Below are 144,179 nucleotides of genomic sequence, written 5' to 3'. Positions count from 1 at the left end.
GTGGCTATCTTCATAATCTTATTGCCTGTTTGCTTGATTTTTTTGTGTGTGTGAGGTTGTACTTGGCAACAAATTACTTCAAATTGCAGCTTATGTAATTTTCCCCAGCTTTTGAGGAGTTTTCTTTAATATTCCACCAAATTTCAGTGTTCATAATAGTATTTTAAATAACTTTCTGGATGTTTATGATAATATACTGGGAAGTTAGGACAGCTGGTAACAGAAACATGTAGAAGATCATAATATTGACATTTGTGTTGGTCGAGCTCTTCAGGAAAAAGACCTGGAGATGGTCTCTTCCGAAAGTTTATTGAGATGTACCTTTGTGATGATGATCTGTGGGGAAATGAAAGAAAGAAGTAGGACTGAGAAGAAAAATAATTGAAAACCCAGAAGTTGCAACAAACATTTCAAATAATCCCATGAGGACCTGTAAATGTGGCATACCCTTTCAAAATTGTGGTATAAAGAAGCGAAGTGTATTAGCCTTTATATTTTCTATGTTGACTAATATTGATTGCAAGTTATTCCAAGAAGGAGCATGACCTTGGACAAGGCTGATAGAAATTTCTATAGAATGACTTGGCTAAGAGCCCTGAGATGCCAATGCTTCTAGCACCTAAAGGAACAAATGCCTTCGTCTTGAAGGAGGAATATGGACAGTGCGCTGTGTCATCTACCACAGTCATAAGGCTAAAATTGCTATCACCTGAAAATATTCTTGTATGTTATAATGCTTGTTCCTGTCATAACCACTTATATTGTTGCTTGAATGATGGTTCCAAATTCTCATTAAGTTTTGATATAGAAAGCTGCAAACTGGAGCTAAGCATACACATGTTGAGCTACAAAACTATGGATACAATATATGAATTCATGTCTTAATAATTTATATCTAGCCAATTACTATCTGAAGTAACAATTAAAGGTATGCCTGAATTATTGTAGCAATTTTTAGTAGATGCCAACATGTCTCTGTGTGTATGTGTATATGTATATATACTATATACATGTGCTATATTTAGATTGGGTGAGCCTCTATGCAAAAGTATGGTTCTATTTGTTTGGTAACCTACAAAAAACACATGTATCATTGACACAATATAGATCCTTAAAAATTAATGTTTAAATAAGAACAAGGCCGGGGACAGTGGCTCACGCCTATAATTCCCAGTAATTTGGGAGGCTGAGGCGGATGGGTCACTTGAGGTCAGGAGGCTGACCAATATGGTAAAACCCTATTTCTACTAAAAGTCCCCCCAAAAAAATTACCTGGGCGTGGTGGCAGTGCATCTCTAATCCCAGCTACTTAGGAGGCTGAGGCAGGAGAATCTTGTGAACTGGGAGGCGGAGGTTGCAGTGAGCCAAGTTCACGCCACTGCACTCCAACCTGGGCAACAGAGCTAGACCCTGTGTCAATAAATAAATAAATAAATAAATAAATAAATAAATAAATAAAATAACTGAATATATGTGAGGTCTAATAATAAATCCCTTTATACTCTTCAGTTAAAAATTAAGGTAAAATACATAATACAATTTACTATCTTAATTGTTTAAAAATGTATACCTCAGTGGCACTCAGTGCATTTACATAGTTGTGCACCATCACCACCGTTCATTCACAGAAGGATTTTTATCTTGTAAAACTGAAACTCTGCCTATTATACAATAGCCACAGTTCCACTCTTCACCCACCCCCTAGAAGCCACCATTCTACTTTGTGGTCCTAAGAATTTGGCTACACCAGGTACTTCATATGAGTGTATTCATACAGTATTAGTTCTTTTGTGGCTGGCTTATTTCACTTAGCATAATGTCCTCAAGGTTCACTCATGTTGTAACGTGTCAGACTTTCCTTCTTTCCTTCCCTCCCTCCTTCTCTTCCTTTCCTTTCCTTTCCTTTCCTTCCTTCCTTCCTTCCTTCCTTCCTTTCCTTTTTCTTTCTTCTTTTTTCTTTTCCTTTCTTTCTTTTTTCTTCTTTCTTTTTTCTTTTCTTTTCTTTCTCCTTTCTTTCTCTCTTTCTTTCTCTCTTCCTTCCTTCCTTTCTTTCTCTCTTCCTTCCTTCCTTTCTTTCTCCTTCCTTCCTTCCTTCCTTCCTTCCTTCCTTCCTTCCTCTCTCTCTCTTTCTTTCTTTCTTCTTTCTCTTTCCTTTTTGGGACAGGGTCTCCCTCTGTCTCCCAGGCTGGGATGGAGTGGTGCGATCTTGGCTCACTGCAACCTCCACCTCCCAGATCCAAGCGTTTTTCCTGCCTCAGTCCCCTGAGTAGCTGGGATCACCTGCCTGACACCATGCCTGGCTAATTTTTGTATTTTCAGTAGAGAAGGGGTTTCACCATGTTGGCCAGGTTGGTCGCAAACTCCTGACCTCAGGGGATCCACCCGCCGCGGCCTCCGAAAGTGCTGGGATTATAGGCGTGAGCCACTGCACCCGGCCTTTCCTTTCTTTTTAATGCTAAGTAATCATCTATTATATGTATATACTTCATTTTATTTATCTATTCATCCACTGGTCGATTGCTTTTACCTTTTGACTATTGCAAAAAAAGTTGCAACGACATGAGTGTACAAATTATTTATTTATTTATTTATTTATTTATTTATTTATTTATTTATCTATCTATCTATCTATCTATCTGAGACGGAGTCTCGCTCTGTCACCCAGGCTGGAGTGCAATGGCGCTATCTCTGCTCACTGCAGGCTCCTCCTCCCGGGTTCACGCCATTCTCCTGCCTCAGCCTCCGGAGTAGCTGGGACTAGAGGCGCCCGCCACCGCACCCGGCTAATTTTTTTTTTTTTTTTGTATTTTTAGTAGAGACGGGGTTTCACCGCTTTAGCCAGGATGGTCTCAATCTCCTGACCTCGTGATCCGCCCGCCTCGGCCTCCCAAAGTGTTGGGATTACAGGCGTGAGCCACCACTGTGCCCAGCCGAGTGTGCAAATATCTTTTTGGGATCCCATTTTCAATTATTTTGTGTGCATACCCAGAAGTGGAATTGCTGGATTATGTAGTAATTCTAGGTTTCATTTTTTGGGAATGACCATACCATTTTTCATAGCAGCTATACCATTTCACATTTTCACCAAAGGGATACAAAAATTCCAACTTTTCAGATCTTCACTAACACTTGTAATTTTCTGGTTTTTTGAAAGTACCTATCCTCATGAGTGTGAGGTGGTATCTCATTGCAGTATTGATTTGCATTTTTCTAATAATTATTGATATTCAGATTTTTCATGGGCTTATTTATTATTTGTATATTTTCTTTAAAGTAATGTTTATTCAAGACCTTTTCTCATTTTTAAATTGTGTTGTGTTTTATGTTGTTGAATTCTAGAAGTTCTTAATATATTCTGAATATTAACTCCTTTTCAAATATATCATTTCACATATTTTCTCCCATTTCATTGGTTGCGTTTTTACACACATTGATTGTGCCCTTTGATGGGAGGCATTTCTAATTTTTGTGTGGTCTAATTTATCTATTTTTTCCTTTGTTGACTGTACTTTTTGTGTCATATCCAAGAAATCCTTGCCAAACTCAATGTCATGAAGTCTATTCACTGTCAAAAATGTGCATTACTAGAATGCTGAGAAAATTTTAATGTTGGTGCAGTTTTTCATGTGTAAGTTTTACTTATTTCATCTTCCTGCTTCATTTTTCCTCAGCAGTTGAGACTACACACTCGCTCTGTCGCCCAGGCTGGGGTGCAGTGGCTCAATCTACACATACATCACTAAATTTCTTCAATTTTTCATAAACTGCACAAGTAAAATGACACCCAATCTCTGCAAATAATTGTCTATGCTGTTAAAATAATGCACAGCGATTCTATCAAATGTTTTACTTTTTCTGTGAGATCTGCTGTTCTGTCTTCATTGTACATTTAATTTTAATATTTGAATGACAATAACTGTTATACTGCAATAGGCAATAAAAACAGATATAAGCTTTTCTACTAAGTGAAATATTCATGTAGTTTTTCTCAGTAAAATGTATATATATATTCGTACACCAGTAGTGTATTATTGCTTTCTGGTGCTACAGAGAAGTTAAAATCTAAAACACGGGGAGTCTTCCTATCCATATTAATAAATTTTATCTCATCCAGACATCAGTTCTGTCCCCTGTTTCTCAAGAACCCACATGGTCCAATTGCAAGATGCTTTCCATAGCCCTAATTATTCATATTAGTAAATTGCTGCAAGTACTTTGGTGTACAAGATATGTATGTATATATACTATATCCTATTTAATTCCTTGAAAATTTCCATGTATTCTACCCCTGGGAACATTATGATTATTAATATCTGATTGCTATTTTATCATTACAGTATCCACCTTGTCTCTAAAGGTTGAGTGTTGCAAGAAAGTATCAGTTTTTTGGAACTGTATTATCCGCATTGATAATAGGGAGCCCAGTTTCACAATAGTATCCCCTACTGTCAGCTGTGGCTTACAGAAGAGAGCCACGACTGACCTAAAAAAAAATTGTGTGCATTTCACCAGCAAAATTCGTGTCAGCCCAATGAATGGGATGCTGTTTGGCTTTCTCAAGGAACAGTCATCATGAGGGGTCTCTCACACAATAGACCCATTCTTGCCCCCCCACATTCTGAGTTTTTTTTTTAATCGCTTTCTCCATATTCGCCAAATTCTTACATATTCACTTTATTTAAGCTGGGCCATCCCCTTTCCAAGCTGCTGGGATTGTCCCAGTAGTGTATTATTGCTTTCTGGTGCTACAGAGAAGAAGTTAAAATCTAAAACACGGGGGAGTCTTCCTATCCATATTAATAAATTTTATCTCATCCGGACATCAGTTCTGTCCCCTGCTTCTTGAGAACCCTCATGGTCCAATTGCAAGATGCTTTCCATAGCCCTAATCATTCATATTAGTAAATTACTGCAAGTACTTTGGTATACGATCCATTTTGTACCCTATTTCAGTCATGTCAGTAGAAATTTGAAATAATTATTGGATTTGTTGCAGGAGGCAATTTGGAGGTCAAATCTTCAGAAACTGTAATATCTTACAAAGCATCTTACTCACAATTTCAGGGTAGAGTGATAAGGCCAGTGAAGAAATCCTAGATAAAAATCAGTGCTGATACCTGGCCACCCACAAGCCAGTGTTATCATCGCTGGCTTAAAATAATGCATATTCGCTCATATTTTATAGTTTCTCTGATTCCCAGTTACACCACCTAGCAAGTATGTGAACTTTGATTATGTTATAGATCCTCCCAGGGCTTCCGCTTCTGAATATGAAATATGGAAATCATAGTAAAGTACATCTGAAAAGATAAAATAAAGCAAGATCAGTAAGTTTTATGTGTATATATAAACATATGTTTATGTATATATAAATATAAACATGTTTACGTATATATAAACATAAACATATGTTTACGTATATATAAACAATATGTATATATACATTATGTATATATAAACATATTTCTCTAGTATATATACTAGAGAGTGTATGTTCTTATATATTTATATATGATATATACAATAATATATAAATTTATATAATAAATTTATAGATATTAAATAAATATAATAATACTTTTGAACATATAATATTAAATTTAAATGTACAAGCCTTAATACTACTAGCATTGTGAAGTAATTGAATATAAAAGCTGAACTCCCATAGGACTAGTCTAAAAATCATCTCAAAAATGATCAGGACATTGATTATATAATTTCATACAGAAATATGCATCAGTTAGGGATTTACCAGAGAATCAGACAAATAAGGATTAGTTATGGGACTCTGGGAGCTGATGAGGCAATTCCAGGATCTGTGGGGTAGAATGTCAGGAAGGGCACGCTGGAACTCTTGGACGTGAGGAGAAGCCACTGTTTACAGTCAGAATTTCTTCTTCAGGGAAGCCTCAGTTCTCCTCTTCAGGCCTTTCAGGTGATTGAATCAGGCCTATGTGGATTATCTAGAAAAATTTGTCTTACATAAAGTCAACTAGTTATATGCTTTAATCATCTATACAAAATTTCTTCGTGGCCAACATCTGGAAGTGTTTGGTTGAATAAATGGGGACTTTAACCAAGGTGACCCTGAAAAAGAGCGTCATATTTGATCTCTTGTCAATTTGATCTCCATACATACCTCTTTAAACCATATTTCATCTCCAAACAGAGGCTAACAAAGTCCTGTTTCTGCTTAACATGATTTAAGTATGCTGTGTACAACTGAAAGCAGGCTAACTCTTTCTCCATGAGATAATGCCTACTCCTAGATGATGTTAACTTTTCTCTTTTGATATCCTGTAACCTAAATACTGCGATGTAAAGTTTTCTATTATTAATATACTTTTGCTATTTTTTGCAAGACACAGACTGCACACGTGTATATTGTGTCCTGGTAGATTTCTACTTCATGCCTTGTGTGCAGTATGGTACCCTTTCTTTCCTCCATCCCTGGCAGCCTTCACTCCAGAGACTGACCTCAGTCAGGGCCTCAGGGTGCAGAATGTGGCAAATAGTCTGAAGCTCTGGGTTCTTCTTTCGTAGATATTCATATTCATCTTATCTTCCTTATTGCTGCCACACTTTGGCTTTTCAGGTAAATCTGAGGCCATTGATTCCTTAGCCTTTGCAGATTTTATTGTGCAAATCAGGTAGCACCTTGGCTTTCTCCACTATCAGTTCAAGATTCCACTTTCTTGTGCTTTCTACATTAGATATACTTTCTAGATTTTGACAATGTTTTACTCTTCTCATTTATAGTTTTGTTTTCTTTCTGTAGTCATCTCTTAAAAATTCTCATTATTGTCATCCGATAGAGATTTTCAGAGGCAAAGGAGTTAAATCAATGATTCTATGTATCACAGAATTTTTAAAATACATTTTATAGCAATATCTATCATTTGTCTATATCTTTGTGGTGCAAAACACTACAAGAGGAAGTTGTGAAAGAGTAATCATTACAAGCAGAATATGGCCAGTAAGAACATGGTGACATTATAAATACAACCAAGACAGTATAATACTTTTTACAGAGGATTTTCAAAACTATTTTCTCTTCCAGTCATATTTTATATATATATCAAGAAAATAATGTAAATTTTAGCTCAAACTAAACATGCTATCAAAGCAAAAAAAAAAGCAGAACAAAACAAAGTTCAAAATATTTATGGTATAAAAAAATCACCTGGAACTCTCAATAATGACAATTTTCTATTGCTTTTATGTGAGCTGTAAAAAGGAACATTGGCACCGGTGCTCTGGACTCAGGCTCACTAAACACACCAAACTGTAATTGCCTGAAAGTTTTCACGTTCATTCAAATTGACTTGCCTTGTTTTAAGCTTACATTAAAATTTGTTTTCCAGATAATCTTGATTTTGGAGGAGGCGTTGGAATTGGTCTTCAGGAAACAAAATACGCTCTTTCAGTAAGTAATGTTATCATTTGAGGGAATGTAAGTCAATGTACATTTCATCATTTGGAAGTATTTACCCTAATGAATAAGATTAAAATTCGCTTATAAATAAACTCCATGACTAAAAATTTTAGAAAATTATACTAATATGTACATGTCTTCAGTTTTCTATTTGCTTACTGTGTGGGATGCAATCAAGTAGGTGTATTGAGGAGCTAGTATTAATAATTGCCTAGTCATTTTCTTGCAATTCGCACAGGAATTTTGTTGCTCTGGATGAGGGAAGCTAATATAGTAGAAAACAGAAGGATATAAATATTGAACTAAATGTTGGGGAAATTAGGATTAAAATTCTGAGTAAAAGGAGTTAACCAAGCGTACCAAAAAGCTCTCTTGTTTCACTTTCTTTTATCATGAGGTAATAAATTGAAATATCTGCTCTATGATCTGCAGACATTGACCTTCAGTGTGATCCACATATACACAGTTTATTCTATTTAAAGAAGCAAAAAGGACTGACATATTGAACTAAAATACCAAAGTATTTCACACAAAAATTATCTTATTAATTTTGAATGGGATGTTTTAAATGTAATACTTTGCACCATGTCCTGGGAGAAAATTATCATGAATTCTGCATTATAGACCAGAACATTGCTTAATGAAGAAATAAATATAACAGAAAAATGATATCATTAAAGACTATTTTGTGTATCAATGATATATGTATTGTCTTTCTATACTCAAGCTCAATTCTGAGCTTTAAAAGAATCATGGAGAAACTTGTCTGTCTTATCATTTCCCAATGATTTCTGGACTCTAAAAAACACATCAAATAATTTTAAACTACCGTTATTTCTAATAGGTTGTATCTGAAGGAAATATTGCGTTAGCTTAAATCCTTAAGTTTATTTGTCATTTTTTCATTCCTAAGCATAAATTTGAATATTTCTATCTCTCCAAATGATATCTTCTGTAGATGCATAATCCCAGTTTTTCACAAGATAATTTGTATTAGTAATATTTCACAGAAATAAAAGTGTTCTAACTGGAAGACATAGCATGTTGTCACTATTGGTATTCCTCAGTACTGGTTAAGAAGATTTTTTGATAAAAGGGCTTAAACAATAGGAATGAACCACAAACAGACACAAAATATGTTCATCTTTTAGGGGGAATAAATGAGCTTCTTTTTTTTCTTTGCTTTTTTTTGCTGAGAGAAGTTATAGCATTTGATAAAGAAAGGATAGAAGAAAGGAAGAAAGATGAAATTGCATATATCATATCAACTTGAAAGTATATTCTCAGATTATAAGATAAAACAAGATTAAACTTCCTAGATATAAAAAATCTGCAAGTACCTACAAATTCTTAATACTTCTGTAGAAAAATGAAACACCTGGAATAAAACAGTCAAACATGAATGGACCATGAATTTCTGGAATAATGTTTGAAGACATGAAAACGTTATCAAAGCCCAGAATTCCAAATTCTGCTCTTTAAAATTTTGATAGACATATACTTTTAACATGACCAACGTGTCAGAATTCAAAATTTTCTTACTGATAAATAACGAAAAGGCAACTTGGTCCCTGAGTACAAAATTAAACAAATTACGTATTATGCCATCAAATATATAATATTAATGATTTCATATTTGACACCTTGGTGGTATTGCTTTCCAACCCAGGAAAAAGGTATGTCTCTCCAATTATTTATGTTATTTTTATTTTTTTCCAGCACTAGTTTTATTTTGCAGTTTACAGCTGTTTCACAACTTTTGTGAAAATTTTCCCTTAGTGTTTTATATTTTTGCTACTAATGTAAATGTTACTGTTTTCAATTTCCATTTGTTCATTACTGTATATAGAATATAGTTGCTTTGTATATTAATCTTGAATTTTGTAGCTTTGCCAAACTTATTTATTATTTCCATTTTAAAAATACATTCCACAAGATTTTCTACATAAACTATTATATCATTTGCAAGTAAAGATAGTTATGATGACAGATACTCCATTTTATCTTTTATATAATGTACTTGCAATGAAGAAACTTTGAAGATTTTCAGAGGACAAGTAGAGTAATTGAAATACATATTGAGTAGAATTATCAAATAAGATTTATGTTAAAACAAAGTAAGCAAATTCATACGAATGACTCTAACTTCCTCTAATCATGGCTCTAAAATGAATTGACGCATCTGCCTCAGGCCGATAACAATGGATAATGCTTTCACTGGCTTAATGCTCAACGGAAATGACAGTAAGATCTTACCCTAAAAAAATACCTAAAACAATCTTTGTCTGTCTTCATCTATAATCTTACACGTGTGAGATTATAACTGTATTACATGTTTAATTTTGTGCAGTACATCTTGGAAAGATATAACAGCAATTCAGTCATAGAGAGCCAGAGTGCGGATCTAACACAGGTATCTGAGGAATGATTGGAAAAAGAGAGCTACTTAATTTGCAAAAGTAAAAATTAGCCATAGATGGGAGAGGAAGTTGGGGATACGATAGGTAATAAGGGCTTCTAAATGTGCAAGGAGCCTTCACATGCAAAAGAATTAGGGTACATTCACATGGTTGAATGTGTCTTTTAGAAAATTATGTGACTATTTTCATTTTTATTCACTCACTTTCAAAGTTTTAAAACAATGGTATTCTGACAATTATTACTCTGCTACTGAAAATTCCTAAATCCAAACTTCACAAGCTGGTCCTTGAGACAGGTATTTGGCTCTATTATTCACAATTAAAAGAGAGAGAATCACTAATAGTATTGTCTCTTGCATTTATAAATATTTGGCACAGTTAAAACTTTTGAAGCCTTTCAGCATCTTGGCAAATAAATTTGAGACAAAGAACAATAATTGCAAGTTGGCAGTGTTTATACCTTGAATTATTTACTATTTTTTATTAGAAATACTTGAATAACACCAACAACACTTATCACATTTACTGGAAAGGGATTTGTGCTTGTTACACAATATTTTCAAAGCAAAATTCAGTTTTATATAAAATAGTAAACATATTTCTCTAAAAAGTTATTCTTTCTTCTCTTTAGTTGTTTTATATAAACAAATTCTTTTTTTAACTTTTATTTTAAGTTCAGGAATATATATGCAGGTTTGTTGCATAGGTAAACTTGCGTCATGAGGGTTTGTTGTAAAGATTATTTCAGCACTCAGGTATTAAGCCTAGTGCCCATTCGTTATTTTTCCTGATCCTCTCCATCCTCCCACTCTCCACCCTTCACTGTCCCCAGTGTGTGTTGTTTCCCTTTATGTATCTATGTGTTCTCATCATTTGGCCCCCACTTATAAGTGAGAGCATGAGGCATTTGGTTTTCTGTTAAAGTTAAAATTGCCAAACTGTCCAAAGCAATTATAAGTCCAATGCTATTTCTATTAAACTACCATCAACATTCTGCACAGAATCAGAAAAAAAAAACTATTTTAAAATTCAGATGGAAACAAAAAGGAGCCAGAATAGCCAAGGCAATTCTAAGCAAAAAGAACAAAGCTGGAGGCATCATGCTACCAGACTTCAAACTATACTACAAGGCTACAGTAAACAAAACAGCATAGTACTGGTACAAATGAGTTCTTAAGAAAGTTTTATATTAAATAACTTTGTAGCTAAAAGAAGTACTTTAAGGATATGAAAATGAAATAGTATATATTTTCCTGCTATGTTTCTAATTCCTCTTTCCCCTATTTATTTGCATGTCTCTCATTTTTTTTTTTGAGACAGAGTCTTGCTCTATTACCCATGCTGGAGTGCAGTGTGATCTCAGCTCACTGCAACCTTCACCTTCTGGGTTCACGTGATTCTCCTGCCTCAGCCTCCCAAGTAGCTGGGACTACAGACACATGCTGCCATGCCCAGCTAATTTTTTGTATTTTTAGTAGAGATCGGGTTTCACCATGTTGTCCAGGCTGGTCTTGAACTCCTGGCCTCAGGTGATCCACCTGCCTTGGCCTCCCAAAGTGCTGGGATTACAGGGATGAGCCACCTCGCCCGGCCAGTCTCCTATTCTTTATATTAATACTATTTTCACTAGAAAAGTGATGATTATTGGCTTAATGTGGGCTTGTTTTTGGTAAATGTTATAAGTGATTAAAACTGAATGCATCCCTTCAAGTTCTTGGACTCTATTAATTCTTAGTTTAAATTAACTAAATCTAATAATGTTTATGGAAGAAAATTTCTTATTAAATGAATTTGAGATTTATAGTCCCTTAGATACAACACTCATATAATGGACACAAATATAGTAATGGTATAGGTGAATTTAAATATAATTTATTTTCAAAACTACAAAAAATAACGAATACTCAGAAAAACACTACTATGTTCCAGGATCTATCTGAATTGCTTTATATACTTTAAGTCACTGAAAAATAATTTTATTATTAGCACCATTCAGCCTATGAGAAAACAAAGGCACAGAAAAGCTCAGATTTATTCAAAATCACACAGATGGAAATCTTTGAGCTGTTGTCACACTCAGATTCCACCATGTGCTTTCGATTTCCATCACAAAAAAACTTACTGAAGGTTAAGAAACATGTTTGTTAATTTTGTTTATGGCTTACATTTTGTATAATCAAAGTTGCTATTCTCAAGCATAAGGGACTTAAATTTCAGAAATTTGTAATGATTGATTTCATGTTACTGTGCATATGCACAACTATTAATTAGAGTAAATCATGTCAATATCTATACTTTCTTAAGGTATCAGGAATCCTCTAAGTTGACTAAATAATTTATAAAATTCTTATTGATTCTCATTATGTGCCTCTGATATGATACACTTAGAATATCAAAGTAAAAATCCAATTTAAATATGAATGGCTACCAGGTACTTACTGGGTACCTCTTTGAGAGGGTTTCCAAAGTCAGGCCACTTTCAAATCCTTTCAGTCATTTGTACAATAATGATATTACTAAATTATAAAAGGAGCATTAAAAAATCAATGAGATAACTTCATGCAATTAATAGATTAAAATGGATAAACTTGTGGCATTATAAGTTCATTGATTTATTCATTTATCCAATATTTATTCAACACTATTTCAAAATTCACCCATGTGATCCATAATGATGACAAATGGTGTGGTGTATTTAAGTCACCCACAGAGTCTGCAGATGGTTTTTAACAACTGTCTCATATAAAAATCAACTCTAGAATCAAGCTGTTGAGGAAGGCTTCTTCCTTCCTTACTGAGTATCACTGAAACCTAACTCGGGTAAGGATAGTGTTTCTGTTTCTCTGGCAGTACTCTACTACACATGCTGCTTACTATCTTTCACATTGCCATTATACTAGGTTCATTTGTGAATTGGGAATTTGATTTATTTACATCTGACTCCTGTTACTGTTGCCTAACAATTTTCTGTTCATTGTCCTCATTTTTTGGTCACATTTTTCTCCGAAAAAAATCCAGTCTTCATTATGGATATGTAAATATTTCTACAGATAATTCACCTTCTTCACTGTAACCACTCATTATTTTGATCATACCTTAAAATGTGTCACTATAGGCCCAGTGTGGCAGCTTGCACCTGTAATCCCGGCACTTTGGGAAGCTGAGTTGGACAGATCACCTCAGGTCAGGAGTTCGAGACCAGCCTGGCCAACATGGTGAAACTCCATCTCTACTAAAAATACAAAAATTAGCTGGGTGTGGTGGTGTGCACCTGTAATCCCAACAACTCGAGGGGCTGAGACAGGAGAATCGCTTGAACCTGGGATGCGGAGGTTGCAGCATGATGAGATTGCACCACTACACTCCAGGTGGACCACAGAGTGAAACTCAGTATTAAAAAAAAAAGTGTCACTATAAATAATTATTTTCATGTAAAAAAAGGAAAGTTATATATCTCCTTTTCTTAACAACCCATATGGTCTTCCTGTAATGAACAACATCACTCTCCTTTAGAGTGTCAAACTAACTGATCTTTAGATCTCACCCCATAAAATATAGCATGTCTTATATATTGCAGTTGAAATAATAGTTCTAAAACCTAAATATAATTATGAAAACTTTTTGTCATACCTTATGACAACTCTGGGTGAAACTATCCAAAATACATGCCGCACCTCAAGAAACTAAGAAATATATTTAAAATTATACAGATAATGAATAGCAATATTAGTTGGGATTCTTCCCCCCCAAAAAAACCAGAACCAATACTAAGTGTATGTGGGGGGTGGGTGTGTGTGTGTGTGTGTGTGTGTGTGTGTGTGTTTAGAGAGACAGCAAGAGAGAGAAATGGAGAGAGTCTTTTTTTTTTAATTATTATTTTAAGGAACTGGCTTATAAGATTGGCCATTAGCAAGTTCAAATATGTAGTACAAGCCAGCCAGCTGGAAATTCAGGTAAGATTTAATGTAGTCTTGAGGCCAAATTCCTTCTTCTTTCGGGAAACTTCAATCTTTGTTCTTAAGGCCTTCAACCAATGGGATGAGTATCATCCATGTTATGACGAGTAATCTGCTTTATTAAAAGTCTACTGATTTAAATATTAATTACATGTAAAAAATACTTTCTGAAAAAGAATCATCTAAAGAAGTCTTTGAATAAATAACTGGATGCCATAGCCTAGCCAAGTTGGTGCACACTATTATCAAGAAAGAATTGAAAATATGAGATAAGAGTTGAATAAACAATTGTACATTTATACTGTACAGATTTTAGTAAATGTGCATTGATTGTGATGGATAGATGCAGTATTTTGATAAGTAAAAAAATAATGGAGTTACTCAGCAGTATGGTATCATCTCACATAAATAGCATTGAGAATATTGCAATGTGTAACACTTGGAAATAATGTCAACATACATCTGTTATATATGTTCATATCTTTTCATACTGGTATATTTATGTTTATTTCAGATAAAATTCCTGAAATATGCTCCTGGGGTAAAAGAATAAATATGTTGTTTGTACCTTATTTTTAAAAATAACTGTGTATAAAAATTACCAAGAAGTAGCAGGATAGTAATTATAATACCTGGTTTAAAGCAAAGCAATACAAAACAAAATGTTGTGGGTAGAGGAATGACTATAGAAAAACTAATTACATATTTTATATCAAAATGACATACTGTTGAGATGAGATGAATCCGTCAAGTTACCTTTCCATTTTCCAGTTGAACATATTGTTATATTCTCCATAGGCGTGGAATGGATATGATACACGTCAACATCAAATGATTTCTGACCATGAGAACTCAGTAGATGGGAGGTAAAGAGTTAAGCTTTTATGTGGAACAAAAAATTTCCTAAAGAAATAAACAAAACAAAACAAAATGTGGCTAGGTTGTGGCATGCCTGAGGTAGCTCTTGAAGCCACATACAAATTCTTCAACGTCACAGATTTTGTTGAGTTGTGATCTGCTGGGGGTCACTTGCTTGGGGTAATTAACTTCAGCAAATGTCTCAATTCAGGAAAAGTAAATGCAAGGAAAGAACTTAATAGAACTGACAACCTTTGGAACAAGTTGTTCCAGAACTGGCTAAAAGAATTATATGACAAGACATAGATTTCAGATATATAAGCTATGTTTTTTAAAATAAGCAAGTAAAATTAATGCAGTACTATATTTTACTTAACTCAGTATGTACCATATATTATCATTTCAACATGCGTCAATATAAAATTATTGATATGATACTATATATTGTTTTATTTTCACATAAAGTCTTTGAAATCCTGTGTGTATATTATATTTACACAACTTTTCAATCCAGACTAGACTTATTTCAAGTGTTAAATAGTCACATCTTTCTAGCAGCTGTCATATAGGCCATTCTAGAGTTGGTCCTCCCCACCGTGTTTGAACTATTAAATTCACCTGGTTGGGACCAGGAAGCACTCCGTAATCTACCATTCGTGAATAGGTGAATAGAATCTTTTGTGGCTTAAATTTGAGTAACTGTCAGAAAATAGACAAACCTGTTTCATTTCTTGAGAAGAGCAGTTGGTGGAGAAATTGGGGCATCCAATGTAGAACATTAGTGTAAGACTTGATAGTTGCTTTTGTAAATTGTATATAATTTTCAAACTTGAGCAGCTGAGATCTCCATTTATTCATTCATATTTACTGAGTGACTACATTGAACAAAATTGTCGAGATACAAAATTGCTAGTGTTTTAGAAACAGACTCTGCAAGTTAGAGTGCATCCAAAGGAACAGAAAATAAGTTAACAATAGAATATATAATTAAAATTTTGACAAGTATAGACATGTTTTCTAAAGATATACAGAAAATAATCGTAAAAAAATCTATAAATCAAAAAGTCTTAAAAGTCTTATCTTGGGAGATATTTAAATCAGGACTTGAAGAATAAGTTCTACAAATAGTAGCAGGAAACTATTTCACGGATTAAAAATAATAAGTGCCAGGCAATATATCAAATTAGACATCAGTATGTGCAAAAATATGAAAGTAATCGATTGGATCTGGAACATTGTGAGTGAGAGAAAAGAGAATGAATTTGGAGGAATGACAAGTAGCTAGCTCAGGAATGCAGCACAGACCATCACGAGTTTTCATATAACTTGCTGAGTGGCCGTAAGTTGTTTATCACTTTTTGTTTCAACTTATTATTGATAAAATGGACATAATAAAGATAACCCCTTCCCATGGTATTTCTAATGCTTCAGTGAGATACCAAATAGACAGTGCATGGTATATTTCTTGCACATAGTAACTACTTAATGAATGTTAATTTTTTTTATTGCTGGCACTATGCTGAGGAGTTTGATATTATTTGAAGGCAGAGTAAGACATAAAGTAATTTAGGTAGTGGCATGACATATTGCAATAAACACTTTAGAAGAATGACTCTGGGCTGGGCGCGGTGGCTCACGCTTGTAATCCCAGCACTTTGGGAGGCCAAGGTGGGCGGATCACGAGGTCAGGAGATCGAGACCATGGTAAAACCCCGTCTCTACTAAAAATACAAAAAAATTAGCCGGGCGTGGTGGTGGGCGCCTGTAGTCCCAGCTACTTGGAGAGGCTGAGGCAGGAGAATGGCGTGAACCCGGGAGGCGGAGCTTGCAGTGAGCCGAGATTGTGCCACTGCACCCCAGCCTGGGCGACAGAGCGAGACTCCGTCTCAAAAAAAAAAAAAAAAAAAAAAAAGAGAAGAATGACTCTGGCAGCTGAACAAATGTGAAGGAGACAAGTCTAGTATTACAAGTATTTAGAGACCAGTTAACGGTCATTGCAACAGTCCCTGTAAGAATGTTGGCTTGTAATTGGATAATAATGGTAGACATGGAGACAATTGAATAACTTTGATATCTGTTTAAGAGGTATACTCAACAGAACTTGATAATGGATTGAATGTGGGTGGCAACAAACAGAGAAAATGATATATTTTAACCAACAATCTTGCCCATCATCTCTTAGCACTTCCTGACATCTTAGGGACAGGAGGCATTTCTCAGCAAGTTTCTTGTTAAGTTTTGCTGGTGAAAAGTTTGAAAGGCAGAGAAATAAAGCCAATTTGGAAGGCAGAAGAGAAGAAAACCCATTAATTTTCCTCAATAGCCTCAGGCATGTGCATGGTTTTTGGCAGATATTAATTTGTGCAGCTCTTTAGTATTTCCCTGAAAATGTCCCCGTTTGGTGACATAGGCAGTTGAGATTAGTGTCAGAAGTTTTCTTGTATTTTTGCAAATTAATGATTTTTTGAAAATCAAAGAATGAATTTGAGAGCTAGCAATATTTTTTTTTGACCATGACCTCTCCAGCATTCAAAAGGATTTTTTGGTGTATCGTTTCCTATATTAAATACCTATCTTCAGGAAAGAGTGGTTTCTATTTTTCTTGTTGACTGCTTGATGGCAGAAATGGGCTGAACTTCCCCTCCATTCTCATTATTTTAATTTTAACTCTACCAAAAGAGGAAGTTCTATGAGTTCTGGAAGGTGAAAGATTAAAAAACAAAACCGATTATTCTAGTAATGATAAGCAGACCATGGACATCGAAGGAAGCAATATTCTACACCTTTGAGGCTTTATTATTTTTTTCCGTAAATTTCCTGTCAAGTGCTATAGACGTCTGTGATCATAGACATTTTCCTGCAAATCTGATAACTTTCTAATCCCTGATAACCAAATGGAAACTATGTAGTAAACTTTCTCCTAGACTTTTTAAAGTTGAATCTTCTAATAATTTTCATGCATTTAATTTCCTAAATTAAATTTTATCTCATTTGACTTACCAAGAGTGATGAAAATCAAACTCCAATGTATACATTACTGTACCCTGTAATTTATGTTTAGCAAATATTAGATTAGGGAATAGAGTAAGGAAATAATGCATCTGGATTTTAAGAACAATAAAACCCTTCACAGTATTTCTTTTTTTTTTTTTTTTTTTGAGACGGAGTCTCGCTCTGTCGCCCAGGCTGGAGTGCAGTGGCACGATCTCGGCTCACTGCAAGCTCCACCTCCCGGGTTCACGCCATTCTCCTGCCTCAGCCTCTCCGAGTAGCTGGGACTACAGGCGCCCGCCACCATGCCCGGCTAATTTTTTGTATTTTTTAGTAGAGACGGGGTTTCGCCGTGGTCTCGATCTCCTGACCTCGTGATCCGCCCACCTCGGCCTCCCAAAGTGCTGGGATTACAAGCATGAGCCACTGCGCCCGGCCCACAGTATTTCTTATGATATTTTTGTAGATACCTCTGAGAAATGTGGGTTCTATGATAGTGTTTGTACAAAGTGTATTACATGTTAATGGAAGTCCCTAAATTGAATTCACCAGCTGATAAGGTGTGATACTAATGACCTTTGATATAAGACTAATATGCAATTTTATGTTTTCAAATTTTCCATGACTTCAATTAAATTGTAGAAGATACATCATCGTATTATCAAATGTAATAAATCTGAGAAATCGAAAGAATAGATTGTATACTGTTAAAGATTCTCTTCATCTTGTGATTCTTTGGGGGCCAGTTTACTAAGTTTTTTATTATTATTATTTTTTTTTACACTTGTAAAATCCAAATCTTTAGTTAATTTATAAGAAGGCATAGAGAAACTTTCACCTGCTTGGCACATTTTCCCAAGTTTGACATAGGCTCTCTAAAAATAATGTTGGTGTAAATTCATGCACCATAAATGCATGATAACATTCAGGCTACTGTAGTTCATTTAATTCTTATTAGCTTGAAATAGAAGGCATCTATGACCCAAAAAGAGCAATGGTCTCTCTTAGCACAGTTTTAACCATTCCTCTTTTTGGATAAGTGAATTTAGTAAGGGTAATTTATACCTATCCTAAGAGCCTAATTTATGATTTCATTGATCACTTATTAAGCACACAGCTCTGTATTATGTTCTGTGATTATTAAAGAGATAACTTTTTGGCATGATCAATTAGTATCAATTCAGAAAGGAGTAACAGAGATGAATAAAAAATCTAAGCCAACTAGTGATAAAAAAGACAAATAACCACTGTATCTTCATGTGTCCTGCAAAGTGTCACTATGGGACTCCGAAAATGAAGTGACTTGCATTTAATCCTGTTTCTAAATGTACCTCTTGATGCATTTACTAGTTTCAGAAAAAGGGCATGTGGATAGAGACAGTGCTTTAAAATTATTTCAGAATATGCTTTCTTAGTTTAATTTTAAAGTCAAGTAGACTGATTTCACACTGGACTATGTTTCAAAATAAAATTGCCCATAAAGACACTATAGTTATATCCTGACAAATTCATGTTTTAGAAAAATTCCCATAATTCTTTAGTAAAGCATTAAACCCACTTCACTGTTAAATTCTATAAGAAAAATGATCTACAGGCTTTTGCTTTAAAGAAATGACAGGGATGGCCACTACTTAAAGAAGATCTGTATCTTATGAGAAGTACTGTATATGATAATCACTCTACTGAAAGTGTCCATTCAAAGAAATAGCTGCACTGGGAGAAATTACGGGTGAAATGTGGAGTTATATGCTAAAAATCTAGGTTATTTCAAAGTCATGTAGTCTTCTTTTAACCAAGCTAAGTTAAAATAGAGCTGACTGAAAAACCAGTAGTAAAGAAGCATCTTCTTTAAGAAGTGAAAATACCAGAAAACCAAGGATAAAAATGGCATTGTTGATCAACTGATCTGTTGATTGATTGTCCATCGAGCTATGGGACTACACCTAATCAGAGGGTCAGATAGCACTTAGCTAAATATAAGGAACATAATACACTTACTAGTTATAATAATAATAAAAGTTTACATATTAAGTATCATCATTTATAATATACTTTCAGGTACATTTTCTAATTTGATCTTCAAAAACATCCCAGGTTTATTAAGCAGATGTTTTTAATGAATTCCTAGAAAGATATTAAAATATGAATAAGCAGGTTATGAAACCTAATTGGTTTTTCTCCTTTCTAACCTCCTCTTTCAGATAGATCTTCCTGTAATTGATTTTGCACATGAAAAATCTGAAGTAGGGGATTTAAATTACCTGCCTGTAACTGATAGAGTCAGTATCAGAACCCATCCTCCAGAGCATAATCAAGGCAAATTCTGTATCATATTGTTTAACTCTCAGGACATTGAAAATAAATCATCATTTAAAAGACTAAAAGTATTCAGCTATAAAAGACATGAGCATTCAAGCCATGAAAAGATGGAGGCAACTTAAATGTACATTGCTAAGTTAAAGAAGCTAGACTACCATATTAATCTGTTCTCAAGCTGCCCAAGACTGGGTAATGTATAAAGAAAAAGAGGTTCAGTGGGCTCACAGTTTCACATGGCTGGTGAGGCCTCACAATCATGGCAGAAGGCAATGGATGAGCAAAGTCATGTCTTACATGGCAGCAGGCAAGAGAACTTGTGCAGGAGAACTCCCATTTACAAAACTATCAGATCTCATGACACTTATTCACTAGCATGAGAACCTTATGGGGAAAACCACCCCCACCATTCAATTAGCTCCACCTGGCCCTGCCCTTGACACACAATTTGGGTGGGGACATAGCCAAACCTTCTCAACAACAAAAGCTACATATTGTCTGATTCAAATTATATGACATTCTAGAAAAGACAAAAGTATAGAGAAAAGTAAAACTGGCTTTCAAGTTTTTGGTGGAGGGGAAGGAAGGCTGAATAGAGAAAGCACAGGGAATGTTTCAGGAAAATAAAACTACTAAATATGATACTGTAATTGAGGACACCTGACACTAGGCATTTGCCAAATATCATTGAATTTTATACCACAGTATGTAATTTAATATAGGTAAATAAAAATATTTATTTTCATAATAAAATATGACAAAACAATGTAACTTGTTACAAATGAATGAAAAATATCACTGAGGGGGAGAGTTGCTGACCTAAGTAATTTTGTAAATGAATGGATTCTGTAAAAATAAAGGTGAGAGAAAACTGTAAGCCCTGTTATCTAGGTGATAAAGTTTTGTCCAACAAGGGTACTGGTTAACAATCCTGATATGATAGATGGCAGATATTAGAAATCGGGTTTCTCACTGTTGGAGTGAAGCTTAAAGATAATAAGTGTAGAAGGCTAGAATCATCCATGACCTGGTGAACTAGAATTAGAAACATCAATATTAATTCTGTACACTTAATGTTGACACACACACACATCTTATACACAATCATGAGGGTATGCCATTGAGACACAGGAGTTTCAATGGCCAAACCTGGAACAATTTGAGCAACAGAATAAACTACTATTAGATTATCACCCCAAAATATAAAGTAAATATTCATGAGTTCATACTGATATAAATAAGTGATTGAATAACTAAACAAATGAGGAAAACAGATCAATATCCCTTGCAAAAAAGTCTAAAAAAAATATGTGGGTACTCTGCTCTCAATGAGAGGAAGCACAATTCCCCACATCTTAAATGGGGGCTGCACATAGTTACTTACTTTCAGAGACTAACATATGAAAAAGGGGAAAAAAGAGTAATTTGAGAGTGGAGAAATACAACAACCTCTGTCTTAGCCAGGTAATCAACGTCAACATTAGCAGTGATAAACCATGTTGATAGTATGTAGTTTTGAAGTGATATGAGGAAAATGGCACTTTACTTCTGTGTTCTTCCTTTCAAACACCTATTAGCCTATCGTAATCTTTAGAAAATCATTAGTCAAATCCCAATATTTCTACAAAATGCTTTACCAGTACTATTCAAAACTGTCAAAGTCATCAAAGATAAAAAATAAATAAAACTCTGAGAAGCTGTCACAGCCAAGTGGATCCCAATGAGACTTAAACACTGAAAATAACAAGGTATCCTGGAACTGAAAAGACGTTAGATACAGATGAATTGAACCAAAAAAAAAAAAAAAAAGAAAAGAAAAAGAAATAAAACACCAGTTAAGATCTAAGGACGTCTGAATAAAGTACGGACTTTAATACTAAAGTATCAATAGTGGTTCATTAATTGTAATAAATGTACTGTTGTAAAATATTAACATTAGGGAAACTGAGTATATCGTATGTGGGTATGGGAATTACGTACTATCAACAATTTTTCTCTAAATCTAAAATTGTTTTTAAAAATAAAGCATAGTGGCCGGGCGTGGTGGCTCACGCTTGTAATCCCAGCACTTTGGGAGGCCGAGGCGGGCGGATCACGAGGTCAGGAGATCGAGACCACGGTGAAACCCCGTCTCTACTAAAAATACAAAAAAAAATTAGCCGGGCGTGGTGGCGGGCGCCTGTAGTCCCAGCTACTCGGAGAGGCTGAGGCAGGAGAATGGCGTGAACCCGGGAGGCGGAGCTTGCAGTGAGCCGAGATTGCGCCACTGCACTCCAGCCTGGGCGACAGAGCGAGACCCCGTCTCAAAAAAAAAAAAAAAAAAAAGCATAGTAAAATTTTCTTGGGAGGTAAACATTTGTGGTTGGAGCTGTTTCACGTCAAATACTATACAACCTTCTCTGCAAAGTGAGTGGCACCCGCAGAGTGGTATAGCACAGTGTCCTCTCTCCCTATCACGTAACCAAGCTCCCTGCCATTAATTTTTGCATTTGCTTGGCCATCAACTTATAGCCCAATAAATGAGATCCACTACCTGTAGGTTTGGCCTACCTTTGAGGTAATTCTCATTTACCTGCAAGCTGAACAAGGTTCTAACAGCCATAGAAATTCCACCGTGGAGTAGGTAAATATGCATGAGGCACACAGTATCATGTCTGCAAAGATCATGGCGATGACCGACTCCTTAGCTCCTCATTAAGCTTTTTCCCACCACAGAGCTGTGCTGGTTCCCCCACTGGGACTGAGTAGCCATCGGGAGGATCACTCCTCGATTTTCCTAACCGACTTTCTGTTTACCTCTAAAAGCATTCCAATTGTGAAAAATACCATCTTTTGAATATAGCTTTTTGGTAATGAAAATGTTTTGTGTTTTTTTGTTTGTTTTCCCAGCATCTGCTGAAGTGCTGGCATGTAAAGGGTACTTAATAAATACGCACTAATTGGATGAATAAATGAAACTTGAATATGAGCGCTGGCCTTATTTAAATTAGAAAAAGGCTGCGGCGAGAATCTGTCAGAGCAAGGTCTCCATCTTACGGTGTGATTTCTTCCCATTCTGATAGACACATACGCACATACAGAAATTTTCTCCAATTAACTTGTAGAGTTGTGCTGAGGAAATGGGAAATACCGTTAAAATGTCTGTCTGTGCATTTGTGCAATTATGTATTTGTGTGTTCATCTCACAACTTCCTGTATTAGAACCAAGTCATCCTAAAATATGAAACCATATAGGAATCATCCTAAAATATGAAACCATATGGGAATCATCCTAAAATATGAAACCATATAGGAATCTTTTAAAATGTCTGTGTGTTTGTGCATTCATGTATTTGTGTGTTTATCTCATAACTGCCTATATTAGAACCAAATCATCCTAAAATATGAAACCATACAGGAATCAGGTCGATACTACATTTTATAGCTATTTCATGATATTAAAAAGGAATTTTGAAGCTTGAGAAACAAAATATTTTCTAAAATTTGCATTTTTATCATATTACTTTTGGTAGTTGAGGGACACTTTGGAGACATATTGTCTTACAAAGTGGTTTAATAGTCATTTAACTATACGAGACTTAACTTTTGAAAATATTAAGAAAGCCAACTATGCACTATAGTACTCCAGAGAATATCTACCTATTTTTTGAGTATTCCAAGCCAATATCTCTTGATTCTTTTATTATTAATGCAAAATATTATAGGTATGCTATCTAAAAATTCATTATTATTCTGATCTCAAATCTGGGGCAATGTCTTAAGGCAAAGGCTAATTGTAAAAGCCACATATCAGAACATTTCTACCTGAATTAAGTAACTGCCTGGAAGAAGAGAAGCATATGGAATTGCTTTATAAAGGTGATGATGATGTTGAGATTCTTATGTCTCTCAGTGGGACTGTTGCCATGTTTAACATATTTAATACATTTAAGCATTTCACCTTTCAGAAAAGCAATTAGAAGTCATAATGGAATACTCTGATTTACTCAATGCTATGTAGAGTGTAAAAATAAGTAGAAATGATTAAGGAAGGGAAATTTGGGACTGCCATCTGCCTCAGGGATGAGTGTACATGCCATAGAAAGCAGCATTTGGCTTTTTGAATGTTGCAGCATGTGGCAAAACAAGAGCCAGCATGGAATGAATAGCTCTGCCTCCATAATGCTCTTTGAGTTCCAACCCCAGGGTTCTACAGGCTTTGTGCAACCAGTTTTATCAGGAAAAGAGAGCACATAATAGGTAGCACGACTCACAATGGCAGACACTCTTCTGCAATCTGGAATATTCACTAAATAGGTTAACATGATTCATTCATAAAAGTCTAATGACTCTCAGTGCTAGTTATCACTATACATTTTAATAAAAATATCAATTATTTTTGACTAATATTGCAAATAAACAACATAAAAATGAAAGCCATAAGAAATTTAGCATTTAAATTAATATGATTTAAAATTCTGTGTGGAATGATACTACTTCTGTATACCTATTAAATCACATTTTCTTCTGAGCTGGTAATAGTAATGCTTGTCTTGGCACAAACTACAGAAAGGCCCATATGCAGCCACCTAAGCAAAAATAGGTAGAATGCACCCCCTGCTGGGGGAGATCATGCAGGTGACTTGTCTACTCTGCCTTTGCCAGACCATGGTCAAGCTGCATTTCAGCAGTAGGGACAAGGCATTTTAATTACTTAGTATCACAGTAATGATACAATGCTAATAACTGTCACCATGCTGTAATGTTTTCTCCAAAAATATTACCAAGAAAGGATTTTACATTACTTGCTTTCCACCATAGACTAGAAAGCAGCCACTTAGCCATATTTGTCCTTTGAAGATATATCTAGCTATGCAACTCCTGATGTGTTTTTTCTTGTTTTTGCCCTTCACATGTTTATTATTTCAGAGATTTGCATGGGCCCTAAATTGAAACACAAGGCATTTTAAAATATGGACTCAAATGAAAAACACCAATTAAGTTGACTGGTATTGTCATAAGTTAGCCACCTTAAAATCAATGCCTTATTTGAAAATGTATGTTTGAAGGTCCAAAATAAAATGGGTTATATATATATATATATGTTTTCTGAGTATATATATATATGATTTATATATATATATGATCTGTATATATATATGTTTTCTGTATGTATATATATATAGTTTTCTGTATATATATATATACAATTTTTTTCTGTACCTTTGGATACTCTGAGTGTGTTATTTCTATGGTTGATTGGCACCAATAATGAATAATATAATAATAATAATAATAATAATAATAATAATAATAAATACAATATGTGACATGTAACCTACTAATAGAAACTCAGACTTAGTAGTGACATAAAAAATGGACAGATGGATTTATTTTTGAAAAAAGAATGCTATTCACCTCCTTAATCCATCTATGTGAATATATAATATTTATACAGTATTAACATCTAAAGTAATAGAAAAAAAATCATTGGCAACCATAAGTAACAAAAGCAGCTATGTTACTAACTGAATGAGGTGGTGCAAATGGACAGACATTATTCTGTAATGGACAAAAGCCTGAAATCTAGAACTTGTTTGCCTGGATTTAAGTTTTATAAATAAAAATATAAATACCGTTTATTCATATATATATACACATATTCCTTATATAATGGCATATATAGTGTATTACAGTTTTTCTAAAGTAATAAGACCAGCTTACTTCTGGGGGAACTCTGTTTTATTTAGGCTTCAAAAGGACTCCTTTAGAAGACATACTGAAAAAAATATTTTTTTCAATGATTCTGAGAACTGGTCATGATTTATTGCTTGTATAAATGCAAATCTTTTCTAAAAACTATTAATTTAAGAAAATCAACATCTAAGTCTGATAGGTTGTAACCATACTCACTCTTTTAAAAGTGAGTAATTGATACGCTTTTCAGCATGTTAATTTTGAGTTATGACAATTGTTATGGTTTAGCTGTGTCCCCACCCAAAATCTCATCTTGAGTTGTAATCGCCATAATCTCCATGTGTCAAGGGCAGCACAGCCAGTATGCTGTAAATGGACAGCCAGTATGCTGTAAATGGACAAAACCCTGGAATCTAGAACTTGTCAGCCTGGATTTAAGCTTCAACTCTGCCACTGTTAGGTGTACGACCTCGGGCACAATACAAAGACTCTCTGTGTGCTGGTTTCCTTATCAGTGTCTTGGGGGTAATAATGATACCTACCTCATTAAATGAAATAGTACCTTAAAAACACTTAGAATAAGACGAGAGAGAGAGAGAGAGAGATTTAGAACAGATTTGTTGGGTATAGTCATTAAAAACTGAAAAAACCACAGTCCTCCTATTATGAATGTTTTCTTCTTTTGAGCTGCAGCGCAACTCCATGAGGACCAGGTAAAAGCACCTACACCTTTGCAAGGTGTGAATGGGAGCTGAGCTCAGCAACCAGTCTCACCTGAGCACCGACCTCTCGCCCTGGCCCCATTTTCTGACTCCACCACCAAGTGTTTCTCATCATTACTTTTTCAGCCAGGACACAGATAATTTAAGATTTTACTTGGGGTTTATTACATAGAACTCAAATTAGAGAGACTCAGTAGATGCTACTAGTGTAATAGATGCTGCTAGCAAATAAAGTTTGCTCCTTGTTATTTACTTGATATTTGGGTTGACAACACAAGCATGTGGAAAATTTAGAATTTTCTCAGTTCACACATTTTCCTAGTACGTCCTTTTGTACAAATTTCCTTTTCTGTTCTTTGCGCAATAAAGTAAATAAAGTAACAAGCCTGGTTATAGATAATATGTTATAAAAAAGAGAGACTTTTGCTGTTGAAAACTGTATTAGTGGGACAAATTAATTTAATAGTGTTTGATAATGAATATACTATGAATATATACACTGTATATCAACCTTTTATTGTTACGATTAGTAAAACTTAAATATTTTTAAATTATTAGTGATATTCTCTCTATATAAATTGAATATGTGAAGTGTTAATACATATGTTTTATATAGAGTTGAAAATAGATAATCAGTTCTACAAAGGAAGCTTCCAGAATAACACAGAGGTCCTCTGGGATAACAAAAATGTTTCTGAAAACTAAGGTGTCAGTTTTAGCTGGACAATTGCCTACAACTTGCCTGAGACCTAAGATTGGCTCAGATATGCGAAGGCTAGATGATAAATACGTACTCATCAGAGAACATATGCGAATGTGACCTTAATTTTTATTTTTAAAAAGCACGAGGACAGGGGAAAGCAGATAGGGATGTCAAGGGTGCAGCTTTTCATCTTGCATTTTCAGAAGTGACAATCTGCTTGTAATTTAATTTTTATTTCTTAGTATAAAATTACAACTGTGGTCATCAGATCTTAGATATTAACAACGTGTTTGAAAAGCTACCTGTTAGTGCTATTAGTATATTTCTTTTGTTCTATGTAGTTCTAAAATAATATGGGAATGTATTTTTCTTCTCTATTACTTACAAAATGAGATAAACCAACTCTTTTTCAACAGGATTTCTCCTGAAATATCTATACCTAGGAAACATTGCCACAAAAAGGTTGGTTACTACTTAACTTGCCAGCGTTTTTTTCCCAAAATAAATGCCATAGAATGATTAATTTTCATCGGAGCACCTCATACATAATGTATAAGTTGAGCAATTAATTTCTTCCTTTGGTATTAGAAAATTACCCTGGGAGGGTCAGGGTGAGGAGGCAGTAAGTAACAGGAAGATAATTATTGCCCTGATTTAATTCCCTTTCTTCTCTCTTCTTCTCCATATTAATTCTCGTACTTGAGTAAAAGGGATAGGTCTATAAACCTTCCTAAAGGTAAAATTAATAATATAATGATTCCTATTTTGATAATAATAACAACTGGTAAAAATGTCAAGTGTTTGCTATACATTTGGAAATATTCTACATTCTTTAATATTATTTCAGTTAGTTCCCACAACAATCCTATGACTTACATATTCTTAATACCTCCGTTGTACAGGTGAAGGTATCAAGAGAAAAAATTCTAAATAACTTACTCAAGGTTACATGGCAAAGAATGTTAGCAACAAAAAGTTAATTAAAATGAACTTCATAGACCACTTACTTTCACTGGCATACCAACTAGGTAATATTATGGAAATGTTTAACATTACCACATGTGAATACTATCCATCGACTTTTCTCCCTTTTATAGATAAAACATTGTATTGATGTCTACCTCTATATAATCATAAAAATATTGTAGTTTTCCTGCCCAGCCTTATTTGTAGCTGAGATAAATCACTTAGCACTGTGGAAGTCAATGGAATGTACATTTTAAATATTAAAATGAATAAATACAAAGGAACTGCTTGAAATAAAGCTGTGTGAACTATTTTAATATGCTCTCAGACGTAAGGATACTATAAATTATATTTTCTTTGTATACTTAGCTTATGGTTTATATTTAAAAAGTGAATTTCAAATTATTATTTAAACTACATGAAATGCCAAATTGATTTGTTATGTTTCCAGACTATTACTATGTAATTTGGTGGGAATTATCATGAAAATGAATTCTTTTATTCAGTTTGAGACATTTTTTCTGATGCCTACCTTGGCCGAATATCAGACAGTTTCCACAGCTTCTTGTCACTTTCAAATATCTTTTAAAATCTATGCTATTTACTAGAAGACCTTAACCTCACATCCAGTATAAAATCTAACTCCAATCCTCTCCCAGAGGAGCAGACCTCTGCTGCTTCTAATCCTCTGAGGTCTGGGTAGGAAGGAAGATATGAGAAAAAGGGGGCACAGTAAACATGTTGGTGGCATCCTAACCTCACAACCAGTGACCTCTGTAACCACAGGCATCTGAAGGCTGGTACTCTGTCATGGGGCACATGCACGGACAATTCAGAGACACATCTCAAGGACGTGAGATCTCTATTGTTCCTTGACCTATGTAATGTATTTTTGGATGACTATCTTAAGCTCCCTCTCACCTCCATCTGTGCAAAATTTCTATAGCTGCAGTCCCTTAAGCTACGTAAAACTCATTCAGCTTCACCCTGTCAAAAGCTAGGAATGGCAGTTCCCAGTTACTACCCTCTCCCGTTCCTGCTATTTCAGATGGATCGGACAGTCATCTTCAGAGCTCTCTAGGAAAAAAAGGGCAGCAAAAATTTCTAATAGGTCTCAAGGAACTACTTGCAATTGAGATGCTAGTCCTTCTTCCTTCAGGAAATCACAATTTCCATATAGACAGACGGATCTGACTATGTAAAAAGTCACATATTCCTTTCCTCCATTTATCTGTCTACTTAGTCTCCCTGTCTTTTACTATCAAATACCATAGACTGTAAAAAATCTTGAAGCCAGCTTGTAGGTTTCTGGTAGCCCTGAGAGCTGTGTAATAATGCATCTGTTACCAAGTTGTACTTTAAAATGTGAAGTAGGATTCTTATGCATGGCACATGATTTCATATTTCTTACACTTTGTGAAAATTTATTCATATGAGACTTTCTACAGGCATCATTAATAACCTGTTTTGATTGAACAGTATAACTTCATCAACTATTTTTCCTCCAGATATATCAATGAGTTCAAGCAAGATAAATGTCAAAGTTGTGTAATTTTTGGAAAGATTTTGAAAAATCTTTACTGTATCCACTAACTACTCAGTACTAACCCATTTTGAAAAATACTTTAATTCCATATTAATATTCTATAAAAATAGTCAATGGAAACCAAAAGAATTTCCACAAGTGACTAAGTAAAATAGATTGGATTCATTACTACATTAATTCCAGAAATATTTATTGGTCACTTTCTGTGTGCTAGAAACATTTTTACACAATGATAAACGAACAAGACTGACAATTTCTTGCCATTAAGGGTTACATTCTAATAAGCAATAAGGACAACAATAATACCAGGTAAGCTGAGTAATTTAATACAAAGCAAGACAAAGCCAGGGTCACCAGAAATGGCAGTGGTCTTTCTGAGGAAGTTGCAGCTGATCACCGACCTGAATGAAGTGAGGTAATGGAAAATAGAAGTGTTTGAAGGAAGATTGCTTTAGTAACTGAGGAGGAGAGAGGAAACAGGAGAGACTGCACAAGTGGGTAGAGATGGGAAAGTCCATGGCCCATAGGGAAGGTGAGGAAGTTGATTTTTATTTTCAATGTGCCGTGAAGCTGTTGAAATCACTCAGAATTGGAAAAGAAACAGACCATGGGTTCTAACAGAATAACATCAGCTGTTGTTATAATAATTCACTGTTATTTATTGAGCAGTTATATTTTGTCAGGCACTATTGGTGCTGCTGGTTTTACATATCTTATAATTAATTCTTCATAACAACCATGCGAAATAGGTGATTGGACCTCATTTTACAAAGTGAGGTCTGGAAAGATTAAGCAGTTTAACAAATACACGTTCGTTTAATTGAAAGCAACTAATTCAAACAAAGGTCTGTTAAGCCCAAGCACATGCACTGAGTGAACAACTAGAAGTTCACTAGTCCTAATTTTCTTGTTTTTACCATTAAAAATTTAAAGCTTACATACAAAGCTGTGAGTCAACTAAAGGAGATATTTAAGTACTGTGGGTATTAATGTGAAGCTGTGCTATTTTCATAAATTTTTTGCATTAATTTAGAGTTTATTAAAATTTACAAAAATAAATTCTTAATGTAATGCCTTTTTAGCTTAAGAGCTGTGTTCTTGCAACACCCATGTGATGCAAAAACGTAAAATAATTATTGAAAATAATACAAAGTATAATTCCTAGGAAGTTGCAACTTCTGTATTAGAATCAGATAGTATCTTTTGATGTGGTTAAAAGGAACATATTTTAGACTACCAAACAGATGTGCAATCATGTCTGTGCTTTCCCTGTGTATCCTATGATTGACAATCTTATCATCAACTCAACCAGGATCTATTTTAATATATCTCTTTAGTGCCACTGGACACAAGTATTAAAAATATTTGTATAAGTATTCCATTAATGTGCATTTTAATGAGTTGTTTATCCAAATGTATTCATTGTTTATAAGGCTTTTATTCATACAAAATTTCTGTGATCCCCAGAAAGCCTTTTTCTCATCTATTTTCCATGGATTCTTCCATCTGTTGTTTATCATACTTTTTAGTTTTCTACTGAGATTACCTAGCATTCTTTTTTAAATAAAGGAAACAATACTTCATGGAATAATTCATGAAAAGTTCTCTGACTATACATTTTCAATGTTCATGTCAGTATGATAGAAATGTAAATGTTCTCTCGATTTGTACATTTCTATTTGATTTGCAAATTTTTGCTCCTTTAAATTTTCTCTTGTTTGGTATTTTTACTCTTTCCTAAGTAAATAATGATATCATTGCATAAGGATTGACTACATCTTATGTCCTCTCATCCACTTTTAATATCTTCCTAAATTATTTTACTTCAAATCTGGTTTTTTCAAGCTTTTGTGAAATGATAATATTTGTGTCACCAACTTAATGGTGCCTGTTTCAGATTGATGAAAAACTTTATTTATTATGTGATATAGATGTTTAAATTTCAAGGTACCAATAAGATATAACCATTTAACTACTTCATCAATAATTCAAAATTACTCAAATTATTTGATTTAACATATATGACCAATTTGGTTCAGCTTAGTCTCACATGCTATTAATAAAAAAAGATCATATAAACCAATTTTAAGAATTTTGTATTCACTACTTTCTTCCTGCTCAAACTATAAATTTTGAAATCTACCTTGATTTGGATAGAATAATAAAGGTCATTCTTAAAAGGTCGATTAAAATAAAAGTGTTTTATTTACTTGTTATCTAACGTTACCATAAAGCTTTATGCCCAACAGCTTAGCATTGATTTCCTTCTTAAGGCTACAACAAATATAACTATTGCATCTAATTTTATATTCAGTAATTAAAAAATGACACTGAAGCATCAGTCATATTCCAAGTTCTTAACAGAAAGGTAAATACTGAGAATTGTATCATGTTTTATTCCATGAATGGTAACAGTCAGTTCAGTTGATCATAATATTTAGAGTGAGTAGTAACTGAAGTTTGAATCCAGTATTCCCTTAAGTTGTCTAAATAACTTTTAGTAGAGATAAAAATTTACTTAAATTTTTCCACACTTTCCACCAGATTAATAAGGTTTGCATTTAATTATGAGTAAATATTGACTTGTATTTTGCTATTGTATTTTGACATGATAAGAATGTGTTTTGAGTTGCATATGAAAAAAATCTATGACAAACACCTAAATATATTTTCCTTTTTTAATACAAAGTTGTAATATCAAAAATAATACAAATTTATACTATATATCTCTGATTAATTAATATACACCAAGTATCTGTTCAAATTTGAAATCAGTTTTAAAGAGTGCTCTTGGCAAAGGTTTTAAAATATCAAACTGTAATGAATCATGACATCTTAGAAACCTGCTTTCCATATGAGGTAAATGTTTTTAAACATATATGTAATCACCCACATTATCCTAGGTGTTAAAGTTTTAAAGTTTATCTCTATATAGTATCAGGAACTTAACCACATAAACATTTTATTCTTACACTGTGAAAGATGAAAATTGAGTAAATAAAATAACACTAAGATATCTTAATCCAGTGCCTTTCTCACATTAACCATTTAAAAAGGTTGAGCATTTGCATTAGATGACATTGAAAAATAGTAGAGGAATATTTTAGTCATATGCCAGAGCTGGTTTTATAAGACTTTTATTAATACAAAATTTCTGTGATCTCCAGAAAGTCTTTTTCTCATCTATTTTCCATGGATTCCTCCAACCGTTGTTTATCATACTTTCTAGTTTTCTACCAAGATTACCTAGCATTCTTTTTTAAATAAAGAAAACAATACTTCACGGAATAATTCATGAAAATTTCTCTGACTACACATTTTCACTTTTCATGTCAATATGATAGAAATGTAAATGTTCTCTCAATTTGTACATTCCTATTTGACTTGCAAATTTTTGCTCCTTTAAATTTTCTCTTGTTTGGTATTTTTACTCTTTCCTAAGTAAATAATGATTATAATCGCATAAGGATTGACTACATCTTATGTCCTCTCATCTACTTTTAATATCTTCCTAAATTATTTTACTTCAAATCTGGTTGTATTGATGCCTGTGAGTTGATTGCTTACGTTTCTCCCCATATCTCTGTTCAATGAGAGCATGTAGGTAGCTTAAAATAACCATGGGGTATTTACTCCAGGGAAATCAGAAAACTCCATAGACTAGGGCTTTTCCCACCATAGAGCCAGGGCACAAAACTCTTTAAGACTACCTACCATTTGGTTCAAATACACATTAGCACTTTAAAAAATTTTGATGGTAAAAAGCCCTAATTATTTGACTGCACTGCAGAACCAAACATGCATGCTAACCTTTTAAAGCGAGGTCCCAACTCGTTAAGGTAATCGTAGCTTTCATCCTGATCAGAGACTGCTGATTCTAAGGAGCTCAGGGATCCAGCTAATGACCCTGTTCCCTCAAAAGCGTAGGTCTGGAGGGAATCAAAAGGAGGGGCACACGGATCAGTATCAGCTTCTTCGAGCTTTTCCAGAATGAATTTCCTGAATATGGCACTGTCGGGGCCAACTTGCAAAGACTGCCTGTATAGGCTCCTGATCTCAGCGCTTGTGGTTTTCCGAGTCTTGCGTTCCCGCACTCCGGTACTGCTCCTCAGCTCCGCTACATCAAAGGCCTCTGTATCTTCTTCTCCGCCCCCTTCATCATCATATCGGAATATGTTCTCTCCGAAATCTTCACTTTTCTCAGGAAATAGAATCTGTTTTCTCCGTTGTTTTAAACCCAAAGTCAAAAAAATAAACCCTGATGAAGAAAGCATATCAGAATATCAATAAACAATAAAGAATATTATAAACATTACAGTCTTTGCTCTCATTTCAAGCTCAAGATGAGTGCTTAAACTTTATGATTATAAGACAAAAAGATACGTTTGTTATTGAAAATTTGCCAAAGGGACTTGCAAAATTACAAAAGAATGTAGCACAATTTTTCTGGCTGATGACTTAGAGTCAAGGAAAACCATAAAAATATAGTGAACTATTTTAGATGATGAGCAATTTAACATTCAAAATCTATTTTTCTCAAATATTAAAATAGAATAAAGTAGAATGATAAAAGTTTGCAACCTGAATGCATTTGTCAACTTTAGTAGCCAATGCTTCATATTAATAGTAGTTCAGAACAACAGAACAGTTTGATATTCCCTATTGGAGCAAAATTCTGTGGCATAATTATTTTCCAAATTAATATGTATTGACTATGAAGCATACATCAGGCATTCTTCTAAAAGCTTTATATTTATTGATTGATTTTATTCTTGTGAAAGCCATTATATTATTATATCCTATTATAGATGAGAAAACTGAAGCACACAGATGTCAAATGACATCGCTAGAAAGACACAGCTAGTTAGATACAATGGGATACTGTTTAGTCACCAACAGTGACGTCATTTACAGCAACGTAGATGAACCTGCCAGACATCATGTTAAGCAAACTAAGCTAGGCACAGAAAGAAAAGCACTGCATGATCTCACTTACACGTGGAATCTAAAAAAGTTGGTTTCATAGAAGTAGAGAATACAATGGTAGGTACCAAGATTTGGAGAGTAGTCAGGGGAGCGGGGATGAAGAGAGGTTATTCAATTGGTACAAAGTTACAGTGGGACAGGAGGAATAAGTTCTGGTGTTCTATTATACCATAGGGTGACTGTAGCTAATAATTTATTTCAAAATAGGTAGAAGAGATAAATTGGAATTTTATCACTACAAAGAAAGGCTAAATGTTTTCAGTGACAAATATGCTAATTATGCTGACTTGAGCATTATACATTATATACAGGTATTGAAACAACACACGGTACCCCATAAATATGTCCAATTTGTATCAATTATAAATACAATAAAATAAAAAAAAGACAAAAGTAGAAAGTTGGTTCAGAGCCTGTGCTCTGTGATACCACATAAATTTCAGAAATTCCAAACTATCATGCATTGGAATCATAACACATTTGTCTAGAATTATTATTTATTATATAAGATAATTTTAACATCATGTAGAAACAGAAAAAAATCAGAACACTTTTGCATTAATTTTAAATAAAAATGTGTGTGTGTGTGCGTGTGTCTTTGTGTATGGGTATCAAGGATAACCAAGACCCAACCTAGGATCTTATGTGGCTGTTCAGAATTTCACATGTAGGATTTGAAACACACGTGAAGTAATGTTATGAATAGTATCACAAAGAGAAATACGTTGGTTATATAGTATTTATGTAAAACTTGCATTTAAAATATCTAAAATAAATAAGGTCACCATATTTGCATTCAGTTATGGTACTTTAGAACTCATATAATATATATGGTTGAAATAGAAAGGAGTCTAATAAATAGTTTTCTGATCTGAATTGGAGATAAACATTTATAAAACATTCAAAGGAAATCACTATTATAATAGTTGACCCATAACTCCCACCTGCTAAATTTTACTCACATGTGTAACTACGAAGCTGCCCCTTGTTTGTTTGTAGGTTTTCAGGGCTTGGTTTAAGTCTGTATCTATAGGTAGCTCAGTATTTTACTCCCCCCATATTATGCTTTTACTATTTATGTTTGCGTCTGGATCTAGCCACGTAGCTGTGAATTCAGCTTTATAATCAAAGATCATTAAAAATAATTTTAAAAACTGAAGCTAGGTCCTAAACAATTGTAATGGTAGGTGGCAAATGAGGAATGGATGGGTTTTGAAGCCTTAAGAAAGATAAGTTAAGTGAAAACAAGCAGGTCCTGAAACGTATCTCATGCCAGTTTGAATGGTCAGTTTGGCATTTCAGAAACTGTCTGATACATTTGCTCTCACTATTCAATGTAGTTTCATTGGCTTTCGGTTTGAAGTTTTGAGGGAGGCAAGAGAAGAGTTTAGACTATATATTTTGGCATTAAAAAAAGGAAAAGGTTATGCTAGATGAATATTTTATAGTCCTGAAAGCCTGATTAAGACCTTTTGGGGTTCAGCTGCCTCATGTGTGAAATGAATATAAATTATCTGCTTATAAAAATAGTGATAGCAATAGAAAAAAACAAGCAAACAAAAACTAATAGCGCTCTTTTACTGGGATTTCTTTCTCTTCTGTACTTGGATTTAAAAAGACGTTCTCTTATACATTCCTCATTTCTAACATTTACTGTCCTTTTTATTCACAAAAAGACTTTTGGATTATTTTTAGTTTTAGTTGACAAATAAAAACATATACATTTATGGTATACAATGTGATGTCTGATATATGGATACACTGTGGAATGATTACATCAATTTAATATATTCATCACCTTAAATACTTATAAATAAAACTGGTATGTTGAAGAGATATCCACACTTCCATGTTCATTACAGCATTATTCACGATAGCCAAGATATGGAATTGATGGAAGCTAAGTTTCCATCAGTGAATTAATGGATAAGGAAAATGTGGTATATAGACACAATCAATGCTATTTAGCTTTAAACAAGAAAGAAGTTCTGTCATTTGCAACAACATAGATAAAACTAGATAACATCATACTAAATGAAAGAAGCCAGGCACAGAAGGACAGACACTGCATGATCTCACTTTGACAAATTGAAAAAAAGTAAATAAATAACTCATATAAGTAGAGAGTAGAATGGTAGTAGCAGGATAGGTGAGAGAATGAAGAGACATTGATCAAAAGACACAAAGTTTCAGTTAGACATTAGGAATAAATTCAAGAGATCTGTTTTACAGCATGGTAACTATACTTAATAATAAGGTATTTTATACTCGAAAATTGCTAAGAGAGTAGATTTTACTGTGCTTTTTTTTTTTTTAAATGCACCTTGGGCTCTAGTCAGTTGTAGTAGAGTGTTGCGTAACAATGTGTTGTGGTCACGGAATCTTAGCACATCATTTTCTAGCTGCGTGACCCTTCATAGCTTTTTGAGCTTCCATTCCTTCATCTATAAAGCGTAGGTGATATTAGTTACTACTTAATAAGGTTATTGTGAGGTTCAGATTGCATAGTGCATATAAAACACTGAAGATTGTCTCCTGGAGTGTAATAAGCACTCGAGAGAAGCTCACCATTATTATCACTAATTTTTACATATTTTATATTGTTACATTGTATATGTGTCAAGAACATGCATAAACAGATGTGTACACACACTCACATACTCATACAATTCAAAGATCACATCTTTATCCACTTATTTATCCACTTGATTTAAGAATAATACTACATTCAGAGGAGCAATAAACATACACACAAACCCACATTATAATGCCATAATAGAATTAACTATTTTATGTATTTATCATATACATACATTTTAAATAAATGAGTATATGTTGAGTTCAGCACTACCTACCAAATATGATCATAATGCAAATGAGAATAGCAATGATGACTTCTGTCTTGAATTCCATGGAAAGCGCAAGCTCCTGGTACTGGCAGGTCTGTGTGCTCCCACTGTCACCACAGTCACAGACATGGATGGTAAGGGTGTTTGTACTTGTAAGTGACGGGATTCCATTGTCGGCAATTAAGATGGAGATGTAGAAGACAGGCTCTTCTTGAAGGTTAAAACCAGTTCTATTAGTCAAAATGACAGCTGTGTTATCTAAAACAAAAATCCATGTGTATAATTTTTTCAACTACATAAGAGAAATTTGTATGCAATAGTCACATGTACTAGGGACAATAGTATAGAGATATGATCAAGTTCAAATAAAAGGAAGAGGAAATTTCTGATGAGAAGACAACTACCACATCCACACTAAATTATTAGTGTTTTGACATTACCTAAACCCTAATTATGTAATCAGATGATTATTTAAATTATGTAGTAAAATTACTATTTAATATTATTAAATATTGAGTTGATACTACTTAATTATTTAAAGCATTTATATTATTATTGAATTACTTAAATTGGTTCCAAAATGTCTTTGACACATATATAAAACATATGTGTAACACAGAAAATAGCTTTTTAATCAGATATCAATAATTTATAGGGACTACCAATGTGAAATATATGCTGATAGAGCTGGCTTTATTTGTGTTAATTACCTATGACATGGTTTATTTTCTAATACTTGGGACCCATTATTTGTACAAATCCAGGGAATATACAAGACTTTCAAAGTTATCTGTCAAAGCACATGATCTCAAATACTATATTTTCTAATTAGACAAAATAATTTCACTTGGTAGACAAGATCCTATTAGGATATTTCATATCACATTGATGTTATTAATCCATATTTGTATTTAAAATTCTGAAAATCATTACACTTAGTCTGATTCATTTACCTAGAGAGTCCATTCAAAAAATCCATGAAAACAAACCATAAGCACTTCAACAAATATACAATTACTCTTCTGTGAATCCAAAAATACTATAAATAACTTCTGTCATTGTAATTTCTTACACGTCAGAACTGTATTTTCCCTTTACTTCTTTTTTTACCATCCCTCAAAATATTTTCTGTAGTCACCAGACAAATTTTAGAAGACAATAGCAGTAAAAGGAAAATAAATAAAAGCCTTTTGAAATGCATGCTTAAGTAGGACATTTCCCAAATCACCTTTTTAAAGACAATTCACTATGAAACACTTAAGGTCTATAAAGCCCATGTGATTTTATTTGCTAGGCAGATCTAAGAGTTGAGAGACAGCTGACACTTTTTGAATATGTGTTTTATTAAATTACTTGTGACCACAAGCATTAAACCAAATCAATTTTGTATGCTTCAATGTATTTATTTCACCTCAGTAATTTATTTTATATTAATATAAATTAATCTATATATATACAAATATCAATGTATTTAAATATATATATTTAAAACTCCAGCTTAGATTCATTTATATTAATATATGTATTTTAAAATATAATTTTTAACTTACAGTATAGTAATAAAATAAATAAAATAACGTTGAAGTTTGCAACATAAAAAAATAATAATAATAATACACATACCCCCTGAATCTAAGAGTTTGTTACATGGCTAAATTTGGTGGAAAGCAGTTTGGAGATTTCTCAAAGAGCTCGAAAGAGATATTTGTGGTTTTTGTCTGAAACATATTTGAGTTTCCTCCCTGGGGGAATTTGACGAGGGCAAAACAGACGGAAATGTGTTGCATTTACTCTCGTACGAAAGGTCTCTTCTGGAACAAAGCTTAACCTCAGCTGTAAGGAGAACTGCAAGTATTTGGTTGCAGATACTTGAGTATTAAATTAACTGTGTTTCATCACTTTGAGGTATAAAAAAATTAAAATAGAAGTTCTTATTATGACAAAAAGTATCTCTTACTGAAGCTCATGAAAAAGAAGCAGCGTGGCTTTGTATAAAGTTAATCCACCTCTACAGAAAGGAAAAAGAAATTCTGCCCCTACAAAAAGTTCTTTGGAACACTTATTCCTTAGATTGATAAAAATTATTTGGTTTTGAAGGAATAAGAACTATATTAACCCAATTTCATATATTCTAAGCTCCTAATTGATGACCCTAAATATTTTTGAATCAATCAAGCTAACATGACTGTAACTAAAATAAATATCATTTTCTTCCTCAGTCATAGATTGAAGTCTGAGTTAGTGAAAGCATGAAAGGAGCCATGGTGTCAGAACTGCAATTATATTCGCAGGGTCATTCAGACTTTACAAGAACTTACAGCCATTGATAACTTTAAAAAGTGTTTCTACTTTGAAGAAATGCGGTGAGAAATGGAGCCAATATTTTTAGAACTTAACATTGAGTTTTGTTTTCCATTTTCATTGTTACTCTTTTGCTTGATTTCCAAACATTATTATGTTGCAGGAACAGTATAAAAATCAATGCCATAAATTCCATTAAAGTCTAACATGGGTCACAAAAACGTATCGAAACTCATTATGAGTGAATGACATTACCTTGATTATCTATGATTGTAAAACTTGAATTGTTAGTGTCTTCTACGGATAGATTAAAGTAAAAATGGTGCTCTTCTATGGATTCATCTCTATCCACTGCACTGATAGTCTGAATTACCTAAAAAAAAGGGGGGGGATAGACTTTTGTTGTTGTTTGGCTTCAGGAAGAAGATCACGGCTGTTATTATTATTATTAGCTTTTATTCACATTGCTTTATTACAATCAGTAGGCACATTGCAGAAAATAACTGTCAAATCAGTAGATAATATTAAAATATTTTTTCTCTGGCTAAAAATATGTTCACTTCCTTTTTTCAAGGGGTGCTGTAATATTACACAATAAACAAATTCTTGTTGATGCATCAGGTGGATTCCAAAAGCTGTTTGTTAGAAGTCTCCAAAGCTTTGCTTTTGTATTACTCACACCCTCCCTGTCTACATTTCACTCTTTCTTCCTTCTTAACTTTTTCTTTATCTGAATGTCAGATATTATGATTTGCTAAAGTTATCTATTTCCTGTTTTTACTGAGAGCAAAACTGTGGTAGAGTTACTGGCTTACTAAACTATTTGCTAAAGTAATGAGATTTGCAATTGATTGAGGAAATAATGCATTTAAAACATAGGGGCAATGTACATGATTTCCTTTGACCCATAATGATTATAGGAAAGGGTTTTACATCAAATAAGTTCATCTCTATATCTCAGATCATAAAACAGTGAAGTATTGCAGATATGAACCAATCCATTCTCAATTAATTTTTTTCTTTCAAGATGAATCTGTCAGTCAAGTAGTTCATTATTGTCGAAAAAGATGCTGTCAAGATCACATAGTGAGATTGTGATTAATTGTGGAAATTAAAGTAAATTGATTATAGAAGTTATTGTTTTGAATTTTCTAGAATTAAAGGGCTTTTAACAATATGTCAAACAAAAATAGCCTCACATGCAAGATGACAAACCCAGATTTATATTGTACTTCAAAAAAATAGATATGTCATCACAGGCATAAAGAACATTAGGAAACCAATACGATCTGTATATTATTTCTCCACATTGATTTATTTTTAACTCATTACACATTACTAATAAATAATATTCATTTAGTGTTAAGTAATTTAACAAAACACATTTTATTCAATCCATGCTTATAATTATACATGTGGATATTGATCTGTGTTAATGTAAAGGCTGTATTTTAGAATATTACAGGATTTTGTATAGGCTGGGTAGAGGGCAGGGGCTTGGAAACCCAATGTTCTGAATTGTGGCTTTGCCATTTACAAGTTTTTAACTTTGAAAAATAAAAATACTAATACTTAACCTTCAGAGTTCATTTTCAGGATTACAGGTCTTGGCTTGTCAGAGAGTTTGTCACATGACAAACTATTATGTGTTCCTATGTCTATTATGTGTTCCTCATGAAAATATTCTCTTGTTGAGTTTTTGCATACCATGGTGTCCTGAATATTGTTAGTAATAGGCATATGAATATCTCTATGTGCATATTTACTGAAGTAAGATTGATAACAAAGTATAGAATTCATGTTTATCTTGCTGGTGCATGTGGTTACAGTGTTCAGATAAGGAATATTTTATTTTACTACCTGATGTTCTGTATTAAACACGAGCATCTGACTAAATGTTGTAAATGTCTCCCTTTGGGAATGAAGACTTAAGAAGACTAGAGATAGACTGTATGTATTTCAAAAGATTTTTAATAAATCAAAATACCTTATACGTATGTACAGGAAACTGAATGAGCAAGATTTCAACAGTCTGCCCCCTTTTAAATGAACATGTCTCCACTTATATTTGCTCTGTACATTGGGCTTCCAATAAGATATGCTTTACTGGCTTTCACAATTGTTTTAGAAAAATAGGGAGACACTGACATAAAATGAGTCATATATCAAGTATTATGAATTTTATTGAATTTACCTTGAACACGTACACGTAAAAATAAACATATATCTCTAACAAAGAGACCACATTAATGTGCTCATAAGTCTTGATGGAGGATATTTATTTTTCCTTTAAATATAACAATGAAAAGGTTTTCATTTTCATTTTAAAATAAAATTCTAAGAAGAACTTCTATCTGTTGCACTGATTAAAATTATTATCTGGGACCTATCGCTGACCTCATACATTTATGAAAGGAGCAAAGATAAAAGGTAAAAGTGTATACCAGGAACAGCCATGGCTTGAGAGATTGGGAAAAGAGAAAAGCAAAATAACTCCAAATTATGGCCAATTCTGAAAGAAAGCTCAGACTTTTTTTTTTTTTTTTTTTTTTTTGAGACTGAGTGTCACTCTGTCACCCAGGCTGGAGTGCAGTGGCACGACCTTGGCTCACTGCAAGCTCCGCCTCCCGAGTTCATGCCATTCTCCCGACTCAGCCTCCCGAGTTGCTGGGACTACAGGTGCCCGCTACCACACCCGGCTATTTTTTTTTTTTTGTATTTTTAGTAGAGATGGGGTTTCACCGTGTTAGCCGGATGGTCTCAATCTCCTGACCTCATAATCTGCCCACCTTGTCCTCCCAAAGTGCTGGGATTACAGGCGTGAGCCACTGCGTCCGGCCCAAAGCTCAGATTTTTAATATTCTTTTTGCTCTCGAGGTAGAATTTTGGCCAATTTATTTCTGACACAATACATCCATCATCTATATACAGTGCATGGAAAGCTACAATGGAAATATATTGTGTAAGCCCCAAGAATTGAAAAGTAACTACAATTTAATAAGAACTTACCTATGGGCCAGGATCTGTTCTATACATTATCTTAGATAATCTTCACAATGGTCCTTTGGAATAAATCGTATTATTGTTCCTATGTTATAAATGTTTATATTAAGCTTCATATAAGCTAAGTCTCTTAGGTAAGCAAATTGGCTGGACCAGAATTAGAATGTAAGCTGATGTCATAGTCAATATGCAATATGAGTAGTAAGTGTAGCCCTCTAGGACATATTGTTCATACCCTAGACTTGTTCTTGTCCTACCATATTTGCATACAAAATGATACCATAAAAAACACGGAATTCCAAAAGCAAGTAAAAACATGTCTCATAAAAGATAGTGACAGAGAAATGAGTAATATAATTTTATAGGATAAGGACCAAAAATAATGGTTAAAAATAGAGGAAAATAATGTATTTTGACATGGGAGAAAGGGAAGATTTTCTAGGGTAAGAGTACAGCCAGTGAGCTAATACTTGAATAAAAATATGAATTGATGAAAAAAGTGTGATCCTAAGCAAAAAATATCATGAAAATTAAAGAATGCAAAGATATCATACATTAGGTATAAATGTATGAAATTAATATTTTGTAGATTAAAGATGGCCAGCTATTGGAAGTTTCATAAGTTCCAATTTAGTTATTTTATGAAACTATAATCACTATTTGACTTTAAAGATAATCAGGAGAATAAAGATAATCATTTTCCTACTATTAATCATTATGCGCTGTCTTTTTTTAAGAAAAAGTCACACATGGGCCAGTTTACTAAAATATCACTCCAGATTAATTATCCTGAGTCAAAAATAGGCCCAGTACTCACATTCTTCAAACCAAAGAGATGGTTCTTATTAAACATGCAATTGATGGACAGCTAGTTTAAGATGCAACTCTTGTACACAATGATTTGGAGCAAGCAATACATTTGTGTCTGTTTCCTTACCTTCATGGCAAGTCACAGTGAAACCTACTTCCAGGATTAGTCAATGAATAAATTGTTGAATAAGATTATAAACTATAAATTGAATCATGAACTCTAAATCAATATACAAATACTGAGTATTAATTTACATAAGTCATCAATTCCTTGAAATGCACTTAATAAACAATAAAAAATGCTTCTCAATAGAGAAATGTTAAACAAAAAGTTGGAGTTGTAATAAATGAATACCTGGAAAGATTTTCTTAAAAATCTTATCTGAGTTGCTTATTTAGTTATTCCAGGTAGGTATACCTTGTATTAGGCTAAAGATGCAAATTTTCTCCCATTGCCAAGAAATTATTATACAAACATATGTATGAGACCATTACTTTTTATGTTGTTCTAATGAGTAAATGATTTTAAATTATACCTGTTTTGACAAAATATATCTATAAAACTCAAAAAAGGTGTTGAACATCTGTTCAAACAGGCCAAGTGCAAAATAATACATTAATTGAACTAGAACCAACAAGAAAGTCTAGGCTGTAGTATGCTTGTTGTCTTTCTTTGTTTAGCAAAATATTAGAAGAAAAATGTTGAAAAGGTCATTATAGTATAATATTTTAGACCTGGGTAGAACTGGGGATACTCTAAGTTTTCTAAAAGGACTTTTCAGAAAATTACATTATATTTATTTAAATGTCATAGATATCGTAATTGTTTTTGCCATTAACTTGTAGAAATTGATATTCAGTTGAAAAATACACATTCCTAGATTTTTATCTCAATATGCATTTTCTAATTTTCCTTTTAAAGTTAATATTCCAAATATACTTTTAAAATTCACATGAAATCAGCATGTATATGGAAAAATATTAAATTGTAAAATATCTCATTAGTATCTTAAATGTATCCATTTAAGATGTATTTCGTTAGTACTTACAGCACGCCAAGTAATCCTAAGGCCTGGTGGTACAATCATGGATAGAGTTAGTCTCTGTTACCACTGTTCACATTCTAGTGGTGTAGAAGATCAAGCAGAATTGCAAACTTAAAAAGTATTGAGAAAGTACAGAATACTGAAATTACATTAAAAACATTACAAACACCTAAAGTACTTAATACTTAAACACTGGGGGTCTGTGCTGAAATTAGATCATACTGTAGAAGTGAGGAGGGGATACATCGTGGACATATTAAAGAGTTTCCATTTTATACTGAGGGACACTCCCAGGCTCTAAGTTGGGAATGACATGACCATTGCTTTTATTTGGGATCACATGGTTCCAGGCAAAGGACTGCATTTTAGAATGCTCCTTCTGAGGACATCCATAGTGTAAGTCTGTAAATAGAGAATCTAGTCCACAAGCTATTGTCATGATCCTATTGAACAACTGCTTGGTAATCAAAATCACTTTATGTGATATACAAAAAAACACTAACAATCACAATTACGGAATGTGTTATTTTTAATGAGAAACAATACAGAAATTACTGAGCAGTGTTCCTAGATTGAGAATAGTACAGTATGCTTCAAATAGAGATACAGTTCCTGAGTCCCAAAATTTGCCTAAGGGTACGCTGAGCTCCAGAAGATGTCACCAAAGTAATGTTTTTTCACCATTTTCAAGAGGGCTATATATTCTCCTCACTACTCTCCATCCAGTAAAATCTGATTCTCCTGAAACTGCATGACTGCAGACTTACCTAATAGATATAATTGACTTATAAAACTGATACATTGCTGCATATGTGCTGTGAGATTGGATGAAGCAAAGTTTGATTTTACAGGAACATCCCTCTGCAGACCTGCTTAGGTCAGGTTCACTCTAGAAGAGAAGATAGGTGTCTTAGGTGAGGTTCACTCTAGAAGAGAAGATAGGTCCCTATTAGGGTAGAAAGAATGATGATAGAGAGAAAAACATTAAAGACATATGTAGGAGATGGGATCAACAGAACCAAATTATTGATTGGATATGGAGAATAAAGACTAGAATTAATTAAAAATGATGTCCTTATGTTTTTTTTCCTGCAAAACTTGACATCATAATAATTTTCCTAAGGATACTGAAAAAAGGGAAGGCTTAGGAGCAAATTTGGTGTAGCCATGGGACATCTGAGTTGTTTTCTCAGGTTAGTCAGACACATAGCTTAAAACAGAAAAATCAGGCAGAGATACAGTTATTTGGATGTGAACTGTAGTCGAGAGGAAGAAGTGGATAAAAGAAGAAATAATGAGTTTGGGAAAACTTCTGGACACAAAAGTGAAAGGAAGAGAATCATAGATCACAAAATGCAACCACTGAAATTTAGGAAAAAGAAAATTTTTACATGGAGACAAGGTAAATGTCTTTAGACAAAATATTGGTATGAGTGAATCTGAAAATTATCGATATTATACTTTACCTCCAAAAAAAAGACATTTAATATCAGTCAAAATAATGGCACTCATTGATTTGAAAAATGATAACCATTTGCACCACACAGTGAAGGCAAATTACCCTGATGTCAGCTCATTTATTGTACTAATATTTTGCAAATTGCTGAAAATTCTCTCCTTCTCTTCCCCACCCCAGCCACTTACACATTAAGAACAAAACCAAAAATTTAGTTTACCCACATAGGTATTTGAGTAAATGTTTGGATTCCTCCAGAGTAGAGTGTGACTACTCTGGCATTTTTATTTTCTATGATTAATTTATTATCCATCCAAAGAAGATAGATATCAGACATCTTTTTACCTGTCATTTTCTCTGGCTGTTTGAGCATGTGGGAGATGAGACAAGAATCATCTTCATAAATTAAAAATATGTATAAAATATAAAATATTCTGTTAATGATTTTAATTAAAATCATGTGAAGATGATATTTTGGATATATCAAATAAACATTATTAAATTAACATTATCTGGGTGTTTTTTATATTTTTAAACGTGGCTACAGGAAAATTTACACTTCTATCATTTATTTGGAAGCACTGCATTACATACTCTTATATTTTCAAATAATTTTTCTTCTTTTCATTGACTTTATTTTATATGAACTTTATATATTGTATGAAATTCAGCTTTAGAACTCCAAGAAATAATAGTGTAAGAGAAGGCATTGATTTCTCATTACTGTTTTAAATTATATTACCCTATCAGTTTCAATATTACATAAAGTTTTGATTATCGATTGAGGACTATAATATTTTATCATTATTATATGTATTATGTGTGCGTTTTGAAGTCTTATATTTATTACCTAGGATTTAGGATTATTATTCTTATTCTTTACTTATTTATTTATTTATTTTTGAGATGGAATTTCACTCTTGTCACTCAGGCTTGAGTGCAGTGGTGCGATCTCGGCTCACTACAACCTCTTCCTCCCAGGTTCAAGCGATTCTCCTGCCTCAGCCTCCTGAGTAGCTGGGATTACAGGTGACCACCACCACACCCAGCTAATTTTTGTAGTTTCAGTAGAGATGGTGTTTCACCATGTTGGCCAGGCTGGTCTCGAACTTCTGACCTCAGGTGATCCTCTTGCCTAGGCCTCCCAAAGTGCTGGGATTACACAAGTGAGCCAATGTGTCCCGCCTAGGTTATACTTAATAATACTGAGACTATGTCACAGAGAAGTTTCTAAGGAATATTTTCGGTCAAGAGATTTGTATAGTTGAGTTTCAAAGTTACAATTAATTTTCATGTTATTTAAACTTTCCTAAAAATAATAAAAAGTTAACAATATACAATGCTTTGAAATCTATAAATATTTTACATATCAAGTCAAAGGAACTAAATGATACACATAAAAATTATATACAGAAACTTTTCATTTGATACTATGAAATGCTTAGATAAAAGTAAATTGTTTTAATCCTCTTTTCCGTTTTTCTTACATTATTTCATTTTCTTTCATTCCAGTCTAATGACTTTTTTAAAAAACTTGCATTTTGAAATGATTATAGATTCACAAGAAAATGTAAAACTTGTGCATGCAGTCTCTCAAACACTTCATTCAGCTAAACCAATGGTTACATCTTATGTACTTGTAGTACATTATTAATATCACACGCGTATGATGACAAAACAAAAAAATCAACCTCTATAATACATTTATATTGGAGTTCTTAACTTTTGTTTTTTACTTTGTTAATTTGACTCCCTTAAACATCTAATGATCGACATTATTAACCTTCTCCACTCTCATCTCCAGCAGACACTGACAATGTTGTTTCTGTGCAACATCAAGTGTACATAGACACCGTATAGCTCATTCTAATCTCTTTAGAAGAGAATGAACTCCATCTTAAGAACTTGTAATGTATGACATGACCCTTAATTGTCACTGTTAATATTAACAAAACTACTTGTACCACAGTTCTCTTTTATGTTCTTTCTTATTTGTTTTTTATCTTTACAAAATCCTTAGAAGATAGAGATTGTAGAGTAGAAGTTGTATGATTATTTTTGAAATGAGGAGATTAGTATTTAGCATGGCTAGGATATTATCATCTAATTGGGGACGTGTGGATGAGTGATAGAGATCTTCAGCTATTGCACTGTGTAATTTTTTGTTATTTTAGCCTGTTGTTTTTGATGTTTCATTCTCACATAAGGGGAAACATATTTGAATTAAACCTCATGGTTTCCTATACGTGTGATTTTTAGACAATAATCAAGAATACCAATCAGCCCATACAATGCCAGGAACTTAACACTAGAAAACAAACGTTTATTGCAATCTTCTCTAAAGAACCACTTTGCCTTTCAAAAACATGGTACAAAACAAAACCTAACAAAGAAACAAAAAACAAAAGACATTTAAATAATACATAAAAAGAACAACACTTATTTTGCTATCCTGCTCATTTTTCTCAAAGGGTAAAAGAGGCAAATCCATCAAATTCAAAAAGATGCACTCAGCTATCATTGGAAAGCTGTGTGCTAGTATTGCTTAAGAGTAAATGAGGGCCGGGTGTGATGGCTCACACCTGTAATCCCAGCACTTTGGGAGGCCGAGGCAGGCGGATCATGAGGTCAGGAGATGGAGACCATCCTGGCTAACATGGTGAAACCCCATCTCTACTAAAACTATAAAAAATTAGCCGGGTGTGGTGGCATGCGCCTGTAGTCCCAGCTACTTGGGAGGCTGAGGCAGGAGAATCACTTGAACTCGGGAGGCAGAGGTTGCAGTGTGCCGAGATTGCACTACTGCACTCCAGCCTGGGTGACACAGCCAGATTCTGTTTCAAACAAAAAACAAACAAACAAACAAACAAAAAAGTGAGAAACGTGATAGACGGTTCCAATCGAAAGAGAAATAGAGCAGCCTCAGTTATTAAACACCTATCTTTTTTAAACTCTGGCCATCCTGGGGCCAAGAATGATAACTAGCTGGAAGAAAATAGCTGTTTTTTTTTTCTTTTTTAATTTTCTGATGCTGTAGCACATCTAAGCAATCTCCAAAATATACAAATAAATCCATCATGAAAAAGTTGCCAATTATTTTTGGAGATAAGGAATTTTTTTCAAAAGAGTAAAGAAAATATTGTATATAGTATAATTTTAAGATCTGTATATCTTCACTGAAACACATTTGGAGAATTTTATATTGTTTTAAAATTCTATATTTTACCCATTCTACCTATTAATAGATTTGCGTTATAAAAAAAGTGAACCAGCAAATTTCATGGACAACCTTATAATCACATAACAAACTTTAAAAAACAAGTTTTACAATTCAAAGAATTTTCCTTTAATTATTTTTCAGTACAAGTCTTCCAGTCTGATAGTCTGATAACCTTGATGATAAAATAAAGGTAATACAAGAAAATGTTGCTCTTGTAGGATGATTTATTGATTGTTATGTAATCTTATTGCCTTAAATAGTGTTACTTCAAGATATTAATCTGGTTGTTTTATTAATCTAGGAGGTACTTTGAAAGATCACTTTTCTTTTTATTAGGTTTAAGGTGCTTTATTAGATAAATGGTGTCCCCAAACACCCTTTACTTTGGTTATTATTCTTAAGTAAAATTTTCTTTATACTCAAAACATATAATTTTATTTTATATACATTTTACATACTTGCTGAAATTTCTATACACGCAAGTAATTCATCAAACCAATCTATGAATCAATTTACTAAAAATGTTCACTCTCTATTAATATTATTAATAAATAGAATGTGGTTTCTGGATTTGATAAATTTTTTAAATGTTAATTTCTATGAATGCATATTATAGAGAATAATTTGAGAAAGCTTCAATAGTACTCTTACCTGGTTAAAACATTCAGATTGATAAATATGTCACCTGTAATAGATATAAAGTGCTTCGAAATTTCTTCGTTGGCAAAGTCACCCACGGTATTTACATTAAGTCTTTTACTACATCAACACTGAGAAACTAACTTTTATAAAGATCATTTCTTACCAACCAGCAAATATTCTTGCATACTGAGGACAGAATGACTTCTTCAGGATTTTGCAAATAATTATCTTCTCACTTATCTCTGATCTTTATTTATTTATTTATTTATTTAGTTTGTTTGTTTGTTTGTTTGTTTGTTTTTGAGACATGTCCTCACTCTGCCCAGGCTAGAGTGCAATGATGCAATCATAGATCATTGCAGCTTTGAACTCCTGGGCTCAAGTAATCCTCCCTCCTCAGCATCCTTGGTAGCTGGGACTACAGGCATTAATCACCATGCCCAGCTAATTAAAAAAAAAAAAAAATGTAGAGATGGGATTTCACTGTGTGTCCCAGGCTGGTCTTGAACTCCTGGACTTGAGCGCTGCTCTTCCTTCGGCCTCCCAAAGTGCTGGGATAACAGGTGTCAGCCATCACCCTCTGCCTGCCTTTATTTTTAATTAAAATGTATTAGTCTGCCAAAAAGTTACAGGGTTTATGTAGTTACTTGTTCTGTTTTATGTTGTTGTTGTTGTTGTTGATGTTGTTGTTGTTGCTGTTTTGAGACGGAGTTTCACTCTGTCGCCCAGGCTGGAGTGCAGTGGCGCGATCTTGGCTCACTGCCAGCTCCGCCTCCCGGGTTCACGTCATTCTCTTGCCTCAGCCTCCGGAGTAGCTGGGACTACAGGCGAACGCCACCATGCCCGGCAATTTTTTCGTATTTTTAGTAGAGACGGGGGTTCACCGTGTTAGCCAGAATGGTCTCGATCTCCTTACCTCGTGATCCGCCCGCCTCAGCCTCCCAAAGTGCTGGGTTTACAGGCGTGAGCCTAGTTTTGTTTTGAGACAGAGTTTCACTCTTGTTACCCAGGCTGGAGTGCAATGGCGTGATGTCGGTTCACTGCAATCTCCACCTCCCAAGTTCAGTGATTCTCCTGCCTCAGCCTCCCAAGTAGCTGGGTTTACAAGCATGTGCCACCACGCCCGGCTAATTTTGTATTTTTAGTAGAGACGGGGTTGTGCCATGTTGGCCAGGCTGGTTTTGAACCCTTGACCTCAGGTGATCCACCTGCCTTGGCCTCCCCAAGCGTTGGGATAACAGGTGTGAGCCACCGTGCCTGGCCAGTTATTTGTAATAGAAACGATTATTAATGTTTTACACAGCTTTCAAACATTTTTTATACAATTTGATTTTTTATTATTTTTCTTTTAAATATAATATATTTTATTATATATACTTTTTCTTCTTTTTGGTATAGTTACTTTTTAATATGTTTCATATTAATTCGAACACATTTAAGCTTAAAGAGTTCTGTGCTATTCCTAGGATTTATGTATTTATTAGACATTTAAAATATTTTGGCCTTAAAAAAAGAAATTAACAACTTTCTATAGGGATATCTGGAAACTAGTGCTGAACTATATGTATGATTGTAGCAATTTGATAGAAATAATATTTACCTATAAATTATTTTTAATAGTTACAATTAAAATAAACCCTCTGAAAAATTAATACCTTTTCCTAAAACATTAATTTATAAATATTTATACTTATTAAAAATAGTTGAAAAAATAAAAATCACAAAAAAATGAGATGAAGTTTTCTTTAATACTGTCTTTATCATTATTAAAAATGAAAGAGGAAGTGTAGGAATTAATTGGACAGGTTTTCCAATTTTATTTACTGACAATTCCATCTGTATTTTCTGCAATTCCTCACTAACAGATCACAGAATCTTGGGAAATGACTGATTCCATATTTAGGACGGGAAATGTGAAAGGCCTGGCTCCGTATCAGCCTGGGTCCAACAGAGGGACAAAACCACATGATCATTTGAAAGGAAGAATTCTAATAGAATTGTAAGCTATAATATCAGAGCAATCACAAAGATGTAAGGAGAACTCTAAAGGGTATCCTGACGCTCTGAGAAAATATCAGAGGACAGACAAGCGTGGGCGGAAAGCCTTCCCCCTGGGACCAGCTTCAGCCTACCTTGGAGGAGGTGCAGCTGCAGCATACCCTATGGAAGATGTTCACAGGTTGCCTGCTTTCACATTCTAACCCACATTCTTCAGGAAAGAAGAAACAACCCTCCAGGATACCAGTGGGCTGGAGGATAAATATGCAGGACTTGGCGCGCACTGCGTTGCCAGGTCTGGAGCATAGTGTTTACACTTGGGGGGGAGGGGGAGGGGCGGAGGGGAAGCGCGGGCTGGGGGGGACTCAAGGCAGTTATCATGAGCCCAGGCTGCAGTTGCTGGTTGTCAAGTGCCTGTACATTTGGTACATTACGGTCTGTATGTGTGTCTGGGGCAAAGCACCACACAAATCCCCACACGTCCAGAGAGCTGACCATGCAGCATGACAAAGAGAAAAGCAAAGATGCCACGTACTGGATCTAGAAGAGAAGTCTTCTCCTGCGATGTTCATCCATCGCCCTCTACTGACAAGGCTCAACCTTGCACTCACTGTAAAGGAGAAAAGCTCTCCCGGGGTGGGGGCGGGGGGTTGGGGGGCGCAATTCAGTTAGGCAGGTACTGAGGCATGAATGTGCACCAAGAAGCAATAAACTGATCACTGGCAGAACCGAGAACATATTGCTGTACCAGAAACCATGTAAGCAATCAAAGACTAATATGTTGTCTAAAGTACACAGAAACTGACATGAATGTGTGAGGATCTATTTTTCTAAACATTCTTTGTCCTTTTTATAATTCCTTTTGTGATGTAGATAGCTTTTTTTTATTGTTCTTTTTTTTCTAACTTGTGCGTGTGCGTGTGCACACATGCATGGACACCTGTAAATATTTTTTAAAACAATTATTGTGCTGCTGCTTTGGAACTTTGAAGAAGCCTGGTCCTTTTTGAAGAGCGGTGTGGACAAAGAATATAAAGTGTCAGTTAGACAAGAAAAATAAGTTTAAGAGATCGATTGTATATAGTTAGTAACAATTGACTGTGGTTAATAACAACATTTTGTATACTTCAAAATTTCTGAGAGTAGATTTTAAGTGTTCTCTCCACAAAAAACAAGTATGTAGGTAATGCATATGTTAATTAACTTGATTTAGCCATTTCACAATGTATGTGTGTATGTTTGTGATATATATAAACATCATCATGCACCATAAATATGTGCTATTTGTATTTGTTAATTAAAAATATTTTTAAAAATAAAAATAAAGAGTACTCTAGGGAAGTGGAAACAGTGAACTTCGTTTTGGGTTTCTTAATCCATGCCGAGTCTATCATCCTACGCACATACTCTTCTTTTAGTTTCTGGTATAATGAAGCTTTTTATTTCTTACCAACATTCTCTAAATTGTGTGTCCTTCATGTTTTATTCTGCCCCAATTTTATTTTTAGCAATTCCCTTTCAGGGATCTCAGGCTGAGATTATATCAAAGAAGGTGCCACCTTTCTCTTTACTATCACTTTCTCATTCTCAGGTGGAGAGCTGTCAAAGCATTTTTCCATTTCGTTTGTGCCACCAAGTTCCCTGCTTGAAATCTAAGAAAGTATATACTGGTTCTGGATTTTTCTCTTGGCTTAATCCAGAATTTACATTATTTAATTTATCTGACACATTTGTGTTCTAATGGTGTAGACATTTCCTTATTTTGGTGATTAACTGCTCCTGATGTTTAAACATTTTCTCTATTTACTTCTAAATAGAATGCTCTTCAGAGTTTCCTTATCAGCACCACTTAATATTATTGTTAAGATTATGGTGAACCTAATCAAATAACTTTTACTACCCTTTGTAATAATTTTTAAAAACGACATACAGAGATATTGCATTAAAATAATTATGGCTCATATGTACACCATTTCAATTACATGAGATATGCTTTATTACCTTCGAAAGCATTTTTTTTTAGGGGTTGCTTCATTGGTTTTAGTGTGCATACATTAATATTTCACTTCTAGGAAGGAAGAACAGATTAACAGCACTTTAAAAAGTTTTTAGTGGCACTGTGGGAGGCATATATTAATGTTAGGTGTTTGGTTTTAATTGTATTAACAAAAACCTACCCAGTGAATTTCGAATCAGAAATATGAACCCAAGTCAGTCTAACTCTATAATCAACAATGGAGGAAACACAACAGTCTTGTGCTTGTGATAGCCGTAACTCCTGGATTATTAAAACAAGGCATCTCAATATATGAGAAAGTATCTACTAGAATGTTATATACATTGACAGCACTCAAACCATGTGTCCACTGATTTCAATTCGTAAACGATCACGTAGAAGCAGGGTGAGAGGAAATCGTTGGCTTCTCCTTGGATTTAAGTGGAGGAACATGACAGGTAGCCATGTATCATTCTTTCAGATGCTTATAGGACCGAGACAGACTTCCAGAATTTGATAGTGACATCTGCATGTCCCAAAATAATTATTTCATGATGTGTGACATTCCTCCTTAAGGGAAACTGTAAAATAGGGCTGACCAATGTCCTTTATTTTGAGTTTGAAGAGTGCATATCCCAGGAAGGAGTTTGGGATCAGTCAAATTGACCTTCCTTTTATTTTTGCCCTTAAAATCATAAATAGCATTCTTTCTGAATAGAGAAACAGAAAAACTTGTTTTTCATATTTTTAATTGTGCACATAATCTAAAGAGAGCTAGTCTTTATGATTGGCATGGAATATGGAGTTAAAATCATTATCATTCTTGGAGTCAGACATAAATTTTAATTCTGGCTTACCTATTGCTACATTATATGATGCTGAGAAAGTTCCCTAAGTTCCCTAAACTTTTTAAGCATAGTATACATATATGTACATTTATAAGAAGTATTTTATTTCATAGCTTCTTCCATAAAGCTTTACACTTATACTTTAAGCAGGGCACAAGAAAACCCTATGCCATTGTGTCCAATAGATATTTCTCTTCCTCAGTAAAGTTTAAGACTGAGAATACTTTTACAGTACATTGGAATAAACACTAGCATTTGAGTTTCCTTTGGATCAGTTCTACCTATTTGTAGATAATGGTGTTTCATTTTTGTGGTTGTTATAGAGGCACTTCAAAGAATAAACAAATATTAACTTATTTCAAATAAAAAATTATATCTTCAATGACTATGTGGGTATGTAGACACTTTTATAAATCTAGGATACATTATGGAACTTAGTAACATGGTGGTTTTAAATGCCTTGAATATTATCAAGATACTTGTCTTAAACATTTTCATGATATGTCATCATCCAAAGAATTATTTCATCATTGCTCATAAGTTTTTTCCACATATATATTTAAAAGACATGTAATTTGAAAGTTTGTGTAATGAAAGTTTGTGTGAAGAATGACAATAATGAAATAAATCTTCAGTATTCATCATTCTTCTTTTTTAAAATTGTGTTGCTCAAAGTATTACATTAACTTGAAAAATATATAAAAGAGGACTGGCACACCATCTTTTAGTTTCATTTCTATTTTCATTGAGTATATGTGTATAGTAATATTTGAATAAGTGTTATAAAGATAACTTCAACATCAGGGATATTTTCCAAGAATTAGTTTTCTTCCTGTATATATAAATATGTATATATATATACAGGTGTGTGCATGTATATATATATATGTATGTATATATATGTGTATCGTGAGCTTAAATATTGAATGAATTACAAATAAAATTTTTAAAATATCTATTATATATTGGTGCACTGAGGTATACATATATATTGTTTTCTAGTATAACTAACAAATACGACTTAGTAATTCTATTTTGAACTATATCCATATGGTTAGTATTGTCATTTTGGCTAATTTTTTCATATTTACAAAACATATAAAATTGTTTTTCCAGGTTGCATGTGAAATATATTTTTCTGAAAGCATATGAATTGAACACTTTTCATATTATAATCACTATATGTGCATACATACATAACTATAGAATAAAATCACCAAGAATCTCTGCTGTCATAAATCTAGTAATATATTGAGGAAAATACAAAAATATTAAACAGAAGCGGTCAGGTGTGGTGGCTTACACCTGTAATCCTAGCACTTTGGGAGTCCGAGGAGGGCAGATCACGAGGTCAGGAGTTTGAGAGCAGCCTGCCCAACATGGCAAAAACACGTATCTACTAAAAATACAAAAAAAATTCAGCCAGGTGTGGTGGCATGCACCTGTAATCTCAGCTACTCGGGAGGCTGAGACAGGACAATCGCTTGAACCGAGATAGGGAGGTTGCAGTGAGCCAAGATCATGCCACTTCACTCCAGCCTGGGCAACAAGAGCGAAGCTCCATCTCAAAATATATATATAACAGAACTTTGTTCAATTAAAATACTTACCACATGGGACATTTACAGAAATAGGTGTATAGAAGATGCAGTAAATTAAACCTATTTTTTTAAAGCTTAAAAACGGACTATCTAATAAATGGATAATCTAAATACATTCATATGTACACTTCATATGTAGATGAAATGAATGAAAAAATTTACTATACTAGTACTCGAAATATGAAATATAATCATAATAAATATAAACCATAATTTTGTTTATACTTCTAGAAATATGTTACATCTAATATGTAAATGTAATATATATTTATTAGAATATTATAAAATTCATCATTTCAAAAATTATTTGTATTTTAAGAAAATTGGCGTGCCACATTTAAAGTATCATTAGATTTACATTATTATTTAAAATTTGCTTGTTATATTTGTCAATGTGTCTAAGTAACCAGATGCATTTGAAATTCTTGAGAACATTAGATATGTCTAATTTCTAAGTATATAATCTACTTGCATTACCAGGTTTGAAGAAAAACGTCTAAGCTGAATTTCTGCAGGAGCCATGGGTCCAAGTTCATGTTCATTCTGGTTTTGTGATCTCTTCTACCCTATGCTGTATGTCTATACATTTCTAAAATAGTTCAATTTTGGTTCTAGGGAAAGTGCAACACAATGGAGAGCCTCTGAAATTTTTATATCCACCTTTTTCTTTCCCCAAATCCTTGGGTTCTAACCCATTAGAAATGAGTGCTTTAAATTTTTAAAGTCATTTGTATATTTATAACAATTCTATTACTGTTTTCAAAAACATTTTGGAAAATATTTATAGGCAAGATTTGATCATTATTTCCAGTGAAATCACATTCAAAAATACACATAGCTTAATGAAATTCACAGTCATTTCAAGAAATATTGACAATTTTCACTATGTTGCAGTTTAATAATCAGTAACAGTTAAGATGTACCTATTTCTTAAGATATGCCTATTCCTCAGCATAGTAGGAAATTGAAGATCAAAGATAACTTTGGTTACTAACATTTATTGAAAGAGAAATATAATTTCTGCTTTTGTAAAATCCAAATGCTCCCTGACTAGCTTTGTTGATAAATTCAAAGCTACTTAGAATAATTGAGTTGATAGTGCCTGTATAACTATTTAGTATCATGAACTCTAGACTCTAAAATTTTGAACATTAGTGGACATTTTTTAAAGAAAAACAGCTTATGGTATTTAATAGTCTTCTATGTGTTCTAAGAAACCTGATGATTATGTTAGTTTATTATGTACCGGAGCTTAGAAGTACACAAATAACATTCTAATTTAAGTTTCACATTTTACAAATAAAAAAGTGAGCAGCAGATAAGAAAGTGTGTGAAATAAATTGTGAAGTAATGATAATGTATTTCAAAATGAGTATGCTCTCATAAGTGTTTACATATCTAGTAATTTGCACAAAACTCAGTTTTATTTGTGTTGCTATACCTGGTATAGCGATTAAACGCTACGAAAAATCATTCGGGCATATTTTCCCTCCATATGTTTATGTTTATGTCTCATTTTACCTGTACCTGCATGATGAATAAAAAAAAAGAAACTTAAATGTGACTATTTAACCTATAGAATTATTTTTTTTCTTAATTGTATTGGCAAAGTATAAATGAACTACTGAATAATAAATATACTATAAAAGTAAACTACTGAATCACTATCGTTAGCAAATTTTTAAAAACATTTTAGGAATTTGAAAGTAGAAAACTTGAAATTTGCATGCTTTTAAAAATTAAAATATTATTATACAAAACTCACAACGTAAAAGCATGTAATTAATATGAATAGAATAAAATTAATTTTTTGATGTTTTAAAATAAGATGAACGCATAACAAAAATTATTATATATTATAAAGCTTATTATATATATTGAATATAATATATTATAGAATTGCAATAATTATATAAATTATAATATATGAATATTAAAGATGTTAATGATATCTATTATATAACAATATTGTATAATATACGAATAAATTTCATATTATGAAACAATGATGTATTATTTAGACTTTGTAATTTATAATGAGTCCTTACCTCACCAGAGCCTGCATTTTCACAAACATATGTCTCATAGTATTGAGAGAACTCAGGAGCATGATCATTGATGTTAAGAACTTGCACATACACTGGGATCGAAGAGATCTGTTCTATATTGCCTGCAATTTGAATATATATAATAATCATCTAACATATTTAAGTATGTCTTTAGAAGAGACATCATTAAAATTACATTAGAGGCTACGTGGTGTATTTCTATTTTACTTGAAAAAAGCAATCTGAGGACAGGATATCTATATGATTCACCTATTTATCAACAATAGAGCCTAGAAAAAATTCTATGCTCAATATACTCAAACCAAGCATGGGTGCATTGTACTTGCCATGGGCTGTAACAAGTGATGAGAAAAAGTAGTAAAAAGATAAAGTAAAATAAGGGTATACGGAGAGCTTGCAAGAGTCCAGGAATCATTTAAAGTTTTGTGTTAACTCATTTAATCTTGATCAATACATGGATTATTATTCCCCCCAATTTTACTGATAAAAAATTGATAAACCATTTAGTTTCAAAAATTACAGTTTAATTATTTGTGTAAGGTTATAGCTGCAGTGCTATAACAAAAATAGCAATCAATTCTGTGAACCACTGAAATTTAGAGCGTAGCTTTTAACAACAAATAATTAGAATCTAAATATATTTTAAAGTAAAATAGTTATAATAAAATCTAAATAAAATTTTTATATAAACATTGAATTGAGAAGAATTTCTAAGTGAGCCAAGAAATTCAAAAAACATAATGAGAGAAAATTGTGGTTAAAACATTTAAATCCTTCAAATTGATACAAAAAAAGACATTTCAGAAAAAAGTATGAGCTAGGAATTTACAGGAGAGAAAATTCGATTTATCTTATAGCAGACTTTCTCACTGCTGTCACTATTAATATTTTAGACTGGATAATTCTTAGTTTTGGGAGGTTCTCCTGTGCATTGTAGGATGCTTATCCTGACTTCTATCCCCCAAATGTCTGCAGCATCCCTCCCACCCCAGTGTGTCAATCCAAACTGTATTCAGACATTGTCAATGTGCCCTGGTTGAAATTTGGGGCAGAAGTGTTGAGCCAAATGGCCTGCGGTGGAGACACACTGAGCTATCATGATGTTCACACAGCCTCTCACCACAGGTAAGAAGAAGAATGGTTTAGCACATGCCATTTGTGATAAAACAGCACCCAGTGATAGCTGAGTGCTGAAAATAACAATGTAAACCAACTCTAGCAATGGATACTGAAATTTAAACTACACATATCTGTGACCCAATCTGTTAAACTTAAGCTACAATCTAAGGTATCAGTATTTGAGTAAATGACCCAATTAAATACATTCCAGAGTTATTTGCATCACATCCAAATTATATAAACGACTCAAATATATATCAAAAAAGAATTGGGGAGAATAAATTACAACTGAACTATGACATTATGTGGATGTATTAAAAATGTGTGAGTCTGGCCAACATGGTGACCTACACCTCTAAATCCCAGCCCTTTGGAAGGCCAAGGCAGGAGGATAACTTGAACTCAGGAGTTTGAGAGCAGCCTGAGCAACATAGTGAGAACTCGTCTCCACTAAAAATCCAAAAAATTAGCTGAGTGTGGTAGTGTACATTGTAGTCTCAGCTACCTGGGAGGCTGAGGTGGGAGAATCGCTTGAGCAGGGGGTTGTGGCAGCAGTGAGCTGTGATCGGGCTACTGCACTCCAGCCTGGGCTACAGAGTGAAACCCTGTCTCAAATAAAAGAGTGAGTCGACGTAACACATTTTTGTTGTGAGCTCTAAAACTGGATGACTTGAGTTTGAATTTTGGTTCTCAATTTGAGAAAAATACATAACCAGAATGCCTCAGTTGGCATTCTGAAAAATGGGTGTGATAGTAGTAACTGCCTTATAGGGTTGTTGTTAAGATTAAACATATACATAAAGCAATTACATAAATTACATGAAGCAATTACATAAATTGGATAATAAACATAAGGCAATTAAGAGTAATTAGCACATAACTGAACAATGAATGTTAAATATTATTTTGTTGTATCTACTAACCAGACGTATTTTGTGAACTGAAAAAAGTAAGTTGCAGCTATTATATTGTGTAGTTTTTTTTTTTTTTTTAAACTTTCTCTCAGGCTGTAGTGCAGTGGCAGGATCCCAGCTCACTGCAACCTCCACCTCCTAAGCTCAAGCGATTCTCCTGCCTCAGCCTCCCTAGTAGCTGAAACTACACGCACATGCCACCAGGACTGGCTAATTTTCGTATTTTTAGTAGAGACAGGCTATTGCCATGTTGGCAACGGTGATCGCGAACTCCTGACCCCAGGTTACCCACCCACCTTGGCCTCCTAAAGTGCTGGAATTACAGGCTTAAGTCATCATACAAGGCCTCTCTTTTTCTTAAAAAAAAAAAAAAAAAAAAAGCTATAGGAAAGGTGCATACAATTAATAGGTATAGGGGTGGGATTCTTTAGTTTGTCTCAGTGTTTTTATTTAAAATATATGTACTATTTGTAATGATAATTTGAAAGAAAAAAACAAATTAAAAATCAGAGGCCTGGTACTTGTTGAAAGCAAGGGAAAATATTTTTTCTTTCCTTCCTTTTCTCAGAGCATTCATACACACACACACACACACACACACACACACACACACACACACAGAAAGAGAGAGAGAAAGAGGAAAAAAAAAGCTTTGTATGTAAGTTTTTTATTTGTCCCTTTGAAGTGTATGGAAATCTTTCAAAAGTTCAATAAGTTTCTTGGAAGCTTTAGGATGCAGGACTGTATTTCTTAAGTAATGGTGACCATCTCTTTGAAATGTAATCTTCGAGGAATACAGCATCCCTATAGCCTACATTTGGGGGAGGATAGGAGACTCATTTTAGCAACGTTCTTGTTCTAAGTTGTAGAACTACCTCTTGTCATAAAGACATGAAAAGTTAAGTTGTCCTTTGGATAAAACCACTTAGCAAACACAGGCGGTCACTCCAACCACCCAGTGAATATAGAATGAATTTTATGTGACAAATAGTGCTAAGTCCTCATACTTGAACGTCTAGATAACATTTAACTTGAGAACATGTATATAATGGATTGCATTTGCTTGACTACATAAGAAGGTGAGATTTCTTTCCATTTTGGCAATCTCTTAGATTTCCTATGATGCATGTCACATTGTGTTTTAACGCTTTCCAGTAATAAAATTTTTCTCTCTGTTCTACCTTTGAGGAGAAGTTTTCTGGGCTGGGATGAGATTTTGCTTATAATTGTATTTTCCCAACAATAACAGTTACAATTAAGATAGAAAGTAATTTTCAATTAATTAAAAATTAAAATTTCTAGGATTTATTACACACACACACACACACACACACATCCATGGCCTTTAAGAAATACAGCAACTATTAGTATTTATCATTTTGAGACTTTTCTCCATTGTGTGACATTTAGGATGAAAATAAATTAATGGAACATTTAAAAATGAAAAGATATTTCTAAAGATTTCAAGAAGAAATGAACCAGAAAATTAAGGTTCATATTTGTTATGGTTTTAGCACATACATCATCACAGAATATCTTTTTGCTTAAATAATTAAATTGTATAACATAATTCAGTTGTGAATAAACTGACAGAAAATTAATAAGAAATTCATAATGTTTTTATCTTTGTGTTCCTAAACTTTGCTTGAAATTAAGTTCAAATTAAACCTTTGGTATTACTGTACAAAATGTATATAAAACTTCACAGCTTCACCTTAAAATAGTTAGTAGTTTTATTCTTCGCTGGCATACTGATAAATAGCATTGTGCTTAATTTGGGAAGCTTTCCAGAAAAGAGACTAAGCACAACGAACTTCATTTGCTGGAAAAAAAAAATGTTAAAAGGGAACATCTCTTTCCTATAATCAGTATAATTACTATGGTGAAAGCTTTTCAAGGTAGTTAGCAAATGCAGCTAGATGATTTTTAAAACAGTTTTATGTAATGCCCTATTTTCCACCAGTAGGTGGTTTATTTATATTGCTATTGAAGCTAAAATGGTCAAGCCTAATTATTTTTGGTTCAGTATTGCTTTCATACTAGTAAAAAAATGGCAGTTACACATATTTTCCCCAAATAGATCTAAAATGGGCTTAATGATGTAGAATTTTTTTAAATGTTAGAGAAACAAAAAAAAACGGAAAATTTGTTATCCAGTGTTATAAAAGCTCATTCCAACTAGTTTTTCCTTAAAATGAAAAAAAAAATTGTTCTCAGACATACGCAATGAATAAAAGCTGCATTTAAAATAAACAGCTTTGCATTTTCTGACACGAGAAGCCTTGACGTTTCCTCTGTTGCAGCGGGCATTTATTCCATTGTAACATTTGCCTCCTTTTATGGTTTAGTTAAATGGAACCTTGAAAACCCAGATTCAAGCTCTCCTACAGTGTTTCCATAGAATTGTTCATTGTATTGCAAAAAATATGCGGACATGCCTTCTACTCCACCATATCACCTGCCATCTGCCTAATAAAGTAAGGAAAAGAGAGATATATGCTCCCTGCCTCAACAAAGAGTGAAGAAAGGAAACACGATTATTAAAATTCTACGTAAAATCAGCTGTAAGAAAAGATGCATCTGAGAATATTTTCTATTCACAATTTTAATACTTTACAATTCTAAATCTATTGACTAAGTAATGGAAATGACTTTGATATTTTATATTGTGTTACATTTATTTCTTTAAGCTTTAATAAATATAATTGTATGAATAACTGATTCATAATTTTAAGGACAATATCCAAGTGGTCAATCAGAATAATTTACAACCTGAAAACGAAATCATCTGCCTAAATAAACAAGCAGAATTTCAAGTGAATTTCATTTATATTTTGTGGTTTCCTCAATTTATTCTTGTATGAAAAATTATTTACTGTTATAATTAGAAAATAACAGTTTAGAAGGTATTTAGTGGTAAGCATATAAATAAAAACTAATAAAATAAAATACACAAGTACACACATTTACATTGAATGTCATTTAAATAATTCCAACAACATTTTAAAGTAGCCTCGTCCCCATGTATAGAAATTGTGTAATTATTTACGAAATATGGCAAACAACTGTATTGGATTTCAAATGAGTACTTACATTTTTCTGTGGCTGTAATACTTAGGTTGTACCAAGCACTGATTTCACGATCCAGTGAGTTAGTTGTAGTGATTGTACCATTATCATCGATATTGAACACTTCGCTCCTAGTAATAGAATACCTGAACCAAAAGGAAAGTATACCTTAATGTTTTTATTCTAGCTACATAACAGTGTTACATAACACTTTTAAGCAATAAGACATGTTATTCAATGCATACTCTACATAGCCAATATATACTACTGAACAACTTTTAAAATAGTATATTCCTGTATTTAAGATTCAACTCAGTGGAGACAGAAAAAAAAATATAACATGACTTTAGATTTAAATTGATGGACGCTAAATCTAAAATTAATGATTGTGAATCTTTTTTTCATATTAAATAAATTAAAATATATCTTCAGGCTAGACAAGTATTGATCTCTTTCCTACGTCACAGGTGTTGCTTGTGAATCTGTTCATTTTACTACAACTACTTGACGTGATATTTAACAAATGTTTTTGTTTGTTTAAAAAGTAAATTTGATAAAAAGTAAGGTCTATATAGTAGATAGAATTTTAATTCTTTTGGGAAACCTGAAAGACCTCTGGAATCTGAAATCAGGAATCCAAAAGATTATATATATATATATATATATATATATACACACATATATATATATATACACATATATATATACATATATATAATGTAAAACATATATAAAATACATTATATATGACACATTTACATTTTATAACACATATATTTTATTACATATATAACATACATGTAATATTTAATACATATATGCTGTATTCTATATTACATATACATGTTTTATGCATATATAATATATGTAATATATGATACATATATGTTTTATTATATATTACATATATTATGAATATTATACAAATATATTATAAATATTATAAATACATATGTATGTGATATATTATATCATAGATATTTATTTTATATTATATATTTTTTACATATAATATATATGTTTTATATCTATATACACACATATGAAACAAAAGTAAAATATAGTAGTTCTAATGTGCTTTTAGATTGTGCATGGAAGAAAGCCAAGTTACAAATTTCTCCCATTAAAAAAAAAACTGAAAAATGATCTCAACCTCCACAATGAAAGAAGACTTTGAAATACCCCACATGTCTCATCTACATGGAAACAATTGATAATAAAAATTAAAGAGTAATATTATCTAGGGTTCAATAATGGCTTCTCATTGCATGTATATTCCTGAAGACTTTGATGAGATATCAATGAAGTTTACCATAATTATATGGCAAAGATGAGAATATTTTAATTTTGAGTTCAAGTATTTCCAAAAACATTATACTACTTTGTAACTTGGTATTCAGATAAGGATTCAATAGAAATTATGAAGAATTAAGCTTTAGAGGAGTTCAGTTTTAACTGTACTCCATTTAAAATATTTACAAGTACTTTCCCTAAATATACCCAAGTGGTTGCCTTTCACACATAATAGATTTGTTGGCAAAATTATACAGTGTTTTAACAGTTGTTATTTTGAATTAAACATCTAATCCTATTTCTGTAAAATGTCATTGCACATAAAGCCCATTTAAAGTTTGATAGGATGTTATAGTCTTTAATAGTTTAATTCGCATCTGTTAGAATTTAGGAAGAAGAGCCACATGAACAATAAATGGGTTCAGGTCCCATTAATTAATTAAAACAGAAATAAAAATATATGTAGCCCCTCTAGGATGTGATATAAGCAGTGATGTGTAATATGTATCATTTTTCTTAACCCCTTTTAGAACCACAAATTCTCATTATGTAAATTTTCTTTTCCCCCACTCCACCTTCACTGGACAAAATTTGTTTGGCTTTGAGGTAAGTTTTAGTTAAATTTTACATATATGTAAAATACAAATATATATTTTTCCCATTTTTAAACTAGGGATACAAACATCAGAAAATTCATAAATATGTAAACAGCTGACTTATTTAGATATGTACCATCATCACCTCAGCAAAATTTAAAATTTGGAATTTTCCCACTAATCCAATTAAAAATATTTTAAAATAATTTTGGACTTACAGAAATGTTGCAAAAATAGCACACAGCATTTCTACATGCTCTTCACTCAGCTTTTTCTAATGTTAAAATCTTATATAAAACTTTAATCTTTTTAATAAATTAATCGCTATAATGTAATTAATCAAACTACAAACTATAGTTGGATTTCACTGTTTTTTTTCCACTCATATTCTTTTTCTTTTACAATCCAATCTAGAATCCAATATTGCCTTTCATTTTCTTGTGTCCTTAGTCTCCTCCACAATTCCTCAATGTTCTTGTCTCTCAAGACCTTGATGCTATTGAAGAGTATTGGTCAATTATTTTATAGAGCGTCTCTCAATTTGGGTTTGTCTGATGCTTTCTCATGATTAGACTAAGGTTACATATTTTTGGCAGGAATAACACAGACATGATATGCTTTCTTAGGCTATCATAGCAGGGGAACATGATGTTCATCATGTCTCATGAATGGTGATATTAACATTGAGAACTCGATTAGGTGATGACCCCATTTCTGGGGTAAAATTGCTATTTTTTTCTTTTGTAATTCATAAGGATCTCAGGAAACTATTTTAAAATGTTCTGGTTTCTCAAACATTTATCCACGAATTTTCAGTATCCATAGATGAATAATGTTAACATTTTTGAATACTTTCTTTCTGGAACCACAAGATGCTCCTGGATAATCTTGTCTTTTCCTTACAACAGCTCTGGATTCCAGTTATCAGATGAGTTGCAGCATCTTTGATTGGAGAGTAGTATTAGAAAGCAAGATCTAGTATTAAGAGTTCCCATTGCTTCTTGAGTTTCATTGTTTTTAGGTCCTTTGAGCAGACATCAACAGGAAATATATGTATGTATACCCATGCGTACAAACACATCTGTATTTATTTCCATATAATTCCTTCTGTCTGTATATATATTAAGAAGGCATTCATGCATCACACCTCAGATTTCAATCCAGTGAGACACCTTCATGTAACTTTTCTTAATTTTTTATTTGTAACCATTTCCCTTGACGGTAATCAATCTTAGTCTTATTATCTACAGTATATTTACTTACGTGTTCAATCCCAATATACATGTAGAGTAACACCGCAGTCCCAAAATGGTATCCATGTAAAATATATATTCATTATGTAGAGTACATTTTTTCTGAATAGCCACTTTTTTGTCTCTAGATTTAGAATTGAAATACTCTCTTCCAAAATTACTTAGGTTGTATTTTCCTATACAACATAATTTTGATTATGTTATTTGTCTATAATATAATAAAGAACATTTGCAATAGTTTGCCTTCAATTTTGGGAATATCTCCAAAGTTCTGTTTGATTTTTTTTTCCAGAGTCTACACTAATTGGTATTTTACTCTATATCATGGAGAATTCTGTGAACTTGGACAAATGAATAGTCATGTGTCCGCCTTAACGTAGTGACACAGAACAATTTTATCACCCTCCTTTCCTTTGTCATATCTTTTTAGTTTAGGTACCACAGGGTTTATTTTTGTTTGTTTATTTTTTTTTAATCCATTCACCTATTGAAGGATATTTGAGTCAATTCCAGTTATTGGAGATCATGTGTAAAGCTGCCATAAATGCTTGCATACAGGTTTTCATGTCAAAATAAGTTAATACATTTTCTAGGCCTGCTGCAACAAAACACCACAAACTGGGTGGCTGAAAACAATAAATTAACTCTATTAGATTTATCACAATCAAAGTATCAACAGGGTCATGCTTCCTTTGAAGCCTGTAGGGGTGAATCCTTCCTTCCCGTTTCTAGCTTCCAGTGATTTCTGGCAGTCCTTGCTAGTCTTCCGCTTGTAGACGCATCGCTCTGATCTCTGCTTCGGTTGTCACATGGCGGTCCTCTCCCAGTGTCTGTCTTCTTATAAGGACACCAGTCATTTTGAATTAAAAACATACCTGCTCAGTTTATGACCTTATCTTAACTATTTACCTCCACATTCAGGTGTACTGGATGTTAGGACTCAACATGTCTCTTTGGGACACAATTCAACCCAAAACACAAAGTTTCCTTTACTCCTGGGTAAATGCTTGGAAGAGGGATTGCTAAGTGTTGTGGTCAATATAAGTTTAATTTACAATAATCTTGTATCTTTCTGCATTGATAAACTCACTTATTACTGGGCATTTTTGCGAATTTCATGGAATTATGTAGGCAATAATCAAGTCATCTGCAAATAAAGAAAACTACATTATTTCTCTCCAACTTGTGTGTTTTTATTTCTTTTTCTCACTTACTGCATAGCCAGGACTTCCAATATTATAGACTTGGTCTAGTGAAAGAGTACATTCTTACCTTGTTTCCAATCTTAGGGAAAAAGCACATAATATTCCATAATTAAGTATAATATTAGCTGCATTCTTTTGTAGATGCTCTGTATCTGCTTAAGAATCTTCTATTCATATTGTGCTGATTGTGCTGATAGTTTTTATAATAAGTTAATTTTGAATATTGTCAAATGTTTTTTCTTTGTCTGTTGAGATATTATATGGCTTTTCTTTTTTAATCTGTCAACATGGTGGTTTATATGAAAATATTTTAATATATAGACACATCCTTGCATTCCTGGGTGCACTCCAGTTGATAAGAATATACTTTCCTTTTCACAAATAGCTCAAGTTACTATTATTGTAAGGAATTTTCATATTTGTTTATGAGGGATATTGATCTGTAGATTTCTTTGCTTGTTACATATGGTAGAATTTATCAGTGGCATCAGTTTTTACTGGAACTGCTCTTTGTTTTTGTGAAGCTTTTTAACTGACTTCTTGGTGGTATATATATGCTTGTGTGTATGCATGTGTATGTATACATATTTATGAGGTGGTACATATATGGTTGTTTGTAAATGTATATATATGTGTGTGTGTGTATGCTAAGGTTACTTATCTTTTAATATAAATTTAGTGGATTCTCTCAAGAGCTTCCTCTAAATGTATAGGCATAGAATTGTTCAAAGTAGTCCCTATAATCTTTTTTATGTCTGTGGGATCAGTATGTGTGCTCCCTTTTTCACTTCTGATAATAATAATTTTTGTCTTCTCTCTCTCTCTCTCTCTCTCTCTGTTTGCCCCTTGGTCTTTCTTGATAGAGATTATAGCAATATTTTGAAAGAATCTGCCATTGGCTTCATTATATTGCTCTGTTGCTTTCAGTTTCACTGCTCGTGATCTAATCGTTTTATTTCCTTTTTTTCCTGCTTGCTTTGCTTTTTATTTGCTCTTTTCTAACAGGAAATAATACACCATCTTTCTCATACTTACAAAATATTTCAAAGTTTGACTTTAGGCTTAATTTGAAAAGAAACTTCAATAACGTACAAAAAGTAAATAATACCCATTGATACCAAAAGAGTAATCCCTATATCTGAAGTCCAAAAGATTAAGGCAATTGTCTTAGTCATCACAGACAGCTATTAAAAATTACCATAGACTGGGCAGCTTATAAACAACTGATATTATTTGTCACATTTCTAGAGGCTGGAAGTATGAGATTATGATGCCAGCATGATTGGCTTCTGACAAGAGCCCTCTTTCAGTTGCAGACTGCTGACTTCTGTGTCCTCACAGCCAGAGAGAGGCTTGAGATAGCTATCTGGGTTCCCCTTTAAGGGCACTAATCCCATTCATTAGGGCTCCACCCGTGTGACTTGATTCCTTGTAAGACCCACCTTCTCGTACCCACCTAATACCTTTTCATTGAGATTTAGGATTTCAAAATGGGACCCACCTTGTAATACAATTTCACTGGTGTTTCAGATTTCAAATATGAATTTTGAGGGACATAAACATTTAGACTTCTGAAATAGTACATAGTCTTAGTGATAAAATAAAAATTTTAAGAATAATTTCTTATGAAGTTCTTAATAATTTTATGGTAGTAATTTTATTACAGATTGTTTGGGCTCCTCTAATTTTTACCACACAAGGCTCCTTAAAAGAATTCTATCATCTCACTTTCAAGTCTAAATATTAAATTTTTCCATTATTTCTGTGCCCCATTTTTTTTTAAATTGACATATAGTTTGTTATTATAATTCATATAAAGGTACATCTTGCTCCTCAAGCTTTTATGACCTCAACTACAGCAAGAATATGTTGTTAAACCAGTTTATTTATCCCACCCAAGACTTGATGCAACTGAGTTTGGGAATTTCCATGCTTTACAGAAACAGCAGGTGATTCTTACTCAGTAGGAAAAACTAATATGAGTTTAATGAATTGGGGCTAATTTACTATGTTTAATATGTGTTAGTGTTTCTCCCACAACAATGAAACATCCCTAAGGCTAAAATACAATAACCTAATATTTTTTCTTGTTTTCATATCTCTTACCATGCAGTGAGTATTAAAGAAGAGATATTATCAAATTAAAACTCAAATTGAAATCATTTTGCATTTTATGTTCAAACATTTTGGGGATCTTTTGCTTACAAAAAAAAAAGAGATAAATAAAGAAAACCAAAAAGAAGCCTCCTGAAATGTGCTGAAGTGGATATTTTCATAAGCATCTGATTTTGTTTTTATGATGTATTTTGAATGTTTGTTAAATCAAGCTGTATCACATGGAAAAAAAATCAGCAATATCAATAACAAAAACTGCTGTATCCTCAGTGATCGTAACATATGTATGAAAAGCAATATTATTTAAAAGACACTTTTAAAAGAAAGAACATCTGTCAAATCATTAAAATGTGTTTTTTTGATGGATACAAGTTATTTTAAAAAGTAATAATTGCCAGTACAAAGGTAGAAGTCATTAGCTAAAATATTTTCAGACCGAAGTAAGTAGACACCAATGGTGATACTATAAAATACAAAACCTCTTAATATTTGGTTGCACCTTAGGTTTTTCTTCACATATATGTAGCATTTTCACATGTAGTAAGCACGCAATTCTTCATTGTGTATTATTGTGCTTTAAAATGTATGCAGTGGTATTATCTATGCATCACAAGCATATTCACTTGTATTCCTAAAATTAACAATTTTTAATACTTTATTATTATAGATGATAACATATTGAATATCTTAATCATCAAAGCATTTTTTAACATTCCATATTATTTAGTGTTCCCTGAAGAACAATGAATAGGTATATAGATACATCTTTTAAAGTAAATAATTGATATGCACTTACACAATCACTAAAATCTCTATGACTAATTAAGAACTATATATGCGTATCAGAAGGCAACATTTTATGAACTGGAACTATAATGGAAAAGTGGGAACATTTCTTGGTATCAAAAATTAAATTGAGCTTTTTCATTGAGCTACTGCAAGACCTTCACAGAGCCAAGCAGTAGCTAGCATTTTAATTAATATATGAAGGTTTATGGAAAATAGGTGAGTAAGTAAAGCTGTTGGAGAAATCATTACGTAACAAGCTTGGTTTTTTATGCCCAATCAGACTATCCCTCAACTACTGAAACAAACAAACAAAAAATAAAACAAAAGGAAAATAAATTATAACATAGTAACTGAAAATAACTGACTATTTTAATATATAGCAAATATTTGTTTAATTGTAATACAAGAATAGATTTCTAACCCTTTGAACTCCTTTAAGTGGTATCCTGTAAAACACAGGTTCCCAGCCCCCAGGCCATGAACTGCTACCTGTCAATGGCCTGTAGGTGAGGGCAGGCGAGCCAGCCTTACTGTCTGAGCTCCGCCTCTTCTCATATCCGTGGCAGCATTAGATTGTCATAGGAGCATGAACCCTGTTGTGAACTGTGCATGTGAAGAATCTAGGTTGAGAGCTCCTTCCTCCTCAGATAATCTGAGGCAGAACAGTTTTATTCTGAAACCATTCCCCTTCACCCCCCCAACCTTCGAAAAATTGTCTTCCACCAAACTGGTTCCTGGTGGCAGAAAGGTTGAGGACCACTGCTATAAAAGCTTTCTCAATTTTTGAATATCATTTCAAGTAAATAGTATTTAAATAAGCCACTTTTTTGTTGTTGTTGAGACGGAGTCTCGCTTTGTTGCCCAGGCTGGAGTGCAGTGGTGCAATCTTGGCTCACTGCAAGCTCCAATTCCTGGGTTCACGCCATTCTCCTGCCTCCACCTCCCGAGTAGCTGGGACTACAGGTGCCCGCCACCACGCCTAGCTAATTTTGTTTTGTATTTTCAGTAGAGACGGGGTTTCACATGTTAGCCAGGATGGTCTCGATCTCCTGACCTCGTGATCTGCCCGCCTCGGCCTCCCAAAGTGCTGGGATTACAGGTGTGAGCCACCACGCCCTGCCTTAAATAAGCCACATTTTGATCAGCTTTGTTTCAGCTCTAATTGGGGGGTTTTAAAAAACGATTTTTTTCTCTTATCTCCTTTCCCCAATTAAGAGGGAATATAATGCACTGAATTTTAATTGGTAATTGCCTCTTTCTTGCACGTGTTTGAAATCACCAATTTTACTGCATCTTAACCGACATTCAGGTTCCCTATTTTGTTTAAATTGTTACAAATTAATTAAGACATACAGAAATATAGATACAGATATAACCTTGTTTAAATTTGCATGCAGGCTAGGGGCAGTGGCTCAAGCCTGTAATGCCAGTATTTTGGGAGGCCGAGGCGGGTGGATCACGAGGTCAGGAGTTCGAGACCAGACTGGACAATGTGATGAAACCCGGTCTCTACTAAAAATACAAAAATTAGCCGGGCGTGGTGGCACATGCCTATAGTCCCAGCTACTAGGGAGGCTGAGGCAGAAGAATCGCTTGAACCTGGGAAGCAGAGGTGGCAGTGAGCCGAGATTGCGCCACTGTACTCCAGCCTAGAAGACAGAGTGAGACTCCCTCTCAATTAAAAAAAAAAAAAATTGCATGCAATTTTATTTTTAATCTAATTTATATTTACTTATTTATTAATGCAAAACTGACCTTACAAACATACCTGATAGGAGATTTCCTATTGTCTGGGTCTGTGGCAGACACCACGCCTACAAATGATCCCTGTGGAGTTTCTTCAAAAATTTCAAATATATAATATGGAAGGAGGAAAAAAGGAGGCTCATCAACGTCTTCCACCTGGATCTTAATGAAAGTGGTGGAAGCTTCAGTGTGGTACTTCATGAGCTGCTCAGCAACATGATGGTTTTTAACTTTTGCTCTAATACCATAGTGGTTCTGGTGCTCAAAATCCACTTTCTGCAAAGAAACACAGTGTACACAGAAGAAATGGCTTTAGTAACCCAAGATACTACTTAGAAAAAAAGTTTTACCTGTTAAATTAAGTCTCAGTGGCCTTTCAGTTAGATTTTTCTTTTTATGTACACGGATCTCTCTGATATAATTGTTAATCAGGCATAACAAATCTGTGTGTGTATTGTTACTTACGTATTTTAATTTGGAGATAAAATTATACTTTTGAGAGCATAAACATCTAATGAAACTGAGAATTAATTTCCTAGTATTTAAGATATTTTCAAAAAAGTTTTATTATAAGAATTTAAAAAATGTTCTGCATATAATTCAAAACACTCTGTAATAACTATCTCATCTCTAAAATCCTTTTCTCCATAAAACATAAATTATGGGTTCTCATTTCAATTATTTAAAGAGTTAAAAACTAACCAGCTACACAAAATATGTTACGTTTTAATTTTGCGCTATTCTGCAAGGCAAATAATTTTAACATGTCTACCTTTTTTAATATAACTATTCCTTCTTGAGTTTCATGATTAGTAATAATGTCAAATGTTTGTGAATCATCCTCTTCAATGCTGTAATCCATTTCTGCATTCTCTCCTATGTCATTATCATATGCCATGATTGTTCCTATAGAAGTCCCAGTGGGTGCAGATTCAGAGACAGTCAAGCGGTATAAACCTTTAAAAACAAAATTTGAGGTATTTTGGATAAACACTTAATATAGGAAACTTGCAATTATAGTTTTTTTGTTTGTTTGTTTGTTTGTTTTTTCGAGACGGAGTCTCATTCTGTCGCCCAGGCTGGAGTCCAGTGGTGTGATCTCGGCTCACTGCAATCTCTGCCTCCTGGGTTCACGCCATTCTCCTGCCTCAGCCTCTTGAGTAGCTGGGACTACAAGTGCCCACCACCAGGCCCGGCTAATTTTTTGCATTTTTGGTAGAGATGGGGTTTCACCGTGTTAGCCAGGATGGTCTCAATCTCCTGACCTCGTGATCCACCTGCCTCGGCCTCCCAAAGTGCTGGGATTTCAGACGTGAGCCACTGTGCCGGGTCGCAATTATAGCATTCTTTATTTTTGATCTGTAGGGAATCCCATATCTACCTTTCCCAGTTACTTGTTCTTAATCTTTCTTTTTTCTTTCTCTTTTTTCTTTCTCTTTTTTCTTTCCTTCTTTCCTTCTCTTTCTTTCTTTCTTTCTTTCTTTCTTTCTTTCTTTCTTTCTTTCTTTCTTTCTTTCTTTCTTTCTCCTTCCTTCCTTCCTTCCGTCCTCTCTCTGCCCCCATATATAGTCTCTTTCCCTTTTTTTTGAAATATAAATATTTTCTAATTTCCTATTTGAGCATCTATCATCGTCTCTCAAATATATCTTAGGAAAGTCTATCACCAATATTATCTCTATTTACATGCATGTCTCCTCAATATTCATGTTTTATTTTTTATTGTAACCTTCAACCATACTAAATTAAATTTGACAGAAATAACTTTCAATTTTACTCTAACAGTCCTGATACCCGAAGTTACTGAATAAATATACATGTGGAATAAAGGTGGGAGAGTCTGCATGCAAATAGTTGAGTTCCAAGAACGATAGTTTGATTTTGAGGGTCTGAGCCTGCATTACATTAGCCATCCCGGAAATGCAAGGAAATATAGATTGAAAAGAGTTGGTAAATGAATGTAGTATAAAAAACATTTTGTAGTCAAAGATGAGCTAATTGATTTGGTCCTGAGAAATAACTGCAGATGTACTTAAATACATAAATATAACTACAAATTGCTGGGCATTTTTTTTCAGGAGTAACTTGTGTAAAACTGATATAGAACTACACTATTTTTAAATTATTATTTGCAATTGCATTTTCACCCATGTCAATATATGACATTATTCATGTCAAGCGTCATCAGCAAACATGCAATATTTTAAAAAATGGAACTCCTTAGAGTTCTAAAAAGAAGCATGTATAATAAAATTATTCTTTAAAGGGATTCCTAGTTCCTTTAGCAGCATGGAGGAGGCAGTCACTTCAAAGACTGCATTTGAGACCTTACTTTTTAAGTGGGATAAGTGTTAATTTTTAAGAGCTAATATTTTACTACATTTTTAGAGCAGAAGTTGAAGATTGACTATATAGTAGTGCTTTTTACATTATAGAAAAATTAGAAGAATTGTTTATGTTATTGGAAGATTAAAAAACACTGATATTAATCTGCAGAAAACAATTACATTGCCATGAACGTGAAAGCAGATGTTTAAGACTTAAATGTTATTGAGTTGATATTAAACTATTGGTCTTCAAAATGAAAAAGAACTGAAATATTTTCTTCAGTCAATAGTTTGTCTACACAGTTTTCCATACTTTCAAAAATTATTTTATTGAACCTAATTTTTACAAGGTCCTGTCCTAGAGGCTGGAGATAGAACAGGTGTCAATATATATAAAAGCTGCCACCATCAGCTCATATTCTTGACGATAAAACAGACAATAAATAAGATGCTGGTATATATGAAGGTAGTATTCTGGTGGAACGGTTTAAAATTAATGATAAGGTGTAAAGTATTCACTGTAGATGTGACTTTTGGATAAGAATTGAAGAAAGAAAATGAGTATCTGGGGAAATATAATTTCAAGAAGAGGAAAAGCCAGCGAGTCTGGAGTGTTCTGGGAAAAGAGAGAAGGACAATTGCCTGATGTTGGCTTCTTAGTAAGCAAACGGGAAGATAGAAACACTAAGGTTTCAAGAGGTAATGAGACAGGACTGGACAATGGCAGAGTACTTCAGACCATTATGACTACTTAGGTGATACTAAACCTAAGGATTTTGACGTCTGTGAGAGAGATGGGAAGACCTTCAAGTGGTATGATCAGACGTGCATTTTAACAAGATTATAAAGCTGTGTTGAAAATAAACTAAAGGAGAACAATGGTGTAAGCAAAGAGACTAGATGAGAGCCTATTGCACTAACAGAGACAAAATAAGATGGCGCCATGTGCCAAGGTGCTAGGGGTGGAGTTGGTGAGAAGTGTTCATATTTCGGATATTTTCTAAGGCAGAGACAACAGCATCAGCCGGGAATTAAATTTTAACTCTGAGAAAAAGAAAAGTAGAAAAAGTAGCTTCAAATCTTTATGCAAGGAAGGAAGAGGGTATGCATGTGTGTGTGCATGTGTGTGTGCGTATGTATATGTGTGTGTTGTGTGTATGTGCATTTGCTCACAGAATATTGAAAGCCAGGAGCTATCAGAATTGTGGAGGTTATCAATTCAGACTGGGGGAAAAATTATAGTTGACCTGGGTATGGCCACCATAATCCGAGTGGGATCACTAATTCTTCAAACAGTGGTGTTTATATCGAATAAGCAAGGTTTTGGCTTGAAGAACATGAAACCTGGATGTGTGGGTACATGAGATGGGAAAATCTGTTGGAATTAGGGGTTCAGAGGAGGGGCAGCTGGAATCAGGAGTTCAGTTAAGTATGTGTTAGGTTTTAAATGTGTAATATATATATGTGCATTATATATATAATATATGTGCATTATATACTGTATATGTGTATTATATATGTTATATATTATATGTATTGAATGTATATTATATATAAATATATTATATATTTGTTATATATTATATAAAATATTTATTATATATTATATAATATGCATTTATATGTAATACACATATATAATATATATAATGTACATTTAAAACCTAATATACACTTAACTGAGCTCCTGATTCCAGCTGCCCTCTCCTCTGAACCCCTTTATATATACATATATATATTTTTAATATATAATATATGAAGTTGATGAGCAGACAGATTTACTTTTGCAGAGCTCAAGGGAGAAGTTCAGTCTGAAGATGTATATTTAATGAGGTTCTCAGCCTAGAGGTGGTATGTAAAGCCATGTGTCTGGATAAGATCATAAAGGAATGAGTATAAAAGGGAAGAAAGACAAGATCAAAGGCTTGACTCACAAATATTCCAAAGTTTAAAGTATATAAAGAAGAAGAATAAAAGGCAAGGAATGAAAAAACAGAGACTAGTAAGATAGAAGAAAAAGCTAATGAGAATGGAACATTAAGGTTTTCAAAGAGAGGTTGATCAATTACATAAAATTCTTCCAAGAAATCAAGTGTTATCAGAACTGAGAATTGACACTGCATTCCCTTTAGGTTATTGATAGAAATGATCAGATCAGTTTGGTCAAGTAGTGTGGATGTAACTCAAATGGAGGAAGTTCTGAGACTTTGAGGTCATTAATAGGAAACAATAAGTATTAACAGCATTTTAAATGAATCTTCTCTAAAGAGAAAGGAAAAATACAAAGCATCTTTAGCTAAGTATGGAAGTGAAGGCAAGAAAGTGTTTTTGTTTTGTCTTGTTTTATGATGTGAGAAAAAACAATAATAAACATGTTTGGTTATGATAGATATGGACCAGCAGAGGACGCTGTTAACACAAGGGAGAGGGATGTTTGAGCGATGCCTTTAATTGGAAGGGTAGGGAGTGTTGCCTACAACAGAGAGTATAGGTACTGAGTATTTAAATTGAGAGGAGGGTAATGGGATTCCCACAAGGGAAAACCATGTGGACAAGAGTAAGGAGGCCAGTATCAGATTCACCCACACTCGTATATGAGTGAAAGTATTAAGAGTAATACCATCATCTCATATTCAGATTTGAGTAACGAAGATAATTTTTAAACATATTTTAAATATTCTAATTTATTCAAAATATTTTAATATTAAAGTCAGGAAAAATCAGAGGGAAACTGAGAAAGGTAGTAGAAGCTTCAGGATATTTTATTGCAGCAAGTTCCTTGGGAATTTTCCTGTCTTCCAGTCTTCTACTTGCTATTTAATCATCACCTGCATAAATTTAGACCAAATTTACTTAATAAATCCAGCCACTATTTCCCACATATTATATGCCAATTATTTTATAAAGTTCTGGATATTTCATATTGGACTTAGCGCTCTCCTCTTGCCTTCAGAAGCCATATTAATGTTGTGGACAGAACACAACATATGTATCATATACATCAGATGTGATACTACATAGAGAGAGATGAAGGTGCAGACTCTGACCCTTTGCCTATAGTCCATCCACAGAGGAACTGTTTTCTCAACCCATATAACAGTGGTAATTTTTTAATATGACAAAATTTAAAATTGCGAGATAGAGCAGAAATAAAAAAATGAGATTTGCGATATTTATTGAAAAATCAAAAGATCTGATAACCTTGCATACGCTGGCTACACTGAGTAGTGTCCGTATTATTTAGGTTTGGGCATTTGTGTGTGCACACACACATTAACAGATATTCTCAAGTCTGTACAACTAATGAATGGAAAATTCAGGGTTTAAAAGCAAATTTGTATGATGCCAACTTCCTGTGCTTATTCATGGACTCAACTACCAGAAGGAAGTCAGTGAAAGTAACATTTCACTTGAGCCATTAAAAATGAGATGACTTCCCTTGACTTTGAGGAATGGGGCAAGGAACAGAAAAGGATGAGGAAAAAAAGTAATCAAAAGATAGTTTTGTTTCTGTCTATAAACAATCAACAACTAAGAAATCATGCTATGGTATAATTTCTTTTATTGGCTCCTTTCTTTGTTTCATGCTAATTAAATTTCCTTCTTAGCATGATAATTACTTATGCTTTCTGGAAGTGCTTATAAATGTATTCCTGTAGCTAAAAGAGTATAACCTGAAAAATAAATTTCCTAGAAAAGAAATTCCTCCAATAATTGCATAAGAAAATTTTATGAAACATACCATGTGGTTATATTTAGCTTGTAGTAATTGCTTAAATTATTAGAGCAGGTGTGGCCTATTCTGGCTTATAAAGTAAAAAGAAATACAAAAAAGTCATTTTTAAATGATTATCTATGGTTTGCAGAAGAAGGACCCCACAAAGATGTGTGTCCAAATTCCCCTGAACGCATAAATATGTTACCGAAAGTGGCAAAAGGGAATTAAGTTTGCAGATGGAATTCCAGTTGCTAATTAGCTGACCTTGAAATGGGAACATTATCCTGCTTTATCCAACTGGGTTCGGTCTAATTACATGAGTGCGTAAAAGTGGAAGAGGCAAATGTGTGGGTTAGAGTGTTGTCAGTGTGTGAAGTATGTGGCACTCCTTGCTACTTCTGGGATGTGTGGGCTAAATCAAGAACCATAAAGAGGCCTTCAGGAATTAAGGATGTCTCCCAGCTTACAGCCATCAATAAAACAGAGACCTTAACTCTACATACATGTAAACTGAATTCTGCTAACCCTTAAATGAACTAGGATCCTACAGCAAGAAATGCCTCCCTGAATCCTTTGATCATAACCCAATGAGACCCATAATACATTTGTTTTAAGCCATGAAGTTTGTGGCAATTTATTACAGCAAGAATAGAAACTAACACATTATTCTTTCATTTGTATTTAACATTTAACATGAGTTAAAATAATCATACCAGAACAACTGACAAATTTATTTTATACAATTTTAGCGTTAATGTAGTGCTTTTAGAATGAAAACTATATAATCTACTTATATTTAACACACTCATACTTATACTGTAATGAAGATTTAGAATCCTTTTTACTTACTTTCTTTAAATATAGGCTTATTGTCATTAACATCTGAAAGTTTAATTAATACACTTGTTGTTCCAGACAACGCTCCTGGCTGACCAATCATGTCCTTGGCTTGAATGATTACCCAATACTCATCTTGCAGTTCTCTATCCATTTTAGAAGATATTCTTATGACTCCTTTAAAAATATAATAAAATTCCGATTATTTAATTATTAATCATGACAGAGTTCTAGTTGATTTAACCATTGCAATATACATTATTTTGCTATATGTTGAACCACTACAATGTGACAGAGACTTTCCTGGAGAAAAATAATAAAAATAAATTAAACATCAACACTGCCTAGGGTCTAGAGTGATCATCACAATACTAGGAACACTGGTAGGCCCTTAATAAAATACTATGTTAAGATAATCCACAGGTAGAAAAAAACAAATGTCTGTTTTTACTTTAACCTATTTTCTGCTATCTTTTCTAACATAATATCGGCTTGCTACAGTTAACTTTGTCCCCGAAACTCTGAAGTTAGTATATTATTGATAAATTTGTAAATTACAATACAAAATTTATGAAATAAATATCATGCCCTTATTATTTTGAAGTCTACTTAGAACTATGAGATCTGAAGAAGACCTGGTTGTTGACCCAGTCATTTTATGTGTGTGTGTGTGTGTGTGTATATACACATAAATAATATATTCAAACTCAAGATAATTAATGATAAATATTGCAATAAATGCTTAAATTCTATAAAATTATTTAGTATACATTTATTAACTATCACTGAAAAGAACCTAAGAAAATCTTAAGACAGGTTCATAAGAGAGGATTCAACATTTCTAAAGATTTGGGGAGCAAATAAACATTCACAAAAAATAAATAATAGCCAATACCCAAATATATCAAGGGCAAAATACTCATTAAAAATTGTGATATTAATGAACATAAAGATGGAAACAATAGACACTCAGGACTACTAGAGAGGGGAAGGGAGGGGAGATAGTTGAAAAACTTCTGATCGGGTAGCATGCTCACTACCTGTGTGTGATGTGATCATTAGTACCCCAAACCTCAGCATCACAGAATTTACCCATGTAATAAACTTGCACATTTACTCCCTGAGCCTAAAAGTAAATAAAAAAATACAATAAATTTGTGAAAAAAATAACATATGAGTATAAAATGCACACCTGATTTCAAAGACTGAGAACAAAAAATGTGAACTATCTCCATCGTTTTGTATTATTTGTTGCAATGGTAGTATTTTTGATTTATTGGATTAAATTTAATATAATATATTTTTTAAAAAATTTGTTATATGAATTTTTAAAAGATAAATTAGACCATAACAGGAGGGGATTTTAGCTGTGGACTAAAATGTTTCACACATGTAATCAATTGTTTGAATCCAATGGAAAGCATTGAATATGTTGCACAAGTGCTGCTAGTGTCTCCCTGTATGTGACTCAGGGGAGAGGGACCTAGGAGTCTTTGTTCCTCATTAACTGTGCCTACTTTGCTTTCAACTTTTCCTCTCAGCTTTTAGACTGAACAAAGGATACGTATTTCTGGATCTTATGCACTTCAGAACTTATGCTTTCAGTAATTTAATCAATGTTTGTCCCTGTCCATACCAACGCTTCTCCAGCAATGCAAGTAATAGTTTAGCTAACCTGCTCAGTATATTTAATAAGTCATTGTGCAGGGTAGGGGCTGGGGGTGGAAAGAAAACATGGTCAGGAAGGCCTGGTATGACCCAGCATGTGTTTGTACTCTAGACACCTCCCTTTCTTCTCTCTTCTGCGTTTCTCCACACTGGTGTTCAGTTATTCTAAGAGTTCCAACTTTTTCCCACCTCAGGAATTTCCCTAATTTTTCCCATGCCCTGAGATCATCTTCCACTCTCCCTTCCTTGTCTACAGACTCAGCTAAGCTTTCTGATTTCAGTGTATTCTGCTTTGACCACACAATATAAAGTCAGCCTCACTGGTTTTCTCCCACTGAAGCTTTTTGGTTTTACTTCATAATTACCCACAGTGGAATGTATGTGTGTATTACTATTCATGTTTAATATCTATCTGTAAGTTCCAAGAAAGAAGAGTCCATTATTATATCTTGTTTTTGTTACTATTATGTATTATTTTAAATTTTGCAATTTGTACCTTTATAAATCTAGCAAGTTGTGTAACATTTGGTACATATTCAGCCTTTCTAGACCCGAATGTGTGAGGGAATTAAAGTCTAATGTTTTGAGGCATTCATTGCATATAATAAAATAATTTTTCTTCCATACATTTGAAAAAATAAAGGCCATGTACATTCCTGAGAGAATTCAGAACATAGGTACTCAAATAATATTTTTTAAAATCTGATTCTCTCAAGAAACCCTAATTGAAAAAGGCTGAGACATTCAATATTTGCTGAATGAATAAATAAGAAATGTTTAAAGATCTAACACAATACTTTAATTCTTTAAGGGTTTTGATATAAGCTGGCAATAGTATTTTCCTTGTATTAAAAACCATAGAATTTTACTTCTTTGGCACTTCTGATGTTCTTGGGTGGTTAGTTTTATATATATATATATATATATATATATATATATATATATTTTTTTTTTTTCAGTGGAGACTATAATCTTCTAAAGGAAAAAAAATTACATGGGCCTAATCTTTGTTTAAAACACAAACATTAATATTTGTTTAATGAATTAGGGTCATATGATTGTTTAAAGAAAAGAAAAAACTGTGTTCTACTTATTTTATGTTCAATTGATTAATGCAGATTGGTAAAGCAATATTACAAAAAGAATCAAATATTGTATTCATGTAAATCAGAAATCTGTAAAATACAGAATTATTTTTAGGTGAATGTCTCATATCAATGTGTACACTTAGCCTTATACTCAGACTTAATCTCAGTCATTCTGCAGGGTTATGCAGCTGTATTTCATTGTGGTTTTAGTTTGTATTCCCTGATGACTAATGAGGCTGAGCATTTTTAATATGCTTACTGGCTTCCGGTATATTGTTCTTTGTCAATCGCTTATAAAGGTTTTCCCTATATTTTTAAATTGGGTTGTTGGTCTCTTTTTCTAATTCATTTAAAAGAATCTTTACATATGATTTATACCACATACGTAAGTAATTTGTGCTATGGAAATGGAAAATCCGATCTCCTAACCTAGAAATATCAGCTAAAAGACTAAAAGTAATTAAATGCTTAGGAATTGCAATCATTTTACTTATTGACATATCAGGTCTACTGTAAAAATGTTTCTAAGCAGAAAATTTTTGCTGACAATTGCCTTCTTTAGAATCATGTTAAACTTTGCTTGTTTCATTCACAAATACCTGTTGTTGGTTCAACAGAAAAATATGGCTGGCCTTGAAGTAAGCTGTAGAGGAGACGAGCATTATTACCACTTGAAGGATCGTCAGCATCACTTGCTGTCACCTGGATGACTGATGTTCCTAAAGATAACATAATACAGGAAATTAAGATTGTGGTTTTATTCAGGATGACTTGAGTTCTGTGAAGCGATCTTTCTTTACCAAGCAAGATGTTGTTACAAAATGAAAGCTCAATTCACCTCCTTGTTCTTAATTGTAAAAGTAATGTATTTTTTGTTTTTTTTTTCAGGCAAAAGAATATAACTTTTAGTACAAAATATTCCTAATTCCCGTATGCAATATGGAATTTTAAACATGTAGACTGATGGCCTAATAAAATGTAGCTATTAAACAATTCACTGTAATGTATAATTTATAGATCAGAAACTTTTCCAAGGTGTATTATTAGTGGAGAAATTAAAAGGAATTTGGAAATGCTTTTCACCAAAAATTATAGCATAGCCTGTACCTTAAACAAAGTGGATAAGGTTGATAAATATTTACAAAGATTATTGAAATGAGCTTGAAAGAGTATCCAGTTGAGGATAAGGATGGACTTAATTATTTAGCTCCTTTAATTCTCTTTTCTAATATACCTACTTGCTTTGATGAATTTTTTAAAAAGCAAAGTAAAATCTTGCAGATATTGATAACATAAGCATTCTCATTAAAACTCAGTAACAAGAAATAAAATCATATGGAATAATTATTTATACATTTAAAATTAGTGCTCAGATTTTAAAAATATTTATTCAAAAATACTGAGTTTTCAAAGTATCTTTCTGTAAACATGGAATTGAGTGTTACGGATCTTATTGGAAATATGTATTTGTTGAAACACTATGTACTGTGTCAATAAGAAGAGCAACACTAATGACACAAAATCAAATAACTTCTGTGGTTTTGTTTACAACTAGCATCATGAATTTTCTCATCGTAGCCCAATTTTATAAACTGATACACTCTAATAGGAATCCATTCTATACTTCACTAACATGAAACTTTTACTGTGGCCCTAAATAGTATGTATTATTTGCTCTTTTGTCTTAATATTTTTATAATGCTATTTAACATATGTTTTAATATCATACAGCATATTCTATTGAAGTAGAATTTCTTCTTATTCATATAATTTTAACGGGTAATACCTTTACCTGATTCAAAATCAAGAACAATAAAATGCATGAGAGGGAAACTCTGCCTCTTTTCCAAAACTTATTGAATAACCACTCAATGTGTAGACACTTACTAGTTTCAGATGTTTTAAAGTGAATTTATTTAGTAATTTGTAAAAGTTTTGCCAACAAAATAGTTAACAGGGACCACCACTTTCATTGATCTATGTTGGGCAAGACTTGTTCCTTTAACTATCCTTCTATGCACCGATCCACCTACTTATCCCACATTTCCTTATTATAATTCTCTATCATTTCTTTCCATAAGGGGTTCCCATCCCTGGTTTCTAGAATTATATTTCCTATCTTTGGCTTCAGATACCATCATCGAAATCATAGCATTTTTAGAGTTGACTAAAATAAATTTTAGTAATATAAGTCTTTGGAGCCCCTAAGCTAGTACTATACAAATGAGAACCAAGAAATCCAGAAAATGCAATGACTCACAAAAGGTGACCTCACACTTTGATGATAGAAATATGTCATACAGTTAGGTTCTTTTTTCCAGTCCAGTTTTTTTAACATGCTTTTTCTATAAAATAAATTTTATTATATATATTTAAGGTATGCAACATGGCATGCATATAGATAGTACATGAATACTATAGTAAAGCAAATTATATCTATCATCTCACAATGTTACCCATTTTTGTGTGTGCATGGAAAGAGCAAGTAAAATCTGCTCACTCATCACAAATCTCAAATATAATACAATATTATTAAATATAGTCCTCATGTTGTACATTAGATCTCTGGGTTTGTTTATCTTACTTATCTGATACTTTGTATTGTTTGACTTACATATCTCCATTTCCTCCATCCTCATACCCCCAACACATTGTTTTATTCTCTATCTTTCCATATTGAACTTTTTTTAGATTCCACATATAAATAAGATCATGCAATATTTTTATTTTGTGTCTGGCTTATTTCACTTAGCATAACGTCCCCCAGGCTCATCCATGTTGTGGCAAATGGCAAGATTTTCTTCTTTGACAAGACTTAATAATATTCCACTGTAAATATATAACACAGTTTCTTTATTTATTCCTCTATCTGATAAGGGATTTAAGAGAACTCATACAACTCAATAGCAAGAAGCCAAATAATCAGATTAAATAATTGGCAAAGAACCTGAATAGACATTTCTCCAATGAAGACATACACAAATAAATGGCCAATGGTTATATGAATGGGTTCTCAACATCACTAATCATCATGAAAATGCAAATAAAAACTACTATGAAATATCACTTCACACTTGTTAGGATGTCTATTATTAAAAAGACAAGAGATAGCAAGTGTTGGTGAGAATATAGAGAAAAAGGAACACTTGTGCACTGTAGGTGGGAATGTAGATTCATATAGCCATTATGGAAAACAATATGGAGGTTCCTAAAGAAATTAACAATAGACCTACTATATGACCCAGCAATCCCACTACTGGGTATTTATTTAAAGAAAATGAAATACACCACTAGTAAAGATATCTGCACTCCCATGTTCACTGCAGACTTATTCACAATAGCAAAGACATGGAAACAACTCTCATTTCTCTTGACTTCCCTTTGTATCTGACACCAATGTGTACTCCTTACACATACCTGGATTATTGTGCCTGCTCAGTAACCTACTGTACACCTGTTCTCTCAGGTCTCCTCTTGATCAGACACATAGAAAGCAAAGAGGTAGTGACATGCCAGAGCAGGTGAACATTTTTTACTGATGCTTCATTTACTTGGGAACAAAAGTTACTGCTTCAGTGTTTTCCTCCTGTTGTCTACTAAGTGGAGAATCTAATGTATTCTGTTAATACATTACACAAAATAATTTCCCTGAGTGTGTAGAAAATCTAAAAGGTCAAATACTTAGAAATTTTAGTGGATAAAAACTGTGATATTATAAATATTCAGAATACCACTCACACATGAATTTGATGAGGATTTTAACTTCTGGGGAAATATTTGTTATTCTTTCTTATGTAACCTGTGGCATTTTAAAAGAACCAAGGCTATAGAATTGGTGTAATTCAACAATGTTTTAGAAATGTTTACTTTTTGGTAAGGACTATCAATGAGAAGTGATTCACTCCTTACATTTTTGTGTGTGAGAAGATGTTTATGTGTATATATAGGCATATATGTATACATGTAGATCTAAGTATGGTGTATTTATATATGTGTATATATACATGTATATATACACACATATATTTTCAGTAAATGTGTGTTTTACATTTACTGAAAAGGTTCCCTGATGTTCAGCTCTGCCACCTTCTCATGAAGGGGTTCTCTGTATTTATATAATCTTATCTCTGATTCTCTAGTTGGCTCCACTAGCTATTCATTGCTTCAGGGCAAATATTATTGTTTGAACAACTGTAGTTTTGTCCTAGGCATTTGCTCCTTATTAGTGCAACTCCTGCAGGTATTCTTCTTCAATAAAATTGCCTTGCAGAGGTTGCAGTGTTCAGACATAGCGCCATTGTACTCCAGCCTGGGCGACAGACATGTATCTGTATCTAATTATATATGTGTATCTAATACATATAAAAATATGTATATATATTTAAGAGGGCAAAAATATGCAGCAGTATTTCCAAATATTTAGTGCTTGTAGTTTTTCTCTTAATTTTTATTCATGCCTTGGAAATGTCGGCTGTAAAATTTACATGAATCTTAGCAATGTTGGATTTTTACAGGACCCTAATTATCTTTGTTTATTTTATTTAGTTGTTTCCTACTTTCTTTTCCCTCTTTCAGTTATTATTGACACCATGATTTATAGTACACAGTTTAAGCAATTTTAAATCCTCTTGGATTGTTTCTATGTTTTTAAAGAGAATTAAGCCTGTATGTTTTCCTAATGAGTAACTTATATTTGGCAGAAATCCTCAAGAAATAGTCAAGTAACATAAAGAGATCACAATAATAATTAAATATAAAAGCAGACAGCAATATAAAAATATTTAACACAGTTGTAAATATTTATATTTTTATAAATACTTGTTATTTGTAAGTGAATCAATTTGTACATTCACCTGTAGTTAGGAATTAGTTTTATAGTCCACATAAAATTGAAAACATTACTATGAAACCAATAAAGTGTCTTTCAGTGGAAATGATCAATTGTCTTATAGTGCCCCTTTCCTAGTTAAATATAGGTTAACTAACACTTGTTGGTTTAGACAACGAATGTTTAATTCCTACATAATTTTTTATAAGAACATATGTATTTCAGTATTTGTCTGTAATATCAGAACTGTGTCATTTTTGAGTCATAACGAATACCACCACAATGCTCTTTTCAAGTACTGGAGGATTTCTAGGCTTATGTAATTACTTCCGTTCATGTCCTGATTATTGTTTACTGTCAGAATCACTTCGAAGAGGGTTATAAGAAATGCGGCTCCCATCCCCGGTCATCCCATTTCCTAAAAACAACCCGCTCATCACTATGAATTGTTGTTGTGTTCTAAAATATTATTGCTACTATTCTACATAAGAACCACTGTTTATACAGGCCATATCTGTATCCTCTTGAAACTTTTAAAATTGTATTTCCAAGGAAAATATATGTCAATTTTTTATATAAAGGAGAAAAATAAAAAAATACAAAGTACATCTAAAAATCAACTTACATTTGCAATAAAAACTTCTTAAAAATTAAGAATAAAAGGAAACTTTCCGAATCTGATAATGAATGCTTTTAAGCCTTGACAGTAATTATATTTAATTGTGAAGTGTTAAAAGTTTCCCTCTGAAATAATAAAAAGAAAAAATTGTTTTTTGTCACTATTTTTTTTTCAGCACTGTACTGAACTTCCTAGACAATGCAATGAGGCAATATCATGCAGTTATAACGCATTTATAGACAGGTAGATAAATATTGGAAAAGAATAAATAAAACTAAATAAAGTCAATAATATTTTTTGCTAGAAACTCAAATAAAATATGCATATAGTTACAGAAAAATATTAAATTCATAAATTTAAGAAACAACAGGGACAAAAACGATATATAAAATTGCATTTTTAAATATATGAATATATGAATATATATATACTCTGGTATATATATTCACGAAACCTATTTTAGTTAAATATATAATATATATGAAAAGATAAAATATTCAGGAATATCTAAACAAAAATCGTAACTTCTGCAAAACAAAGATAAATTAATGATACAAGTAAATAGATTAAAATACTGGATTTAGGAATTAGATGACTACTTAAAAATAAAAAGATACACAGCTTAAAAGCTATCTTAATCAAAATCCTAGTAGATTGTATAAATGTTTAACTTGGAAAGACAGTTAAAAAAATAAATAAAATTTTTATGTAAAAACAAAGACCAAGCATGGCTCAGGCATTTTTTGTTTGTTTCTTTTGTTTTTTTTTTTTTTTTTTTTTTTTTGAGAGGAAGTCTCACTCTGTCGCCGAGGCTGGAGTGCAATGGCGTGGTCTCTGAACACTGCAACTTCCGCAAGGCAATTTCATTGAAGAAGAATACCTATAGGAGTTGCACTAATAAGGAGTAAACTCCTGGGACAAAACTACGGTAATTCAGACAATAATATTTGCCCTGGAGCAATGAATAGCTGGTAGAGCCAACTAGAGAATCAGAGATAAGATTACACAAATATAGAGAACCCCTTTACCAGAAGGTGGCAGAGATGAACATCAGGGAAACTTTTCAGTAAATTCTGCAGGGTCACCTTGATCTCTCCATTTATCTGTCCATCTATCTAACACCAATTTTGTGATATAAAATTTGGCACCTGCTTTACACCTTTCACAAATATCAGTTTAAAACAGATTGTAGATCCAAATGTGAAAGGTAAATAATAAGAAAAATAAGAATATAAATATTAGAATAATAAAACTTTCAGAAAAAAAAGAAAAATAGAGGGGGAAAAGCAAAAATTTCAGAATCAGGGCAAATATATGTATATAATATTTATGGAAAACATATATTTAGTCCTGGTGAATTTTTTATTTTTCTCAAAGCCCAAATCTCTTTTTCAATTTGTTAAACATATTTTTTGTTACGCTTCCCAGCCTGGATTGGTTGTTCTTACTCTACTGAAGAAGGATAGCATATTTACGGTGCATTATCTGATAAGACCATGAAGCATGGTACAGGTCATATATATCTAACGTCTTTAGTCTCTCTTCATTCATTTGATGAACATTTTATTCTAATAGCATTAATACTTGCAAAGTGGATCTTACTACATTAGTAAATCAAAAATTAAATTCTCCATTTTATACTAGAAATAGATATTTCTAACAAAAGACAAATAATATATGTGCACATTAATAAAATCTTTTTTAGAGAAGATTTTAACATTAAATATAGCACCAGAAGAATATTCTTCATAAGTATTTACATCATTTAATGAGTTTCTTAGTTTAACTATTTTATCATACAATGCCTTTGGGTTATCCCTTGTCCTCTTTCAGATTTAACTATGTCTTAAGAGAAGTCTATTTATTGCTCATTTGTCTGACACACTTTCTCACACTCCATGGAAGAAGCTACAAGTACAAAACAGATGTTTGCAAAACTCACTCTGGGTTACTTTAATGACTTAATAATAGTCATTTTGAAAGACAGAAAATCCGAGACAAATGCTTCTAGGACATGATGACAGAAACATAGAAGTAAAGCAGAACTGTCCTGGGTAAAACTGGAGATACCCTCAATACACCATCCAGTAAGCAGAATTGGGTAACTACCAAATGATGGGAACTCTGAAAAGTTTAAATTAATAAGATCCTTGAAATCAAATTCGCAAGGAATGTAAACAGAGAGTGAAAAATTCTTTTTGGGGGACTGAAGGGTCCAAAGTTCAGCATGCATCCCTGAGTGGGGTCACTGTGGCTGGATCGGAGGTGGCAGTGGTATTTGGAAATGCAAAGAATCGAAATGACTTGTAGTTTGTATCCATTCTAAGTGAACAAAAGTGTACTTAGAAAAAAAATATTCTCTTAAGAGTCATATTTTAATTAGAGTAGCTTATCAGTTCACTTATTCTGAGAGTAAACATACAAATATAATTATTAATGTCATAATCTTGAGTTCCATTATTGTGTGGACAGTTGACATTGTTTGTATTACTCTGGAGAGATTTTTCATAATTGCAAATTTAAAATATTAATTATGTCTTTCTAGCTAGTTTCCAAATCTTGGCAACTTTTCATAGCAAAAGGTCTTTATAAAAATAAGTTCAACACAATATTTGACTTCGCTTATTTTATCAATCACATTCTTTGCAGAAACTTATTGTAACATAGGTCAGTGGTCCTTAACTTCTTTGGCACCAGAGACCAGTTTCGTGGAAGACAATTTTTCCATGGTCAGAGTGGGGAGTGGACATGGGGATGGTCTGGGGATGATTAAAGTGCATTACAGTTATTGTGCACTTTATTTCTGCTATTACTATATTGTAATATATAATAAAATAACTACACAACTCACCATAATGAGGAATAGTGGGAGCCCTGAGCTTGGTTTCCTGCAACTAGATAGTCCCACCTGGCGGTGATGGGAGACAGTGACAGATTATTAAGCATTATATTTTCATAAGGAACATGCAACCTAGATTCCTCACATGTGCAGTTCACAATAGGGTTCGAACTCCTATGAAAATCTAATCCCGCCACTGATCTGACAGGAGGCAGGGCTCAGGTGGTAATGCAAACCATGAGGAGCGGCTGTAAATACAAATGAGGCTTAGCTCTTTTGCCTGCTGCTCACCTCCTGCTGTGCAGCCTGGTTCCTAAGAGGCTACAGACAACTACCAGTCCATGGCCTGGTTGTTGGGGACCCCTGACATAGGTGACACAGGATGTACACTTGTACCACGTGCTTGAAAGGAAAATGTTAGTTTGGTCATCTCTGGAAATTGCATTTACTGATATATTTTTCATTTTTATGACAGAAAATTTTAGTGTGATAATAGTATCTTAACAGAAGATAATATATTTGTTGTGTGTGTGAAATGAAGCATTCTTGTAATGCTTAAAGGTGCTAACCTGTGTAAAACTACACAGAAATTTTAAAGATTGAGAGCATTAATGAAAGCATCAATAATTTTTTTTTTTTTTTTGAGATGGAGTCTTGCTCTGTCACCCAGGCTGGAGTGCAGTGGCACAATCTCGGCTCACTGCAAGCTCTGCCTCCCAGGTTCACACCATTCTCCTGCCTCAGCCTCTCTGAATAGCTGGGACTACAGGTGCCCACCACCACGCCTGGCTAATTTTTTGTGTTGTTTTAGTAGAGACGGGGTTTCACCATGGTTTCGATCTCCTGACCTCGTGATCTGCCTGCCTCGGCCTCCCAAAGTGCTGGGATTACAAGCGTGAGCCACCGCGCCCGGCCATCAATAATAATTTATCCAAACATCAGATGTATTCTGCCATCACTGAGTAAAACCTGAGGTAAAGGTAGTGTAACTCTGTCTCTGTTGAGTTGTGTAAATTTTATTATTAACCAGGAGTTATGCAGAGGATGAAACTATTCTCATGCAGATGTTTAACATGGCTTACAAAACTTTATTAAATGATGTTCTTTCCTGTGTCACATAGAATACTTTATCCACTGGTGATTATGGGAAGCATACAAACAAAAAATCATAAAAAGTGAAAAATTTTCCTATGCAGACTAATTTAGATATTATGTAGGCAACAGAGAAATTAGCAACCTGTGGCAAGGGCATTTTATAATTAAAGCTTACATTTATTATGAAATACTAAAGTACAGGTGCCACAGTGTACTATAGTGTTTGAATGCCAAGATTCCAGCTGTATATTTCAAAATGACATTTACTTTAGTATGTTATATTTTATTGGTTTTGAATTCAATAGTAAGAAGATTAACTGTTCTTTTCTTACAATGGAGATATAAATTTAATGGAAAAGCTATTTTTACATCCAGTTTTAGTACAAGTATACTTTGATTAATCTGAAACAAATTTATTGAGATGTTGGGTTGTATAATTGTCAACTTCAATGTTATAGAGATCAAATAATATTATAGTGATCCACACTCTGCATATGTAATTTCTGCAACAATAAAACAGGTATAAGATGAATGAGGTGATCAAATGATCAAATACATGACATAACAGTTGTATAGGTATATCTGCTCACTCCTTCACATTGGGAACTTATTTTGTTAGTACAAGGATAATTATTTTTCTACCAGTACTGACTGACCCATTCTTGCTGCATTTATACTTGAGCTGCAATTACTCTACAACCTAAAGTCTCGAAGTGAAACTCAGGAAACAGATAATATTTGCCCACTTGTCATCTTAACTGGGCAAAGTATTCTTCAAATTTTTTATTTTTCTGTCCATAGTCACCTAAAAACTAGGTCATTTTAATTATTTTTGTGCTGTATTTTTGACACCTCTACTTTTTATAATCTGAGATAATGGAATTTAAGTAAAACAAATTAGACTGTGTTTAATAAATCAAACAATAATATATTCAGAAGAATAAGAAGAGAAATTCATCCCAGTCTCAGTCATGTTCAACTCATGTGCCCAAAGGCAAGAGATTTATAGATTCTAATTTTCAAATGTGATAAATTTTGAAAATTCGTGATTTTTTATTTTCCTGAGTATTAACTGAAATTAAATTTGTATAGATTTTCCATACAAAGATTAAGGTGAACTTAATATTTCTATAAAAGCTCTCCTTTGTGACATATTTTGCCATATTGTTGATGAAGAATATTAAATTTTCTATGTGCTTTTCCAAAAAATGCAACTTAAAATATTGTATAATAATTACAGAGATCATTATAATGTATTATATTTGAATTTAAAATCTGAAATGCTGTAATAAGCTTCTTTAAATAGTAAGATAAGCAGAGTCTTACTCATTAGTTATCCCCATTCATTTTCAAAAGCATCCGGTTTTGAAAATAAAAAGAAATGGTCATTGCAAGTGTAAGGAATGTTGGACACTTGCTCATATTAAAAATGATACCCTCAGTGACTACAGATATGAAAAATTTGGTGGAGGATATTTATTTGGAAGAGCTCCAAAGAGAGTGGATAGTCTTTTTACTAGACAATATATTCTCCTTGCTTTTATTAGGCAGAAATATGTGAAAATAAATTTTAAGGAAGTCAGGTTTTAAATTTTCCTTTTGCATTTGCACATACACAGACATATAAACAAAATGTATTAACACTAATGTTCATTCATAATGTGTACAATATCAATATCTATTTATTATGGTTGTTTTCCACGTAATGTGACTGGCTAAAGCATGTTTCACTTTTAGCAGGATTTTGTGCTGATTTGCAGAAGATAAGTTACCCGACTCTGCTTTGGTTTAATTGCTTATTAAGTAGTATACTACATGTATTTTAAATGCCCCTTCTTTTTATTTTTGACATTATAAGGTTTTAGGTAAAACTAGCAAATATTATTGAAATGGAAGATTACATATATGATAGGCTGGCTATTCAGATATAATTTCAGAATGATTTCCATGAATTTCACATCTCCTGATATCTTCTATTTATATCCTAAACTATTCTAATCACTTATTTAGGATTTTTTTGTCCACCCATGTACTCGCTCATTTATTTATTCAATCCTTCCAAACCTCAGCCACTCTATGACTTGTGGTCTAATAAATCTTATATTTTTGGATGGCAGAAAAATAGTAACTGTGCAAATCCAAAGTGACAAGTGGGAAAGCATTATGTTTTATCTCAACTCTACTTGAAAGTTCTAGTTTGAAATTAATTTCATTTCAAACATAAATGCAGTCAGTAAAAGCCCATCATTACTTGTAAAGAAATGTGTGTTTAATAAGCAACAAGTTAACAATTTTCTTGATTTTATCTCTTGACATAATGAAATATGGATTCCCTTCAGTAATTCAAACCAAATTCTGAGTTCAAGTGCAGATTCAAATATAATAATAGGCAGTTCACTTCAATACAACAGAAATATGTGTAAGAAAAAGAAACAGTAAAATGTTTGCAATAGTTGTTTTTGAAGAATAAAGTAGCTGGCTAGGAAATTTGTAAGTAAGGTCAATATTCAAAAACTTAAATGGCTGTGGATATAGAAAGATAATGAAGAACTGAAGTTACATTTAGGTAATAAAATCCGCAGTATTCATTAATTTAATATTGAGATTGAGGAAAAAAGAGAAATCACATATAATTTTATTAATTGATTTATTTACTTCACAGTCAACACAAACGCAGGAATGCTTCAGAAGGAAACCGTTGCTAGAAGTTTGGCAAAGCAATAGAAATATTCCCCTATTTCCATATTATATAACACTTCTAATAGCAACTGACCATCACTCAGCTGGCCTCTCTCTCTCTTGAAAAGGTTATACAAAGTGCTCATTGGTTCTTGCATGATTTCATACAAAGCCTGGACCCTAACTGGCACTCACACAGTATGTATTGATTACACAAATTGAAAAGATAATTTGTACCTCTATCTCAAATTGCAGTGCAGAAAGAGATTTGTGCTTGCTAGACATTGCACAGACCAAACTATCTTTCGCAATCTCTCTGAACATCTACAGTGGGGCTGCACTGATACCATGATACCAATAATTCTCTCATGGGTTCACTACCCAACTCTGTAAAATGGCAGTTTTGTACCTCCTCTTCTCTAAAATTTTACCCATGCTCTCTCAATTACTGCCTTCATATTATGCTTCACCGATAAAATAGAAACGTTTATTAACTGATTGGTTATGAACAAATATGTTAATCTATAATATGTCCCTTCTATAAGTACAATGGATTCCATGACCTTTTTTTTTTTCAAGAATAGTTTTTTAGAAGTTATATCCCTTTTATTTTGCTTCAAAAAATAGTATTCTCTGGAATCATTCCCCATAGTACATAACAATGCTGTTCAATTTCCTTTCTTAAAAAACAATTGAATAGTCATAAACAAGCAAAAAATCCTCTTGACCTTCATCTTTTTCTACCTAGCATCTCACATTTCATTTTCTCCCTGTGGCGTAACACCTTTTAGATTTGGCTTAAATCATTATTACTTCCTCTTATTCTTCCTTTTATGCCATACAATAGTCTTCAGCATACTGTAATAGCACAAATTAAACTGCTGCACTTATCAAAAAACCAGGGGTCTTCAACTTACCAAATCAAAAGTCACCACTCTGTCTTAATCTTAGCCTCACAGTAGCATTCCACACGGTTGAGGGATTTCTTCTTTTGGAACATCTTTTCTCATATTTTTCCCTTCTTCCTACAACACTTGCCAATCCCGCTCATTCTAATTTGCCAGCCGACTGCTTTTTGCTTAACAGTCAAGTCAGCCTGAATGCTTTTATCTTCTGTAGCTACATTCTCTGCCAAAGGGATATCATTCATTGCCATGCCTGACATACGTGCTATATGTCGATGACTTCCATATTGATATATGCAGTCCTGAGCACTCTGCTATGGATTCTTTTTTCCTAGAATGTGGCATGGATGGCCTCTTTGTATAATTTACCTCAAATATCACCTCCTAAAATGTCCCGTTTCCTCCAGACAATTAATAATCATCATACGTCACCCATAAATAACACTTTTATAGTATACATGATCATATATTACCTCCTTTAATTAAAATAACTGTTTATTTGTATATAACTAAAATGTGTTTCATATTAGCAGGTAACTCCTTTATCTCCTTTACAATTTTATCTATAGTTTCAAAGGAAGATTCCTAGCATGTATGGAAGAAGAAGAAAGAAAGAAGAAGAAGAAGAAGGAGAAGGAGAAGGAGAAGAAGAAAAGCAAGAAGCAGAGGGAGGAAGGAGGAAGAGAGGGACTAAGGAGACAGAGGGGAGGGCAGTAAGGGAAAGGAGTAGAAGGTGGAGAAGGGGGCGGAGGAGAGGGAGGGATGAGGCAGGTGAACTGTTTCTTTGCCTAAGTACCAAAATAGAGTAATTTAAAGTGCTATCTACATCTAATAATAATTTGTCTTGATATATATTACACAGGCAAATTTGTTTCTCCTGTATTTAAAGACCTATGTTCCAAACAATGTAGAAATACATCTTTAAATTCCTACCTGGAATGTTAAAAATCAAGAATCAGGAAATTGTATGATGAAATATATATTTTTTGAATCATTGGCTAATGAATCAAGAAATGAGGTAAAGTAGTTATAAGCATGTTACCATAATTTAAAATGGCCATTATCAAATCACATTTATTTGTGACTATTAAGTAAATTTTTGAATTAAACTTTCCAGTATATTGTGCTACAAAAATTTTTTGAGTGAATAACTGTGAGAAGTTTTGCATAATCACAATTTCCCCTTTACTGGAAAGACATTTCTAATTTCCAAGACAGTCAAATCTTATATCTTATGGAAACCATTCTCTCCTAAATGCATTATATTTAAAATATTAACAACAACAACACTGGGTTTTGAAAAGTATCTTCAAATAAATACAGCCACACACAGGTGTTCAACCACTTGGTTTTGTCTTAGTGGTTTTTTTTTTTCATGATTTTGATGTATACAGTAGAGTCTAATAAATTCACTTTTCCTATTTTTTATGCATATCTTGCCAGATTATCTTGTTTGCTTTTATGAGATACAAAAATATGTTTTGTTTTGAAAAAGAAATTCTTGTACTTAAGAACCCAGTAAATGAACAAGGTACAAAAACTTATGAATTGCTCAAATAAACATGTCTAAACTTCTTTTATTCCTGTGAAGGCTGAGATATTTTAATAACATTAATGTGTAGTATCATTTTTTCAAAATTTTGATGCATAGTCTAATTTTTCAAATATATTACTTAAACATAATTGTAGAAGGAAGTTCTAGTACAGAACCTTAAATCATCTACTTCCAAAACGTATCCTTGAAATTTTAAACCTGCTTTCATTGTTAATATATCTTTGATGTAAATTAATATGCAATACCTTCTGGAGACATCTCTGGTACAATGGCCTCATAAGGTTCATCTAGGAATTTTGGTTCATTGTCATTGATATCCGAAACTTTGATGACAAACTCAGACTCAGGTTCCACAGCCCTTCCAGTAGTGATGTCTATTACCTGGGCTCTTAAGGTGTAGAGGGATCGCTCCTCTCTATCAAGCTTCTGTATGGCATATATGTCACCTGTTCTTTCATCAATGATAAAAGTACTTCCAGCTCCAGCTCCCAAAAGCTTGTACTGGAAAGAATTGTTTCCATTGTCTAAATCAGATCTTAGCTGCAAATGGAAAGAGGGATCATTTAGTTTCCAAACATCTGAAATGGACAAATCAAAATACAGATTTTCTTTTTATGTATGTTAATTATTCCCCAAGTTAATGATTTTATATTATTTCCATATTACATTAAATGGGGCAAAATATTAATATCAAGATTAAAATCTATCACCAGAGAGAAGGAAGAGTAAATATTTAGTGTAAAGAGCTATACAAATTTCATTATTCTAAACAGAAACAAAAATAACTGGATAATAAAGCTTCTTTTGTAAGTTATGCACAACATAGTTGGTTCAGTTTTGATTTATAATTAAATTCTCAGTCACTAAAACTCTACTCTCAAATATTTATACTAGACTGGGTCCTTGAGATAGAAAGACAATTTAGTGACATTTAAACACTGATGTTCTATTTCTTGCCTGGAAATACATGGAAACAAGAAACTATTAGGATGAAAATTAGGGTTCATAAAGATAATAACAATCTTGACTGTTAATTAGGTATTTATTACATGTCATAAAATCTATACATTGCTTTATATTAGTGTTCTTAAGTAATTCTCATATCAATATTATGAAATACATATTACTGATATGATCAATTTTTATATAGAGAAGAAAAGTGAGATTTTGTTTTACAAACTTTCTTCAGAGTCATATGGTCTTTGTGTGGATATAGAATTTACAACACGAGGCTATCAAATCTTCTATGAGGCTGTCAAATTTCAGATTCTCCATGTCAACAACTCAGTTACATGTTCTTTAGCCCTTGGGTTTTAACCAGAAAGTATAAAACTTTCTTCTAAATATATTCTACCTAATTCTCAAATACACACTTTCAGCCTGTGCACTCATTTTCATATTTTCAAAAAGCAAAGTAAATTAGTTCATCATTCATACTGTTGAGGTATTATTTAGAATTTTTAATTTATCTGTAAAAAAAACAAGTCTAATTCTGATATAGTTAAAATGATCGCATAGCTTTCTTTTCATATCTAAATTATTTGTACGTAAGAGAAGTATGTCATGGTTCCCTAATCATTGTGAATCCACATTTTCTTGATTCACCATGTATGAAAATGCTCTTATAGAAAGTTACAGTTCCTCCGAAAATTTACAAAGCTAACCATGAAATCAGTTGTAAACAAATTCGTGATTTTTCTGATGGCTCAAGTTATAATATCTTATTCTGCATAAATTAATACACTTTCCATGCAGTTGTGGAGAAAATCTAAAGGTACTAGTAACTAATTTTGCATTTTAATAATGTGCCAAATATCAATGCTGTGTAATGAAACAAATTGAGAAAAATAACATCCAGATTGTATTTCTGCTAATATTTCTTTTGATAGTTCTTAATTATTCATAAAAGAAATTCTTTATGTGATGATGTAAGAAATTGAGGAACATAATTATACAATCGAATCAATATATAAAGTGAGCAATGTATGGTTCATATTTTTAAATTAATTCATTTCAATATGATTTGATAATTTATTTGATATTATAATGAAGATAAATTAAGTTTAGTAATAAATAAATATATTGCAAATATATGTGCAGTGTAATTTTCAAAAACAAGTGAGCTTGACATTTTTAAGACCCAGATTTAAGGGAAGACAGAGACAAAAACAAAAAAGCTTACTTGAACACCAGCCTTTCAATGTCACAAAATGCATATGTTAAACACATTTCAATTAAATGGCCTGTAGTATTATACAATTTTCTATACTTTTATTCAAAAAACTTTTCCTAATTAGGCTGCTACTATCAATTTGCTAAACAAATATCACTTCAAATTTTCACTTAATTGTACTTCCCAATCTTAATCATTTTTCAAACAAATGGATCAAAGAGTTATCTTGAACACATCAGCTAAATTGTATATTTACTAAGTCTTTTGACAAGCACCTAAACATTCATTATTGTTCTTTTTGAAATCAGTGATTCGCTTGTTTTTTAAGCCTGATGAGTTTGTGTAGCAGAAAAACATTTTTCAGAGTAGTTTCATAAATATGTCTATAAAATGAAAAAAATAGGCAAAACCAATCACTGTGAGAAAGGAGGTAACCAGAGATTTATGTGGGGAGTAGAAGCAAACAAACTAGAAAATGTGACAGCCCCAGAGGTAGCTGGTGTTCCAGTTACACTGATGCACTTCCCTACAACACCTTATTTACTAAAAGCCAATAGCTGATTTCAGCCTGTCACCCCATTCAGTGATGGGAGAGTATATGGTGTTCTGTGCAGTCCACTGTAAAGGTAGCTAGAGACTCAGTTACCGAGTCGGCACCTAACTGTGGACCTTGTTAGTGCCAACTGTGCATACTATTTACCTGTAGTCTGAGTCGAAAAGAAAAGGAGATGAGAAATATTTCTTGTAATGTGTTTGTGTGTATGCGTGTGTGTGTTCACAATACACCCTCCTCCCTGCACGTTTGGGAATACATGCCTAAAATCCTAATCTAAGGCTTTGGTTGAATACACTCATACACATTTGGCTGATAACATAGATGAAGTTCTATGGAATCCAGATACCATGCTAATACTGCAGCTCTCCTGAAACGGCTAGAAAATGAGAGTTAATAAATTTTGAGTGCTTCACCCTTTGGGCCCAATTAAATTTTAGTGCCAGTTAATTAGCGGTTAAACTTATTTCAGTTCATTTATCTAGAGAAAAAGCCTTATGGAAAAGGACATGATACTGTAATCACCTTTGTTTAAAGAAAACCAAATAATAAAATACAAGCCAAAAACATAAATAGGAGATGCGTTGTCTCATTAAGGAATTGTTTTTAAAATATATTCTTTTAAGAAAGTGAATATAATTATTCCTTTTAGTTTAACTTTACTAATCAATTTAAGTGTGTAGGCTCCTGAAGCTACTTAACTGTAAAAGAATATGGTATTAACCTGCTTCATTAAAAATTAACAAGGTAAATCAACAGCTACTTAGCATAACAGAAAACTGGGCTAAATACTGTTGGTAAATGATATTTGTCTCACTGTGACTGCTTAGATTCATTACCAAAAATAACACAATCAAGTTTCCAGATGTTGAAAATGAAGGCTGCATTTTCATACGGGATACTAAAGTGAAATTTAAAAACCAGAACTATCCCTCTTCAAGATTTTAGTGGATGTTTTAGGTGCTTGCAAATCTGAAACAATTATTGATGCTGTTATTTGATGCTTTTCAATGGCTTCACTGTGAAAATGTGGAACTCATCAAATCTCCCAACTTCTCCAACATATTTATTTACATTGTTGTGCCATTTACTGTAACATTTTAAATAAATACCCGGCCGATGTGATGACTAGTCTTATTCATTTCCTCTGGTACAAAAAATTGGTTCCACACCCAGCCACGCTTCACCCTCAAATGAGATCGCACTGGCTGCTGGACTTTCTTTCTTTGAGAGTTTTCTGTTGCTCCAAGACAAGGCCATAGGAGAGGATTTCCCAACATAAAACGCAGCAGTAAGTAACAGTTCATTGCGTTGACTCTTTGATTCCAACTATTACTCTTCAGAGGAAACAGGACGTCACTAACAAAACTCTTGCCTTCTTTTATAATCTTTTTTGATTCTGTGTACCTTCTATATACCTAAAGCGTCAGAAACAAAACAAAATTTGACATTTTAAAATAACGTTTTCTCACATAATTACTAAAGACAGGTTACAACTTCTGCATCTGACAAAAATGGAATAAAAATAAACATTTAATTTATCTTCCAATTAAGCTGGCTAATTATGATTTGTAGCTCAGCAATAATTTGATTAGAATAATTATAAATTTCTACTCAGGCACTGCTAGTTTTAAACTGCAGTCATAAATCTGCCTGAAAGTTGAAAGATTGCTCTGGGAGTCTCCTTGATTGACAGCTGACATTGAGACAGACTTCCTTTTAATTTGACTTATTTGACTTGCTTACTTTCTCCATTCTTTCTCAGTAAAACTCAAACTATCTCATTAAAGCAACAGTCAATCCAGGAGGAAAAAAGTCATATTTTTCCCTTTTATATTTGATAGAGATAAGCTTCCTCATTCAATTTCCCAAATTATGGTATTTTATGTAGTAATTAAATAGACAAAATGGCAATTCAGCTTAAAACTGGTGAATTCAATAATCAGTTATACTGATACGATAAAACACTGAATAGAAAGCTTGCACAAGATATTTACTCTTTTTTAATTTCAAAGATATGGGGAAGAAGTGTTTATCAGCTTAACAAAAACAAAATCCTCTTAGGACAAAAAATACAAAATTATAGTTCCTGGGTAAGAATGGGTGAATGTTTGTAATATGTAAGAATGATATGAAATGTATCTTCTAGTATTTAAATATTAAAACAAAAGACTCTGCCTATTGAGTTTTATATTTAAAACTTTCCATTGACCCAAGGCTCTCTCTTCATGATGGGTAATTCTAATCCTTATATGTAACTTAATACTTTTGCATTTCCAACATCTACATCCAGCCAAATTTGATTTATTTTATGAAGAAAATTAATTCTGTAAGATTCACAATGGAGTTTAATATCATATAATCAACAGAAAAGCCAGAGTTCATGTTAGGACTTTTTCTACATGATTATGTTTTGAATTTTCTGCATGTATTTTTGAACGACTCCTTAGAGATTTTTTAGGTCTTTGGCTCGTGTTAAGAGGAGTTGTTAAAAAACACCTAGTTAAGAAAGTACACAGGGATTCTGTGGTCCGGGTGTACTTCCTTTAAGCAGATGTATTCCTTGTTAAAAGTTTACTTAATGAAGGTCATAGAGAAATTCAACTGAGGTGAAAAAGATGAAATTTATCTTTATGTTACATATTTGAAATTCAGATAAATCTGCTCTTTAGAAATTGCTAAAATATATATTTTTGGTAGCTGATGAATAAAAATACTTGGAACTGGTATGATACTATTCATGAAAAAGATATTTTTTTATAAGTTTGGCAAATTATCACCAACACTGATATGAAGTTAGCTGGCCATGTTTCAGTGAATATAATTTTTGTGAACTTTATATTATGGTATTTTGATACATATAAAGATAAATAAAATAGTGTAATGAATACCTGGATATCATTACCCTCTTTCAGTAATTACCAACACATGGTCAATATTGTGTCATTTCTACACATGCTCACTTTTTAATATTAAAACCAATTTCAAATTCATATCATTTTAACCATTGAAGCCACATACACACACACACACAAGTATACATGTTATGTAAGTGTGTGTACACACTTTTAAACATCAAAGTCAAAGCTTAAAATTAAGAAAAAATTTTAATGTAATAAAATATTCATACAGTGTTCAAATTAAAATCTTTATCTTTGAATTAAGATTTAAATATGTCCACACAATGCAGTTTTTTGGTACATTTCTCAATTCTCATTTGGTCTACGGGTTTCCTCTAATTTTTCTTTCCGTTTATATGCTGAAGAGTCAAGGTTATTTGTCCTATAGAGTTTCACATAGTCTGAATTTTGCTAACTGTATCACTGTTGTATGATTCAGTATGTTTCTTTATCATCCATATTTTTTATAAATGTTTAGGGGCTTGATTAGAAGTGATATAAAATATTCATCAAAAATATTCATAGCCAATCCTATTGCATGACATCTTTAGTAGACTAGGACACAAAATATATGTTCAAGAAACCAGAAGAAATGTTGAACGTGTTAAGTAGAAAAATTGAAAATAAAATAAAGATTAAACTTTTAGAGAATACTACTACAATGTCTATGATGAAATACACTGCATATGATTAATGGCATATTATTCACACTGAGAAAAAAATGGTTCGATTGAAGACAAATATAAATCTTCTGTAAAAACATAATGAGAAAAAAGTTAAAAAACTAAAAATGAACAAACTATCATTGAGTTGTGAGACAATTTCAAACATTTTCATTTATGTATAATTGCAGTTTCTAGAACCAATGAAATTTAGAAACTCATGCATCCAAAATGTTTAACAAAACTTAAGCACAGATGTTAAAAAATATTATACCAAGGCGCATCATGATTAAATTACTCAAAACCATTAATAATGAGAAAATCTGAAAGATAATGATATGTTATATATAGAATAGCAAAGATAAAGTTGATAGCAGATGTCTCATCTCAAACAATGCATGCCAAATGACAGTGCAGAAACATTTTTAAGGTATTGAAAATGAAAAGAAATCAATCCAACTGAGAATTTCTCAACCAATCACAATGATTTTTGTAAAGAGATCAGCTGAATTGAAAGAGAAGAAACTGAGCTGTCAGGTATTGGAGCAGCTAATTCAAAGAACAAGTAAAAAATTTAAGAGGTAAGCCTTTAGACATTTACTGCAATAGTATAAGCAAGAGGCTAAAACCAAAGAAACTGTTGCATCTCCTTTCCTCATTTCCTCCATGGAACAGCACTCTAATCCAATCAGAGGATAAGCACAGACATGTGGATCATTGCATTATGATGGTAGTGCTACAAAAAACTAAGTCATTTTTTATGGACTCTGGGGTCAGGGGAGTGCAAGGGGAGTGTTAAGAGTGAAAAAGTACTAAGTACATTGTCAGAGTGGGAAACTGTCTTCAAAGTTTCACCCACTTTAGTCAATAAGGAGACCTCATCAGAAATGCTTGAGAAAGACTTCTGCCCAAGGCCACAGATAAAGCCCTCTTTACACTTTAACACTGGGGCTAGTAATGTAAATATGAGAAGAGCATGCCCTAATGGAAGGGACTGTGTCCTTGACTGCAACTCCCTTCAGAGTATGCAATGCACTGGTTGTGCATCAAATCTGGTGTGACAAGGGAATGTTTTCGCAATGAGTGCTGTACTGCCAGGTCAAGTCTTTATAGTTGCCTATAGCCAGGCCTGAACAAATCACAGTTGTTACCCCAAAGCCGTATTCCTAATCTTCAATAAAGGAAAGTGGGATGAAGACTCTTTCTGGTGTACAGCACCAGCACACAAGGGGAACTACAATACAATACATGATTAAAGAAGTCCTTCAAGAAGAAATAAAATAATACTAGAAGGAAATCTGGATCTATGCAAAAACAGAATCACCAGAAATGGAAGGTATATCAGTAAATAGAAAGACCTTTTTTAAATTATAATATCATTAAAGGATAATTGGCTGTTAAAGCAAAAATAATAACAAAGTATTGTGGGGCATACATCATTTACAGAAGTAAAATGTATGAAATTAACAGCATAAAGATTAGGAATATGCTATTTTAAGCTCCATCAACCATATATAAAGTGGTATGACATAACTTAAAATAGATTATAATAAGGGTACATGTGCATACAATAAACCTAAAGCAACTACTAAAATAAAGTAGCAGAGTTTACTACAGGCTACAAAATAGTTAAAACTGAAGCCTAAAGAATACTCAATCCAAAGAGGAAATAAAAGAAAAAAAGTGAGCAAAGGACAGGTGAAAAAAACATACGAGTAGCAAAGTGGTATGTTTAATAACAACCATAATAATAATCACTATAAATATTAATGGGATAAAAAATCAAAGTATGAGATGAGGATTATTAGATTTTTAAAAAGACTCAACTATATGTCTTTAAAATGATTTAAAATGTAAAGGTACAGTAGGTAAGAATTTAAAGAATGAAAAACATATATCTTGCTAACTCCAGTCAAAAGAAAGCTACAATGGCCATAATATTAGATAATGTAGATTTTGGGACAAAGAATATTAGCAGTGATAAACAATATCATTTCATAATTATAAATTGCATAATTATAAGTGATAAACAATATTATTTCATAATTATAAATGATAATGTCATTTTATAATATAAAACAATATCATTTTATAAGAATTATGTCAATTCATTAACAGGGCACAACTTTTCTAAATGTTTATACACTTAATAACAATGCCTCAAAATAAATGAAATAAAAGATGAAATAAAACCTTATTGTATTACAAGAAGAAACACACAAATCTATAATTCAAATTGATTCATTTCTATTCAACATTATACTGAAAATTCTATCCAATGAAATAAGAAATGAGAAGCATCTAGATTAAAAAGATAAAATAAAAATGTTTATTTACACAAAGCATAAATACACATATAGAAAATCTTATGAAATCTATAAAAATACTGGTAAAATCTATAGGTAATTTTAGCAGGGTTGGAGGATACAAGGTCAATATTAAAATCAGTTATATTTCTATTTACTAGCAATGCATAATCAAAATTTAAAATTTATACAACAGTACATTTTATAATAATGTAAATAATTCAAAGATTGGGACATAAATCTAACAAAAATGTGCAATACCTCAAACACTATAAAATACTGCTAAGAGGAATCAAGAAAAATCAATATAATTGGAGATATTTATTATGATACTGGATCAGAAAACTCAAAATAGTTAAAAATGTCAATTCTCTCCAAAGTGTTGTATAAACACAATTAAAAAAATACAATTAGATTTAAAGTACAAAATAAAATTCCAAACAGGTATTTTTATAAAACTTACATGCTCATTCTATAATTATATATGCAAAAGCATGGGACTTAGAATGACTCAAAGAACATTTTAAAAGAAGAGGAAATTTGGAAGACTATGCCATCTGACTTTAAGACATAATGCTACAGTAATCATTATGGTAAAGTATTGGATTAACAAATAATTTAGTAGAACAAACCACAAAGTGCACAAATACACCTACATTTATGTGATCAATTGATATCTGAAAAAGTTCAAAAGGCGAAATCAATGGAGAAATAACAGTCTTTGTGCTAAAACACCTGAGTATTCACTTGAGAAAAAGATACTTTGATCCATACTTTACCGTGCACAAGGTCACAAAAAGTGAACACGAATTTAGATGAAATACTTGTAATTTCTTTGGCAAAGGTTTCTTACAACAATATCAAAAGTGCATTTGTTAAAAACTGACAAATTGGACGGTAGCAAAATTGAGATAATCTCTGGATCAGATCCCATTGCTACTGTAAAGAATTCCCACAACTCAGTGTCTTAAAATGATACACATTTATTGTCTTACAGTTCTATAGGTGAGATGTTTAAAATGAATTTCACTGGACTGAAACCAGGGTGCCAGAAAGGTCGTGCTTCCACCCGAGTCTCTAGAGAAGAGTCTATTTCCTTACATTTTCCAGCTTCTCAAAGTGTATTCTATTCCTTGCATGCCTTGGTTCATATCCCTCCTCTAGGCCAGCAGCACAGCATCTCCAAATTTCTCTCTACTCTATCTTCACATTGGCTTCTCTTTGTTGTGTTAAATTTACCTCTTCTCCCTTTTATAACGACACTTATAATTTCCTTTAAAGTGCACTTGGATAATCCAGGATAATCTTCCTATCTAAAGACCATTAACTGAATCTCATGTTTATCTATGGAGGTCACAGTCTTTGGTTTTAGGAGTGAAGACCTTGATATCTCTGACAGTCATTATGTGGTCTACCTCAGATGATAATTAAATGAGAAAACAAGTCATTCTGTATTCAGAATGTACAAGGACTTTCAAAACTTGGAAACAGAAATTCATCACAATTTTTTGAAATAAGCAAAATATTTAAAGAGACATATCACAAAGAGTTGACATGTAAAATAAGTTAAAAAAAGATAATCAACACCTTCAGTTTCAACAGGTAAATGCAAATTAAAACTACAATGAGATACCAGTAAACTCTTACTAGAATGAATATCATTAAAAGACTGACCATATCAAGTATTGAAGAGAATGTAGAGCTACTGTACCTCTCATACACTGCTAGTGTGAATGTAAAATCGCATGACTATTTAGAAAACAGTTTGGCGATTTGTTAAAAAGTTAAACATAGAGGCCAGGCGCGGTGGCTCATGCCTGTAATCCCAGCACTTTGGGAGGCCGAGGCAGGCAGATCACGAGGTCAGGAGATCGAGACCATCCTGGCTAACACAGTGAAACCCCATCTCTACTTAAAATACAAAAAAAAAAAAAAATAGCAGGGCGTGGTGGCAGGCGCCTGTAGTCCCAGCTACTCGGGAGGTTGAGGCAGGAGAATGGCGTGAACCTGGGAGGCGGAGCTTGCAGTTAGCCGAGATCACGCCACTGCACTCCAGCCTGGGCGACAGAGCGAGACTCCATCTCAATAAATAAATAAATAAATAAATAAATAAATAAATAAATAAATAAAAAATAACTAAAAAAAAAGTTAAACATATACCTGCCATATGATCCAGCCATTCTAGATATTAGGTAGATATCAAGGATATCTATCTAGATATCTACCTAAGACAAAATAAAATTATATTTCCATATGAAGATGTTTACATGAATATCAGAGCAAGTTTATTTGTAACAGACAAAAACTGGGAAAAGTCAAATGTCTATCAACAAGTCAATGTACTAAGAAACTGTAATATGTCTATGCAATGTAATGACACTCAGTAGTGAAAAGAAATGAACTACCGATATAGTAACATCTCAAAATAATAATGAGTAAAACAAGCCTGCCAACAAATTCAGGTTGTGTGTTTCCTTTTGCATCTAATTTTAGAAAATTTAAAACAATCATAGTGAATGAAATCAGACAAAGAACTGTGGGAAAATGGGGATGGGAGGAAGATCCGGAGGGAAGGATGATGAAGGGACATGAGGAGACTTTTGAGGGTAGTGATGATTGTGCTCATTATCTGTATTATGATGACAGTCTTAGAAGTAGAAATATGTCAAAAATTCGATTCATCTTGAGTATATGCAGATTATTGTGCCAGTTATACTTCATTAATGTTGTTTAAAATCCTGACTTGTCAAAACCAGAAAAACAAATTAGACAACTAACTGTGGAACAACAGATAATAGATGTTTCTGATGTGTTATGATATGACCTTTATAAAGAACATTGCCTGTAAAGTATTTTACCAAAAAAAAGTTGAAAGCTAATTTTCAAGTTACAGGAAATTAACTTGTAATAAAAGAACAAACTAAATGGGAAAGAAAGTAAACAAAGTAAAAGGAAACAATCAAACAAACCCAAATTGTGTCTTTCTACAGATTTGCTACCCACAGTGTAATCTGTGGAATAGGAGCATCTTACTACAAATGCCAAATCTTGAGCTTCATCACAGGTACTGACTTTGAGTCTGCATTTTATCACACTTACCACAAGGTCTGAATATTCAATACATATTAAAAAAGCATTGATCTACCACAGAATTGATCTAGTTTATTTGACATGTCAAAAAAAGCAGGAGTTTAGGAAAGATATTGTTCTAGATTAAGAAAGATTTAAGATATGCTAGAACTAGTGTAAAATGTGGGCATTGTTTGGGTCACGACTTTACAAAACTGTTTTTATATTTGCATTTTTATGGATTTATAAAAAATTTAGACTGTATAAGGTATAATACATAGTAATGTAGAGATGAGCAATAGATGATAATGAGAAAGTATTGCCAATTTTGTTGGTCATTGAATGTTTCTTTCTTGTTACATAAAAACATGCCCTATTTTTAGTCATGTATACTTGAAGCATATTGGTATTAGAAATGACAGGATGTCTTGAGAAAAAGTATATTTTCTTTAAAATATCTCAAAAAAATGGGAGGATAGAAAAAACCATTGTGGTAAATTGATAATAACTGTTGAATTCGGGTCATGAGTATTTGGATAGTTGTTCTTTTATTATTGACTTATGCTTAAAATATACGTATTAAAACAACAACAAAATATACAGCAATGTCGTACTTTTAAATCAATATGTTAAACAAATACAAGTAATTATTGTAACACCAGCTACTGATGACAATGTATAGAAAGCAGAACTATACAACCTCATAAAATTGAAAATTTGGACACTATTTTGGAGAATAATTTGGCCAAAAGCAACAAATTTTACAATGTGTATATAAAGTATCAGTTATATTTCACTATTTTTACCTAGAGAAATATTCAAATTTGTCCACTGGGAAGCAAGTATAAATTGAATTAATTGAAAAAAGAATGTTTAAATTAGGATACCATATGATACTAATTATATAAGTGTTTCACAATTACAAGGCAATGTCTCATAATACTCTTGGCATAAAGCAATTAGTTAAGTTAGTAAGTCTAGGCAGAGAAAACTGACAAAATTTGTCATGGTAATTACAATGATTGAAATAAGTGAAATTTGTCTAAAAGTTGAAACTTAGAAATTTCTACAACATTCTCCTCCCTCGAAAACAGTTTAAAGTAAATATGACAAGCAACAACACTCATGACATCTGGGTCATTTTTCTACCAAGTGCTATTTTTCCCTATTAAATATATGATTGAAATATTTCTCAATTAAATTTAGTTAAAAATCATCATTTAAAATTCTAAGGAAAAAGCCCTTTAGTTTGAACACCCTTAGATAAAACATTCAAGAAAAATGAATGGTAGCAATAGTTATATCTCAGTAATGAAATATTGTGGCTTTGTTTATACTCCTCTATATTCCAAACTTTCTATAATGGTCATACATTTCAGCAGAAGTGAAAAACATTTCCAACAATGCTCCACTTCTGATTGAAGACTGGTGGCAGCTGTCAGCATTGCTAGACTGAGAAACACTCTGGGCTGAAACCAGGCAAATAAGAAAAAATGCTCTCGCCTGAAATGGGCCCTGGATAAACCAGCAGTGGCATTTTGCCCTGCATTTGCAATCTTGTTTATATTTTCCAATCACATGAATATGCTAAAAAACCTACATAACATTTCAGTATGAAGAAGTGCTAATACTATGTCTTATGTTAGTCTGTTTATATTTTTTCTCTTATTGCTAATACCTGGGAATGTTAATCCATATTTATTTTCAAAATTGTAAAATATATTTCAAAATAAAAGTGCATTTATATTAGCACAATATTAGATCCTAAGCTAATTATAATAATATTTAAATAGCATTATTATAAGTAGAAACAACATATTATGGCCAAATAAAATTGCAAGTATATTTGTGATGATTAGTATTAGGTGTCAACTTGATTGAAGAATCCCTAGATAGCTGGTAAATTATTGTTTCTGGATGTGTCTGTGAGGGTTTTGCCAGAGGAGATTAACATTAGAGTCAGTGAACTGGGAGAAGAGTCATCCTGGGTTGTGGTTGTGCACCATCCAATCAGCTGCCAGCATGGCTAGAGCAAAGCAGGTGGAAGAAGGTGGGAGAAGCTGGCTTGCTGAGTCTTCTAGCTTTCATCTTCCTCCTGTGCTGGATGCTTCCTGTCCTTGGATATCAGACTTTAAGTTCTTCGGCCTTTGGACTCAAAGTGGTTTGCTGGAGGCCTCTCAGGCTTTTGGCCACTGAAGGCTGCACTGTTGGCCTCCCTGCTTTTGAGACTTTGGGACTCGGACTGAGTGACTACTGGCTTCCTACCTCCTCAGCTTGCAGAGGGCCTATCTGGGACTTCACCTTGTATCCGTGTGAGTTAATTCTCCTAATAAACTCCCTTTCATATACGCATATATCATATTAGTATTGCACCTCTAAAGAACCCTAATACAATATTTTATCTAATGTGTTATTTATATCACACATGCTGGGACTTATATTCAGTAATTTTAAGTGACCTGTCCTGTAAACAAATGTATTCATAACCAGTGCTACAACTGATCTTAAAGACATCAAGTGTATTCTATACACTGTACTTTACTGAATGGAAGAAAAAAATGCATAAATATCTAACACTGTGACATCTATAGCTGATGGTTCACTTTGTTTACATTGAATAAAGATCTATAAATTACATTTTAACGTTTGGACCATTCTTCAAATGACAAAATAAATGTTTTCTATTATCTCCTCTTAGTATACATTTTTTCTCCTTGTTCTAAAGATTCTCGAGGTCAAGTAAAAAAAAAAATTAGTCAGAATGATGGATTTGGTGGCTGCGTGGGAGAAGATATAAGTTGAAGCTGGGAAATGTGGATGGGATAAATATAGAAATTTAATCCTGTTTGTGATCTCTTAAAAAATCAAGGGAAACTTGGCAGCTTCATAGAATGATACTATGCATAAAAAGACTCTGAAATGGCTTTCTCAGAACCACTAGTATGAAATATCAAGAAATGTGAGTGGATATAGTTTGCATACATAAGTGAAAAGGAAGCAATATTTTGGGCCCCAAAATTTTAATAACCCATGTGCCAACTCTTTCTCTAAACATTCATTCCGCAGCACTAAAATGTGAAAGATCATTTTCTGTTTTATTTATGAACTGTCATTAAGCATATAATTTGCATATTTAATGTCACCAAAAAAAAAAAAAAAAAGCCCTCTGGGACAGCTAAAGCAGCGTAGACTCAGAATACCTGTATTGGAGCCTCTGATGCCCTCTTTGACACTACACAGCCTTCTACATTCACTATTGATGTGAAATCCTAAGATGTACAGCAACAAGTGCCATTTCATTTCTGGGCTGGATATCATGAACTTTATTCAGGAGCAGTGGTAGAGGACTGTGGATTAATGAGCAGCACATGTGAAGTGGTAAGCACTGACAACATTAAGACTGAGTGTGCAAAAGTTCTAAAATGAAAAGAGATAGATTCCAATTGGTTAAATAAATGCTGGTGAAATTTCATATTCTTAGATACAGTAGTTCACTTTTTCTTCCCCTCCACAAACTATCAAAACGTGATTTGCCCTTATTTGTCAAGGGTAAATTTTTGTATGTTCCTGTATTGAAGATTTGCCTAAAACACCTTTATCGGTATAGATCTTAATTATGTCTTTACCATCTTTGCAGTCTGATTTTTTTAAAATTATTGTACTTTTTTATGAGTCTTTGGTGCTCTCAGTGTTATACAAAAATAAACATCAGACATATAAGCATTGATTAATATATTCTTTGTTTAAAAAACATAGTGACAGCAACAGAATGAAATGAAGGGAATCTGAAATTTATAGGGTTCGTGTGAGAAAAATAGGAATAAAAACATGATTTTCTTTCTTTAACTTTTATTTTTTGTTTGGAGGTACATTTGCACGTTTGTTATACAGGAAAACTCATGTCACAGGAGTTTGTTGTATAGATTATTTTATTACTCAGGTACTAAGCCTAGTACCCAATAGTTGTTTTGTTCTGCTCTTATCCCTCCTCCCACCCTCCGCCTTCAGGTAGGGCCCAGTGTCTGTAGTTCCCTTATTTATGTTAATGAATTTTCACCGTTTAGCTCCCACTTATAAGTGAGGACGTGTGATATTTGGTTGCCTGTTCCTGAGTGAGTTTGCTAAGGATAATGGCCTCCAGCTACATCTATGTTCTCACAAATCACGTAGACCAATGAAACAGAATACAGAGCCCAGAAGTAAGACTGCACACCTCAATCATCTAATCTTTGACAAAAACAAGCAATGGGGAGAAGCCTTTCTATTCCATAAATGGTGTTGGGTAACTGGCTAGCCATATACAAAAGATTGAAACTGGACCCTTTCCTTACACCACATACAAAAATCAATTCAAAATGGATTAAAGACTTAAACATAAAACCCCAAACTATAAAAACCCTGGAAGATAATCTAGGCAATACCATTCTGGACATAGCAACAGGCAAAGATTTTATGACAAAGACACCAAAAGCGATCACAACAAAAGGAAAAATTGACAAGTGGAATCTAATTACGCTTAAGAATCCCTGCACAGCAAAATAAACTATTAACAGACTAAACAGGAAAACTGCAGAATGAGAGAAAATATTTGCAATCTATGCATCTGACAAAGGTCTGATATCCAGCATCTACCAGGAACTTACAAAAATTTACAAGACAAAACAACCTCATTAAAAAGTAGGCAAATACATGAACAGAAACTTTTCTAAGGAAGACATACACTTGGCCAACAAGCACATGACAAAAAGCTCAGTCTCACTTATCATTAGAGAAATGCAAATCAAAAGTACAATGAGATACCATCTTACACCACCCAGAATGGCTACTATGAAAAACTCAAAAATAACAGATGCTGGTGAGGTTGAAGAGAAAAAGGTACACTTACACTGTCGGTGAGAGTATAAATTAGTATTTACATTAGTTCATTTATGTCATCATTGTGGAAAGCAGTAAGGCAATTTCTCAAAGAGCTGAAAACAGGACTACCATTCAACCCAGCAGTCCCACTACCGGGTATATACACAAATGAATACAAATAATTCTATCATAATGACACATGCATTTTCACTCATGCACACATGAATATACATACCATAAAGGTACACGAATGCTCATTGCAGCACTATTCACAATAGCAAAGACATGGAACCAACCTCACTGCTCATCAGTGACAGACTGGATAAGAAATGTGGTACACATATACCATGAAATATTATGCATTCTGATTTTAACTTAACCATCACATGAACGCAGCCTATTTCTTAGTACTTTCCTGCGTGTTTGCAGTCAAACCTGTACAATATTTTCATGTTTTTCTAAAATTTGATTTTTCTCTTAATGTTCTTATGACAAGATATAATACAGAAAAATAAAACATTATTTGACTTCTAATATCTAAACAGGCATTCTATTATCCGTTTATTTCAGAAGATAACCTCACATATACCTGTCCTTATTTTTAGTTTTCATGTACAATTAAAAACCACTGTAAACACTCTCAATAGCCTAAATCCATTCACTGGGAGGAGGTACATAAAATTGGTCTCACAATTGAACAAAGAACCAACCGTTGAATACAAACATTAAAAAAATTTATATCAACATATTGTTACTCAGCAGCCTTTAAATTTGGTGCCATAAAACCATTTTGTCAAGTGAAATAAGAAACGGAACACATACAATATAATTTCTTTAATTAAAGGAAAAAAGTTGTAGACAAATGCAGGGAAGACGTCCTGGATATATATAATATTAATTGATTTTATATAAATAAATGTTATTTTGCACCATAGTAAAGACCAAGAGAGTCACTCTCTACTGACTTTTGGGTTATTTTCCCTAATAGTTTGAGATAGAATGTTCTAAAGGCAGTTTGCTGGAGTTAACAGTAGCATATGTGGAGCAAGGATGGCTGAATAACTAACTCAACACCAACACTGGCTAGTTCCATCACCTTAGACAAATAGCTCGACCTCTGGTTGTCTCAGTTGTCTCATGTGAAAATTGAGGATAATTATTATGCCTCTCAAGGTTTGTATTCTTGATGAAATGAGTTGCTGCATCCAAAATACTGTCTGGCACGTATTAAGAGTTAAATGTTTTTAGTGAGCTACATGAAAATAGCTATTGACAGGTGAATAATAAGCATCTAGTGATTTCTGTATTTCTCAAGGTCAAAATATTCAGCTATTTTCATTTCTGCTAAAAAGTTACACACGTAGAAAGCTTTGTAAACGACTATTGCAAAAATACTTTAGTATATATTTTCCCTGATGTATATGTTCCACATGTATTTTCAAATTATTTGAATGTCATTATTTTTTTTCTAAGCATGGCTAAGTGACTATGACAGATACATATTATCATGCTTGAAGCAATACATGATATTGCATGGACATATATAAGCTGAAAATGATCCCAGTGTGACTCAGAACAATTATATTTTCAAAGAAGACTAATTATGACTTAAGGGATGAAAAATATTATAATCTATGCACTTATGTAGTTTGAAACTGAATCTAATTAGAAATTGTCTTTTCTATGACCTCTTCTTGGTTACATAAAGCTAATTATTCCATCTGTGAAAACTTGTAAAAATATAATGTATTCTGGAAAGCTCATGGAAAGCTGAAATATTGAGCTCAACTAAGCCCAGCTTCTCAGAGAAAAACAGATGGCAATTAATATAATGTCTCCATTTTTAGAAAGCTATTGAGTAGACTTGGCCAAAATGATATATCATAGACTTAGAATCTGTGGTGATGAGAGAGTTCCAAAGCTTTCCCCAAACAAAGAAAAACAGAAAAACTTAAAGGTTTTGAAAATGCTACTAAAAAATAAGAATAAGAGTTTCTCTATATCAATTTAAAAAACACATCTTACCTCTCCTTTTGGGAAGTGAACACATGAAGCCAGCAAATACTATAAAGCCTTCGTGTGAAACAAATAGGAACACATGGCTCTTGGGGCCTGGAGTGGTAATATTAAAAGGGGAAGTAGTTACAGAATATCACCTATCTTTCTTCTAATTTGAGAGTTTTTTATAAAAAGGAAAAAAAAAAGAAGGAAGCCACAAAGTGTCTATAAGCAGTCCCCTTTCATTCGAAAAGCACCTCTGTAATACCATATAGAGCAGTAACATGGAGAGTTAGTGGCAGATTTTACAGTATGTGGTGAAGTCTATTTTAAAAAATGATACTAACATTGTCTCAATGCTCAGTTCGAAAAGGTTCTCCGTATTTTTGTGAATTTATTTAAATCTTGTCTGTGTAGTTAAACACAGAAGCAAGAAAATTAATATTAGAACAATGTTAAGAAAAAATAAATCCCCTTCTTGAATTGTTCTGGCTGGAATATCTTTTGGAATCTGTATTACCTATTGTCTTTATTCCCACTTCCATGCCTATCCTTTTATTTAACCTATTTTTATCTTATATTAACATTTTAATTTTATTAGTTAGTTACAATATGATTTTAGTCTTTAAAGAAATTATTTGGATCTTCTAATCAGTGCTTACCAGGACATTGGTATTACCAGGGCATTGAAATAATTGTTCTGTTTCTCCATCAAACACCCTGGATCCATGACCTTCTATTGCCCTCTTGAAGGTGATATTTCATCCCAGCACTCTGACTAATCCTGCTCCTCAGCAAAGGACAATATAAGTAAGAGGATCAATAATAACATGGAGGCAGAACTGACAAAACTTAATGACCAATTGGATGTCAAAAGAAATTGCCTGTGTTAGGAGTGTCAAATGAGAGTTGGGAAATGCAGAGGTTAAGATACCTTCAAAAATCACAAGTGACAATGCTAACTGGTGCTGGTTACTCCAGACCCAGAAGGAACTGTGATTGCTATCATGATATTCTTCCTTCCACTCCATCACTCTGAGAAAAGTCTAGGTTCAGTTTTTCAAGATTTCATAAACTGTCCCTAACTTCTGAATGACTAATCAGATGAAATGGCTATGACTGGTATATAAAATTAAAAAAAAAAAAAAAAAAACAGAAGAACTAAAATGTTTTGGTCACTGTGGTAGGCATATAATTGTTTACCAATATCTCTCTTGCAATTGCACAAGGTTACATACATGACTGGTTTTACTAACAAGATATGAGTAAAAGTGATGTACACCATTTTCAAACTGAAACACCGAAAGGCCTATGAATAATTGTCTCGTCTTTATTGCTTCCTAGTTTGGCAATCAGTAGTTGAAGGATGGTGGAGCCTCTACCAAGCCTGGGTCGCTGAGTGACTGTGAAACTTGGATGCACTTCCCCCAGTAACTCCCACCCAATGTTTGTGGTAGAAGGTTGCTGAGAAATGGAAAGTTAATTGGTTACTGTAATAGCCTCGCTCCCAGACTAACAAAATCAACTGTGTCTCTAATGGCATAGTGGTACTCATCTGTTCTCTTAGTAATTTGTCTCATAATTCAATGATACAGTAAATATTATATTCATTTCAAAAGAGAAGAAAAATCAAGGTGAGCTTGTACAACAACTCCTCAAAAAATGTCATTTTGTTCAATGTCATTTCAGTGTAATGTTGATGAGAAAAAAGTTGATTCACTGCCAGAGCCACTATCTATGTTGAGTCTGCACATTCCCCTCATGTCTGCATGGGATTACTCTGGGTACTCCAGTTACTTCCCACTTCCCAAAGCTGTGCACATCAGGTTGGTTGTTCATCTACAAGGTCCCAGTCTGAGTGAGGGTGACCATGTGAGGGTGATCCTGCAATGGAATGGCACCCTGTCCAGGGCTGGTTCCCACCAATCTCCCTGAGTTGCTGGGATAGGCTCCTGCCACCCAGGCCCCGAACTGTAATAACCAGGTTGGAAAATGAACGAATAGAAATTATTGCAAAATGAAGACTTGTAAACGATCATCACACAAATGTAGGACAATAAACTATGCTGGGTAGGAAAGAGCTCAGTGAGCCAGCTGTATTTGTTAATTCTTGTGTTTGAACTTCGTGGTGGCCGGAGGTGATCCCAACAATCTTTGTTTTGCAAACATTCATTTCTTGATTTAACCCATCACCACTACAACTGCCAGTCACTCACTGATTCACCCAAAATCAGGTAAATAATGATCTTACTTGCTTTTACTAATCATATATATATACAGCTCACATTTATTTCAGTGTTTAATATTAGAAATGTTTTGGTCCTTATTTATAACTTTAGTGAAGTTTTTGTTACCAGAAATATGTCATAGGGACTAAACTCTCTTTTATCTCAATTAGCCTCTGATAAAATTGGTTTTATTACACAGTGTTTCACTTAAAGTTGCAGTTTGAAGACTAAAGTGGAATATATGCAGATACACCACTAAACTACTGATTAGGGAATCATACATCCCAGGCTTCTTTTGATGATTAATGGATTAACAGCTTTTCAGAAAGCAGAGAATAAACAAATAATGCTTCCCACTTCCAACAATAACAACAACCCAAGAAAAAATGTAAAAAGTAAAAATAAAAATCTTTAAAGGTTGATGAATAAGGTAGACTGAAAATTTAATGAACCTTCAAATAAATCATGATGGTTTAACAAAACCATCAATTACCATACATGTAGAGTGGGAAATTCCACAGTCATAAAATTACGCAAAGACTATTTTTTCCTAAAACATTGTTCAGAATAATGATCAAACATTATATTAGTTAACCACGTTTATCACGTAAATTATATTTGACAAATTGAATGAATATATATATTTGAATACATATACATATATATACACACACATATATATATATATAGCTGTAAAGATAACATGAAGGATTACATATTTTTCTTTGAACCAACAATGTATTCCATTTTCCCAAGAATTTCTAATAGTATTTATTTCTTTGTTCTTATGCTTTCATTATGAAGATATAGTTTCACTTTGCACTTGTTGAAACTCTTTTTAGCCACTGCTTACTATAGTAAATAAACCATCGTATTCAATTTGACAGTTTTTGCTGATGTTGTGATAGTAGCTACATAATACCTAGACAAACATATCATCCAAATGTTCCTTTCTCCAATTATCAGTTGTGCTTTCAGCACATCTCTCTATAACTGTAATATCTATAAATTTACTTTACTATCAAAAATAATATTTAGTAAGCACCACTGCCAAATGGTATAGAAAGTATTATTTTGTTGTGGAAAAGGCATAATATAAACATGATTTTATAAAACACACAATCCTTCGTGAATGGAAAAAGAAAACTAAAGTCATGCACTTCGTTAATTTGCCTTTCTTTTTGTGTATATGTATGTTTGTGTTGTGTAGAATCAGTAAAAAATCTAAAAAATAATATGATTATATCACAGAACCACATAAAGCTGATTCACATGAACAGACTGAAATATAAAAATCATTTGATCCAAGCCTGCAAAAGCACTTTATTTGACAATAGCAGTAATTATGACTTTAACAAATGAACAAATATGACAAAACTATTATTATTTTATTTGTTAGACCTCATTATATTTAGTTTAAAATTTTATTGTGAATATGGAGAATACCTCAATCTTTAAATAAATATATAGACAAATAAGGGTTAGTTTGATCCCTCAATTTCAGGGAAATTGGTTCTATACATTACTGTACATAGAATCATTTCAAAAGCTTGGCAAAGCTTGACAAAACAGATAATCCCACTCCACAGCTACTGATTCATGAGCTGAGTATTTTTTAACAAGCCTCAAAGATGACTTGAAGGCAAATATTTTCATGAAATATCATCACCATCATCATCTTGTCAACCATATTGAGTGTTTACTCTGTGATGATTACTATGCAAAGATAACGGCATTCCTTAATTGACTTGTCTTACAATAATTCTATAGTATATGTTCTATTATGTTGCTATTTTATAAATGCATATACTGAGCATATTGAAGTTAAGTAACTTGTCTTAGCCATAAAGCAATTGGTGGGATTGGAATTAAGACAAAGGATTTTGCTTTCTTTAGAGCTGGTACCTTTAACCAATGTTTTTGCAGAAGCCATTTTCTGGAATATGTATATCTTTTTTTAAAAAAGAAAATGCATGTAGAAGTTGGCTAACACTTATTTATAGAACAGCGTTTTTCAAACTTTTCATAATGTATTCTCATATCAGAAACAAATACTGCGGGTGAACTCCAATATTTGTATATGCATTTATATACTAATGATTCACAAACAACTTTTATCACTATGTAAAGTATTTCCTAAAATGAACTCTAAATTGAAATGCAAAAAAATGAAGTAAAGCATAAATATAAATGAAACTTCTCATATTTTTCCATAGTTCATTTAAAAGCATGGTGAGCCTGCTGTGTTATATAAACACTTCCTTGCAGACTTCCCTGTAAGATGAAGGAGCATGGCATCATCATGTTGGATTTTGCCGGTCTGTATCTTCCACCTAATCCTGTTTGGGGTCTATCATTTTCCTTTTCTTCCTCAAGAGGATAATCAGCAGTGATTTTTTTTACATATTACTTTTTAAGTTCTCATTTTATAACATTAAGTCACTGTTGACCAGTAAGTAGAATCTGCATAAAATGTAACGATTTGTACCTCCATGATGCGACAGTTTCATGACACTAGTCAAGACTCTTAAACACTCTCAGATTGAGTATCTTCAACTGCAAGATGATTTAATAAATGTAACCTCTAGATCTTCTGGATAAATCACATTAAAAATAACTGAAACTGTAGTTAGAATATATCAAATGTTTAATAAAGGTCCTTATGTCATATAAACGTGATTTATTTTAATACTTATAATGTCTGACTTCTTTAAATAAATGCTTATTAATCAGTTCCTGGAGTGCATAAGATAATCACTGGTAATCACCCATTGCTACAAGAATCATCAAAGGAACAGCTCTCAATATAAATGCTATTTAAGCCATGCAGGAAAGGGCTCCTTCCAAGTTGGAACGATTGAAAACGGGAAATATTTGCTATGATCATTTACAAATGATTTTAGGTGTATACACCGAAGGTTAGTGTGCACAGTTTCTATTATGTAAAATTTTCAGATTTGGCAGTAGACAACAGTACAAATCTATCATAAATACTTACAAAAACTGAGAGAGTTTAGATAGAATTTTAATTTAGCAGAAGGTTAAAATTCTTACCTTATATTGTCACTGTCATGTCCAAATATAGATTTTGAAAATCATTGTTAATCTAGCAACTTACAAGTTGAATTCTATTTACCTACTTTCCTATTTATTTTAATGGAAAAAAACATTCCTGAAAAGTCATATTGGTATTTGAGGAAAATTAAATCTTGGGGTTCTATTTTGAAGACATTTTTTGCACATTCTAGATATAATATCTTCAGATTATGTGGCTTCAGTGAATATCTGCCTACTGAAGCATCACAAAACAGTCTAAACAATCCAAATGTATCTCTTTTCTAATCTCCAGACCTACAGAACTACTTTCCACAAGGCATTTCAAAGTGCATACTGAAATTCTTACTTTCTATTCACTCTTCCACCTAATTGTTATGTTCCTTCTTTCTCTTAATGAAATCAGCATCCTGTTGAAAGCTCACACTTGAATAAAAGGTTCTTCTCTAATGTTTCCTTCAGCTAACCTCTCATATACATACATTCGAGCATGAAGCCTGACTAGAGATGAACTATGATCAATTCTATGTCTTAAATCCCTCAAGTAAATTCATTTACCTCCTATTACCTCCAAGTTCTTAATTAATAATAATTTTAAAATCTTTATTTTGTACGTATTTAAATATGAACAAATAATTGTACATATTTATGGGATGCAGAGTGATATTTTGATACATGTATTCAATGTGTAATGATAAAATCAGGGTAATTAGGACAACAATCACCTCAAACATTTATCTTTGTGTGTGTGTGTTAGGAACATTCTGAATCCTCTCCTAGCTTTTTAAAAAGTATACATTAAATTATAGTTAACTATATTCACCATACAGTGCTATAGAAAAGCAGAATTTGTTCCTCCTCTCTAGCCATAATTTTATATCTATTAAACAATCTTTCCCCATTTCCTCTTCTTCCATTCTTTCCTTTCTCTAATAATCATAATTCTTCACTCTATTTGTGTTAGCTTAATTTTATTTTAGCTTTCACATAAGAGTTAGAACTTGCAGTATTTATCTTTCTGTGCCTGACCTATTTCACTTAAAGTAATGCAGTCCAGGTTCATCCATGTTGCTGTGAATGATAGAATTTCATTCTTTTCTATGGCTGAATAGTATTTCATTGTGTATATACACCACATTATATTTATTCTTTTATTTCTTGATGGACACTTAGTTTTCTTCCATATATTGGCTATTGTGAATTGTGTTGCAATACACATTGGAATGCAGATATATTTTCAATATACTGATGTTCTTTCATTTCAATAAATACCCAGTAGTGAGATTGCTGAATCATATACTACTTCTATCTAGTTCTATTTTTAGTTTTTGGAGAAATCTTCATACTGTTTTACATAACGGCTGTACTATTTTACCTTCTCACCAACAATGAAGGAGCTCCATTTTCTCCACATTCACAACAGTATTTTTTTTAGACTTTTTGATAACGGACATTCTAATTGGGGTGAAATAATATCTCATTGTGATTTTGATTTGCATTTCCTTGATGATTAGTGATGTTGAAAATTTTTCCATATACTTATTGGCCTTCGTTCATAAATTCTTGTTATAAATTGTTTATAATAACAGCAAAATAAATAGGAATTGTATTTTTGAAAGTAACCAATGATGTTTCTAGAGTGTTAAATACTAAAAGTCATTTTATTTTCAATCTCACATCTGTGACTCTATCTTAAAGAAATAAATTGATATCTAAAATGTTCTTATACAAAAAATTTATCAATGTATTATTTATTGTGTCTAAACTTAAAGCCTAATTGCTGAGATAAGCTGTGTACTTTTTGACATATAAGTTCTCTTAAGTGTTTAAAGATGTTGGATAGGACTATGGCAAAGATATTTGGAGACTTGCATAGTAGAAAAACTTAGTAGTCGAAAAAACTTCAGAGTATCAAGAAAGTAGAGTTCTACATAACGTTGTATTAAAAAATAAACTAGTGTTAACAGATGAACACAAATATATATATATTTTTTCTAATTTGTCACTGAAAGAGACCACAACATAAAGAATAATTCTGCTTATTTCTTCCACTAATGTACTAAGTTTCCAAATTTGATCTTTTATATCAGCCTTCAATTAAGAAAAAATAATAATTTGCTGTATAGCTGAAGAGAAGTTTTAGGAGTGAATTTCAGGAAACAGAAATAATGAATTGAAGGGTAACTGGAGGTTAAGAATGAAGTTCCACAATTCAAGTAGTCTTTCAAAGGAGTTGCTGAGAGAGGGAAAACAGAGAGTTGGGATGATAGCAATGAGAGGTTTGGAGTTAATGAGGATTTTTTAGAAGATAGATAATATGCTGAATGAAAATGGGCTAAAGAGCTGGAGCCGAGATGGCTGAATAGGAACAGCTCCAGTCTACAGCTCCTAGCCTGAGCGACACAGAAGATGGGTGATTTCTGCATTTCCGTTTGAGGTACTGGGTTCATCTCACTAGGGAGTGCCAAACAGTGGGTGCAGGACAGTCGGTGCAGCGCACTCTGCACGAGCCGAAGCAGAGCAAGGCATTGCCTCACTCGGGAAGTGCAAGGGGTCAGGGAGTTCCCTTTCCTCCTAGTCAAAGAAAGGGGTAACAGACAGCACCTGGAAAATCAGGTCAGTCCCACCCTTATACCGCGCTTTTCCAACGGGCCTGGAAAACGGCACACCAGGAGATTGTGTCCCGCACCTGGCTCGGAGGGTCCTATGCCCACGGAGTCTCGCTGATTGCTAGCACAGCAGTCTGAGATCAAACTGCAAGGTGGCAGCCAGGCTGGGGGAGGGGCGCCCGCCATTGCCCACGCTTGCTTAGGTAAACAAAGCAGCCAGGAAGCTCGAACTGGGTGGAGCCCACCACAGCTCAAGGAGGCCTGCCTGCCTCTGTAGGCTCCACCTCTGGGGGCAGGGCACAGACAAACAAAAATTCAGCAGGAACCTCTGCAGACTTAAATGTCCCGGTCTGACTGACAGCTTTGAAGAGAGTACTGGTTCTCCCAGCACCCAGCTGGAGATCTGAGAACGGACAGACTGCCTCCTAAAGTGGGTCCCTGACCCCCGAGCAGCCTAACTGGGAGGCACCCCCCAGTAGGGACAGACTGACACCTCACTCGGCTGGGTACTCCTCTGAGACAAAACTTCCAGAGGAACTATCAGACAGCTGAATTTGTGGTCTCATGAAAATCCACTGTTCTGCAGCCACCGCTGCTGACACCCAGCCAAACAGGGTCTGGAGTGGACCTCTAGCAAACTCCAACAGACCTGCAGCTGAGGGTCCTGTCTGGTAGAAGGAAAACGAACAAACAGAAAGGACATCCACACCAAAAACCCATCTGTACATCACCATCATCAAAGACCAAAAGTAGATAAAACCACAAAGATGGGGAAAAAACAGAGCAGAAAAACTGGAAACTCTAAAAAGCAGAGCACCTCTCCTCCTCCAAAGGAACGCAGTTCCTCACCAGCAATGGAACAAAGCTGGACAGAGAATGACTTTGACGAGTTGAGAGAAGAAGGCTTCAGATGATCAAACTACTCCGAGCTACGGGAGGAAATTCAAAACAATAGCAAAGAAGTTAAAAAATTTGAAAAAAATTAGACGAATGGATAACTAGAATACCCAATGGAGAGAAGGGCTTAAAGGAGCTGATGGAGCTGAAAGCCAAGTATTGAGAACTACGCGAAGATTGCAGAAGCCTCAGTAGCCGATACGATCAACTGGAAGAAAGGGTATCGCTGATGGAAGATGAAATGAATGAAATGAAGCAAGAAGGGAAGTTTAGAGAAAAAAGAATAAAAAGAAATGAACAAAGCCTCCAAGAAATTTAGGACTATGTGAAAAGACCAAACCTACATCTGTTTGGTGTATCTGAAAATGACGGGGAGAATGGAACCAAGTTGGAAAACACTCTGCAAGATATTATTCAGGAGAACTTCCCCAATCTAGCAAGGCAGGCCAACATTCAGATTCAAGAAATACAGAGAACGCCACAAAGATACTCCCCGAGAAGAGCAACTCCAAGACACATAATTGTCAGATTCACCAAAGTTGAAATGAAGGAAAAAATGTTAAGGGCGGACAGAGAGAAAGGTCGGGTTACCCACAAAGGGAAGCCCATCAGACTAACAGCTGATCTCTCGGCAGAAACTCTACAAGCCAGAAGAGAGTGGGGGCTGATATTCAACATTCTTAAAGAAAAGAATTTTCAACCCAGAATTTCATATCCAGCCAAACTAAGCTTCATAAGTGAAGGAGAAATAAAATACTTTACAGACAAGCAAATGCTGAGTGATTTTGTCACCACCAGGCCTGCCCTAAAAGAGCTCATGAAGGAAGCACTAAACATGGAAAGGAACAACCAGTACCAGCCCCTGCAAAAACATGCCAAATTGTAAAGACCATCGAGGCTAGGAAGAAACTGAATCAACTAACGAGCAAAATAACCAACTAACATCATAATGACAGGATCAAATTCACACATAACAATATTAACTTTAAATGTAAATGGGCTAAATGCTCCAATTAAAAGACACAGACTGGCAAACTGGATAAGGAGTCAAGACCCATCAGTGTGCTGTATTCAGGAAACCCATCTCATGTGCAGAGACACACATAGACTCAAAATAAAGGGATGGAGGAAGATCTATCAAGCAAATGGAAAACAAAAAAAGGCAGGGGTTGCAATCCTAGTCTCTGATAAAATAGACTTTAAACCAACAAAGATCATAAGAGACAAAGAAGGCCATTACATAATGGTAAAGGGATCAATTCAACAAGAAGAGCTAACTATCCTAAATATACATGCACCCAACACAGGAGCACCCAGATTCATAAAGCAAGTCCTCAGTGACCTACAAAGGGACTTAAACTCCCACACAATAATAATGGGAGATTTTAACACCCCACTGTCAACATTAGACAGATCAAGGAGACAGAAAGTTAACAAGGATATCCAGGAATTGAACTCAGCTCTGCACAAAGTGGACCTAATAGACATCTACAGGACTCTCCACCCCAAATCAACAGAATATACATTTTTTTCAGCACCACACCACACCTATTCCAAAATTGACCACATAGTTGGAAGTAAAGCTCTCCTCAGCAAATGTAAAAGAACAGAAATTATAACAAACTGTCTCTCAGACCACAGTGCAATCAAACTAGAACTCAGGATTAAGAAACTCACTCAAAACCGCTCAACTACATGGAAACTGAACAACCTGCTCCTGAATGACAATTGGGTACATAATGAAATGAAGCAGAAATAAAGATATTCTTTGAAACCAACGAGAACAAAGACACAGCATACCAGAATCTCTGGGACACATTCAAAGCAGTGTGTAGAGGGAAATTTATAGCACTAAATGCCCACAAGAGAAAGCAGGAAAGATCCAAAATTGACACCCTAACATCACAATTAAAAGAACTAGAAAAGGAAGAGCAAACACACTCAAAAGCTAGCAGAAGGCAAGAAATAACTAAAATCAGAGCAGAATTGAAGGAAATAGAGACACAAAATCCCTTCAAAAAATTAATGAATCCAGGAGCTGGTTTTTTGAAAAGACCAACAAAATTGATAGACCGCTAGCAAGACTAATAAAAAGGAAAAGAGAGAAGAATCAAATAGATGCAATAAAAAAAGAAAAAGGGGATATCACCACCGATCCCACAGAAATACAATCTACCATCAGAAAATACTACAAACACCGCTATGCAAATAAACTAGAAAATCTAGAAGAAACGCATAAATTCCTCGACAAATACACCCTCCCAAGACTAAACCAGGAAGAAGCTGAATCTCTGAATACACCAATAACAGGCTCTGAAATTGTGGCAAGAATCAATAGCTTACCAACCAAAAAGAGTCCAGGACCTGATGGATTCACAGCCGAATTCTACCAGAGGTACAAGGAGGAACTGGTACCATTCCTTCTGAAACTATTCCAATCGATAGAAAAAGAGGGAATCCTCCCTAACACATTTTATGAGGCCAGCATCGTCCTGATACCAAAGCCTGGCAGAGACATAACCAAAAAAGAGAATTTCAGACCAATATCCTTCATGAACATCGATGCAAAAATCCTCAATAAAATACTGGCAAACCGAATCCAGCAGCACATCAAAAAGCTTATCCACCATGATCAAGTGGGCTTCATCCCTGGGATGCAAGGCTGGTTCAACATATGCAAATCAATAAATGTAATCCAGCATATAAACAGAACCAAAGACAAAAACCACATGATTATCTCAATAGACGCAGAAAAGGCCTTTGACAAAATTCAACAACCCTTCATGCTAAAAACTCTCAATAAATTAGGTATTGATGGGACGTATCTCAAAATAATAAGCGCTATCTATGACAAGCCCACAGCCAATATCATACTGAATGGGCAAAAACTGGAGGCATTCTCTTTGAAAACTGGCACAAGACAGGGATGCCCTCTCTCATCACTCCTATTCAACACAGTGCTGGAAGTTCTGGCCAGGGCAATCAGGCAGGAGAAGGAAATAAAGGGTATTCAATTAGGAAAAGAGGAAGTCAAATTGTCCCTGTTTGCAGATGACATGATTGTATATCTAGAAAACCCCATTGTCTCAGCCCAAAATCTCCTTAAGCTGATTAGCAACTTCAGCAAAGTCTCAGGATACAAAATCAATGTACAAAAATCACAAGCATTCTTGTACACCAATCACAGACAAACAGAGAGCCAAATCATGAGTGAACTCCAATTCACAATTGCTTCAAAGAGAATAAAATACCTAGGAATCCAACTTACAAGGGATGTGAAGGACCTCTTCAAGGAGAACTACAAACCACTGCTCAATGAAATAAAAGAGGATACAAACAAATGGAAGAACATTCCATGCTCATGGGTTGGAAGAATCAATATCGTGAAAATGGTCATACTGCCCAAGGTAATTTATAGATTCAATGCCATCCCCATCAAGCTACCAATGACTTTCTTCACAGAATTGGAAAAAACTACTTTAAAGTTCATTTGGAACCAAAAAAGAGCTTGTGTCACCAAGTCAATCCTAAGCCAAAAGAACAAAGCTGGAGGCATCACGCTACCTGACTTCAAACTCTACTACAAGGCTACAGTAACCAAAACAGCATGGTACTGGTACCACAACAGAGACATGGATCAACGGAACAGAACAGAGCCCTCAGAAATAATGCTGCATATCTACAACTATCTGATCTTTGACAAACCTGACAAAAACAAGAAATGGGGAAAGGATTCAAAGTTTAATAAATGGTGCTGGGAAAACTGGCTAGCCATATGTAGAAAGCTGAAACTGGATCCCTTCCTTACACCTTATACAAAAATTAATTCAAGATGGATTAAAAACTTAAATGTTAGACCTAAAACCATTAAAATCCTAGAAGAAAACCTAGGCAATACCATTCAGGACATAGGCGTGGGCAAGGACTTCATGTCTAAAACACCAAAAGCAATGGCAACAAAAGCCAAAATTGACAAATGGGATCTAATTAAACTAAAGAGCTTCTGCACAGCAAAAGAAACTACCATCAGAGTGAACAGGCAACCTACAGAATGGGAGAAAATTTTTGCAACCTACTCATCTGACAAAGGGCTAATATCCAGAATCTACAATGAACTCAAACAAATTTACAAGAAAAAAACAAACAACCCCATCAAAAAGTGGGCAAAGGACATGAACAGACACTTCTCAAAAGAAGACATTTATGCAGCCAAAAAACACATGAAAAAATGCTCATCATCACTGGCCATCAGAGAAATGCAAATCAAAACCACAGTGAGATACCATCTCACACCAGTTAGAATGGCCATCATTAAAAAGTCAGGAAACAACAGGTGCTGGAGAGGATGTGGAGAAATAGGAACACTTTTACACTGTTGGTGGGACTGTAAACTAGTTCAACCATTGTGGAAGTCAGTGTGGTGATTCCTCAGGGATCTAGAACTAGAAATACCATTAGACCCAGTCATCCCATTACTGGGTATATACCCAAAGGACTATAAATCATGCTGCTATAAAGACGCATGCACACGTATGTTTATTGCGGCACTATTCACAATAGCAAAGACTTGTAACCCACCCAAATGTCCAAGACCCAGCCATCCCATTACTGGGTATATACCCAAAGGACTATACATCATGCTGCTATAAAGACACATGCACACGTATGTTTATTGTGGCACTATTCACAATAGCAAAGACTTGGAACCAACCCAAATGTCCAACAATGATAGACTGGATTAAGAAAATGTGGCACATATACACCATGGAATACTATGCAGCCATAAAAAATGATGAGTTCATGTCCTTTGTAGGGACATGAATGAAACTGGAAAACATCATTCTCAGTAAACTATCGCAAGGACAAAAAACCAAACACCGCATGTTCTCACTCATAGGTGGGAATTGAACAATGAGAACTCCTGGGCACAGGAAGGGCAACATCACACTCTGGGGACTGTTGTGGGGTGGGGGGAGGGGGGAGGGACAGCATTAGGAGATATACCTAATGCTAAATGACGAGTTAATGGGTGCAGCAAAACAACATGGCATATGGATACATATGTAACAAACCTGCACATTGTGCACATGTACCCTAAAACCTAAAGTATAATAATAAAAAAATTAAAAATAAATAAATAAATAAATAAAATGGGCTAAATGCCCCACTTTTTAAAGTGTGCTGAATTTAAAATATCTGTTTCATGTACAATGACACCCACAGGCTCAAAGTAGAGGAATGGAGAAAGATCTATCAAGCAAACAGAAAACAAGAAAGAGCAGGAGCTACTATTCTTCTTTCAGACAAAACAGACAACCATCAAAAAGGACAAAAAATGGCATCACATAATGATAACAGGTTCATTTCAACAAGAAGACTTAATTATACTAAATATATATGCACCCAACACTGGAGCACCAAGATTTATAAACCAAGGTATTGAAGACCTACGAAGAAACTTAGATAAACACACAATCATAATTGGGAGACTTTAACACCCACCCCAATGACAGTATCAGACACACTAATGAGTTAGAAAACTAATAAAGATATTCAGAACCTAAACTTGACACTTTACCAAATAGAACTAACAGACATCTACAGAGCACTCCATCAAACAACAGTAGAATATACATTTTTCTTATGTACATATGGCACATGCTCTAAAGTCAACCACACACTTGGCCATAAAGCAATTCTCAACATATTCAAAAAGCCCAAAATCATACGAATCACAATCTTGGAACACAGTGCAATAACAATAAAAATAAATACTAAGAAAATCACTCAAAACCATACAGTTACATGGAAATTAAACAAATTGCTCCTGAACAACCTTCAGGTAAACAGTGAAATTAAGGCAGAAAGGAAGAAGTTCTTTGAAACTAATGGAAATATAGACACAACATACCAGAATCTCTGGAACACTGCTAAAGCAGTGTTAAGAGGAAAGTTTATTAGTCTTAAATGTCCATATCAAAAAGTTAGAAAGATCTTTACTTAACAACGTAACATCACACCTAGAGGAAATACAAAAACAAGAGTAAACCGACCCCAGAGCTAACATAAAAAATAGCTAGCTGAACTGAAAGAAATGGAGACATGAAAAACACACATAACATCAACAAAACCAAAGTTGTTCTTTGAAAGAATAAATAAGATTAGTAGAGTACTAGAAGACTAATAAGGAAAAAAAAAGGATCCAAATAAACACAACTGGAAATGTCCAAGGGGACATTACCACTGGCCCCACAGAAAAAAAAGAAAAAAAAAAAACCTGAAAGACTTTATGCACACATAGTAGAAAACCTAGAAGACATTGATAAATTCCTGGAAACATACAACCACCCAAGATTGAATCAGGAAGAAATTTAAACAGATCAATAGTGAGTTCCAAAATTGAATCAGTAATAAAAAACCTACCTAACAGGAAAAGCCCTGGACTAGACGAATTCACAGCCAAATTATACCAGATACTATAAAGAAGAGGGCGTACAATTTTACTGAAACTATTTAAAAAATTAGAGGAGGATGGACTCCTTTCTAACTCGTTCTATAAGGCCAGCATCATTCTAATACCAAAATCTGTCAGAGACTCAACAGCAGAAGAAAACTTCAGGCCAATATCCTGGTGAATATAGATTCAAAAGTCCTCAACAAAATACTAACAAATCAAATACAGCAACATATCAAATTTAATCCATCATGATAAAATTACCTTTTTTCCTGGGATGCAAGATTTGTTTAACATATGTAAATAAATAAATGTGATTCATAACATAAGCAGAACCAGAAACAAAAATCACATGATCATGTCCATACACACAGAAAAGCTTTTGATAACATTTAATATCTCTTCATATTAAAAACCCTGAAAAAAAGGCATAAAAGGGACATACCTGAAAAACAGTAAGAGCCATCTATGACAAATTCACAGCAAACATGATACGGAATGGGCAAGTGCTGGAAACATTTCCCTTGAGAACTGGAACAAGACAAGGATGCTGACTCTCACCACTCCTATTTAATATAATTTTGGAAGTCCTAACCAGAGAAATGTCAAGATAAAGAATTAAAATGCTAACATAGGAAGAGGTAATGTCAAAATATCTCTCTTCACAGATAATATGATTCTATACCTAGAAAAGTCTGCCCAGAGGTTCCTAGATCTCATTAAAATTTCAGCAAAGTTTTGGGATACAGTATCAAGGTACAAAAATCAGTAACATTTCTATATACTGATAACATCCATGCTGAGAGCCAAATCAGGACCACAATCCCACTCAGATAGCCACAAATAGAATAAAATACCTAGGAATACAGCTAGTCAGGGAGGTGTAATTTCTCTATAATGAGAATTACAAAACTTACTGAAAATCAAAGAGGACACAAATAAATGAAAAAACATTCCATGCTCATGGATAGGATTAATCAATATTGTTAAAATGACCATAATCCTCAAGCAATTTACAGTTTCAATGCTGTTTTTATCAAACTACCAATGAAATTCATCACAAAATTAAAAAAAAATCATACTAATGTTCACAGGAAACCAAAGAGCCCAAAGAGCCAAAGCAATCCTAAGTTAAAAAAAAAAAAAAAAAAGCTGGAAGAATCACACTACCTGACTTAAAAGTGTACTACAAGGCTACAGTAATTAAAACAGTATGGTACTGGTACAAAAACAGACTCATAGACCCATAGAACTGGTTAGAGAACCTAGAGGCTGCATATCCACAACCATCTGATCTTCGATGAAGCCATCCATAATAAGCAATGGGGAAAGGACTCCTTTTAAATAAATGGTGCAGGGATAACTGGCTAGGCATATGCAGAAGATTTAAACTGGACCCCTTCCTTCCTCCATATAAAAAAATCAGTACAGATTAAATACTTAAATGTAAATTCTACAACTATAAACACCCGAGGAGAAAACCTAGGAAATACTATTCTGGACATAGGCCCTGGCAAAGATTCCATAACAGACTCCAAAAGTGATTGGAACAAAAATTAAAGTTGACATATGGGACCTAATCAAACTAAAGAGCTTCTGCACAGCAAAAGAAACTATCAATGGAGCAAACAGACAACACACAGAATCAGAGAAAATATTTGCAAACTATTCATCTGACAAATCCAGACTCTGTAAGGTACTTAAACAAATCAGCAAGCAAAAAACAAACAACTCCATTTAAAATGGGAAAAGGATATGAACAGAGCTTCTCAAAAGAAGACATGCACACAGCCAACAAGCCTATTAAAAAATGAGAACACTTGGACACAGGAAGGGGAACATCACACACCTGGGCCTGTCATGGGGTGGGGGGAAGGGGGAGGGATAGCATTAGGAGATATACCTAATGTAAATGAGGAGTTAATGGGTACAGCACACCAACATGGCACATGTATACCTATGTAACAAACCTGCACGTGGTGCACATGTACCCTAGAATTTAAAGTATGAAAAAAAATTCCGAATAACACTAATCATTAGAGAAATGCAAATCAAGGTCACAATGAGATACCATCTCACAGCAGTCAGAATGGCTCTTACTATGTCAGAATATAACGGATGCTGGCAAATTTGCATAGAAAAGGGAATTCTTACACACTGCTGATGTGAATGTAAATTAGTTCAGCCACTATGAAAAGCAGTTTGGAGATATCTCAAAGATCTTAGAACTACCATTCAACTCGGCAACCCTAGTAGTGGATTATATTACTACCATTCAACTCAGCAATCCTAGTAGTGGATTATTAACTATATATTTGAAGGAATATATAGTTCTACCATAAAGACCTATGCACAAATATGTTCATCACAGCACTTTTCACAATAGGAAAGACATGGAATCAACCTAGATGCTCATCAACAATGGACAGAATAAGGAAATTTGACAATTTTACACAATGGAATACTATACAGCCATAAAAATGAGATCATGTCCTTTGCCTCAATAGGATGGAACTGGAGGCCATTATCTTAAGCAAACTAATGCAAGAACAGAAAGTCAAATACTGCATGTTCTCACTTGTAAGTGGAAAACTAAACATTGAGTACATATGGACACCAGAGTAATAGACACTGGGGCCTACTTCAGGGTGGGGTGAGAAGAGGGTGAGAAGCAAAAAACTATCTGTCAGATAGTATTATCACTACCAGGGTGATGATATAATTTGTACACTAAACCGCAGCACCATGCAATTTACACATGTAATAAGCCAGCACATGTACCCCCTGAAACTCAGAGTTAGAAAGTAAAAATTTAATTGAAGTTGTAATAAAATATCGAATACTAAAATGGAAAGTACACTTCAAAGACATGTTATAAAAGGTAAATAAGAATATATTATTATTTTGATACAAAATATTTTGGAATTCAATCTCTTGAGATAAGAATTATTTTGGTTTCAAATTGTATAATATAAAATTGAATGTTTAGACTCCTTCATAAAGGATATAATGTAAAAAATTGTATCACTTGTTTTATATTAATTTTTATATTTTCTGCATATTAACTTAAAATAAATTCATATTTGTAAAACTTTATTTTGTTGAGTTTATTCAGAGTATTTAATCATGAAAAGGTATTGTCAACATAAAATGTGGAGCCAGATGGACTAGGTTAGCACAATGTTTAATGCTATTATTGCATATTTTGGGGATTTTTTTTTAATTGTCTGCTATTAGCTGTGTATGAAGAGTGACTAAGTAATATTTAGCCAGCACGGAAAGAGAAATATCACATTTTGTCATCTTTATGTGGAATCCAAAACAATGGAACTCATAGAGGCATAAAGTAGACTGGTATTTACAGAGGCTGGTGGGGTGGGGCAGATGAGGAAATGAAGGTCAAATCTCAGACAGGAGGAGTATGTTTCATGTTTCAGAAGGGGTTCTATGAGACAGTGTGGCGAATACAGTTAATAGTAGAGTATTCTACATTTCAAAATTCCTAAGAGAGCAAAGTTCAAATGTTCTCACCACAAAAAATGTTAAATATTTGAGGTGATAGATATATTAACTAGCCTGATTTAATCATTCCACATTGTTTTAATGAATTCTAACACCAGTTTATGTCTCATAAATTTATTCAATTATAAATTGTCAATTTTCAATAAAAAGTAAATATTGAAAACATCCTATAAACAGATTAATAAATTGTTTTAACATTAATGGTATGAATATAGAATAAATAAATTCCTACTCTTTAATTCCCAAAATGAGAAATTTGAGAATATCACCTTAATTATAAACAAAAATGTGTATGGTATAAAACAAAACAGAAGTGTTTTGAGTTTTTTAAACACAGAAGACAGTAAAGTATACCTCCAAGGGTTGTATGTAATGGGTTAAAAATATGTATCAACTTAAGGAAGGAAAACAGTCAGGAACATTTATGAAAAAGTCGTGAATATAGTTAATTCATATTACAAGCTGGATTTAAAAATAAAGATAGATAGGATATCTTAAGTTTGTAAATTCTTTGAAATTGGTACCGATACAATAAACATACTTTTTTTTAGTACTTAAATGTAACAGCATTTAGTTTAATCTAAATGCGTGACTGGGATTATTGAATAAATAAATGTGTCTTTATTCCTAAAATTTTAAGTTATGTGGACTCTGAACCTGCACCAAATTGTCAATATGTATACAGACAGCTAGTATATGCTGTTGAAAGGGATGATGTTTTATGTAAAACAATTCCTTACTTTATTTTTTAAAAATCTGGCGACCCTAAAGTTCTAATGTTTTGTTTCATAATGTTTAAGAGCCAGTTAAGTAATGTCTTGCTGAGATTTTTAATATTTAACTCACCCTCTTAAAAGTCTATTGCTTTTTCCTTTTTTATACACAAAAAAATCCCAATGACATAATTATAATCTCATAAAAATCATATTTGTGAGTTAAGAATTGTGTGTTTTAAACACTGGTTTAAAAATGCAATACACACACACGTACACAAAATGACAACATTGCTCTATATCTTTAAAAATACTTTAAATTAAATTTCATATAAGTGGTTTTATTAAATCCATATTGGATAAAAATGGCATGAAAGTTTTATAAATAATTCATGTGGTCTTGAAATTATCAAAGGAGTATACACATGCATTCAAAATTATCTGTTAATAGAGAAATGTGTAGCCAGGTACACATATGTGTGTGAAAACATAAATACACTTATTTGTTATTAACCAATAAATTTGGAGTCAAATCCTCATATGCCTACAGGGTTGGGTTATTCTATAAGCATTCGACAAAGGAGAGAAAATAATCAAAAATAAACCAATGTCTTACATAGTCCCCCAAAGAAAAGTCTGATTTAGAAGAAGGGGAATTATATCCACCTGACGAGTGACATTGTAGCCCATTTATTTCTCAACAAATACTATGGGGGAAGAGTTATATTTTGCTTTACCAGTTCAAGAGCAATTTCAAGCACTGTCAAGAAGTATTTGCTTGGTGACAAATGACACTACTCTCTTGAAAATTCAGAGATGTATCTATACCTTTTCTCTTTGCCTTTATTATTATTCTAGTTACATTTTATGTTTACCTTTATGTTTAGTAGTATTATCTCTCCATCAAAGAAAGTCATATATTCTCCACCAGGCCTTTTTTAGGAATAAAATAGATGGCAAACTCTCTGACACAATTTAACTACAAAACAACTTATAGACAGAAAAATAGTGACATTTTTTCTGTGATGTGTTTATGGTTTGCTCATTTCCACAGGAATGACATTTCTAAATTTTGCACACAGATAAAATCGCCTAGGTTATTTTAAGACATGACTCATGTGTCAAAATTATCCCCACTTTAATACAGCATCTTGCAAATTTGCAAATTTCATTTATCATGAAACTTCTTAGAATTAAAAAACAGCTAAACTGGATCTAATGCTCTGCTATGTTGAAAAACCACTGTCCTAAAATAACATTTCAAATTTCACTTGTTGTGCCAAAGCAGGATTTCTAAAAATGATGTTTTGCTTTAATCTTAAGACATACTTAGATGATTCTGAATATAATTATTGAGTAATTAATGTGACACATTTTGACAAAGGTATGTATTCTAGAGTGTGTATTAAGTTCAGACAAGCATTCTCTTAACGAATCATATCAGCATATTCAAGAGCGCAGGCATCATTTGAAAAGGAAATCGATCTGTTACACATTTTGACAGGTTTTAGAGCGTTTAGCTGTATTCTCTCAACTGAAGGGTGGTGAGAGTGGGTTAAAAAAAACTTTTTAAGGGTACAGTTTATCTTGTTTTGTTTTGATTTTATTTTAAAGTGGCAAACATCTTTCTAGTCACTTTTGCAAAGACACTCATTTTGTCAATCAGAGGCTGTCTTCACCATTGATAGAAAGCATTCCTGTGGGATTATTGTTAGCTTCCATACTCAGTTGTGTTTCAACTTCAATCTGTTTCACCAAAGCAAAGATACAGGTGATAGAAGATCATGGATGTTAAAGGGAATCGTCATGACAACAAATTTTTCTTATTCACCAGCATGGTTCTCAAACACTTGGTTAGGAGCAATAAATTCTCATGTAAAGAAGGTATATAGAAAGATCAGTATCTCCTTTTAAACAGTTTAACACATTTATTCCTATTGCATTACTACTCACTAACATGCTGAATACTGCTATATAATGTTTTAAACATAACATATATTTAAGAGTACATGCCAAGATCATGAGTGGCAAAAATGGTCAGTTTATATTTAGTTATAGATGATATATATCAGATTATATGTAGCTCTATTAGGAGAAATTCCTGAAAGATGGATCTGGTTTCTTAAGAATGCATAGGAGGCATCTGCGCACATCATTTTAAAGCATCTTCAATTTATGATAACTTCATCAAAATTTTTTTTACGTTTCTTGAGGAAATGTACCTTACAAACATTCCAGAGTGAAAAACAAAACAAAACAAAAAATATAAGTAGAAGACATATGCTTTTAGATATATGCAGATGTGTTTGTGTGTGCCTAAAATTATAAATATTTCACTGCAGGATAAGTAAAGAATTTACTAATGTGTAAGACTGTAAAAATCAGATATTTATACAATGATATGAGCATTTCATTCACTGCTATAAAGTCTTGGTTAAGTGGAAAACATATGTAAAGGAAAGGAGATCTGGTGGTTTCTAAATGACATAAATTGATTGCTTAAAAATTTTGAATAATTGCAGACAATAATGAAATGCTTATTCCTTTTAAAAATAAATTTGTTAGTTATTTTACTTGGTCAATATAAATGTTCACATTACATTGAAATTTAAATTCCTGCAAATTAAAAATTATAGTAAGTAGGCATACTGCTGATAATTACAATATTATATTAAGAATTTGAAAAAAGAATATATTAATGCATATAATTTACTTAATATTGTAACTACATCTAAAGCATAAATATATATTACTAAATTTTCAAATATTTTATCTAAATAATGTCTTTCTTACAGATATATTAATTCAACAAATGAATTAATAGAGCTAAAATATAAATTGACATAATCTAAAGAAAACCTTTGCCACTCTGTTTAGGTATTTTTTGTTGCTAAATATTTTGTTTTTATATTTAATAGATTTATTAAATCCCTTTGGTAAACTTATTTGGAAATATTTTATTATAATTAGTAATTCAATTAAAATTGCATGTACCAAATTAGAATTGAAACAATATAAAATGTCTTTTACAGTATGCATTTTCCTAATTTATACTTTTCTTAATTTATACTATCTTTCGTATTTGAGAAATTACCTTTTGTGTTATGTATAAATGTTATAATACATATAGGTAAATTAATATGTGTGTACAATTTTAGACATATGTGTTTTTATTCATAGTAATGCTAATATTTAAATTTTTTTGGAATTATAATATACTTAAAATTTTTCATATTTATTCTGTATATGAATATTTTTTCTCATATACTTAATGATGACAACTCTATTGTTCATATTATCTGATCTACATGGTAAATACATGATAAATAAAAAATAAAACCTTGAACAAAGAAAAAAGTGCAAAGATAGAAAGACATGCAAAGAAAGGTTGATTCATTTATTCTAAGAAACTTGAGAAGTTTTAAATATCCTAACATAGGTGTAACTTCCCCCCCACCCCAATAATCTATGTTACAGAGATGGAGAATTGTTCTCACAAATACGTGTTTTGAGAAAGTTCAGTACACATCATGGTTTTAAAGTTTTTAGAATATTTTCCTTATTTCCTATGTAAATATTTTCCTTAATTTTTTATAATATTTTCCTAGCAACAGTTTGTCAAGTACTTTTTGACCTATTGACTCATTAAAGACGATGCATGTAGTTTATCATATGCCTGATTATCATAGTCTTACCTTTGTAACTTCACCTTCTAGTTCTGTAAAAATTGAACAGCAAACTTCGTGTTGGACACATGAGGAAGAGTAGGAAAAACTTTCTTCTTTATGCTTCACAGTCTTCTCAGCAAACTCTCGATGTGCCTCATTGCCCAGAGTTACAGACGCTTGTGCTTTTAGTACCACAACACTGTCAGTATGTCACTGCTTACTCAATGCTATTTTGGGTTCTCTGAGTAGAGTCATAAACACTGAGCCTTTTGTGCATAATATCATAAGGGCACTCTGACACTGTTTCATAGTCTGGAATTAAAATGCAGACAGCTAAGCGAGTAGTATGAGCTGATTATCTTTTTTTTTTTTTTCCCTAACAACAAGCAAAAACAAAATAAAGTACTTATTGGCCTGAGTTGACAAAGAGATAATTCAACTTATGTACAAGAATTTTGCAAGTAGAGAGGACATGCCCTCTGTTTGGGGATTAGCTGATGAAACAAATGATCAATTTAAAGCAGACACAAAACTTACTAAAAAGAGAAATGATTTTCCACTGTGTGTCTATGCCTTCTGGCTGTTTCTTAATTCGATCATTTCTCCTCAGAAATAAAGTAAAAGACATAATGAGAGAGAAATGTCTAAACTTTAATAAGTCCTTTTCTTTGCCCTGGTTTATTATTATGTAAAATATTTTATTTTATTAATGTTTATAATTAGATTTTGATATAAGCTATTATTATTTAATATAAAATACATATGTATTCTCTATGCTGTTTACTCAAGCTGTTATTTAGTTAAAAATCATTTTTGAACCAAACTAGAGAAACATTAAAATCTTAAAAGTTTCTTAAATTATACCTATATAATAAGAAAGTCTATGTGGGGCAGGATTATTCAAACATCCTGTTAATTCTGATAGATATTTTGGTCACTATCCTCTTAGATTTTTCACTTTCTCTTATTTTTTGAGGAAAGAAATGTCAAAAGCTATATGGGCAGTAAAGTAGGATACACAAGCACACACATATACACACATGCACATGTGCACACATGCATACACATACATGTGCACACACATATACATATGCACACACACGCACAAATGCACATCCTATGAGGTTGTGAATGTTAGGAGGAATCGATAATTTATGAACAAATCTTGAAGAGATGAACCTGGGTGAATAGATCTGTGGATAGCAGGAAAAGGATAATGTGGAAAAAGTTTTTTTTTCAGGTAGAAAAAAACATTCAGGTAGTAAAAAACATTTCTAGGTGTTTCAAGATGTTGGTAAATCAGGAAAAAAATAAATTTTACAAAGAACCTCTGAGGTATTCTTATATATTTCCCCTTCATATTTTTTACAAACCTGTTTAAAATATTTATTTACATAATTCACTGTTCTGTCTATGACCTAGTCTAGGATTTCTGTAAGAATCTAACATTTTATGTGATGCCAATTTATATCTTGATGTTTATAAAATACAAAGCTTCACTTAGGATTGCAACCACAGTTTATAGCCTCAGTGTACCTATAAACATGATGTCCCAAAGGCTTATTTTAGAGCCTAAGGGAGCAAAGGTGGGTCTGAATTTGCTGCCCCGATTATTACAGTACTAATAAAGAGCAATGAAAACTATAGAAACCACACTGAGACAGGATTAAATTTTCTAAAGAAGGTAAAGTGTGAAACTACATGTTTTATGTAGAATATCATTAACAGCAAACTGATTTTATTAACTAGATGATCTGTTATCAAACACGTCCAGGCACTAGTTGCTGTAAATTACTTAAGAAATGCATGCCCTTCCTGGAAGAGGATATAAGATGAACAGCCAATAGCCAAGGATCCAGCAAGTTTCATCCGCTATGCCACAACCAAGAATGAAGACTTGGCAGTACTTAGGGGACTGGTCATCAGATAAACTCAGTGATTACTTCTTTTTTTGAGATGGAGTCTCGCTCTGTCGCCCAGGCTGGAGAGCAGTGGTGCAATCTCGGCTCACTGCAAGCTCCACCTCCCGGGTTCACGCCATTCTCCTGCCTCAGCCTCCGGAGTAGCTGGGACTGCAGGCGCCCGCCACCACGCCCAGCTAAATTTTTGTATTTTTAGTAGAGAAGTGGTTTTACTTTGTTAGCCAGGATGGTCTTGATCTCCTGACTCGTGATCCGCCCGCCTTGGCCTCCCAAAGTGCAGGGATTACAGGCTTGAGCCACCGCGCCCGGCCCAGCTTAGTGATTACTTCTACGTCATTTTCTTTATAACAGGAGAAATATATCTGACTAATTTTTCGTATATGGGGGGGGTAATGCATAGTAAATGGAACATGACTGTATAAGAACAGAAGCTCAAAATTAAATACACTACTATCCATATGTAAGTCAGAGTTATCATACTCAGAGTTATCTGAGGTGCCCACAGCAGTAAACATGTGGCAGGATGGACAATTCCTGAAACACAAGTGGCATTTTATAGCTGCACAGTGAGATTCTGGTCTATTTTCACATGCAGTCTGGGGGAATTCCACAGTTATCACCTGCCATCAGGCTAAGGAACAGAGCTTGAAGTTGCAGAAGCCAGGATTGTATTGAGTTACTCTAAATAAAAATTTGAATTCAAATATTATAATTCAGAGCCACCAATTTTTTAAACCAGACAATTAAGAAATATATATCTAATGACTAACTGCAGACAAGACTGGCTAATGAAGTTTGAATCTAACTAACTGAACAGGCAGAAATAGAAAGTTAAACATTATGCAAGTTCTGATCTATCCCTTGAAAACAGACATTTAATCAGAAAGTTTAAGTCTATCTGCTTTATATCATAGACTATACATGTGCCTTCAATTAGATATTTAGGCCTTGTCCAATCAGGTGTTGTCAGGATAGCATAATCTAAGGACCACATCCTTCTCACATGTTCTGGAAGCATTTTAGTTCTTAAAAATATATTCAAGTTGTTTGGGGAAAAGCTTATAATATGTTAATACAGAAACATTTAAAACAGGTATTTACTGTATGCTATCACTATATCAATGAGAAATCTATTGACTAGCAAGCAGACAGCAAAATCAAACAAAATCAAATCCAAAAATGAATAGAATAATGAAAAAATTCAATGTATACATAGAGAAATAAAGCAGGGTTAAGGGTTAGTTGATTCAGTGGCTTCCTACTGCAATCAGTTATCTAGGTTCTTGGGCTTTGTTTGGTTCTCCAACTTTTCCTCAAAGCCCTCAAAAACACTGTCACTTTTGTCTTATTCATCAAAACAATCACTTGTCCTTGTATGAACAAAGAATGGCAACAAGAAAAGCTTAAAATAATTGTCATTCCTGAACCTGAGAGAAAGAATTAGTTGGTAGAAAAACAGATTCATTTCCCTAAATTAGAGTGGAGTGGTTGAATCTACTTGATGACAAACTAGATGTCCAGTGTTCACTTTAGATATTCATGTAAAATAGCTTTTAAAATGCTGAAAGTAAAAATAATAATTTTCTTCATGGATTGCCATTAAATGATATTCTTTTCCAACAGTCCAATTTGCTGTGTTTTCCATTCTGTTTTTAACATTGAACATATATCACAATTATAAATATGGGGAAATAAAAAAATGCACAATGATAGAAGAAACAATAAAATATTCACTAATCTATATACCTCTAACCATGCTAAAATACCTTGTGTCAAAACTACAAAAATTTTGCTCAGAGTAAAGAAATATTGTCTTGAATATGGCAACAATTTATATGGTTTGAAGATTTATCTTTTAAATTCTAGTTACAGTAGCCACTTGTCTAATATAATAAAAATTTTTATTGTCATATATATGTCCTTTTCTTATTTTTGTATTCATCCTTTTTTCTTTTTTAAAATTTAATTAATTAATTTATTTATTTATTTATTTATTTATGCTTTTTGAGACAGAGTCTTGCTCTGTCGCCCCAGCTGGAGTGCAGTGGGGCGATCTCAGCTCACTGCAAGCTCCGGCTCTCGGGTTCATGCCATTCTCCTGCCTCAGCTTCCCTAGTAGCTGGGACTACAGGCACCCACCACCATGTCCGGCTAATTTTTTGTATTTTTAGTAGAGGCGAGGTTTCACCCTGTTAGCCAGGATGGTCTCGATCTCCTGACCTCGTGATCTGCCTGCCTCGGCCTCCCAAAGTTGTTTTGTTTTTATTTTCTTTTGTAAGAAGACTTTTCTCTGGAGCACTATATTTAAGAAATATATATATGTATATACATTTGCCAAGCCGCAATATAATCTCCATGACGGAAGAAATCCATTATAGTAATTAACAATGAATAAGTGTATAAATAACACAAAAGGCACATTAGAAAAATAATTTAGTAACTGTCAATACACAAACAAACAACCCAAAATACTTAAGTTCAGACATAAACATGTAGAGGTATGTCAGCCTTGTCTTCTGTTTATATTACCAGAATTTATTAGAAACATCTCACCTAGGCACCAACCTCTTTCAAACTGTAGATTAACTTTTACTTTTTCTTTCACCAGGACAATATTAATATGAACATTTAATTTCTGGAAGAGTTTCCATGTTTTTATAAAATTTTGGTTACTTAGTAAATTTATAGATCATGCATATCAGCATTATAAACATTCTCTCTGGCATCATTTAGAATTGTAATATAAAAGATGTGAAGTTATCTATCATCTATCATCTCTCTAATCTATCTATCTATCTATCTATCTATCTATCTATCTATCTATCTATCTATCTATAGTCTATCATCACCTATTATGTTTATGCAATGCATTGTTCTGCAAGTCATAAGACTTGACTGTACAAGTCAAATACAAGACTCTGACCAACCACTTATTTGACTACACATGGTTGACCAGCGTCTTGTTTGTATCATTATAATCCCTAGCCCAACGTATTACATAAAGTAAATTTTTATTTAATTAAATTTTTATTGAGACTTGAGAAATCACAGGGTTATTGTAATAATGTAAGGGAGTTACTTTGCATTGTTCTTGACAGATTACAACTCCTGTATTATTATTACTACTAAATAATAACTGCTATTGTTACTATGCTTAATGGTAATAATAAAGATAGTAGTAGATGGTAGAAAGATGAAAATCACATTTCCAATAAAATAGTAGATTTAAATCAAAACAGTATATTTAAATAATATATTTAAATTAAAACAATAGATTTAATTCAAAAGTAGAGAATAATGCAATATTAATATATTAAATAAGCATAGTGTTTCAAACTATTTGTACTCCACATTATTGTAAAACTGTATGTATGTGTGCATGTATATATACATATATGCATATATTACACACCACGCTCCCACATATATATGTGTATATATACATATATATATCTCACCAATCTTACTGAGCTTTTCTTCTAGTTTTAGAGTTTCAGGTCTACGTTTAAGCCTCCAATTCATTTTGAGTTGATTTTTGTAGAGTGTCTAATTTCATTTTTCTGCATGTGGATATTTAGTTTTCTCATCACCATTCATTGAAAAGACTATCTTACCCATTATGTGTTTCTGAAATCTTTGTTGAAATTCAATTAACTGTAAATGTGTGGATTAATTTCTGGGCTCTCTATTATGCTCCATCAGTCTATGAGTCTGTGTTTATGCTAATACCATGCTGTTTTGATTACTGTAGCTTTATAGTAGACTTTGAGATCAGGTAGGATGATGCCTCCAGCTTTTCTTTTTTTCTTTTTTTCTCAAGATTGATTTAGTTATTTCAATTTATCTGAAAAATATATGTAAAATTTTAATAAAGAATGTATCAAATCTGTAAATTACTTTGGGTAACATGAATATTTTAACAATAT

General features: G+C 33.2%; 1 protein-coding gene across 1 annotated transcript; it reads right to left on the bottom strand.

The window, feature by feature from the left end:
- Positions 1 to 29,654: 29,654 nt before the first annotated feature.
- Positions 29,655 to 138,492, bottom strand: CDH19 (cadherin 19). The gene is made up of 12 exons (XM_032152084.2): positions 138,359 to 138,492; positions 100,507 to 100,812; positions 96,914 to 97,208; positions 82,748 to 82,867; positions 79,405 to 79,569; positions 73,286 to 73,470; positions 72,536 to 72,789; positions 63,541 to 63,662; positions 58,394 to 58,515; positions 39,981 to 40,098; positions 37,431 to 37,682; positions 29,655 to 33,847 (listed from the first exon to the last, which is right to left on the bottom strand). Exons 2-12 carry the CDS (start codon positions 100,699 to 100,701, stop codon positions 33,357 to 33,359), a joined length of 2,319 nt encoding a protein of 772 aa, XP_032007975.1. The 5' UTR covers positions 100,702 to 100,812; positions 138,359 to 138,492; the 3' UTR covers positions 29,655 to 33,356.
- Positions 138,493 to 144,179: the final 5,687 nt, after the last annotated feature.

Source organism: Hylobates moloch, unplaced genomic scaffold (genome assembly GCF_009828535.3).
Source record: "Hylobates moloch isolate HMO894 unplaced genomic scaffold, HMol_V3 SCAFFOLD_5, whole genome shotgun sequence".
In the NCBI taxonomy this organism is placed as follows: Eukaryota; Metazoa; Chordata; class Mammalia; order Primates; family Hylobatidae; genus Hylobates; species Hylobates moloch.
Note: the sequence above shows the minus strand (reverse complement) of the source record. Positions and strands in the feature narration are given on the sequence as shown.

Coding starts and splice junctions, on each gene's coding strand:
- CDH19 (XM_032152084.2), bottom strand. CDS start 100,701: ATGAACTGTTACTTACTGCTGCGTTTTATGTTGGGAAATCCTCTCCTA. Junction 40,099..58,393: donor AAAATGCAGGCTCTGGTGAG/GTAAGGACTCAT, acceptor CCTTTTTTTTAG/GTAATTCAGACTATCAGTGC. Junction 33,848..37,430: donor TTGCATTATGATCATATTTG/GTAGGTAGTGCT, acceptor TTTCTTCATCAG/GGTTTATTTTTTTGACTTTG.